The sequence below is a fragment of the Ranitomeya imitator genome, chromosome 1, assembly GCF_032444005.1.
Source record: "Ranitomeya imitator isolate aRanImi1 chromosome 1, aRanImi1.pri, whole genome shotgun sequence".
Taxonomy (NCBI): domain Eukaryota; kingdom Metazoa; phylum Chordata; class Amphibia; order Anura; family Dendrobatidae; genus Ranitomeya; species Ranitomeya imitator.
The window spans coordinates 375,408,776-375,552,954 of NC_091282.1; the positions used below are offsets into that span (position 1 = coordinate 375,408,776).

The window sequence follows — 144,179 nt, forward strand, 5'->3', positions numbered from 1 at the left end:
TGCCTTTTCCTTTGGGGAATTTCTCTGGGGCAAGTCAGGCCTATTTTTCTATCTTCAGGCTAGCTAGTTTTTTAGGCTGTGCCGAGTTGCCTAGGTAGTTGTTAGGCGCAATCCACAGCCGCTTTTAGTTGTGTTTAGGATAGGATCAGGTGTGCAGTCTACAGAGTTTCCACGTCTCAGAGCTCGTTCTTGTATTTTTGGGTATTTGTCAGATCACTGTGTGCGCTCTGATCGCTAAGCACACTGTGTTTCTGGATTGCCTTCATAACACCTGTCATTAGCAAACATAACACATCCTATTCTGTTATGGCATTTGTGGATTCAGGCGCTGCCCTGAATTTGATGGACTTGGAGTATGCTAGGCGCTGTGGTTTTTTCTTGGAGCCCTTGCAGTATCCTATTCCATTGAGAGGAATTGATGCTACGCCTTTTGGCCAAGAATAAGCCTCAGTATTGGACCCAATTGACCATGTGCATGGCTCCTGCACATCAGGAGGATATCCACTTTCTGTTGTTGTATAATCTGCATGATGTGGTCGTTTTGGGCTTGCCATGGCTACAGGTTCATAATCCAGTATTGGATTGGAAATCTATGTCTGTGTCCAGCTGGGGTTGTCAGGGGGTACATGGTGATGTTCCATTTTTGTCAATTTCGTCTTCCACTCCTTCTGAAGTTACAGAGTTTTTGTCGGATTATCGGGATGTATTTGATGAGCCCAAAGCCAGTGCCCTACCTCCTCATAGGGATTGCGATTGTGCAATTAATTTGATTCCTGGTAGTAAGTTTCCTAAGGGCCGATTGTTCAATTTATCTGTGCCAGAACACGACGCTATGCGGAGTTATATAAAGGAATCCTTGGAGAAAGGCCATATTCGCCTGTCGTCATCACCGTTAGGAGCAGGGTTCTTTTTTGTGGCCAAGAAGGATGGTTCTTTGAGACCTTGTATTGATTACCGCCTTCTTAATAAAATTACTGTCAAATTTCAGTATCCTTTGCCGTTGCTGTCTGATTTGTTTGCTCATATTAAAGGGGCTAGTTGGTTCACCAAGATAGATCTTCGAGGGGCGTATAATCTTGTGCGTATTAAACAAGGCGATGAATGGAAAACAGCATTTAATACGCCCGAGGGCCATTTTGAGTACCTGGTTATGCCATTCGGGCTTTCCAATGCTCCATCAGTATTTCAGTCCTTTATGCATGACATCTTCCGAGAGTACCTGGCTAAATTCCTGATTGTGTATTTGGATGATATTTTGGTCTTTTCAGATGATTGGGAGTCTCATGTGAAGCAGGTCAGAATGGTGTTCCAGGTCCTTCGTGCGAATTCCTTGTTTGTGAAGGGGTCAAAGTGTCTCTTTGGAGTTCAGAAGGTTTCATTTTTGGGGTTCATTTTTTCCCCTTCTACTATCGAGATGGACCCTGTTAAAGTCCAGGCCATTTACGATTGGACTCAGCCGACATCTGTGAAGAGCCTGCAAAAGTTCCTGGGCTTTGCTAATTTTTATCGGCGCTTCATCGCAAATTTTTCTACTGTTGCTAAACCGTTGACTGATTTGACCAAGAAGGATGCTGATGTGGTCAATTGGTCTTCTGCGGCTGTAGAGGCTTTTCAGGAGTTGAAGCGTCGTTTTTCTTCTGCCCCTGTGTTGTGCCAGCCAGATGTTTCGCTTCCGTTTCAGGTTGAGGTTGATGCTTCTGAGATTGGAGCAGGGGCTGTTTTGTCGTAGAGAAGTTCTGATGGCTCGGTGATGAAGCCATGTGCTTTCTTTTCTAGAAAGTTTTCGCCTGCTAAGCGTAACTATGATGTTGGTAATCGTGAATTGTTGGCCATGAAGTGGGCATTCGAGGAGTGGCGTCATTGGCTGGAAGGAGCCAAGCATCGCGTGGTGGTCTTGACAGATCACAAGAATTTGACTTATCTTGAGTCTGCCAAACGGTTGAATCCGAGACAGGCTCGATGGTCGTTATTTTTCTCCCGTTTTGATTTTGTGGTTTCGTACCTTCCGGGCTCTAAGAATGTGAAGGCTGATGCCCTGTCAAGGAGTTTTGTGCCTGACTCTCCGGGTGTTCCTGAGCTGGCGGGTATTCTCAAAGAGGGGGTAATTTTGTCTGCCATCTCCCCTGATTTGCGGCGGGTGCTGCAAAAATTTCAGGCTGATAGACCTGACCGTTGCCCAGCGGAAAAACTGTTTGTCTCTGATAGATGGACTAGTAGAGTTATCTCTGAGATTCATTGTTCAGTGTTGGCTGGGCATCCTGGAATCTTTGGTACCAGAGATTTGGTGGCTAGATCCTTCTGGTGGCCGTCTTTGTCGCGGGATGTGCGTTCTTTTGTGCAGTCCTGTGGGACTTGTGCTCGGGCTAAGCCCTGCTGTTCTCGTGCCAGTGGGTTGCTTTTGCCCTTGCCGGTCCCGAAGAGGCCCTGGACGCATATTTCTATGGATTTTATTTCGGATCTCCCCGTCTCTCAAAAGATGTCGGTCATTTGGGTGGTTTGTGATCGCTTTTCTAAGATGGTTCATTTGGTACCTTTGTCTAAATTGCCTTCCTCCTCTGATTTGGTGCCATTATTTTTCCAGCATGTGGTTCGTTTACATGGTATCCCGGAGAACATCGTTTCTGACAGAGGTTCCCAGTTTGTTTCAAGGTTTTGGCGATCCTTTTGTGCTAGGATGGGCATTGATTTGTCTTTTTCCTCGGCTTTCCATCCTCAGACAAATGGCCAAACCGAACGAACTAATCAAACTTTGGAAACATATCTGAGATGCTTTGTTTCTGCTGATCAGGATGATTGGGTGTCCTTTTTGCCGTTGGCTGAGTTCGCCCTTAATAATCGGGCCAGCTCGGCTACTTTGGTTTCGCCGTTTTTCTGCAATTCTGGTTTCCATCCTCGTTTCTCTTCAGGGCAGGTTGAGTCTTCAGACTGTCCTGGTGTAGATACTGTGGTGGATAGGTTGCAGCAGATTTGGACTCATGTGGTGGACAATTTGACATTGTCCCAGGAGAAGGCTCAATGTTTCGCTAACCGCCGGCGCTGTGTGGGTCCCCGACTTCGTGTTGGGGATTTGGTTAGGTTGTCGTCTCGTTATGTTCCTATGAAGGTTTCCTCTCCTAAGTTTAAGCCTCGTTTCATTGGTCCGTATAAGATTTCTGAGGTTATCAATCCTGTGTCATTTCGTTTGGCCCTTCCTGCTTCTTTTGCCATCCATAATGTGTTCCATAGGTCGTTATTGCAGAGATAGGTGGCGCCTGTGGTTCCATCCGTTGATCCTCCTGCCCCGGTGTTAGTTGAGGGGGAGTTGGAGTATGTGGTGGAGAAGATTTTGGATTCTCGTGTTTCGAGACGGAAACTCCAGTACCTGGTCAAGTGGAAGGGTTATGGTCAGGAAGATAATTCCTGGGTTTTTGCCTCTGATGTTCATGCTGCCGATCTGGTTCGTGCCTTTCATTTGGCTCATCCTGGTCGGCCTGGGGGCTCTGGTGAGGGTTCGGTGACCCCTCCTCAAGGGGGGGGTACTGTTGTGAATTCGGTTGTCGGGCTCCCTCCTGTGGTCATGAATGGTACTTCGGCTGGTTCTGTCCATGGACTTCCTCTGGTGGGTGTTTCTGAGTTTCACAGGTGACAAGGTTAATTCGTTAGCTGCTGCTCTATTTAACTCCACTTAGATCTTTGCTCCAGGCCAGGCCACCTGTCAATGTTCCAGTATTGGTCTAGTTCACTCCTGGATCGTTCTTGTGACCTGTTTTCACATCAGAAGCTAAGTTCCAGCTTGTATTTCTTTGGTTTGCTATTTTTCTGTCCAGCTTGCTATTTAATTTGTTGTCTTGCTTGCTGGAAGCTCTGGGACGCAGAGGGAGCGCCTCCGCACCGTGAGTCAGTGCAGAGGGTCTTTTTGCGCCCTCTGCGTGGTCTTTTTGTAGGTTTTTGTGCTGACCACAAAGTAACCTTTCCTATCCTCGGTCTGTTCAGTAAGTCGGGCCTCACTTTGCTAAATCTATTTAATCTCTGTGTTTGTATTTTCATCTTTACTCACAGTCATTATATGTGGGGGGCTGCCTTTTCCTTTGGGGAATTTCTCTGAGGCAAGGTAGGCTTTATTTTTCTATCTTCAGGGCTAGCTAGTTTCTTAGGCTGTGCCGAGTTGCATAGGGAGCGTTAGGCGCAATCCACGGCTATTTCTAGTGTGTTTGATAGGTTTAGGGATTGCGGTCAGCAGAGTTCCCACGTCCCAGAGCTCGTCCTTATTATCAGTAACTATCAGGTCATTCCGTGTGCTCTTAACCACCAGGTCCATTATTGTCCTGACCACCAGGTCATAACACTCCTCTCCCTAAACACACACACCATTTATTTCTCTGCACATTTCCCTGAAGTGCGCCACACACACACCCCTCTCACCTCTCCTTGCGCTCTACCCCAGCATCTCCATCGCCTTCGTCTGACACGGCCAGCGCTGAATTATGACGTCATCCAGCGGAGCGTCTGTGTGAGAGGAAGTGCGGGCAGGAAGACAGATCGCTGCAGCTCCGCTGCTATTTTGTCTTGTAGGCAGCGGAGCTGCAGGGATTTCTCCCTGCCTGCCGGAGCCACCCTGCAAGGGCCTCCCTCCACCTCTGCACATGTTGGGAGCCGGCGCTCTGCAGCTTCTCTGTGCTGGCTGTCAGCTTGACAGTCGGCACAGAGAACAGCTGACTGCCAGACTGGGGGCGGCAGAATGCAGCCGCCGGGGGAGACACTGCAGACCGCCACATTAGGCGGCCCGACTGCGCCCCCTGCTGGCTGCGCCTGGGGCACATGCCCCGGCTGCCCTGTTATGAACAGGTAATTCAGAACCACAATGGACCTTGAAGTTCAGAGCATACAAAGTGACCTGACATTTACCAAAAACATATGACGAGCTCTGAGACGTGGAAACTCTGCTGACCGCAATCCCTAATCCTATCACACCACACTAGAGGTAGCCGTGGATTGCGCCTAACGCTCCCTATGCAACTCGGCACAGCCTGAGAAACTAACTAGCCCTGAAGATAGAAAAATAAGCCTACCTTGCCTCAGAGAAATTCCCCAAAGGAAAAGGCAGCCCCCCACATATAATGACTGTGAGTAAAGATGAAATACAAACACAGAGATTAAATAGATTTAGCAAAGTGATGCCCGACTAACTGAATAGACCGAGGATAGGAAAGATAGCTTTGCGGTCAGCACAAAAACCTACAAACAACCACGCAGAGGGGCAAAAAGACCCTCCGCACCGACTAACGGTACGGAGGTGCTCCCTCTGCGTCTCAGAGCTTCCAGCAAGCAAGAAAAACCAATATAGCAAGCTGGACAGAAAATATAGCAAACAAAAATAACATAAGCAGAACTTAGCTTATGCAGGATAGACAGGCCACAGGAACGATCCAGGAGGAAGCAAGACCAATACTAGAACATTGACTGGAGGCCAGGATCAAAGCACCAGGTGGAGTTAAATAGAGCAGCACCTAACGACTTAACCTCATCACCTGAGGAAGGAAACTCAGAAGCCGCAGTACCACTCTCATCCACCAAAGGAAGCTTAAAGACAGAACCAGCCGCAGTACCACTCACGACCACAGGAGGGAGCTTGGCCACAGAATTCACAACAGTACCCCCCCCTTGAGGAGGGGTCACCGAACCCTCACCAGAGCTCCCAGGCCGACCAGGATGAGCCACATGAAAGGCACGAACCAGATCGGCAGCATGGACATCAGAGGCAAAGACCCAGGAATTATATTCCTGACCATAACCCTTCCACTTAACCAAATACTGGAGTTTCCGTCTCGAAACACGAGAATCCAAAATCTTCTCCACAATATACTCCAATTCCCCTTCAACCAAAACCGGAGCAGGAGGATCAACAGATGGAACCACAGGTGCCACGTATCTCCGCAACAATGACCTATGGAACACCAAAGAGACACTTTGACCCCTTCACAAACAAAGAATTAGCACGCAGGACCTGGAACACCATTCTGACCTGCTTCACATGAGACTCCCAATCATCCGAGAAGACCAAAATATCATCCAAGTATACAATCAGGAATTTATCCAGGTACTCTCGGAAAATGTCATGTATAAAGGACTGAAACACTGATGGAGCATTAGAAAGTCCGAATGGCATAACCAGGTACTCAAAATGGCCCTCGGGCGTATTAAATGCTGTTTTCCATTCATCGCCCCGTTTAATACGCACAAGATTATACGCACCACGAAGATCTATCTTGGTGAACCAACTAGCCCCCTTAATCCGAGCAAACAAATCAGACAGCAGCGGCAAGGGGTACTGAAATTTGACCATAATTTAATTTGGAAGGCGGTAATCAATACAAGGTCTCAGCGAACCATCCTTCTTGGCCACAAAAAAGAACCCCGCTCCCAATGGCGACGATGACGGGCGAATATGACCCTTCTCCAAAGACTCCTTCATGTAACTCCGCATAGCGGCATCCTCAGGTACAGATAAATTAAACAGTCGACACTTAGGAAACTTACTACCAGGAATCAAATCGATAGCACAATCACAATCCCTATGCGGAGGTAGGGCATTGGACTTGGGCTCATCGAATACATCCCGGTAATCAGACAAGAACTCTGGGACCTCAGAAGGGGTGGATGATGAGATAGACAGAGATGGAACATCACCATGTACCCCCTGACAACCCCAGCTGGACACAGACATTGATTTCCAATCTAATACTGGGTTATGGACTTGTAGCCATGGCAACCCCAACACGACCACATCATGCAGATTATGCAACACCAGAAAGCGAATATCCTCCTGGTGCGCAGGAGCCATGCACATGGTCAGCTGGGTCCAATACTGAGGCTTATTCTTGGCCAAAGGCGTAGCATCAATTTCTCTCAATGGAATAGGACACTGCAAAGGCTCAAAGACAAACCCACAGCGCCTAGCAAACTCCAAGTCCATCAAATTCAGGGCAGCGCCTGAATCCACAAATGCCATGACAGAATAGGAAGACAAAGAGCAGATCAAAGTAACGGACAAAAGAAATTTCGACTGTACCGTACCAATGGTGGCAGACCTAGCGAACCGCTTAGTGCGCTTAGGACAATCGGAGATAGCATGAGTGGAATCACCACAGTAGAAACACAGCCCATTCTGACGTCTGTGTTCTTGCCTTTCAGCTCTGGTTAAAGTCCTATCGCACTGCATAGGCTCAGGTTTATGCTCAGATAATACCGCCAAATGGTGCACAGATTTTCGCTCGCGCAAGCGTCGACCGATCTGAATGGCCAAAGACATAGACTCATTCAGACCAGCAGGCATAGGAAATCCCACCATGACATCCTTAAGGGCTTCAGAGAGACCCTTTCTGAAAATAGCTGCCAGCGCACATTCATTCCATTGAGTGAGCACGGACCACTTTCTAAACTTCTGACAATAAATCTCTATCTCATCCTGACCCTGACACAGAGCCAGAAAATTTTTCTCTGCCTGATCCACTGAATTAGGTTCGTCGTACAGCAATCCGAGCGCCAGAAAAAACGCATCAACATTACACAATGCAGGATCTCCTGGCGCAAGGGAAAATGCCCAGTCTTGAGGGTCGCCACGTAATAAAGAAATAATAATTTTAACTTGTTGAACTGGGTCACCAGAGGAGCGGGGTTTCAAAGCCAGAAATAGTTTACAATTATTTTTAAAATTCAAAAACTTAGCTCTATCTCCAAAAAATAACTCAGGAATAGGAATTTTAGGTTCTAACATAGGATTCTGAACCACTAAATCTTGAATGTTCTGTACTCTTATAGTGAGATTATCCATCAAAGAGGACAGACCCTGAATGTCCATGTCCACACCTGTGTTCTGAACCACCCTGATGTATAGGGGAAAAGAAAGACAGAACACAGTGCAAAGAAAAAAAAATGGTCTCAGAACTTCTCTTTTCTCTCTATTGAGAAGCATTAGTACTTTAGGCCTCCAGTACTGTTATGAACAGGTAATTCAGAACCACAATGGACCTTGAAGTTCAGAGCATACAAAGTGACCTGACATTTACCAAAAACATATGACGAGCTCTGAGACGTGGAAACTCTGCTGACCGCAATCCCTAATCCTATCACACCACATTAGAGGTAGCCGTGGATTGCGCCTAACGCTCCCTATGCAACTCGGCACAGCCTGAGAAACTAACTAGCCCTGAAGATAGAAAAATAAGCCTACCTTGCCTCAGAGAAATTCCCCAAAGGAAAAGGCAGCCCCCCACATATAATGACTGTGAGTAAAGATGAAATACAAACACAGAGATGAAATAGATTTAGCAAAGTGAGGCCCGACTAACTGAATAGACCGAGGATAGGAAAGATAGCTTTGCGGTCAACACAAAAACCTACAAACAACCACGCAGAGGGGCAAAAAGACCCTCCGCACCGACTAACGGTACGGAGGTGCTCCCTCTGCGTCTCAGAGCTTCCAGCAAGCAAGAAAAACCAATATAGCAAGCTGGACAGAAAATATAGCAAACAAAAATAACATAAGCAGAACTTAGCTTATGCAGGATAGACAGGCCACAGGAACGATCCAGGAGGAAGCAAGACCAATACTAGAACATTGACTGGAGGCCAGGATCAAAGCACCAGGTGGAGTTAAATAGAGCAGCACCTAACGACTTAACCTCATCACCTGAGGAAGGAAACTCAGAAGCCGCAGTACCACTCTCATCCACCAAAGGAAGTGTGACGCCCAGGAGACCGGGATACCCAGCACCGGACCAATGGGGTCTGTCTCTTAAGGGGGATGTCACGGGTGGCTTGACCCGGTGCTGTGGCCTCAGGCAATGCACAGTGTAAGGGGTATTGTGAGGGAACAGGCACTTACTTGATCAGCAGCAGGTTCTCCCAGCGGTGATGATCCCGATCCTAGATAGATGGCTGTTGTCCAAATGAAAGACTGAAGCACTGAAACGTTTAACCAGTTTACTTCAACATAAAAGGATTTACAACCAATCCTGTCACCGGAGTCTGTATGGGAACTCGAGTTACTTTGACCCTGCCGGGGTCTTCGCCTCTTATTGTACGCAATTTCTGTGTGGCCCTGCTGCTGTATGTGAACTGGCTGCCGGCCCAATCTGTCCCCTCTGGGTCCTGGTTCGACGGGCAACCCGAGTCCTTTTATCGGCTTACCCCCTCCGGGAGTACCGCTGAACTCTGTGTCTGTTGCTGCGTCCGGCCCTAGTGAAGCTGATTTCACCTCACGTTTTTCCGGTTGCTGTATTATATATAATGAATACAGCCACGGATCCGGTATCCGTCTTTGCGCCTGTTCTGGGTAGTGATTAATGCTACCCGGTTCTCACAATGTCCTTTTTCTCTGTCCCTCTTCTCCTCAGGCCGGTGATTTGGGCCTGGAAACCGTCATAGGGCTGTTAGAGATTCAACTGTATGACCTCTCACTATCAGCTCCTCAGCCCAACTGCCATTTCTTCTCTCAGACCAGAATGGATCAAGGGGAGTCTCTGGAGCTCCCCCTTCTGGCCGGAAGTGGTAGTGCAGTTTTGCTATCTTAATATTTGTATTTAGTGTCAGTAACTATTTTTGTGGCAAATACCCCTAGGGGTGCCACATTCCCCCTTAGTTAAGAACAGTACTCCGGGACTGTGGGACGATAACATTTTGAAATAACAATTAATATGTACAGAGTCTTAAAAATGAAAAGTTACAAAAACCACTCAAGGAAACAAAAATAGAGTTCTGTAAAAAGTCACTTCAAATAGCGTCTATTAATACAGTTCTATCCTTGAAGGTACTAGGAAAGGCACTGCACTTTGTGTCCAGGAATTTAGTTCCATTTTTCCAACGGAGTTATTAATATAAAGTCTAAAGAAAGTTCAAAAAGAGCAAAAAGCAAAGTTCAAAAAGCAGTCTTTCCGGAGCTTTGATTTAGTGCCTCCGGGCTGATAAAAAGTTCAAGAATATGCAAGAAGTTCATACAGACAAGTCTCTGTAGGCACTGGGCTTAAACGTTGCAGGCTGATAACAATGACTATACTACATTTTCTGTTTAACTATATACGGCATAACATATATACAATTCACATTATGAGCTTTATAGTTGGTAATCTGCATACCTGGCCGGTAATTGACCCTGGGTACTACGCTGTGATCTACGTAATAGCGGTGTCTCTTCATGTGGTGTACTACTGTCTACTGCGGATGTAGTATCTGCCCTCTCTGCTAAAGATAATTCCACGACTATGGAGTTGGCAAGTCCACCGTGAATGGGATTACTCTGATCAGGAATCTGTTCTTCTTGGCCTGGAACCTCCCGTAGTACGGGGTCAGCCTCTTCCTGTCTTGGGACTTCTGGTATTGGGTTCGGTGTTGGGTAAAAGGCCACCATGGGAACCACTACTGCACCATGGTATGTTAGAAAACACTTAGTGGGAAACATGTCAGTCACTAACAGCATAATACTAATAAAATAACCGTAGTATATGACTGACTAGGACCTCCAGGACAAACTGCATATTCATAACGAACGCACAAACCAAAGAAACGCAGTCAAAAGTCCAAGTAAATATCAATATACAAACTTTATTAGATACTACATAATAGGTGTACAGTAAAAGCGGGAGAACCACCCGTGTCAACAACAGCACATACAGATGGACAGGAACTAATGCACACTAACCCATATCATACGTATCATCACCATATATATGCAGAGCATGTATAAAACACTGATAAACATATCATAGCAATCGACTGCAATATCCAAGTATATACATACCAGCAGTACAGGAGTGGGTGTGTATGTGCATCCAGGACCCGTCCCCCCCAACGCGCGTTTCGGCAAGGTGCCTTTTTCAAGGGGTGACTGGTGTGTAAATTAGGTTAAAATATATACTCACGAACCCGGAAGTATAGCGGAACCCATGATTACCGGCAGCTGTCCCGCATGGCCGCATAACCCGGAAACACAGGGGCCCCATGTGATCACAGGGCAGCGGCACCGCGGTAACAGGAGCCGGAGATGACGTGTATGCTGCTGGAATAGATAAGCCGAGCCGCCATCTAAGTATAGAAAGAAGGCGGACATGCGCAGATGCAACCCCCGGGACAAAAAGCTAGAAGTCCCAATTGCGCATGGGCAAGAAGCCCGCCGCGACCATATTATTGGAGACCAACAGCCGCCACTATAAGAAACCCATAACAGCCATTTTAATGAGGATGAAGACAAGGTGCTGTATATTAATGATGAGAACACAGAGACCACCTAAAGCAGACACCTCCAGCAAAATCGCGGACTAACCGCAAAATGTCCATATAATTTCAGGGATATATCACCCATAATAACAAACAAATTTATAAATAAAAAGAAGAGACAAAAAAGAAAAAAATGAAAAAAATAATAATAAAAAAATGAAAAAAATGAAAAAAATATATTTATATATGCCTATATTGATGGAGTGTCCCAAAAGATAACACATGTACATGTATACACACATGCGTATACACATATACATAAGTCCCTCCAACTCACTCATATGCAAATGCAAGGAGCACACATGTGCGAGTAACATACCAACCATATCATATAAGAAGTATACTTGATGGAACATAACAACAATGTAATAGTATAACAGTCTAACATATGCTACAAATACACACACATATGTCCGCCCCACACATATAGCCAACATATTATACGGGACACAACACCACATGTATATTGAGAAGGCAATTCATCATCTTCCTGTATGTCGTACTAGAGACGTCTATCATATCCTCTCCAAAGGCTCTCAATGGGAATCCACAAGGCGTTTTCGATTTTACTTATTCAACCACAGAGGTCATCAAATATTATGTGTCATGGTCCGTAACACTATAAAGAAATATAAAAACAATAAAATCAAAATAAAAACACACATATGCGGATGATGTGCACAAGGAGGAGAGAAACAGCAGGCGGCGGACTACAGAAAAGGGGCAAAAGACAGGTTCTCATTAAGTCCATCAGGATGGACAGTTTGGAGACGCCATATCCATTGGGTCTCCAATTTCGCTAGCCTTTTGGACAATTGTCCACCCCTGATATTAATTTTTAAGGCTTCAATGCCTCTCACCCTTAATAGTGTCGCATTACATTCATGATGTTCCCAAAAATGTCTTGGTATAGTTTTCAATGTAGATCCATCCATGTGGCCAGAGGCCGCCTGTATCCCCAATACATGCTCTCTAATGCGGACTTTAAGTTGGCGGGTGGTAAGGCCAACATATATTAGCCCGCAGGGGCATGTGGCGTAATAGACAACATACCTTGTCGTACAAGTGATATGTTGTCTAATTTTAAAGGATTTTGTGCCCTTCGAGTTAAGAAAAGAGACACTCCTTTCTACATTGGGGCAGGCGACACAATGGCCACACGGACTACAACCAAGCTTGGGTGGAAAACTGTCCAAAAACGTCCTGGTTTGCTGACCACTGTAGTGGCTCTGGACTAAATGGTCCCTAAGGTTCCTCGCACGCCGGAATGTCAGAGAAGGCCGATCCGGGAGGAACTTCTTAATCGTAGAATCAACCATTAGTATTGGCCAGGCTTTTTGTAATATCTGGCGTACCTGATGAGATTTGGTACTATAGGTGGTAATAAACCTCAACTTATCACTGCCACCCATAGTTGCTCGGTCTGAAGAACCATAAATTAAATTGTCACGTCTAGTATGTTTAGCCCTTAGATAGGCCCTTTTGATCGACCTACCGCTATAACCGCGCTCTCTGAAACGTCTCCTCAGTTCATCCGCCCTCTTCTCAAAGTCACCGTCGGTGGAGCAGATCCGTCTAAGACGGAGAAACTGCCCCACAGGTATGGATCGAATCATATGGGCCGGATGCCCAGAGGAGGCGTGCAGAAGAGTGTTCGTGGATGTTTCTTTGCGGAAAATATCAGTATTTATTACTCCCATAGGGCCCCTCTTAATAGTGACATCCAAAAAATCAACAGATACAGCATCGGCCATAAATGTGAGGTGAATATTCATGTCGTTGCTGTTCAGACGAGACATATATTGACCAAGGTCGACGGATGTGCCCTGCCAGATGAAGATGTCATCAATATAACGTGTCCACAATGGGACACGATCTATTGATCCCTGTTCATCCGACAGGAGGAGGTCCCTCTCCCACAGCCCCAAAAAGAGACCGGCATAGGAGGGTGCAAAGGCCGCCCCCATGGTGGTCCCCTGGAGCTGAAGGTAGAAGGACCCCTTAAACACAAAAAAATTGTGGGTGAGGGTGAACTCTAGAAGCTCCAGCAGAAGTGCTCTCATACCCACAGATAATGATGAAGTATCAAGGAAAAATCTCACGGCATTAATGCCGTCACTATGTCTGATATTGGTATAAAGAGATTCCACATCTGCTGTAACCAATAGAGTCCCATCCTCCAAACACAATCCGTCGACCCTGCGCAAAAAGTCCCCAGTATCTTTGAGGAAGGACGGAAGGCTAGTAACCAGGGGCTGAAGATGAAAATCAATCCACCTGTTTACGTGTTCCAACAGGTTCCCTCGTCCTGAAATAATGGGTCTGCCAGGTGGTGACTGGAGGTTTTTATGTATTTTAGGGAGCAAGTACATTGTAGGTACAGTAGGTTCCTTCACAGACAAGGCAGTGGCCAAGTCTTTGGTGATAACGTCGTCCTGCACGGCCCGCTGGATAATGGAATCCAACTTACCAGAAAAAGTGGAAAGTGGATTGTAAGTAAGTTTCTTATAACAGGTCTTGTTGTCTAATTGTCTATATACTTCTTTCTCATACATATCCACGGGCCACAGGACGACGTTACCACCTTTATCTGCCGGCTTGATAACTATATCTGGCAGATTTTTAAGGAACCTTAATCTTTCCCTCTCAGCTCTAGATAAATTATCCTGTAGAAAGGAGCATTGGATATTCCTAAATTCCTCCGTCACCACCTGGACAAACAACTCAACATTAGTACTTACTGGTACTGCTGGTATGTATATACTTGGATATTGCAATCGATTGCTATATGTTTATCAGTGTTTTATACATGCTCTGCATATATATGGTGATGATACGTATGATATGGGTTAGTGTGCATTAGTTCCTGTCCATCTGTATGTGCTGTTTTTGACACGGGTGGTTCTCCCGCTTTTACTGTACACCTATTATGTAGTATCTAATAAAGTTTGTATATTGATATTTACTTGGACTTTTGACTGCGTTTCTTTGGTTTGTGCGTTCGTTATGAATATGCAGTTTGTCCTGGAGGTCCTAGTCAGTCATATACTACGGTTATTTTATTAGTATTATGCTGTTAGTGACTGACATGTTTCCCACTAAGTGTTTTCTATTAATCTTGTTTGCTGTGTTACGCACAGGTTACGTGGGGATCGATATGGACTATAGAGCCAAAGAGAAAATATGGCTCGACCAAGTGGATCAGGTGTTCAGTGGCAGTGGGACTGATATTCAGCAGGCGGTGGACTCGGAATGGGATGATAAATTACAGTCCATCAAAAATTTGCTATTGAAACGCTCACGTCTGTGGTGGAATCGAATATTCCTGGAGAAATATGTCAGGAATAAAATGGTCCCTAGGGGACTCAGGGTCAGGGTGATTCCATCATTTCCGGTAGAGGATACATCTTTTGTGACACAGTGGGAAGAGGCCTGTACCCTGTGTTATAATACACTCATGCAATTATTAATTAACTTCAACACAAATTCAATTACGGAATTAGATAAATTGATTGATTCTATGCAGATTGAAGTTAAGGCTGGTTGCCCTACTAATAAATTGCAGAATTTTGAGGGTGACCTCGAGAAGTCGATGGATTCTTTGGCTAAAAAAATCCAAGAATCACAACTTTCTAAGTTTGGCAGAGATAATAAGGACTACCAAACTGGGAAAGTGTATTTATGGAGGAATAATAATAAAATAATCAACCATTGATAAGAACAACCTCTAATATTTCTCTGTCATCCCTGAGTACACGGTCTGATCAATCTTCAGCATCGGCCTCTACAACTGGAGGGGGTGGTAGCAGACTACGGGACCATTCTTACCACCCCTATAAGAGAGGGAATCCACCGTTTGATTCATCTAAAAAGGACAATAAGGTGATTAATTTGAGTAATTATATATTATCAGCTACAGATTTCAAACTATTGGAGAAGGGTTTGTCTTTCTCCCCTACATCTAACTTTGACATGTTTTCCAGTGTCAAAGATCTTCACCTGTTTGCCCGGTCGTTGCTGTTCAGGCGATACCATTTTAATAATGAATTACATCTATTGTTCCCCACAGAGGAAGAACAGAATGCGCTGAGGATTCTGGAGGAGTTGGCGGTAGAACATAGGCATGATGGAGGTAAGATTCCTCCATCTATTCGTCCTCGTTCCAACAGGTTTCTTCCTGTACTAATGTTGAGTTGTTTGTCCAGGTGGTGACGGAGGAATTTAGGAATATCCAATGCTCCTTTCTACAGGATAATTTATCTAGAGCTGAGAGGGAAAGATTAAGGTTCCTTAAAAATCTGCCAGATATAGTTATCAAGCCGGCAGATAAAGGTGGTAACGTCGTCCTGTGGCCCGTGGATATGTATGAGAAAGAAGTATATAGACAATTAGACAACAAGACCTGTTATAAGAAACTTACTTACAATCCACTTTCCACTTTTTCTGGTAAGTTGGATTCCATTATCCAGCGGGCCGTGCAGGACGACGTTATCACCAAAGACTTGGCCACTGCCTTGTCTGTGAAGGAACCTACTGTACCTACAATGTACTTGCTCCCTAAAATACATAAAAACCTCCAGTCACCACCTGGCAGACCCATTATTTCAGGACGAGGGAACCTGTTGGAACACGTAAACAGGTGGATTGATTTTCATCTTCAGCCCCTGGTTACTAGCCTTCCGTCCTTCCTCAAAGATACTGGGGACTTTTTGCGCAGGGTCGACGGATTGTGTTTGGAGGATGGGACTCTATTGGTTACAGCAGATGTGGAATCTCTTTATACCAATATCAGACATAGTGACGGCATTAATGCCGTGAGATTTTTCCTTGATACTTCATCATTATCTGTGGGTATGAGAGCACTTCTGCTGGAGCTTCTAGAGTTCACCCTCACCCACAATTTTTTTGTGTTTAAGGGGTCCTTCTACCTTCAGCTCCAGGGGACCGCCATGGGGGCGTCCTTTGCGCCCTCCTATGCCGGTCTCTTTTTGGGGCTGTGGGAGAGGGACCTCCTCCTGTCGGATGAACAGGGATCAATAGATCGTGTCCCATTGTGGACACGTTATATTGATGACATCTTCTTCATCTGGCAGGGCACATCCGTCGACCTTGGTCAATATATGTCTCGTCTGAACAGCAACGACATGAATATTCACCTCACATTTATGGCCGATGCTGTATCTGTTGATTTTTTGGATGTCACTATTAAGAGGGGCCCTATGGGAGTAATAAATACTGATATTTTCCGCAAAGAAACATCCACGAACACTCTTCTGCACGCCTCCTCTGGGCATCCGGCCCATATGATTCGATCCATACCTGTGGGGCAGTTTCTCCGTCTTAGACGGATCTGCTCCACCGACGGTGACTTTGAGAAGAGGGCGGATGAACTGAGGAGACGTTTCAGAGAGCACGGTTATAGCGGTAGGTCGATCAAAAGGGCCTATCTAAGGGCTAAACATACTAGACGTGACAATTTAATTTATGGTTCTTCAGACCGAGCAACTATGGGTGGCAGTGATAAGTTGAGGTTTATTACCACCTATAGTACCAAATCTCATCAGGTACGCCAGATATTACAAAAAGCCTGGCCAATACTAATGGTTGATTCTACGATTAAGAAGTTCCTCCCGGATCGGCCTTCTCTGACATTCCGGCGTGCGAGGAACCTTAGGGACCATTTAGTCCAGAGCCACTACAGTGGTCAGCAAACCAGGACGTTTTTGGACAGTTTTCCACCCAAGCTTGGTTGTAGTCCGTGTGGCCATTGTGTCGCCTGCCCCAATGTAGAAAGGAGTGTCTCTTTTCTTAACTCGAAGGGCACAAAATCCTTTCAAATTAGACAACATATCACTTGTACGACAAGGTATGTTGTCTATTACGCCACATGCCCCTGCGGGCTAATATATGTTGGCCTTACCACCCGCCAACTTAAAGTCCGCATTAGAGAGCATGTATTGGGGATACAGGCGGCCTCTGGCCACATGGATGGATCTACATTGAAAACTATACCAAGACATTTTTGGGAACATCATGAATGTAATGCGACACTATTAAGGGTGAGAGGCATTGAAGCCTTAAAAATTAATATCAGGGGTGGACAATTGTCCAAAAGGCTAGCGAAATTGGAGACCCAATGGATATGGCGTCTCCAAACTGTCCATCCTGATGGACTTAATGAGAACCTGTCTTTTGCCCCTTTTCTGTAGTCCGCCGCCTGCTGTTTCTCTCCTCCTTGTGCACATCATCCGCATATGTGTGTTTTTATTTTGATTTTAATTGTTTTTATATTTCTTTATAGTGTTACGGACCATGACACATAATATTTGATGACCTCTGTGGTTGAATAAGTAAAATCGAAAACGCCTTGTGGATTCCCATTGAGAGCCTTTGGAGAGGATATGATAGACGTCTCTAGTACGACATACAGGAAGATGATGAATTGCCTTCTCAATATACATGTGGTGTTGTGTCCCGTATAATATGTTGGCTATATGTGTGGGGCGGACATATGTGTGTGTATTTGTAGCATATGTTAGACTGTTATACTATTACATTGTTGTTATGTTCCATCAAGTATACTTCTTATATGATATGGTTGGTATGTTACTCGCACATGTGTGCTCCTTGCATTTGCATATGAGTGAGTTGGAGGGACTTATGTATATGTGTATACGCATGTGTGTATACATGTACATGTGTTATCTTTTGGGACACTCCATCAATATAGGCATATATAAATATATTTTTTTCATTTTTTTATTATTTTTTTCATTTTTTTCTCTTCTTTTTATTTATAAATTTGTTTGTTATTATGGGTGATATATCCCTGAAATTATATGGACATTTTGCGGTTAGTCCGCGATTTTGCTGGAGGTGTCTGCTTTAGGTGGTCTCTGTGTTCTCATCATTAATATACAGCACCTTGTCTTCATCCTCATTAAAATGGCTGTTATGGGTTTCTTATAGTGGCGGCTGTTGGTCTCCAATAATATGGTCGCGGCGGGCTTCTTGCCCATGCGCAATTGGGACTTCTAGCTTTTTGTCCCGAGGGTTGCATCTGCGCATGTCCGCCTTCTTTCTATACTTAGATGGCGGCTCGGCTTATCTATTCCAGCAGCATACACGTCATCTCCGGCTCCTGTTACCGCGGTGCCGCTGCCCTGTGATCACATGGGGCCCCTGTGTTTCCGGGTTATGCGGCCATGCGGGACAGCTGCCGGTAATCATGGGTTCCGCTATACTTCCGGGTTCGTGAGTATATATTTTAACCTAATTTACACACCAGTCACCCCTTGAGAAAGGCACCTTGCCGAAACGCGCGTTGGGGGGGACGGGTCCTGGATGCACATACACACTCACTCCTGTACTGCTGGTATGTATATACTTGGATATTGCAATCGATTGCTATGATATGTTTATCAGTGTTTTATACATGCTCTGCATATATATGGTGATGATACGTATGATATGGGTTAGTGTGCATTAGTTCCTGTCCATCTGTATGTGCTGTTGTTGACACGGGTGGTTCTCCCGCTTTTACTGTACACCTATTATGTAGTATCTAATAAAGTTTGTATATTGATATTTACTTGGACTTTTGACTGCGTTTCTTTGGTTTGTGCGTTCACCATGGTATGTTAGTAAGGTTTTGGGAAAGTCTCCTATACAGGTGTGATACATTTCCTCTTCTTTTTCCTTTACTGGTTGAACATGTATGGGTTGAATAACTTCTGGTTCTGGATGGACAACGTCTGGCTCTTTCAATGCTTCCGGACATAATTTAAGATTGTCTCTTGACACTAGTACAGATGTTAAGCCTCCGTTTTTGCTAATGAGACACATTTTAGGATTATCCACTCTTGTTGTTAAAACTGTGTAGGGTACGGCTTCCCACTGATTGTCCAGTTTATTGGTTCGACGATTTCTCTTGAGCACTTGGTCACCCGGTCTTAATGGGGTCGCTAGAGCATTCTGGTTGAAAGATCGCTCTTGTCTTTCTCTAGTTTGCTGAAGGCTTCTTTCCACACTCTCTTGCACTTGGCGATACTGCTTTTGCCGTATTATATCCCAATTGGAGTCTTGAACTTCTGCGTCTGGTTTCAGAATTCCCATTTCTAGATCGATTGGTAATTGGCCGGGTCTTGCACGCATAAGATAAGCTGGGGTGCAGTTGGTGGAGCTCACCGGGACATGATTATACAGATCCACCAAGTCAGGCAATTTCTCTGGCCATTGATTCCTTTCTGTCTCAGGTAAAGTCTTTAGTAGGTCTATTACAATATGGTTCATCTTCTCGCATAAGCCGTTTGTTTGTGGATGATAGGCCGTCGTCCGGATCTTTTTGCAACCATACATATTACAGAATTCTCTGAAGATCTCTGATTCAAAGGCTGTACCTTGGTCGGTGAGAACCTGTTCTGGATATCCATGGGGTCTACAAAAGTACGTTTGGAATGCTTTGGCTGCTGTTTTTGCTGTCAGATCTTTTACGGGTACTACTACCAAGAAGCGTGAATAATGGTCCACGATGGTCAAGGCATAGACATAGCCGGACCGGCTTGGTGTCAACTTCACGTGGTCCATGGCTACAAGTTCAAGTGGTTGTTTGGTGATTATGGGCTGCAGTGGTGCTCTTTGGTTCTTTTGATCGTTTCTTCTGAGGTTGCACGGGCCACAATTTCTGCACCACTGTTCGATTGATTTTCTCATCCCGACCCAATAAAATCTTTCTCTTAGAAGTACTTCTAACTTTTTCCAACCGAAGTGACCAGCACCATTATGGTAAGCTTCGAGGACCATCTTCACATCTTGTTTAGGCACGATAATCTGCCAAACCAATTCATGTGTTTTCGGATTGGTGTACCTTCTACAGAGCTTCCCTTGATACAGGAACATTTTGCCTCTCTCTTTCCAGAGTTGATGCGTCTCTTCTGGGGCATCCTCATCGGGATATGCACTTTGCTCAGTCAGCAGTTCCTTCACCAACTTCACAGCCGGATTGCTGTCTTGGGTGTCAGCCCATCTATGGTGTGCTAACGGATTAAAATTCACCTCTTGTTGTTTCTGATAGGTACTTGACTGATGATGTTTTGCCTTGGGATGATGGAAGTCTGGTAGTTCAATTTCTTCAAGCTCCCCCGTTTCTTCTTCTACATCTCTCAAGTGTGGCATCCGGGATAGGGCATCGGCATTTCCATTTTTGCGACCTGCTCGATACTTGATTATGAAGTTGTAATTAGATAACCGGGCTATCCATCGCTGTTCTAACGCACCTAATTTGGCTGTGTCCAGGTGGGTCAACGGATTGTTGTCAGTATAGACAATAAATTCTGCAGCGGCCAGATAGTGTTTGAAACGTTCAGTCACAGCCCAAACTACTGCCAGTAGTTCCAATTTGAAGGAGCTGTAATTTTCTGAATTTCTTTCAGTAGGCCGGAGCTTTCTACTTGCAAAGGCGATGACTTTCTCCCGACCTTCTTGCTTTTGTGACAGCACCGCTCCTAGTCCCACATTTCTGGCATCGGTGTAGAGGATGAAAGGTTGATGGTAATCTGCGTATGCCAGAACCTCTTCTCCGGTTAGTGCCTTCTTTAGTTGTTCAAAGGAGTCTTCCCTTTCGTCGTTCCACTGAAAAAGAGGGTTTCGGTTTGAAGGTTTCTTCGTCTGCCCTACCAAGGTGTCTTGCAAGGGTGCTGCCAACTTGGTAAATCCTTTTATAAATCTGCGATAGTAACCCACCAATCCCAGGAATTGTCTCACTTCTTTTGCGCTGGTAGGTCTTGGCCAATCCCTTATGGCGCTTATTTTCTCGGGATCTGGTGCTACTCCCTCCGAACTCACGATGTGTCCCAGGTACTGTACCTTTGGCTTGAGAAGGTGACATTTGGATGGCTTGACTTTCATGCCATACCTGGATAAGGCTTCGAACACTTCTGCCAGGTCTATTAAGTGTTGTTCGTAAGTCTTTGAGTAGACGATCACATCATCTAGGTACAGGAGGACGGTCTCGAAGTTCTTGTGTCCGAGGCAGCATTCCATCAGCCGCTGGAAGGTACCAGATGCGTTGCAGAGTCCGAACGGCATGCGATTAAATTCACATAGACCCATTGGTGTGGTGAATGCCGTCTTTTCCTTATCTCTCTCAGCCACAGGGACTTGCCAATACCCGCTTGTTAAGTCTAAGGTGGAAAAATAATTAGCAGATTTCAAAGCAGTTAAGGACTCTTCTATCCTAGGCAAGGGGTATGCGTCTTTATGGGTGATGTTATTAATCTTCCGGTAGTCTACGCACATTCTCATGGTTCCGTCCTTTTTTTTGACAATCACTAGAGGGGCCGCCCAGGGGCTACAGCTGTCTCTTATTACCCCGGCCTGTTTAATCTCCCGCAGCATATCTTTTGCACACTGATAGTGAGCGGGCAGTATGGGTCTGTATCTTTCTTTTATTGGGGGATGGTCACCGGTGGGGATTGTGTGTTCTACCCCTTCTATCCGTCCGAAGTCCAATGGGTGTTTACTGAAGACTTGTTCATATTCCGTCACTAGCCTATACACCCCTTGTTTTTGATGGGTAGGTGTTGAATTTATGCCCACGTGTAGCTGTTGGCACCAATCCTCCAATTCTCCATCTGAGCCGTTGACTTCCACCTCACAGGTTGGTTCTAAGGGCTCAATGGTTGTGATGGTATTGTTGTCAACAGTATATAGCTTTGCCACTGTAGCATACCTTGGCAAAGTGACCTCTTCCTCTCCACAGTTCAAAAGTCGTACCGGCACTCGTCCCCGGTGTACCTCGACTACCCCTCGTGCTGTGAGTATAGTGGGCCTGCTGTCGGTGTACACTGGTTCTATTAAGGCTTGATAATCTTGTCCCTTAGTACCAATGGCTGCTCTACACCATACCAGCATTTCTGTTTTTGGTGGGATTACAATAGATGTCGGATCACTTACCCTCACACTGCCGATTTCTCCACCTGCAACTTCTACCTGTTGCCTTAACATCAATACTTTTATTTCCCTCCGGAGAACTCTCTGCTGGTAGGATTGGGCAGTTTCAGCAATTTGCTGTAAGACAGAAATAACTTCGGCAAAGCAGTTCTCTAACACATTCATTCCTATCAATACAGTTGTTTCACAGTTCCGCCGGTCAACATCAACAACAATTATACCCTGTTTCTTCAATTCTACTTTACCAATCTTTATGGTCATCTCCCTGAATCCTAGTTTCGGTACCAACTTACCATTACTGGCCCATATATCTAGTTCAACATCAGAGGGCCCTTTATCAATATCTGCATCAGCCCAGTACCTCTTATAAAGGATATACGGTATAGATGAAATCTGGGAACCTGTGTCCAGCAAAGCGTTGAGGGGCATTCCGTCCAGCACGATAGGGATAATGGGTCGTCCTCCGATGTACCTGTCGTGCCAGGGTGTTGGGCCTTGAAAGTTCATTCCTGCGAAGCGGCCCGCATTCCCAGGGGATTCCCGTTTAAATCACAATGTCGTGCAAAGTGGCCTGGCTGCTGGCAACGGCGGCAAATGGGCTGTCCATCCGGTTGGTAGCAGTCGCGGGGTCGTCCTCTCCATGTCGGGTATCTCCGGGGTCTCATCCATGGAACATCTTCTCTACGGTTTGACAACTCCATCTTGGGTCCTCTCATTTCCTGCATGATTTTAGCCATTGAAGCAACAACATCAGTTAAAGAGTCAAGCTTTTGTTGAAGAGCCTCATTAGTACTGGGCCCCAGGGGCTTAGCAATGGCCCCGGACATAGCTGATGTCACTGGCACTCCCTGTTGTTGAGGAGTCTCTGCCATGGGTTGCACAGGCTCCTGATCCCGAGGTGCCTCTGCCAGCTGGAGACGTATAGCGCTCTCCTTTAATTGGGCAAATGTCAATTCAGGGTTCTTAAAAACAAGTATGCTCACATGCCCCCGGTGAGAAGGGGTGTAGAGTCCCTCAATAAATTGATCTCTTTGCAGTTTATCCGCTCCGGTGTTAAAAATGGTTTCAGCCAGTGTAAGTGATTTAAGGGCTTCCTGCAGGTTTAAGGCAAAGTCTCTCACACCCTCATTAGCTTTTTGTTTGCAATTAAAGAATCGTACTTTAGCTTTGCTGCTGGCAGTGGTTTCAAATGTAGCTTTTAAGGTACCGTCACACTAGACGATATCGCTAGCGATCCGTGACGTTGCAGCGTCCTCGCTAGCGATATCGTCCAGTGTGACAGGCAGCAGCGATCAGGCCCCTGCTGTGCTGTCGCTGGTCGGGGAAGAAAGTCCAGAACTTTATTTCGTCGCTGGACTCCCCGCAGACATCGCTGAATCGGTGTGTGTGACACCGATTCAGCGATGTCTTCACTGGTAACCAGGGTAAACATCGGGTAACTAAGCGCAGGGCCGCGCTTAGTAACCCGATGTTTACCCTGGTTACCATCGTAAAAAAACAAACAGTACATACTTACATTCAGCTGTCTGTCCCTTGCCGTCTATTTCCTGCACTGACTGCTGGCCGCAAAGTGAAAGCACACCGCTGTTGCTGTGCTCTGCTTTCACTTTGCGGCCAGCAGTCAGTGCAGCAAACAGACGGCAAGGGACAGACAGCTGAATGTAAGTATGTACTGTTTGTTTTTTTACGATGGTAACCAGGGTAAACATCGGGTTACTAAGCGCGGCCCTGCGCTTAGTTACCCGATGTTTACCCTGGTTACCGGGGACCTCGGGATCGTTGGTCGCTGGAGAGCGGTCTGTGTGACAGCTCTCCAGCGACCAAACAGCGACGCTGCAGCGATCCGGATCGTTGTCGGTATCGCTGCAGCGTCGCTAAGTGTGACGGTACCTTTAATCCAGCAAATATGCGTTCAACAGTGCCTTTTAGGTCAGCTGCCCATGCTGTGACTTCTCGCTTAGCATGGCCACTTAACTGCATCATCAGGAGACTAACACGCTGAACTTCACCCACGGGGAACATGTCAAAATGGGCCAGCATCTTTTCTCTGAAATCGTCAAGGGTATTAGGCTCACCCTCATACATTGGAAGCCACGGGCCACCCGGGGTATATGGCATCAGCACCGGCATGATGGGCGCCACTCCTTGCACCGCTGCCGGACTCTCTATCGACACTCTGTCTTTCAGCTGTATTAGCGTCGCCGGGTGCTGCGGCATCTCCGTGCTGCGACATACTGTGCCCCCTTAGTTAATCCGGACCCTTCCGGTCCTCCGCTTCCGTCGGGATAGTGTAGATTCGTTCCGCTGTGCAGCAGGATTGGTTTTCCCCTTGCTCTGACATCAGAGCACTCAGCTAGGTGCCGCCCACAATGACACGCCCCCTGCTGCTCCCTCCCGCCGCGCGTTCTGTAATGGCGGATTCTGAAGTTTTTCAGTTAGACTGGGGCTCAGGTAATGGCGTAGCTCAATTAACAGTCTCGTGCCTAACTGTTATGAGGTGATTACCTCAGGGGATGGCGGCCATCTTTACTCCATTATAACCAATGGGGAAAAGTCACTTTCAATAGTTTTCGATGGGAAATGGAATTTTCTTTAATAAAGTCAATTTTCAAGATTTTTCATCCAAGTTTTCACAGTTTTGGGCTCCAATCACGGCACACAATACCCGGTATACGGGCTGGCTGAATCCTGTTCGTGACGCCAATTGTGACGCCCAGGAGACCGGGATACCCAGCACCGGACCAATGGGGTCTGTCTCTTAAGGGGGATGTCACGGGTGGCTTGACCCGGTGCTGTGGCCTCAGGCAATGCACAGTGTAAGGGGTATCGTGAGGGAACAGGCACTTTCTTGATCAGCAGCAGGTTCTCCCAGCGGTGATGATCCCGATCCTAGATAGATGGCTGTTGTCCAAATGAAAGACTGAAGCACTGAAACGTTTAACCAGTTTACTTCAACATAAAAGGATTTACAACCAATCCTGTCACCGGAGTCTGTATGGGAACTCGAGTTACTTTGACCCTGCCGGGGTCTTCGCCTCTTATTGTACGCAATTTCTGTGTGGCCCTGCTGCTGTATGTGAACTGGCTGCCGGCCCAATCTGTCCCCTCTGGGTCCTGGTTCGACGGGCAACCCGAGTCCTTTTATCGGCTTACCCCCTCCGGGAGTACCGCTGAACTCTGTGTCTGTTGCTGCGTCCGGCCCTAGTGAAGCTGATTTCACCTCACGTTTTTCCGGTTGCTGTATTATATATAATGAATACAGCCACGGATCCGGTATCCGTCTTTGCGCCTGTTCTGGGTAGTGATTAATGCTACCCGGTTCTCACAATGTCCTTTTTCTCTGTCCCTCTTCTCCTCAGGCCGGTGATTTGGGCCTGGAAACCGTCATAGGGCTGTTAGAGATTCAACTGTATGACCTCTCACTATCAGCTCCTCAGCCCAACTGCCATTTCTTCTCTCAGACCAGAATGGATCAAGGGGAGTCTCTGGAGCTCCCCCTTCTGGCCGGAAGTGGTAGTGCAGTTTTGCTATCTTAATATTTGTATTTAGTGTCAGTAACTATTTTTGTGGCAAATACCCCTAGGGGTGCCACAGAAGCTTAAAGACAGAACCAGCCGCAGTACCACTCACGACCACAGGAGGGAGCTTGGCCACAGAATTCACAACACTGCCCCCCCTAGATATGCCACTGGTTCAAAGTGCTCACCACACATCTAGATAAGTTCCTTAGGGGGTCTAGTTTCCAAAATAGTGTTGCTTCTGGGGTGTTTCCACTGTTTAGGCACGTCAGGGGCTCTCCAAATGCGACATGGGTTCCGATCTCATTTCCAGCCAATTTTGCATTGAAAAGTCAAATGGCGCTCCTTCCCTTCTGAGCTCTGCCATGCGCCCAAACGGTGGTTTACCTGCATATATGGGGTATCAGCGTACTCAGGACAAATTGTACAACAATTTTTGGGGTCCAATTTCTCCTGTTACCCTTGGGAAAATAAAACAAATTAGATCTAAAGTAAATTTTTTGTGAAAAAAGTTAAATGTTCATTTATTTTAAACATTCCAAAAATTCCTGTAAAGCACCTGAAGGGTTAATAAACTTCTTGAATGTGGTTTTGAGCACCTTGAGGGGTGCAGTTTTTAGAATGGTGTCACACTTGGGTATTTTCTATCATATAGACCCCTCAAAGTGACTTCAAATGTGATGTTTAATCCTTATGACGTCCTAACAAAAAACAATTTTGGTTCCAAAATTGTGCTGATGTAAAGTAGACATGTGGGAAATGTTACTTATTAAAGTATTTTGTGTGACATATCTCTGTGATTTAAGGGCATGAAAATTCAAAGTTGGAAATATAAAGTGCACAAACAGATTATTTGTTTGCACAGGTAATGATTGTAGGCTGGCTGCCTTATCAGTATTATTGCACCTGTGTATTTACCATCTTTATTTGTGTCCGCTGCACCTTGGTTAGTGCAATTGTTTGGAGGCCCTGGACAGGTAAGCATCTCTGCCTGTGTACTGATAAACTTAAGTGGAGCAAGTCTACAGTTGATGCCCTGACAAGAAATGGCCCGAGTTTGCATATTGCCGGAAGATCACCCCAGAGCTCATGCTATAGGACTGACACCTGTGGGAGGAGGCTCATGGGCTTTAGCGGTGTCGCTCGATAAGAAAACCGACGTGAACCACTAGCTGGACATCACCTCTTGTATGGATGGAGGTCAACCTCAGAGTTTTTCTCGAGGCAAGTTGAACAGTTATTACAGCGATATTGAGGGGTGTTTGCACAGCATGAAGCTGACTTTGGGTGCACCCAGGCTATTCAGCATGAGGTCCCTACAAGAACCATTGCTCCCATTCGAGATTGGTATCGTTAGATCCCACCTCAGATGTACCAGGAGGTGAAAGAACTGTTGTCCCACATGCTGTGCAATGGCGTGATCGGTGAGAGCCAGTGTCCCTGGGCGGCCCCCCATTGTTTTAGTTCAGAAAATGGAACATACCCCGAGGTTCTGCATCGACTACCGGAGGCTGAATGTGTGTACCGTATGGGACTCATCCCATGCCCAGAATTGAAGCGTCCCTATCTGCATTAGGAAAAGCCAAATATTTTCCCTCATTTGATTTAGCAAGAGGCTATTGGCAAGTACCAGTGGCTGAGAAGAAACATCCAAAAACAGCCTTTGTCCTCCCTATAGGCCTGTTCGAGTCCAACCAGATGCCTTTCGGACTGACGACAGCACCAGGAACCTTTCAGCGGTTGATGGAAAGATGCTTGGGAGGACCTGAACTTTGATCTATTTGGATGACATAATCATCTATTCTGCCACGTTTGAAGAGCATTTTAACCCGCTGGAGCAAGTGCTATAATGGCTTCAAAGATGCGGCTTAAAACTGAAGCCCGGGAAGAGTCACTTATTCAAGCAGGAATACCTGGGACACACCGTATCTACTGCGGGAGTTTACCCCACCGCAGAGGTGGCTGCGGTACTGAAGTGGCCCACACCCACCGACCTGAGGACATTCCTAGGGCTAGCCAGATACTACTGCAGGTTCATAAGGAACTTCGCCAAGATTGCAATACCACTCAACGAGTTGTTGCGGGGCTGAGGGAGCCAAATGTCAACCCATTCAATGGGGCCCACGGCAAGAAGCATTTCAGGCATTAAAGGGACTCTGTCACCTGAATTTGGCGGGACTGGTTTTGGGTCATATGGGCGGAGTTTTCGGGTGTTTGATTCACCCTTTCCTTACCTGCTGGCTGCATGCTGGCTGCAATATTGGATTGAAGTTCATTCTATGTCCTCCGTAGTACATGCCTGCGCAAAGCAATCTTGCCTTGTGCAGGCATGTACTACGGAGGACAGAGAATGAACTTCAATCCAATATTGCAGCCAGCATGCAGCCAGCGAGTAAGGAAAGGGTGTATCAAACACCCGAAAACTCCGCCCATATGACCCAAAACCAGTCCCGCCAAATTCAGGTGACAGGTTCCCTTTAACCCTGCTGTTCTGTTGGTCAAAAATGACCGACTTTGAACTTCAATATTCTTTAAAATATTCAAGATGCGGCTCTGAAACCCGTGGCCGACCGACCCATCCTCATTTAAGTCAATCAACCACAAGTTTCAGAACCGCATCTTGAACACCCCAAAAAATACCAAAGTTCAAAATAGGTCTCCCCAGACCGAACAGAACAGCAGGGTTAAAGATGGCATTGACGGATGCTCCAATCATGGCCTACTCTGACTTCTCGCATCCCTTTGTGCTGTACACCGATGGACGCCTATACGGACTGGGGGCAATATTGGCTCAGGTACAAGAAGGAAGACAGCGGGTGATAGTACATGGCAGTGGGTCCCTGAGAGACACGGAGAAGCTGGAGTTACTGGTGCTGATATGGGCTATGACTGAGAAATTTGGGAAGTATTTGTCAGGGTCAGAAATACATGTGCGGACGGAAACCACCCCCCTATCCCACCTAGAAAATGCAGAGCTGGGAGCGCTAGAACAGCAGGATGTCTAAATACCAGTACAGGATTCCCCCTAACAGGTATGCTCAGGATTTCATCTGCTCCCAGATACAGCAGAAGACCCAGGAGTGCGTGCAACCGTTGGCTGAATTCGGCCTACCTTTGGGAAAACTTCAAACTCAAAAGAATTCCACTGGCCCGAGGACTGGCAAGCAAAAAGTGGGGAGGAATGTAACAAAAAGCCATGAGACCACTGTAATATTAGTGCAGGATGTGCCATTAATGAGCGACTGCCATGTGCTGGCCAGACAAAATCAAGCGGAACTGAAGTGTGCTAGAAGATTTACAGGGGCAAGAAACTTGTGTGCTAAACCAGATCAGGTAACCCTCAGTAAGGACTTCCCTGATATAAAAGCCCTGTGCACCCAACCTCGAGGAGTTTTGGTGTCAGGGAGGAGAGCAGGGCAGACGTGTTCCAGAGACCAGTCTGTGCTACCCAAGTGTCGGTCACCACTTGGCAAGGTCCAGATTCCCCAGAAGATATCCCAGAGTATGGCTTACACTGGTCAGAGCCGGAATCTGTGCCCTGCGCTAGTCAAGCCTCCAAGGTGTAACTACACCTGCCAAGAGCTGAAGCTCGCTCCTCTCTGCCCCGAGCCTGAGAGACTTCCGCCAAGGGTCAAGCCGAGAAGAGCTGTGCAGCGACTGCGTAAGGAGAGACACGCCTGCGAGAAAGGAGGAACTGTACGAGTGAGCAGGACCGTCACTCCCAGCTATCACCTATGGTACCGGGGTCGGCTGTTACATGTTGGTATTGGGCTGGTTTGTGTGTGGGAGGCTCAATGGTTTATAATAGACTATGTCAGGAAGAGGTTTGTGGCCTAGCGGGAAAACCCAGTGACCCCCGCTAGGGCCAGAGTTTTGAGCGAGAACCCACGTGGTGACTCCCAAGACTGGGCACACGAGCAACGTTAAGTAGTGAGACTTTCTTGTTTATTCAAAATCTGTTGTGATTCGTTACTGTATACTGTTAAATTGCAACCCTACTAACCCTAATTGGTTAAAATTTATTATTCTATATAAACACCAATATATCAGCTCCTGGCTGTTTCCGCCTTGTGCTCTCTGCTTGTTGCATCTAGACACCTGAATTATATGTTCTCTCTCTAGTATATTGCTGCCTGCTTATGAGTTCCAACTCATACAGATGGAAGGTGTACATGCCCCCAATGAAATCCAATAAAACCCACTTGGACTTAAAAAGGATGTTTTATTTCACTCTACAGCCACTATTGCATTACTTGTCACGTTCAATCTGAAAAATGTTGCTGAAAGATCCTCTAACTCCTTACCGACATACAGTTATGTCATAAGCCAGCTCACTGACAGTTCCTGAGCCCGCAGATCATGGCGGTGATATTCAGCCATCATCTGCCTCTAACAGTTGCTTGTGGCGATCCACCCGAGGCTGTTAACCTGTTAAATGCCGTTGTCAATCTCTAACAGCTACATGACCGTGACATCATGGCAGGTCTTTCTAGCGCAGGGCCTGTGATGACGTCGCGGTCACGACCGTGACGTCATGGCAGGTCCTTGTCGCGCAGGGCCTGTGATGACGTCACGGTCACATGACTGTGACATCATGGCAGGTCCTTCTGCCACACCATCTTTGCCACCGGAAACTGCAGCGGAAGATGGCGGCCGGCGGGAGCGGCTCAGCAGACTACGGAGGGTGAGTATAGCAGGTTTATTTTTTAAAAATTATTTTTAACATTACATTTTTTACTATTGATACTGCATAGGCAGCGTCAATAGTAAAAAGTTGGTGACACACAGGGTTAATAGCGGCGGTAACGGAGTGCGTTACCCGTGGCATAACGCGGTCCGTTACCGCTGGCATTAACCCTGTGTTAGCGGTGACCGGAGGGGAGTATGCGGGCGACAGGCACTGACTGCAGGGAGTAAGGAGCAGCCAATTTCTTCCGGACTGTGCCCGTCGCTGATTGGTCGCGGCAGCCATGACAGGCAGCTGGCGAAACCAATCAGCGAATGAATAACCATGACAGAAGGACAGACAGACGGAAGTGACCCTTAGACAATTATATAGTAGATAACTCTGGAACGCTTCAACGGATCCTGATAATTCTGACATTGTTTTCTCGTGAAATATTGCACTTCATGATAGTGGTAAAATTTCTTTTATATTACCTGCGTTTATTTGTGAAAAAAAATGGAAATTTGGCAAAAATTTAGAAAACTTCACAATTTTCCAACTTTTAATTTGTATGCCCTTAATAAGTAACATTTCCCACATGTCTACTTTACATCAGCACAATTTTAGAACCAAAATTTTTTTTTCTTAGGGAGTTATAAGGGTTAAAAGTTGACCAGCAATTTCTCATTTTTACAACACCATTTTTTTTTTAGGGACCACATCAAATTTGAAGTCACTTTGAGGGGTCTATATGATAGAAAATACCCAAGTGTGGCACCATTCTAAAAACTGCACATCTCAAGGTGCTCAAAACCACATTCAAGAAGTTTATTAACCCTTCAGGCGTTTCACAGGAATTTTTGGAATGCTTAAAAAAAAATGAACATTTAACTTTTTTTCACAAAAAATTTACTTCAGCTCCAATTGGTTTTATTTTACCACGGGTAACAGGAGAAATTGGACCCTAAAAGTTGTTGTAAAATGTGTCCTGAGTATGCTGATATCCCATATGTGGGGGTAAGCCACCGTTTGGGCGCATGACAGAGCTCGGAAGTAAAGGAGCGCCATTTGACTTTTCAATGCAAAATTCACTGGAGTTGAGATGGGACGCCATGTCGCGTTTGGAGAGCCCCTGATTTGCCTAAACATTGGAACCCCCCACAAGTGACACCATTTTGGAAAGTAGGCCCCCTAAGGAACTTATCTAGATGTGTGGTGAGCATTTTCACCCACCAAGTGCTTCACAGAAGTTTATAATGTAGAGCCGTAAAAATACAATTTTCATATTTTTTCACAAAAATGATCTTTTTGCCCCCAATTTTTTATTTTCCCAAGGGTAACAGAAGAAACTGGACCCCAAAAGTTGTTGTGCAATTTGTCCTGAGTACGCTGATACCCCATATGTGGGGGTAAACTACTGTTTGGGCGCATGGCAGAGCTCGGAAGGGAAGGATCGCAGTTTGACTTTTCAATGCAAAACTGACTGGAATTGAGATAGGACATCATGTCACGTTTGGAGAGCACCTGATGTGCCTAAACAATGAAACCCCCCACAAGTGACACCATTTTGGGAAGACCCCCTAAGGAACTTATCTAGATGTGTTGTGAGAGCTTTGAACCCCCAAGTGTTTCACCTCAGTTTATAACGCAGAGCCGTGAAAAAAAAATCTTTTTTTTTTCCACAAAAATTATTTTTTAGACCCCAGTTTTGTATTTTTCCAAGGGTAACAGGAGAAATTGGACCCCAAAAGTTGTTGTCCAATTTGTCCTGAGTACGCGGATACCCTATATGTGGGGGGAACCACCGTTTCGGCGCATGGCAGAGCTCAGAAGAGAAGGAGCTCCGTTTGGAATGCAGATTTAGTTTAAATGGTCTGTAGGCATCACATTGCGTTTGCAGAGCCCCTGATGTACCTAAACAGTAGAAACCCCCCACAAGTGACCCCATATTGGAAACTAGACCCCCTAAGGAACTTATCTAGATGTCCAGCTCACTCTCCCCGCACCCTCGTCGTCTCCGCTTGTCTTTTATGCAAAGTCTGTACATGGATTAAAGACAGATTAAAGATATTCACTTCGCAACCTGGGTGAGTGCCGCATTTTTCTACTTTGTTGTGCAAAGTTTTACTGTGCTGTTATGGCTATTGATGCTGAGCACCACGCTCCAGTACTGCATGGATACCGCATGCTGTGGGTCTAAAGAGGTGTATTTGATTCAGCGCTCCCAATACTGCATTGTTGAGTCCTGGTGCCGTTCGTATCTTTTAAATTTTCAAGACTTATCTAGATGTGTTGTGAGAACTTTGAACGCCCAAGTGTTTCACTACAGTTTATAACACAGAGCCGTGAAAATAAAAAAATCCTTTTTTTTCCCACAAAAATTACTTTTTAGCCCCCGGTTTTGTATTTTCCCAAGGGTAACAGGAGACATTGGACCCCAAAAGTTGTTATCCAATTTGTCCCGAGTACGCTGATACCCCATATGTTGGGGCAAACCCCTGTTTGGGCGCACGGGGGAGCTCGGAAGGGAAGGAGCACTGTTTTACTTTTTCAACGCAGAATTGGCTGGAATTGAGATCGGACGCCATGTCGTGTTTGGAGAGCCCCTGATGTGCATAAACAGTGGAAACCCCCCAATTATAACTGAAACCCTAATCCAAACACACCCCTAACCCTAATCCCAACAGTAACCCTAACCACACCCCTGACCCCGACACACCCCTAACTCTAATCCAAACCCTAATCCCAACCATAAATGTAATTCAAACCCTAACTTTAACCCCAACCCTAACTTCAGCCCCAACCCTAACGGGAAAATTGAAATAAATACATTTTTTAAAATTGTATTATTTTTCTCTAACTAAGGGGGTGATGAAGGAGGGTTTGATTTACTTTTATAGCGGGTTTTGTAGCAGATTTTTATGATTGGCAGCGTCACACACTAAAAGACACTTTTTATTGCAAAAAATTGTTTTTGCATCTCCACATTTTGAGAGCTATAATTTTCCATATTTTGGTCCACAGAGTCATGTGAGGTCTTGTTTTTTGTGGGACGAGTTGACGTTTTTATTGGTATCATTTTCGGGCACGTGACTTTTTTGATCACCTTTTATTCCGATTTTTGTGAGGTAGAATGAACAAAACCAGCTATTCATGAATTTCTTTTTTTTTTGGGGGGGGGGGGGGGCGCTTATACCGTTCCACGTTTGGTAAAATTGATAAAGCAGTTTTATTCTTCGGGTCAGTACGTTTACAGCGATACCTCATTTATATAATTTTTTATGTTTTGGCGCTTTTGTACGATAAAAACTATTTTATATAAAAAATAATTATTTTTGCATCGCTTTATTCTGAGGACTATAACTTTATTTTTTCGTTGATGACGCTGTATGGAGGCTCGTTTTTTGTGGGACAAGATGACGTTTTCAGCGGTACCATGGTTATTTTTATCCGTCTTTTTGATTGCGTTTTATTCCACTTTTTGTTTGGCGGTATAATAAAGCGTCGTTTTTTGCCTTTTTTTTTTTACGGTGTTCACAGGGGGGGGACATCACAGTAAAGTGACAGATCGCTGATCTGACACTTTGCAATGCACTGTGTCAGATCAGCGATCACACAGGCACTGCAGGGAGGCTTCCCGGCGCCTGCTCTGAGCGGGCGCTTGAAAGCCACCTTCCTGCAGGACCCGGAAGGCCCCCCACGGCCATTTTGGATCTGGGCCTGCAGGGAGGAGGTAGGAGGCCCTTGGAGCAACGCGATCACATCACGTTGCTCCGAGGGTCTCAGGGAAGCACGCAGGGAGCCCCCTCCCTGAGCGATGTTTCCCTATGCCACCGGAATGCTGCGATCATCTCTGATATAGTGCCGGATGTCAGCTGTGATAGTCAGCTGATCGCGTTAGACATAATATCCCGTCGGTGGTCATACGGGACCATACCACCTCGACGGGATAGTACGTCTAATGTCAGAAAGGGGTTAAAAGTCAGATTGCTCAAAATATAAAATTAATAAGGTTTTTTTTTTTTGTCCTTTATTTGACTCTAACAAGTGCAAGTGAAGTGGGGCACAACTCGCATCTGTTAACGTGATAAATGCTGCTGTCCATCTGTGACAGTGGCATTTACAGCACACCTGACCGCAGGGGAAAAAGTCATTCTATGCACCCATTGGCACTGCCTAGCCAAGATTTCAGGGCTACGATGAGGTGTCGTGACAGCCAGGGGTCTGCTGAAGAACCTTGTACAAGCTAGCCTATGACTGGCATTCATAGGAAACCTTGATTTTTGCTATATGGCATTATAACGCACAAGCGACCAGGTTATTGCAGGTTAAAGTCCCCAAAGGGGACTAACAAATACAGTGAAAAGTAATAAAAAAATTAAAAAAAAAAAAGAAAATCTAAAAGTTCAAATCACACCCCTTTTTAAAAAACAGACATTTGATATTGCTGCGTTCAAAATATAAAATTAATTGATATTAGTAAACTGGAACAAGAAGGAAAATCAAAACGCCAGAATTGCATTTTTTGGCAATTGCAACAACATTTTAAAAAGTAATAAGATGCGATCAGAACATTGTATCTGATACAAAAATGATTTCACTAAAAACATCGGCTTAGGGTGCAAAAAATAAGCCCTCTAAAATTGCCCCGTCCTTAAGGGGTTAAATGATTTAAAAAAAAATGTATGTTTGGTATTTCAGTACTCGTACTGACCTGGAGAATCATAATTTCAAATAATTTTTACCGTATAATGAACATGGTAAATATAAAGAAACAATTGTGGAACTGTACTTGTTTTGCAATTTCAGCGCACTTGGAATTTTTTTCCCTGCTTCCCAGTACATCACGTAATATGAATGATGTAATGCATGTAATGTTCCAAATAAAAAAGCCCTCATATGGCTATATTCACAGGAAAAATTAAGAAAAAAGTATGGCCCATGGAAAAAACAAAAACACAGAAACAGCCATGTCAGAAAGGAGTTAATAAAATCACCAGTCTGGGGCTGCCCACTTTTTTTATTAAAGCACTCCCATGAAAGCTTTTATCCTGTTAGAATACTGCAATCGTATTGTATAGCACTGTGTATTTACAATTGCTCATTTTGCCTTTCTACCCATCTAATTCTTCTCTTTTCTATTAAGTCTATGTCATCACATGATTAACACTATAAGTCCCAGAAATTTCGAGCTCCAAAGGTAGAAATGTTAAATGACTCCTCTCTGGGACTTCTAGTGTTAAAAACTGACTAGCTGAATCCTTCTAAGCCCCATGTACTGTATAAACAGGGACAATTTATCTTGCATGAGTCATTAATTACTGCAAAAGTCCCTTTTGGGGGGGTGGGGAGGGAGCAATGTGTTATGCAGAGAAAAAGACACTCCTGGTTTCTAGAGCAAAGAGAAGAATTAGTCTGGTTTCATATTGGCGTCTGTGCGAGCAGCGTATCATTTGCACAGATCCACATGCGTCATGCGTATCTATCTTTAACATGGCGTACGCATGGACATGCGTTTGCATCAGTTCACATGCGTCTGGGTACACATGCATCGTTTCTCAGTGTGCGGTGGGGTCCAGCGAACGCAACATGTTGCATATTTGGAGGCGTCAAAAATGCGCAGGAATGCGCATCATTGCGTAAAAAAAGAACGCAGTACTGCCTATGGGAACGCATGCATTCGATGCGCTTGCGTACTTCGGACTGTGTCCAGAAACGGATTGAGATACGCCCATTAAGACACACCCACCTGGAAATATGCACATAAACAAAACAAACACAGGCAAAAAAGCATACAAATGTATGCACACACAGCGTTTTTTTTGCCGTCATGCGGATAAAAAACGCTGCGTATGAATGCGTTTTTGTATGCGTTTGCGTATGACATGCTGAGGACTCAAACGCTAATGTGAACCTAGCCTTAGCTGGGTAGATGGGAGATCTATATATGATTGCAATATATTAAGAGAATAAAAACTTTCATGGGAGTGCGTCTTTAAATAAAAATGGCAGCCTCAGGTTGGTGAAAGGTACTCTTTAATGCTTCATAATAATTCCTTCTTTATATTGTTATTCATTTCCTGCGAGATCTTCAAGCGCTAACACCCCCTTTATTAACCCGTTTCTGCCATCGGACGGCATAGTATGTCCGATGGCAGAACCCCTGGTGAGCCCGCATCTAAGCCGGAACATGTCAGCCGTTTTGAACAGTTGATATGTGCCCGCAATAGACGCGGGCGAATCGCGATCCGCCCACGCCTATTAACTAGTTAACCCCTTACCGGCATCGGACGTACTATACCGTCCGATGCCGGCTCCCCTGCTTTGATGCAGGGCTCCGCGGTGAGCCCGAATCAAAGCCGGGACATGTCAGCTGTTTTGAACAGCTGACATGTGCCCGTAATAGGCGCGGGCAGAATCGCGATCTGCCCGCACCTATTAACTAGTTAAATGCCGCTGTCAAACGCAGACAGCGGCATTTAACTACAGCTCTCGGCCGGGCGGCCGGAAATGACGTCATCGCCGACCCCCGTCACATGATCGGGGGTCGGCGATGCTTGTATATTGTAACCATAGAGGTCCCAGAGACCTCTATGGTTACTGATCGCCGGTGGCTGTGAGCGCCACCCTGTGGTCGGCGCTCACAGCACGCCTCCATTTCTGCTACATAGCAGCGATCAGCAGATCGCTGCTATGTAGCAGAGGCGATCGTGCTGTGCCTGCTTCTAGCCTCCCATGGAGGCTATTGAAGCATGGCAAAATTTAAAAAAAAAAAGTTTAAAAAAAATGTGAAAAAATAAAAAAAACATAAAAGTTTAAATCACCCCCCTTTCGCCCCAATCAAAATAAATCAATAAAAAAAATATCAAATCTACGCATATTTGGTCTCGCCGCGCTCAGAATCGCCCGATCTATCAATTAAAAAAAAGTATTAACCTGATCGCTAAACAGCGTAGCGGGAAAAAAATTCGAAACGCCAGAATTACGTTTTTTTGGTCGCCGCGACATTGCATTAAAATGCAATAACGGGCGATCAAAAGAACGTATCTGCACCGAAATGCTATCATTAAAAACGTCATCTCGGCACGCAAAAAATAAGAACCCAACCGACCCCAGATCATGAAAAATGGAGACGCTACGAGTATCGGAAAATGGCGCAATTTTTTTTTTTTTTTTTTAAGCAAAGTTTGGAATTTTTTTTCACCACTTAGATAAAAAATAACCTAGTCATGTTAGGTGTCTATGAACTCGTACTGACCTGGAGAATCATAATGGCAGGTCAGTTTTAGCATTTAGTGAACCTAGCAAAAAAGCCAAACAAAAAACCAATGTGGGATTGCACTTTTTTTGCAATTTCACCGCACTTGGAATTTTTTTCCCGTTTTCTACTACACGACATGCTAAAACCAATGATGACGTTCAAAAGTACAACTCGTCCCGCAAAAAATAAGCCCTCACATGGCCAAATTGACGGAAAAATAAAAAAGTTATGGCTCTGGGAAGGAGGGGAGCGAAAAACGAACACGGAAAAACGAAATATCCCCCGGTCATGAAGGGGTTAAATGTCGCTGTCAAACTCTGACAGCAGCACTTAACTAGAGCTTCCGGCCATCGGGCCGGAAATACGCGAACTGCTGACCCCCGTCACGTGATCGGAGGTCAGCGGTGCATCGGCATGACAACCAGAGGTCTCTATGGTTGTTAATGCAGGATTGCTATGAGCGCCACCCTGCAGTAGGCACTCATAGCAAAGCAGTAATTCTACTACATAGAGGCGATCTGAGCTTTGTCTCTATATAGCAGAGCGAATCAAGCTGTGGCAGCTCCTAGCCTCCCATGGAGGTTATTGAAGCATGCCAAAACTTAAAAGAAAATAGTTTTAAAAATATAAATAATTAAAAAATATATAAAAGTTTCAATCACCCCCCTTTAGGCCCATTCAAAATAAAATAAAAAATAAAAAAAATCAAACCTACACTTATTTGGTATCGCTGTGTTGAGCCGCCCATATCTATCAATAAAAAAAAGGAGTAACGGCGTAGCAAGGGAAAAAGTCAAAACACCAGAATTACCTTTTTTTGGTTGCCGCGACATTGCATTAAAATATAATAACAGGCGATCAAAGGAACGTGTCTGCATAAAAATGGTATCATTAAAATCGACATCTCACCCCAGATCACGAAAAATGGAGACGCTACGGGTATCGGAAAATAGCGCAATTATTATTTTTTTTTAGCCAAGTTTGGAATTTTTTTTCACCATTTAGATAAAAAGAACTTAGACATGTTTGGTATGAACTAGTAATGACCTGGAGAATCATAATAGCAGGTCAGTTTTAGCATTTAGAGAACCTAGAAAAAGCCAAACCAAAAACAAGTGTGGGATTGCACTTTTTTTTTTGCAATTTAGCCGCACTTGGAATTTTTTTCCCGGTTTCTAGTACACAACATGACAAAACAAATGGTGTCGTTCAAAAGTACAACTTGTCCTGCAAAAAATAAGCCCTCACATGGACATATTGACAGAAAACTAAAAAAAAGTTATGGTTCTGGGAAGCAAAAAACGCAAAACCGAAAAACGAGAACCCATCAGCAGGGTTTAGCCTTAGAAATTAAAGGCATGGCCTGTGATGCTGATCCATATACCTGATATAAAGGGATCAGCTCAGTGGCTGATGAATACTCACTTTGTGAAGTTTTCATAAAATTATGGTGTATGCTTTGAGGCGGGACGTGGGGGCAGGGTCATCTTCTGGTTCTCCACCTTCCCCCACCAGCCTCCTCTGCATGTGCAGATCACTGAAGAGGCAGGTTACTGAGTTACTGAATTCTTATTGAAGCTCTGCACCGCCAATATTGTGTGGGCAGCACGTGCGCGTTGCGAGTCGGCGTCATGTGTGCTGGACTTCAATTAATTGGCATTGGATGCGCAGATCGCAATTTTGGCTCAGTGAAAAATTTACTGAGACCAAATCTCGAACTGGCACCATTTTATTGAAGTCCTGCGCACAGGACGCCAAATCACACTGCACACATGCCGCACAAAATGATGGCGGCCCAGAATTTTAAAACGGAGGCAGGTCACTGAATAATCAGTGACCTGCACAAGAAACAGAGAAGGCTGGTGGCATGGCACGGAAAACCAGTAGAAGACCCTACACTGAAGATGTCATTTTATGAAAAACTCATAAGCGAGTATTCATCAGCCACTGAGCTGATCAATTTACATTAGGTATCATGTTAATCAGCAACACAACACCATTATGGCCACACCTTTAGTTTATAGGGCTAAATCCTGCTGCCAGGTTCTCCTTAAGGGTATGTGCACACGTTGCGGATTGGTGTGCGGATTTTTTCTGCACTGTTTTTGCAAAATCCGCAGGTAAACCACACTGCGGATTACCCGCGGATTTACCGCGGTTTTTGTGTGGATTCCTATTGAGGAGCAGGTGTAAACCACTGCGGAATCCGCACAAAGAATTGACATGCTGCGGAAAAAAACGCTACGTTTCCACACAGTTTTTTCCGCAGCATGTGCACTGCGGATTTTGTTTTCCATACGTTTACATGGTACTGTACAACGCATGGAAAACTGCGTCAAATCCGCTGCGGATCCGCACCAAAATCCACAACGTGTGCACATAGCCTAAAAAATAAATCAAAAGGTTACTGGCTTGCAAGTGTTAATATTGATTCCGTGTCGGTGGTTCAACATTCAGCTTGGTTTGATCAAGAGCTCGCCCCTGGAGGAAAATAAGGTTTCTGCAATCACAGTTGTGCTTCATAGTAAAACAAGGCTGTTTGTAACATGACATCCACTGTGGCAGCATGAATTACCTGACAGGTTCCCTTTAAAAACTTTTTTCTCTGTGGCACTGTGTATTATCATCCTGAAAAGTGACCAAACCTATTTTCTATTTATACAATGAGAAAAGTTTCCTAAATTTCTATGTCCTCCTTCAGAGAGGACTTTTGCTCCATAACGCCACCTGTTATTCCCTTTCACCTATTTACACCTCTGCATTGACTACTGAGATAATTATCATTTTCTCTGGCACTTAATCTGCGTGCAACTCCATTTCATAAATCGGCAGGAAAATGATTGGGAGAAGATCTTTATATGTTCACAAGCAGTGCACTAGCGCCATCACCTCGATGCTTGTATATTTGTAATTCATCAATGGAGTCTCACTCATCAACTCATCCAAAGTCTATGACTGCTTCTCTTTAGCCCACTGTAACTTTGCTTTCCATTTCATAAAGTTTGTTATGGTTGAAAAAAAATACACAGTCCTAAGAGAGGATAATTGCCCCATATTGGATAAAAAAAAATTTCCTGACTGCAGATGCAGTAATCCTTAGTTCCCTGGATCAACGTCCCACCTCAGACTCTAGTACCCATAACCCATACTTTCAATAAAAGCATACTTGTACTTGCTCAGTAAATCAACCATCACAACATCCTGCGGTAGAGTGTTCCATAATCTCACTGCTTACGGAAGAGTTGCCATTTGTGAAAATGAGGCCTCCTAGACTAGTAAGCCCCTTTTGTTATTATTGTAGGTCTTGGTGTAAAAATTTATTGAAAAGATCTCTGTACTGTGCATTCGTATTCTGGTTAAGTGTCAGTGCTGGTTTCTGCTTGGCTTTTCGATCTGGAAAGCCATTTTGAATTTTGTATTCTGACACTGACATCCTTCTCCTTCCTTGGTCTACTTTTACAGCCGTGTCATTCTTTTCCCCACACCACTTACTAAAACAACCTTTTTAACACATTTAGCCAAAAAAGTCCCCGCAGTCAGATCCCCTTGCTCATGAAGTGATGACGTATCACAGTCATATGCCATATGATTGGAGAAATTCTATAAAGGCTCATTCAGCCCGAGATCAGACCAGAATGCAGGGAGTGGCAGTGGCTTCTCCGACTCGAGAGTAATATCTTCATAGAAATATATGAAGCTGTACCAGTCGGATTGGGAGAGCTGCGGACAGTCTGTACATTAGCGATCCGTGCTCGGACTGATTGGCATGCAAATCTGAATGATCCTTAAAGGTTTGAGACTTTTACTAATAATGTCCCACATTACACAGCCAGAATTATCCTCTAATCGAAGCAACCGTTGTTGAGCTACACCTGCTACTGATAAAATCTCTGACAGTGGCATTTAAGGCACTCAATCTGGCGGTATTTTATGCCCTCATCAGCGACCTTGCAACGTGATCACCAGATGCTGATGGGTTGCCGTGATAGTCAGGTGCCCTGCCATGACAAAGATCATGTAAAGAAAAAAAATATTGCAGAGTTGCAGGGTATTTTTACATTCACAATTTTACCGCACCTGGAATTATTTTGCCGTTTTTCACTACATTGTATTGTAAAATGCAATGGGACCAAAACTACTCAACATACGGTGACAGGGGAAAAAAAAAAAAAGTTATGGCTCTCGGAATATAGGGAAAAGAAAGAAAATGCCAAAACTGAAAGTCTCTAGATTGGGAAGCTGTTAAAGTAGAAAAAGATCCACCCTCAGTGTAGTAATCTAGGAATGTAGTGTATTGTTTCTAAATATGCATTAAGACAGTTGTAAGGGAAAAGAAGGATCAGGCCTAATACATTTCAAAATGCCCAATTCCTTGTTCCCATTGGCACTGAGCAGTACAGTTAGCGCTGTTCCCCGGTGCTGAAGACAGCTCTCATCTTTCTCCCCTGCTCCACCAGTGATCGGGGAGACTGTTGAGAGTTACATTCAACTGATAACAGTGAGAGCAGGAGGCAGCGGATGGGACTATTAAAGTATGTGCACACGTTGCGGATTCCATTGTGGATTTTTCCGCACGGATTCTACAGAATCCACAAGTAAAATGACCTGCGTTTTACCTGCAGGTTTTGTGTAGATTTTGTGCAGATTTCACCTGCGATTTTACACCTGCGGATTCCTATAATAGGTGTAAAACGCTGCGGATTCCGCACAAAGAATTGACAGTGTGGGTTCCCCTGCATTTTTGTTAACCAGCCAGGCAAAACTGTCAGCTGCCGGTTGCAATATTCAGCTGCCAGCTTCAGCAAGGCTGATTATCAAGAATAAAGGGGTCCCCACGCTTTTTTTTTTTTTTAAATTATTAAAAAACCCAACATTGGGTCCCCCCCATTTTTGACAACCACACTTGCTAAAGCTGACAGCTGGTATTCTCAGGCTGGTAAGGAGCTATGAATATTGACCTTTCCCAAGCCTAAAGGATAGCAGCACTCAGCCACCCAGAAAAGGCACGTCTATTAGATGAACCAATTCTAGCGCTTTGCCTGACTCTTGGCCTGTAGCAGAGGCAAGTGGGGGTCATATTTGTGGGGTTGATGTCACCTTTGTATTGTCTGGAGACATCAAGCCCAAGGCTTAGTAAAGGAGAGGCGTCTATAAGACACCTAACCATTACTCATCCCATAGTTATATGGTAAATAACGACACAGCAAGTATAAAGTCTTTTATTTGAAATAAAACAAAACACACTTTTTCATTTTTATTTAAAAATAGCAAACAATTATACTCACAACACCTGATTCTACTGAATCCCTCGTCTCCTGTAATAAAACAAAAATATCCCTCACCTGTCCGTCGTTCTGTCCCACTCCGTAATCAATTTCTGGGGAATAAATAGTTTTCAACCTGGACGGTGCCAAGATGTGACCGTCCAGGCCGAGAACCACTGATGAATGAGCTGCTGCAAGCACAGAATCATTGACCAGTGCTGACATCATCGAGGTTACCGTCGGTCAGTGAGGCTGCATTTCCAGCCGGGCTGAACTGCAGTGACCTCATCACTGACTTTTTCCCCCGGTGCTGAGGTCACTACAGTTCAGCCCAGCTGGGAAATCAGCCTCACTGATCGGCAGTAACCTCGATGATGGCACCGCTGGTCAATGATGCTGCGTTTGCAGCAGCTCATTCACCAGTGGTTGTCAGCCTGGACAGTCACATCTTGGCATTATCCAGGTTGAAAACTGTTTATCCCCCAGACCTGGATCGCGGCATGGGACAGTACAATGGACACATGAGGGATATTGTTTTAATTTTTATTTTATTACAGGAGACAAGGGATTCAGTGAAGTTAGGCGTTAGGGGAGTATAAAACTGCTTTTGTTATTTTTAAATAAAAATGAAAACTTTTGTTTTATTTCAAATAAAGGACTTTATTCTGGCTTGTGTCTTTATTTACCATATAACTATAGGATTACTAATGGACAGGTGTTTTATAGACACCTCTCCATTACTAAGCCGTGGGCTTCATATCACCAGACAATACAAAGGTAACATCAACTCCACAAAAATGAACCCCACTTGCCACCGCTACAGAGCAAGTGGGAAGAGCCGGGCAAAGCGCCAAAATTGGTGCATCTACCCCGCTTTTCTTGATAACCAGCCTTGCTGAAGCTGACAGTTTCAGTCCCCAGCTTTGGAGTTTTGCCAGGCTGGTTATAGAAAATACAGGAGAACCCACGCCAATTTTTTTTTTTATTATTATTTATAGCGCAGGCGGCAGGTGGTGAATACTCTAATCAGCTGCTCCTGCTCTCACTGTTATTAGTGGCAGCAGGTGTAGGCTGCTGGGAGCAATAGTCCCATCATTCTCCCCTGCTCATGCTGAACACCGGCAGAGCAAGGGAGACTGATGAGAGCCGTCTTCAGCACCCGGCGCTAGGGAACAGGGCTTACTGCATCACTGCTTCTCAGGTGCCAGTACGTGTCACAAAGATGACATCCCAGTGTGTCATGAGTGTGCATAACGTTTTGTGACTTGTGCTGACAGTATAAAATGGACATGTCTACGTATGGGTCACATTGACATATGCACAGAAACATAGATTTCAATGTGCTTGGTTGTAAGTGTGAAAACTGTCAACACACATGTACTGGATACAATGACGTGTGAAACCGGTCTTACAATGTATTCTGCATGTATCTTGTTTTGTACAGGTAAGTCCACATATGAATGGCATTGCTGTGGATTTTACCTGGAGATAAGAGTCAGCAGGAGGATTACAGTACCTGGCTAATTAATTTTTCATACATTTCACAAATCCAAAAGATGCTGGTTTTACCAGCAAAGAAGCTGAAAATACTGCTTTTAGTGTAGAAGGGACAAAATCTATTATTAATCCTCTGCACATGCAATGCTTATTTCACACTGAGCCACAACCACCAAGTCTGCCTTTGGAGTGGAGTTGGGGAAAAAAAAAAAAGGCACAGCAGCTCTCTATAAATAAAGCATCCACAAACCCCTTAATTTCTTATGGAAGCCCACAACTCAATAGGTGGCGTAAGAGACAGCAAGTAACTAAACAGCAAGCAAACAGTTGTGGCTAAGGAATTTTTAATGCATGGATAACATTTGCTTCGATTTTCTTTGTAATAGTGTTCTGCAGGGAAGGAAGCCACTGTTCCCTTATGAGAATGACCTAGGTGGGAGCTTCCTCCTCAGCAGGCTTGTCAAACTAGGACTGATAAAGACGATAAAAACAAATATTTGGACCAGGTGATGACAGGGGGTGGGTGACATATTGAACCATAAACTTAAGATTCCCATATTATGGATATTCCCAACTGCAGAACAAAAATAGACCTGCTAATATGCAAAGGGGGTTGACAATCAATGAAACACACATTTACGAACAATCCATTGGTTAGGCTGGGTTCACAAACGCTATAAATTAGGAACAGAAAAACTAATTCTATGCCAGGAACGGATGTGTCATATGACGAACAGCACTGACTTACACTGGCGTTTATTCAAGTTTCCATCATTTTACCGGAAAATAAAAATTGAGCAACGTGCTGCACTACTTGGTCCAGTAAAGCCTCTGCAGTGTCAATGTGAACCAAGCCTAAGCTGTTGTTCTAGATTAAAGGGCAACAGTGAAACATCAACTTTATTACTGCAGCAGAGGAAAAAGCTCCCACGTGTTCTATTAAAGTGTATATGACCAGCAGCAAGAAAAAGCAATAAATACCTGCACTGCTCACAGACACAAATGGATACAGAGCAATCCAGGTCGTTATTCCATACACAAAGCATCACAGGCACCAGACACACAAGCATTGCTTCCACACAGAACAAATTTACATCACATGCACAGAAATATATATGGCTGCAGACATGCCGTGTACCAACTCCGAACAACATGCACAGCGATAATAAACAGTCACGCTCACACCTAATGTACATATACCGAGAAACAATGCCATTCAGCTTCAGACACGCCGCTGGTTGCGCATGGATAAGCACACTGTTTGCAATGGACATTTAGTGTCTGTTGCTTTGGGTGTCACTTGCTGGCAAACAGAGCTCCCACAGTCATAAGAGCCCCAAGAGCCACTGCCCCAGTCAGTACAGTCCTCAACGAAGCCCAGTTTCCTTCACGTTGCCGTCGTGCTTCTTCTATAGCCCCATCTCCATAGAGAGCCAGGAACCCGTTCTAAGGAGGAAATGGAAGCAAAGAGCCATCATTAGTACAAGTCGTACAGAACATAAGGGAAATGAGCAGGAGATGCACTTATACAAAGTGATCATGTTGTAAAAGCAAGCCTCACCCATCCACCATTGCTCAGCATCCAGTCCCTCAAGTTAGTCTCAATGTAGGTCACCATCCAGTCTTGAATCCGTGGCAGAAGAGGGGCCATCTCCAGGTTGACACTCTCTGCACAAAGTGCAGCACCAAAGACAAAAAATGCTACTATACGACCCCAATTCACCCCACCTTGGAACAGGCCACTTGCCACCTCCGCGAAATGTGTATATGCTGTGCCAGGGGTCACGTGTATCTGTGCAGAGATTTCACTGAAGGCCTGCCGGAAACGTTCCTCAAATTCATCCCCAGCAGCCCTCATGGCTGTATGTAGAGGACAGGATGCAGGCTGGTTTGGTTCTGGTACTAGACTTCGCTGGCACAATTTATACCGCACAAAGTCTTCCACCAGGGGGCGGGTTCTTGGGTCCGACTGCGCCATCCAGGCTTTCTGAAAGAGAAATACACGTACATTCTAGAATAGGAAAAGAACATTGCAACTGCAGGTATTACAGGGGATTTCCAGAACAAAGCCATTTCCTTATTTTCATTATACACTGGGGAGGCAATTAGACTTCCTTATGGATAACACTCAGCAGGGCCGCTCGATAAAGAGTTTGCTCTACTGAGCCAAAGGCAACGATGGTTAAGACCACCAAACGCTGGGATTGGTGGGGGATTAAAGAGAATTTACCATTCTGGGAATATCCCCTATCCATAGCATCTTCAAGAAGGAGGGGAGAGCTCTGGAACACATGCTTGACGTCTGCTACAGTCATTGCTCGGCTACTGTCACCAAAGACATACTGATGGGGACTTCAGACTGTGCGCCCCATTGGGGACAGTGATGATAATGTCTGAAGAGCGCTGCGGAATATGAGGGTCCTGTAGAAGTAAAATAAATCCCATAGACAATGACTGCAGCACTGGACACTTGAAGGAAGCTTCTCCCTCTCCTCCGCTGTCAGGTGGTGACACCCTGGAAGGGGCTATTGGCTTTGCTTAGTGTGATTACTATGCCAGCCCCCTTAGCCACCATGGTTGAGGCACAGTCAGCCCTTCCTTACACATCACTGGCCATTTGCAGACAGAGGGGCAGATAGTACAGCACGCCTGTCAGAGCGTGGGGACCCGGGGCACAGCCGGAGGGTGCATGCATTGGCTCCACATCCCCTTTCATTCTCACAGCTCTGGTGCAGTGGGGGCCTTGGATACATACAGGATTCCCGCTCCAGCCACCATACCGCCATTACAGGGACTTTGTGTGAATGCACTGATGGCTATGGGGCCCAGGTTGGGGGTCTTACCATTCAGTGTGCAGCCCCTCCCCACCCTGCAGCCCCTCACCAGTCATGTGCAGCTGGGGGAGCCCCCGTAGCCTCCTGCCGCCACTCTCATGCTGCTCTCTTCCACCTCGCTCCGTTCTTCTCCCCTTTTCGGTTTCAGCCGAAATCACTTCCGGTTCTGTCATGGCGACGCCCGATGACGTCCACACAGCCGGAGTGGCCGCCTCCTGATTGGACGGAGCAGCCAGGCGCACGGGAGAAGAAAATGCCGCCATACCGTAATGTGTAGATTAGGCGGGCGGCATGCTGCTGTAGCTTACGACGTTGTCAGCCGCCTCACCGTACAGTACCGACCACTCACGGCACGGTCACAAGTTCGGCTGCAGTGTCCTGTGCGGCCACCGGCAGAGCGGCCGGTCATGTCCCCGCTCTAAGCTCCGGCCATGCGGCGCCGCGTGTACTCCTCTGCCGGGCTGCTCCTGACTGCAGCGTCATGTCCCGGGCAGTGTAGAGTGGCACTCTCCTCACATGCAATGTCATTGGCGGGCACTGGGCCCAGCATGCCGGTTATCGCCACTCTTGTCTCCGGTTTCCTCATGTCTGCTCCTGTACAGATCACCTTGCGTTAGGCTCCGCCCTGCAGCTCCGCTCCAATCTGCTGTGCGGGCAGGAGGAGGGGTGGGCGCGGTCTGAAGAGGGGCGGCCCCTCTACACGGAGCAATACGGTATTGGTCCAGATGACTGCATGATGCTGGGATGCGGGAGGCGTTGATGGAGCACAGCAGTGATAGAGAGGACACTGGCTGACTGAGGTGGGAGCTGGGCAGCACAGGGCTAAGAGCTGGGCAGCACAGGGCTGAGAGGTGAGAGCTGGGCAGCACAGGGCTAAGAGCTGGGCAGCAGAGGGCTGAGAGGTGTGAGCTGGGCAGCACAGGGCTAAGAGCTGGGCAGCACAGGGCTGAGAGGTGAGAGCTGGGCAGCACAGGGCTAAGAGCTGGGCAGCAGAGGGCTGAGAGGTGTGAGCTGGGCAGCACAGGGCTAAGAGCTGGGCAGCACAGGGCTGAGAGGTGAGAGCTGGGCAGCACAGGGCTAAGAGCTGGGCAGCAGAGGGCTGAGAGGTGTGAGCTGGGCAGCACAGGGCTAAGAGCTGGGCAGCACAGGGCTGAGAGGTGTGAGCTGGGCAGCAGATGGCTAAGAGCTGGGTAGCAGAGGGCTGAGAGGTGTGAGCTGGGCAGTAAAGGGCTGAGAGGTGTGAGCTGCAGCAGAAGTGAGAGCTGGGCAGCACAGGGCTAAGAGCTGGGTAGCAGAGGGATAAGAGCTGGGCAGCACAGGGCTGAGAGGTGTGAGCTGGGCAGCAGAAGTGAGAGCTGGGCAGCACAGGGCTAAGAGCTAGGCAGCAGATGGCTGAGAGGTGTGAGCCGGGCAGCAGAGAGGTGTGAGCTGGGCAGCACAGGGCTAAGAGCTGGGTAGCAGAGGGCTGAGAGGTGCGAGCTGGGCAGCAGAGGTGTGAGCTGGGCAGCAGAGGGCTAAGAGCTGGCTAGCAGAGGGCTGAGAGGTGTGAGCTGCAGCAGAGGGCTGAGAGGTGTGAGCTGGGCAGCTGAGAGGTGTGAGCTGGGCAGCTGAGAGGTGTGAGCTGGACAGCTGAGGGGTGTGAGTTGGGCACTGGAAAGCAGCATGGCACAAGCAATATAGCTTGTTCCACAGAATGTCCCGTCCTTCTCGGCCTCCCTGCGGGGACATCCCCAGAAACCTGAGTTATATTGCCGGGCTGTATGAGCGAGCCTACTACCGCACAGCCAGGCCCAGCTTAGAGGAGCACGATGAGGAAGAAGAAGGGCCATCCTGCCCTGGTCTTTCCTGTACAGTGAAAACCCAGACTGCCCCTCGTAGGTGGCGCTCCAGATCCGCACCCGCGCTGCGCGTGTCTCGGGTGGAACGACACCGTAGTCCAGAAACTAGGAAGAGAGTGCGCTTTGCTGATGCATTGGGATTGGAGCTAGAGTCTGTCCGCCACTTCAGACGGGAGGACCTTCCTTGTATCCCTCAGCATGTCACCTATCGGCTGCAGAAGGAGCTGCTGGAACAACTTGGAGGCTCTTGCATTGCCAGGGAGGACGTGGTATGTGCTGATTTTTATCTTTTTTTCTTCTTAACTACTTTTGCTTATATCCACAAATATGTGACCACTGTGAACAAGAATATTGGATTCTGTCATTTTCCAGCAAATTCACGCAAAAGATACGGGTGCCAAAATTAGTACCATCGTCCCGTAGGAAAATCTTTCCATTTTATCACTCACTGGCAGAGCTTAGAGTCAACAGCTAACAAGAATGATTGTGATGCCTGACTGCTGTATACAACACCTGGGACCATCATAGAAAGGACCTGCATTGTCACTTTTAACCCCAAAGCGGCCAGTCGCATTGGAAGATTTCTCAGTGTGTGAGATGTAATGATACAGCTCTGATCTCCTGGTCTAACCTCCTCCATGAGTCAGTGTGGGGGGAGGGACAGCACACCTGAGTTTAGCTGTCACATAGCACAGAAACCTCTTCCCCACACTGCCTCTCCTGAGAAGAGAGCTCAAAGTCTCACTATCACAATTAAATGTACCAGGTTTTTGCCACATAATCTGAATGCAGTATCATGTAGGGACAAAGACCCTGATTTCAGCAAGTGTAATTGACTAGTCTGCTTGGTGTTGTTTTGATAAAATCACTAATTTATCAACAGATTATCACTAGAAGACTAGTAAACCTGCTGCCCTGTAGTCCTCCATATTTATGAGCTCTGAATACTCCCGCCTCTCCTCTGATTGACAGTTTTCTGCCTATTCACTGTGTACACAGAAAGTTGCCAATCATTGGTGTGAGGGGTTACACAAAGCTAGGCATTCAGAAAACTGATAAATCTACAGCACATAAACCTGTTATCAAAACTACTGCAAACAGCTCATCAATTATACACATGGATACATCACTGGAATCAGGTTCTCTGTACCTACATCATGCTGCTCCCTGATGGATTATGAAAAACCTGGTGACACTTTCCCATAAAGTCTGTTGTGCTCAACGTGTACCCACTGCAGTGAGAGCAGAGCAGGTGTCATTACATCTCACACAGGAGTAGTGCAAAACAGGAAGGCTGCTCCTGTGCTAGCCCCGATCTCACTGCAGAGTGATTAGACGGTGCTTGAGCACAGCAGACATAAATGAGATTATTGACACACTCCATAATCAGGAAAGCTGTTTGAAGGGTTTGTAATGTGACACAGCTAAACTCAGCTGCACTGCCCCCTTCCTTCCCCGCTGACTCATGCAGGAGGTTAGACCAGGAGATCAGAGATCTCACACACTGAGAAATCTGCTGTAATGTATGATGGGGCGTTTTCTTCTTTTCTGTGCGTTTTGTTGCCTGATTATGATTGGTCAGCGTCCTACTGGGAGAAGAAGTACAGGCTCCAGATGAAAACTGTCCGATAACACCCAGTTGGACTTAACACAAAAAGGTAACTCATTAGGTGCCAAATATTTTGATTGATAATATTTCTGCAGCAGAGAGTCAATATTTTAAAAGTAAAATCAAAAGAAAAAGCAAAATATTGACTCTCTTCTAAAGCCATTATTACATCATGTGTCCAATTCAACATAAAAAATTTGGTGAAATGTTCTCTTTAAATACGGTCTTCCAGATCTTGGTCCTAAAACAAGCTTCTATTAGGCTCTGTATTAGGCCCCCTTCATAGGTCCGCTTAAAAAAAAACATATGCTTGAGAAATCCATTTTTACTATCTGTGTGGTTTTCCACTGGCCATCCATGTGTCATCTGTGTGGCTTTTGTATGCAGTCACATACCGGAATAGAATGCAGTATAGAAATTACAGATTTTTAGGTGCTAACAGCTCCCTTGTCACTGTCCGAGGTACCACAACACAAGTCCTAAAGCCAGATTGTGCCTTGGATTATAATAAGTACATGGGGGAGTAGATCTCTCAGATCAGGTCCTCAAACCATACAGTGCCATGAGAAAAGCTGAATTATGGTACAAAAAGTTGGTCATGCACATTGTACAGATGGCACTGTACAATGCTTTTATACTGTTCAGATCTGCAGGCAATATGGGGACCTTCCTTCAGTTTCAGGAGGTAGTCATCAAGGCCCTAATGTTTGGCACTCAAGAAGATGCGGGCCCCAGTACTTCTGAAACTGATGGTGCCGATATCATCCCAGGTCAACATTTTCCAGCAGAGGCTCCCCAAACAGCAAAGAAGGGAAGATCCCAAAAAACAGTGCAGAGTATTGTCCAAGAGGGGGATCCGAAAAGACTTAATTTACCATTGTGAAACCTGCCCTGAGAAACCTGGCCTTTGCATTAAGGACTGCTTTAGAGAGTGCAAATTCATAAAATTTGATTTTACCCTGTTGACACAACATACTTTTATATGCTGATGTACTTTGCTCAACTTACACATACCACCACATTATAAATGTATAGTTGTGCTCAAAAGTTTACATACCCCAGCATAGTTTTTGCTTTCTTGTCCTTTTTTCAGAGAATATGAATGATAACACCAAAACTTTTTCTCCACTCATGGTTAGTGGTTGGGTGAAGCCATTTATTGACAAACTACTGTGTTTTCTCTCTTTTTTTTATCAAGTACTTTTTATTAAGGCATATATCAAAAATGTAATACAGTCTGACACAAACTTCAGACAGATACCAAAATTACAAAGCAGATTGATACATTTTCATTTAACATGAACTTACCCCTTTATCCAGTACCCCCAAACCCCATCCCAATATCCTTTATTATCAAACTGGTACATCTCCTCTTTATAAATTTATACAAAGCTCAGCCGCACAAGTACAATTTCTGCAGAGGTAATTAACCGACTCCCAACCTACGGCAGACGCCACACCCGGACAATCCATCCATCCGCCCCACACATTTTCAGATTTTGTATGTTGACCTCTCTTAACGTATATATTTCTTTCCATGAGGACAATAACATTTATTTTATTCACAAACTCTTTCCTGACGGGCGGTTTTTCATCTAACCAATGCATCGCAATAAGCTTCCTGGCAGCATAAAACAATCTTGCAATAGCCAGTTTCCCACATTCATCCATAGCAATATCATCCATCCAGCCCAGAAGGCAAGTCAACGGGTTACGCCCCACATCTACTCTTGCCACCTCCTGGTCAAGTTTAGCACCTTCACCCAAAAGGGCTGAAGGCGAGAACACGACCACATCATGTGTAGAAGGTCGGCTCCTTCCTCAGAACACCTTGGACATTTGAGTCCCCTCTCAGACCTGCCTTCATCATCCATAACGGGGTCCTGTAAACTCTATAGACTAAATATAGCTGTGACACCCTTTTAGCCTCACTTAAAGAAACCTTGGGAATATATTGTAGTATGGACTCCCACTGAGACTCCGATAAAGGACCCAGATCTGTCATCCATTTTTCCCTCAACATTAACGGATGTCTCAGTAAAAAAGTGTCCAACAGGCCCCTGTACAAGAAGGTGATGAACCCCCTCGTGTTCCTCTGAGGTCCTGTGAGATTCAACAAACCATCTGACTGCAGAACCACACCTGACACTTCGTTTTGTTTATTTAGGGCATGTCTCAGCTGCGGATACTGGAACAACATCTTCTGGCTCAGAGGAAACTAATTCCTGAGCATTTCAAACGTTTTAATAACACCACCTTCGAACAGCTGAGACACGAACCAAATGCCAATGCGCCTCCACTGACCAAATCCCCCGCAATCTCATGAGCTCCATCATTCTAGGGTCAAACCAAACTGACGCATATCGCGTAAAACTCTGTCACCCCCTCCACTGTTTAATTTTCTGCCAAACTTTCCCCATCATAGCTCTGGTTGGGAATTTTTCTTTGTTCAATCTAAATCTACCCCCTTCCATACTAGCTAACAATGGACCCTTCCCCACTATATGTTCAGTGATTATCCCAGCTGATGTATTTTGGCTAGATTCTCCCCAGCCCACCATATGCTGACATTGAGACGCTATGTCATATATCCAGGGGTTAATGATCGCCAAACCACCCTCGTCCTTTGATCTCTGCAGATGCTCTAACTTGATGCGTGCCCGTCCACCCTTCCAAATCAAATCCCTAAATAGAGTATTAATTCTATAAAATTTGCTCTGTGCCAACCATACTGGAGCATTATGCAGTATATAGAGAAGCTGAGGCATAAGTATCATTTTGATCAGATTGACTCTACCTGCCACCGACAGAAATAGTTTCTTCCAGGCGCCAATTTTCTGCTGAAATTTTCCAAGCAGAGTAGTCAGGTTGAGCCGCACATAGTCCTCTATCTTAGCCGAAATTATAATACCTAAGTATTTAAACTCAGAAAATACCCGTAAGGGAATCACAGGATCCACAGTCAGAGGAGCCGCCACGTCCAAGGGGAGCAACACAGACTTGTCCCAGTTAACAGATAGTCCCGAAAGAGCCCCAAATTTAGTAATGCTATGCATAGCCACTTTCAATCTTCCAGAAATAATAATAATACATCGTCAGCGTACAGGGCTATCTTCTCTTCATGACTTCCATATCTATAACCCTTTATATCCCTATCCCTCCGTATCGCCGCCGCCAGGGGCTCTATAGCAATCGCAAACAGCAGAGGAGACAAAGGGCACCCCTGCCGCGCTCCCCTGTACAAAGGAAAATCTTCAGACAAAAGACCATTCACCCGTACCCTAGCTCTCAGAGACGCGTATAACAGCTGCACCCAACTTATGAATTTCTCGCCAATACCCATAGCCTTTATGACCGCCCACAAATACCTCCACTCCACACTCTCAAACGCCTTAGCAGTGTCCAGACACACCACAACCCTCCGACCCATATTATCCGCCTTTACCTGCATATTAAGAAACAATCGCCTGAGGTTATGTGCTGTAGAACTATTGGCCATAGACCCGGATTGATCCCTATGTATTATTGTCGTTATTACTTTATTTAGGCGGTTAGTCAACATCTTAGCCAAGATTTTAACATCTGTCTGTATTTTCTCTTTTCAAATCATAATGACAACCCAAAACATCCAAATGACCCTGATGAAAAGTTTACATACCCCGGTGATTTTGGCCTGATAACATGCACAGAAGGTGACACAAATAGGTTTGAATGGCTACTAAAGGTATCATCCTCACCTGTGACCTGTTTGCTTATAATCATAGCAAAAGGGGTGAATACATATGCACATGCCAATTTTTAGCTATTTAATCGCTTAAATTTAGTTTATGCCTGTATTTTTTCTCACTTCACTTGACCAACTTAAACTACGGTATTTAGTGCTGATGTATCACATACATTGGATTGCAAAAATATTTAAACAGAGATTGTAATGTAAGAAAATAGGTAAAAATTGAAGGGGGTGAATACTTTCGCAAGCCACTGTAACATATTTTTTATGTGTGTTTTTGTATTACTTTGTTAGTAATGGGGGTGTCTGATATAAACCTATCCATTACCAACACGAGGGTTTGATATACGGTAAATGTTTTATGTTTTTTGACAATTCACAGCTGGCATCAACCACAAGCTCCATTATACAGATTGCCAATGTACCAGGCAGACAGACTTGGAGCATATCATGTGAAGCGCCAATTCTGGGGCGGCTGCGGGCTCGTATTTTTAGGCTGGGAAGGGCCCAATAACCATGGACCTTCCCAGACTGATAATATCAGCTGACAGCTGTTGGTTACCAAAAATGGAGGAGACCCTAGGTCATTTTTTCCATTCATTTATTAGGTTAATACATGTACAGTAAGCTACACACGCCAGGCACAAATTACATATCTCACAGTTATCTATCTAAAACGGGTGGGGAATCTTTTTTCTGCCAAGGGTCATTTGGATATTTATAGCTTCATTCGGGGGCCGTACAAATTGCGCTCTAACTCTGCCCACAAAGTATGTCCTGACTCTAGCACTGGTGACGGGATGTAATCTTTCATTGAAACAGGAACACATGGGCTACTTGCACAGTGAACAAGTCTGTAAGAACATGTTCACACACCACCAAGAAACCTGAAGACACAAAAGAGAATGGTAAAACCAAAAACACTCAGTTTGAAAAAATGTTTGCAGTAATCCGCAAGTGCTAGTAAAAGATGTAAATAACAGGGTATTTGGTTGATACGTTTTTTGCAAAAAATGTATACTAAGCTGCTCTACCAATCTTCACGGTATACCCATATCAGAGCAGTCCTAACTAATGTATGCAATCCCTATCTGATGTATTTAAAAACCTGATCATCTGTATATTACCTGTGTGAACAGGGTTCAGAGAGGAAAAATCCATGTGTGCATACAGGACAGAACAGCTTTTGTGCAGCTAGCCCAAGAGGAGTGGTGGAACTCCCCAGTCTTGTAGACACAAGAGAACAATCATGGAAACAGGAACACATGGGCTACTTGCACAGTGAACAAGTCTGTAAGAACATGTTCACACACCACCAAGAAACCTGAAGACACAAAAGAGAATGGTAAAACCAAAAACACTCAGTTTGAAAAAATGTTTGCAGTAATCCGCAAGTGCTAGTAAAAGATGTAAATAACAGGGTATTTGGTTGATACGTTTTTTGCAAAAAATGTATACTAAGCTGCTCTACCAATCTTCACGGTATACCCATATCAGAGCAGTCCTAACTAATGTATGCAATCCCTATCTGATGTATTTAAAAACCTGATCATCTGTATATTACCTGTGTGAACAGGGTTCAGAGAGGAAAAATCCATGTGTGCATACAGGACAGAACAGCTTTTGTGCAGCTAGCCCAAGAGGAGTGGTGGAACTCCCCAGTCTTGTAGACACAAGAGAACAATCATGGAAACAGGAACACATGGGCTACTTGCACAGTGAACAAGTCTGTAAGAACATGTTCACACACCACCAAGAAACCTGAAGACACAAAAGAGAATGGTAAAACCAAAAACACTCAGTTTGAAAAAATGTTTGCAGTAATCCGCAAGTGCTAGTAAAAGATGTAAATAACAGGGTATTTGGTTGATACGTTTTTTGCAAAAAATGTATACTAAGCTGCTCTACCAATCTTCACGGTATACCCATATCAGAGCAGTCCTAACTAATGTATGCAATCCCTATCTGATGTATTTAAAAACCTGATCATCTGTATATTACCTGTGTGAACAGGGTTCAGAGAGGAAAAATCCATGTGTGCATACAGGACAGAACAGCTTTTGTGCAGCTAGCCCAAGAGGAGTGGTGGAACTCCCCAGTCTTGTAGACACAAGAGAACAATCATGGAAACAGGAACACATGGGCTACTTGCACAGTGAACAAGTCTGTAAGAACATGTTCACACACCACCAAGAAACCTGAAGACACAAAAGAGAATGGTAAAACCAAAAACACTCAGTTTGAAAAAATGTTTGCAGTAATCCGCAAGTGCTAGTAAAAGATGTAAATAACAGGGTATTTGGTTGATACGTTTTTTGCAAAAAATGTATACTAAGCTGCTCTACCAATCTTCACGGTATACCCATATCAGAGCAGTCCTAACTAATGTATGCAATCCCTATCTGATGTATTTAAAAACCTGATCATCTGTATATTACCTGTGTGAACAGGGTTCAGAGAGGAAAAATCCATGTGTGCATACAGGACAGAACAGCTTTTGTGCAGCTAGCCCAAGAGGAGTGGTGGAACTCCCCAGTCTTGTAGACACAAGAGAACAATCATGGAAACAGGAACACATGGGCTACTTGCACAGTGAACAAGTCTGTAAGAACATGTTCACACACCACCAAGAAACCTGAAGACACAAAAGAGAATGGTAAAACCAAAAACACTCAGTTTGAAAAAATGTTTGCAGTAATCCGCAAGTGCTAGTAAAAGATGTAAATAACAGGGTATTTGGTTGATACGTTTTTTGCAAAAAATGTATACTAAGCTGCTCTACCAATCTTCACGGTATACCCATATCAGAGCAGTCCTAACTAATGTATGCAATCCCTATCTGATGTATTTAAAAACCTGATCATCTGTATATTACCTATGTGAACAGGGTTCAGAGAGGAAAAATCCATGTGTGCATACAGGACAGAACAGCTTTTGTGCAGCTAGCCCAAGAGGAGTGGTGGAACTCCCCAGTCTTGTAGACACAAGAGAACAATCATGGAAACAGGAACACATGGGCTACTTGCACAGTGAACAAGTCTGTAAGAACATGTTCACACACCACCAAGAAACCTGAAGACACAAAAGAGAATGGTAAAACCAAAAACACTCAGTTTGAAAAAATGTTTGCAGTAATCCGCAAGTGCTAGTAAAAGATGTAAATAACAGGGTATTTGGTTGATACGTTTTTTGCAAAAAATGTATACTAAGCTGCTCTACCAATCTTCACGGTATACCCATATCAGAGCAGTCCTAACTAATGTATGCAATCCCTATCTGATGTATTTAAAAACCTGATCATCTGTATATTACCTGTGTGAACAGGGTTCAGAGAGGAAAAATCCATGTGTGCATACAGGACAGAACAGCTTTTGTGCAGCTAGCCCAAGAGGAGTGGTGGAACTCCCCAGTCTTGTAGACACAAGAGAACAATCATGGAAACAGGAACACATGGGCTACTTGCACAGTGAACAAGTCTGTAAGAACATGTTCACACACCACCAAGAAACCTGAAGACACAAAAGAGAATGGTAAAACCAAAAACACTCAGTTTGAAAAAATGTTTGCAGTAATCCGCAAGTGCTAGTAAAAGATGTAAATAACAGGGTATTTGGTTGATACGTTTTTTGCAAAAAATGTATACTAAGCTGCTCTACCAATCTTCACGGTATACCCATATCAGAGCAGTCCTAACTAATGTATGCAATCCCTATCTGATGTATTTAAAAACCTGATCATCTGTATATTACCTGTGTGAACAGGGTTCAGAGAGGAAAAATCCATGTGTGCATACAGGACAGAACAGCTTTTGTGCAGCTAGCCCAAGAGGAGTGGTGGAACTCCCCAGTCTTGTAGACACAAGAGAACAATCATGGAAACAGGAACACATGGGCTACTTGCACAGTGAACAAGTCTGTAAGAACATGTTCACACACCACCAAGAAACCTGAAGACACAAAAGAGAATGGTAAAACCAAAAACACTCAGTTTGAAAAAATGTTTGCAGTAATCCGCAAGTGCTAGTAAAAGATGTAAATAACAGGGTATTTGGTTGATACGTTTTTTGCAAAAAATGTATACTAAGCTGCTCTACCAATCTTCACGGTATACCCATATCAGAGCAGTCCTAACTAATGTATGCAATCCCTATCTGATGTATTTAAAAACCTGATCATCTGTATATTACCTGTGTGAACAGGGTTCAGAGAGGAAAAATCCATGTGTGCATACAGGACAGAACAGCTTTTGTGCAGCTAGCCCAAGAGGAGTGGTGGAACTCCCCAGTCTTGTAGACACAAGAGAACAATCATGGAAACAGGAACACATGGGCTACTTGCACAGTGAACAAGTCTGTAAGAACATGTTCACACACCACCAAGAAACCTGAAGACACAAAAGAGAATGGTAAAACCAAAAACACTCAGTTTGAAAAAATGTTTGCAGTAATCCGCAAGTGCTAGTAAAAGATGTAAATAACAGGGTATTTGGTTGATACGTTTTTTGCAAAAAATGTATACTAAGCTGCTCTACCAATCTTCACGGTATACCCATATCAGAGCATATCAGAGTGTTTTTGGTTTTACCATTCTCTTTTGTGTCTTCAGGTTTCTTGGTGGTGTGTGAACATGTTCTTACAGACTTGTTCACTGTGCAAGTAGCCCATGTGTTCCTGTTTCCATGATTGTTCTCTTGTGTCTACAAGACTGGGGAGTTCCACCACTCCTCTTGGGCTAGCTGCACAAAAGCTGTTCTGTCCTGTATGCACACATGGATTTTTCCTCTCTGAACCCTGTTCACACAGGTAATATACAGATGATCAGGTTTTTAAATACATCAGATAGGGATTGCATACATTAGTTAGGACTGCTCTGATATGGGTATACCGTGAAGATTGGTAGAGCAGCTTAGTATACATTTTTTGCAAAAAACGTATCAACCAAATACCCTGTTATTTACATCTTTTACTAGCACTTGCGGATTACTGCAAACATTTTTTCAAACTGAGTGTTTTTGGTTTTACCATTCTCTTTTGTGTCTTCAGGTTTCTTGGTGGTGTGTGAACATGTTCTTACAGACTTGTTCACTGTGCAAGTAGCCCATGTGTTCCTGTTTCCATGATTGTTCTCTTGTGTCTACAAGACTGGGGAGTTCCACCACTCCTCTTGGGCTAGCTGCACAAAAGCTGTTCTGTCCTGTATGCACACATGGATTTTTCCTCTCTGAACCCTGTTCACACAGGTAATATACAGATGATCAGGTTTTTAAATACATCAGATAGGGATTGCATACATTAGTTAGGACTGCTCTGATATGGGTATACCGTGAAGATTGGTAGAGCAGCTTAGTATACATTTTTTGCAAAAAACGTATCAACCAAATACCCTGTTATTTACATCTTTTACTAGCACTTGCGGATTACTGCAAACATTTTTTCAAACTGAGTGTTTTTGGTTTTACCATTCTCTTTTGTGTCTTCAGGTTTCTTGGTGGTGTGTGAACATGTTCTTACAGACTTGTTCACTGTGCAAGTAGCCCATGTGTTCCTGTTTCCATGATTGTTCTCTTGTGTCTACAAGACTGGGGAGTTCCACCACTCCTCTTGGGCTAGCTGCACAAAAGCTGTTCTGTCCTGTATGCACACATGGATTTTTCCTCTCTGAACCCTGTTCACACAGGTAATATACAGATGATCAGGTTTTTAAATACATCAGATAGGGATTGCATACATTAGTTAGGACTGCTCTGATATGGGTATACCGTGAAGATTGGTAGAGCAGCTTAGTATACATTTTTTGCAAAAAACGTATCAACCAAATACCCTGTTATTTACATCTTTTACTAGCACTTGCGGATTACTGCAAACATTTTTTCAAACTGAGTGTTTTTGGTTTTACCATTCTCTTTTGTGTCTTCAGGTTTCTTGGTGGTGTGTGAACATGTTCTTACAGACTTGTTCACTGTGCAAGTAGCCCATGTGTTCCTGTTTCCATGATTGTTCTCTTGTGTCTACAAGACTGGGGAGTTCCACCACTCCTCTTGGGCTAGCTGCACAAAAGCTGTTCTGTCCTGTATGCACACATGGATTTTTCCACTCTGAACCCTGTTCACACAGGTAATATACAGATGATCAGGTTTTTAAATACATCAGATAGGGATTGCATACATTAGTTAGGACTGCTCTGATATGGGTATACCGTGAAGATTGGTAGAGCAGCTTAGTATACATTTTTTGCAAAAAACGTATCAACCAAATACCCTGTTATTTACATCTTTTACTAGCACTTGCGGATTACTGCAAACATTTTTTCAAACTGAGTGTTTTTGGTTTTACCATTCTCTTTTGTGTCTTCTGTAATCTTTCATTGCTTGCGCCTCAGCTCTCAGTAGTGACGTGACCACTGCTTGGTCACAGAGCAAAACAAAATGAATGGGCCAGTGACCATTAAAATACCACTGCCGCTTAAGTACTGCGATCACCAGGAATCTGCCCAGGGGCCAGAAAAAGGTTATCAAGGGCCTGAGGTTCCCCACCCCTGATCTAAAATATGAAAAGGGAGGCAGCACTTTAATATACAGTAGATGCAAAAAATGTGGACTTTATTTATCCCAGATGGCAACATTTCGGCTCGCAGAACCTTTCTCAAGCCATCTGGGTTAAATAAAGTATTCATTCTTTGCATCTATATGAGAGTGCTGCCTCAGTTTTCATGTTTTGTATACTTTCTACAAACTGGATGGTTGTTTGGAGGCCTGGCAATCATTGTAATTGAGTAATTGTGGTGCTGTTCTATTTTTTTCCAACTACTGTATCTATTCCATATCTATCATCTAATTATCTATGTATCTATGTGTCTATATCTATCTTTGCACATCTAACATCTAAAAATGTATCCTTTCTCTTGTGCAGTTTATTCCAATACATTTCACACAGATGACACACGGATTACACACGTATGTCATCTCGTACATGTGTGCTATGTGTTGTCATCTGTGCTGCCAGAAAAAAACAGACAGTCTACCTGTGGGTCACACTGACATGTAAGCAGCCCAATAGATTATAATGGGTGTGCGTGTCTCCGGTATGTGTGAAAACAGACGCCGCATGTACCGGAAACACAGAAGTGTGAAGAAACACAGAAGTGTGAAGGGGGCCTTATGGAAATTGGCATGGTTTTTCCATTGAAAAAAAATCTCTGTGTGCAGAAGAAAATACTTAGATATGTTTTGTAGCTTTGTCCTGCTTTGTAAATGTGCAAATACACCTCAGTCAAAAAATCACCAAATATACATACAGTGGGGCAAAAAAGTATTTAGTCAGTCAGCAATAGTGCAAGTTCCACCACTTAAAAAGATGAGAGGCGTCTGTAATTTACATCATAGGTAGACCTCAACTATGGGAGACAAACTGAGAAAAAAAATCCAGAAAATCACATTGTCTGTTTTTTTAACATTTTTTTTGCATATTATGGTGGAAAATAAGTATTTGGTCAGAAACAAACAATCAAGATTTCTGGCTCTCACAGACCTGTAACTTCTTCATTAAGAGTCTCCTCTTTCCTCCACTCATTGCCTGTAGTAATGGCACCTGTTTAAACTTGTTATCAGTATAAAAAGACACCTGTGCACACCCTCAAACAGTCTGACTCCAAACTCCACTATGGTGAAGACCAAAGAGCTGTCAAAGGACACCAGAAACAAAATTGTAGCCCTGCACCAGGCTGGGAAGACTGAATCTGCAATAGCCAACCAGCTTGGAGTGAAGAAATCAACAGTGGGAGCAATAATTAGAAAATGGAAGACATACAAGACCACTGATAATCTCCCTCGATCTGGGGCTCCACGCAAAATCCCACCCCGTGGGGTCAGAATGATCACAAGAACGGTGAGCAAAAATCCCAGAACCACGCGGGGGGACCTAGTGAATGAACTGCAGAGAGCTGGGACCAATGTAACAAGGCCTACCATAAGTAACACACTACGCCACCATGGACTCAGATCCTGCAGTGCCAGACGTGTCCCACTGCTTAAGCCAGTACATGTCCGGGCCCATCTGAAGTTTGCTAGAGAGCATTTGGATGATCCAGAGGAGTTTTGGGAGAATGTCCTATGGTCTGATGAAACCAAACTGGAACTGTTTGGTAGAAACACAACTTGTCGTGTTTGGAGGAAAAAGAATACTGAGTTGCATCCATCAAACACCATACCTACTGTAAAGCATGGTGGTGGAAACATCATGCTTTGGGGCTGTTTCTCTGCAAAGGGGCCAGGACGACTGATCCGGGTACATGAAAGAATGAATGGGGCCATGTATCGTGAGATTTTGAGTGCAAACCTCCTTCCATCAGCAAGGGCATTGAAGATGAAACGTGGCTGGGTCTTTCAACATGACAATGATCCAAAGCACACCGCCAGGGCAATGAAGGACTGGCTTCGTAAGAAGCATTTCAAGGTCCTGGAGTGGCCTAGCCAGTCTCCAGATCTCAACCCTATAGAAAACCTTTGGAGGGAGTTGAAAGTCCGTGTTGCCAAGCGAAAAGCCAAAAACATCACTGCTCTAGAGGAGATCTGCATGGAGGAATGGGCCAACATACCAACAACAGTGTATGGCAACCTTGTGAGGACTTACAGAAAACGTTTGACCTCTGTCATTGCCAACAAAGGATATATTACAAAGTATTGAGATGAAATTTTGTTTCTGACCAAATACTTATTTTCCACCATAATATGCAAAAAAAATGTTAAAAAAACAGACAATGTGATTTTCTGGATTTTTTTTTCTCAGTTTGTCTCCCATAGTTGAGGTCTACCTATGATGTAAATTACAGACGCCTCTCATCTTTTTAAGTGGTGGAACTTGCACTATTGCTGACTGACTAAATACTTTTTTGCCCCACTGTACACTCCTAATTCAGCCGAGTGTGCATTTTCTTAGTACGGAGAAAGGAATAGGCTCTGGTGGCAGTTAAGTACCTATAAAACAAAGGATAGGGCATGTTATATAGGCATCCTTCTCCTGACATTTAGTCAGGAGGGGAAGAGTCAGGACAACACTATTAGCATTAGGTGGTTTGCCGGTTCCAACAATCTTTGTGAGCTTTGTTTCACAGGTGTGTCAGATGCTCCATACAGTCGCTCTGCATCTAGCTGTAGAAGGTCTCTGCATTTGGCATTGCAGACACCTTCTTAATCCTTCTGACTTTTGGACCCAGTGGCAACCACCCTCCAGCTTGAACACACCTGGACCTGGGTGTTTATAGACTCTCAGTCTGCTTCAGGGAGTCGCCGATGATATTCACTATTTTCCCTTGTGAAGACTTGGAGCTATAGCAGTCGGCTACCTTCCTCTATGATGCTGTTGGAGGACGTTTGGTGTTACCTCGGAGTCTGCTCAAGCTAAGTTGCTTCCCCTTGTTTGTCTACCTTCTCTTTAGTGAACAGTGGGGACTAACCAGTGCTTATCCCCCCTTTCTTATTCAAGGCCTAGCTCTAGGGATATACAGGGCTTAGGTTCTTACTCGGCGATTGGTGTGGAACCAATATAGGGACGGTAGGAGAGGCAGGGTGCTATCAGATCTGCCTAGGGGTCTCCACACCCCTTTCCCTAGCATTTGGCTTCCTACCCCATCATGTTGCACGTAGTCTTCCCACACTGTCCGTGACACTTGGCCATTGTTCATCTTAGAGGTATGGCTTTCTTAAGAGTTTGATTTTCAGTTCTGCTAGTTTTGCACAACATCCTGAGAGGTTTGACTGGTAACAGCCTACTCAATTGCTCTGCATCACGACCACAGGAATACTGATGCACTAGGTTTTTCTCACATGGAGTCATACATGGTTTTACATTTTACAGACTTAGTGTCCGTGATTCTTTGCTTTACCCTGTCCGTAGCACCTGTGCATAAAAGTAGTAATGATATCACAAAAAAACTCCACTCTCAAGCTGCAAAATGCATTTAACAGGCAAACTGAAAGCTTGTGGGACATGAGCTCCTGCTTTGCCTATTAAATGTAACTTTAGTGGAAGAAAATAAAAAGAATGATTTTACAGATGGTGAATGGCGCTTCATTGCTTTAATGTATATGTGCTGTCAATCTAATACTCAACCTTTTCTATCAATTGATTCTGCCAAGGTATGAAAGAACATTTAACAAGGCGTGAAAGCTATTACGATAGATCAGGGTCATGCACATGATGCATTTTGAGTCTGAACAAGCTCTTAGGCTACTTTCACACTAACGTTAACTGCAATCCGTCACAATGCGTCGTTTTGCAGAAAAAACGCATCCTGCAAAAGTGCTTGCAGGATGCGTTTTTTCCCCATAGACTTGTATTGACGACGCATCGCGACGGATTGCCACACGTCGCATCCGTCGTGCGACGGATGCGTCGTGCTTTGGCGGACCGTCGGGAGCAAAAAACGCTACATGTAACGTTTTTTGCTCCTGACGGACCGCTTTTTCCGACCGCGCATGCGCGGCCGGAACTCTGCCCCCACCTCCCTGCACCTCACAATGGGGCAGCGGATGCATTGCGACGGGGAGATTCCAACGCTAGTGTGAAAGTAGCTTTGCTTGTAAAGTGGCGTAAAATGGCATTCATAGGAGACTGTACTTTGCAAACAGGTTTTTTTTATTCTATTTTCTGTAGGATTCTGAATGGATTCCCCAGAATAAAATGTGGTTGCTCCTTTGTGCAATATGCTTCTAGGGGGAAACCTCATGTGCTGTGTGGTCTAGTAGTACGAATGTCTAAGGACTCTGTGTGTCATTATACATCGGCTTCTCCATTTTCGTGGCGCCTTAAGATTCCAGCTGCTAGACCCCCACTGATCTGACTTTAATGTCTGAGTGGCTTTTTCTTAAATAACATTTTTATGTGTTTTTAGGGATAGGAACATATTTATTAGTTAAAATACAAAAAAAGTTTCTTGTTTTGTTAACCATAAGTATGAAGTATGTGTTCTGTTCCAGGCTGCAATGGCTTCAGATCAAAGTTGGATGGTTCTTTAACAGTTCCAAGAATAGTACGTCAGTCACATGAGGTTAACAGCGTGCACTTTTATTACTGAGCTGGGACTTTCCTTTCTGGAAAATTTCCACGCAAACCGCTTTTTAGTCCTTTGAATAGTTGCTGATGTGATCACACATTAACCCAATCCATATGGTTTTATTATTGATATTTTCCTCACTAAATTGCTGCTTTGAAACAATACAAATCAGAATTATGCCCCACAATCTGATGGGGGTGGGCTGCTTTTATACCAGCTAACATAACTTTTGGTAAGTTCAATACAGACTAGCACATTTAAGACTTTAATCTGTGAATATATTATTTCCTATGCATGACCACCTGTGTTTCCATATTATGGCCTGGGATTACACTTTTTAGATAAGCAGGACTATTATTATTTGATGCTTTTAATACACATCAAAGTATTCCTAACTTCTAGTTCTGGCTGTTTTTCAGAGTTGGTGCGAAGCTCGACATGCTTTATCCCCATCGTGGATAGTAGAGCGCGGAACATTGGAGAAACAAAGCTGGGAGCGAAGTGCATGGGATCAAGAGACATGGGATCAGCGTGTGTGTCTGCAGAGCATGCGCTGTGAGAGCTGTTTTTTGTGGGGTTCAGTTAGAGTTCTGGATCTGGCTTATGAAAAAAGAGTCACCGTGCGATATTCTCTTAACAAATGGCTCTCTTACCAAGATACACATGCTCTATACGCTGCTCGTCTGTGCCATGGTGGACCTGGGCATCCTGGCACAGATCTCTTTACCTTTCGTCTTCCTCTTCCACAACTGGACCAACCACAGTCTTCATCACTAGAGTTTGCTGTTTGCTATCAAGTAGGAGATCAAGAATTTTGGGACAATAACACAGGCAGAAATTACAGTCTTGTTCGACCTGAAACTGGGTCTTCACGAACTCAAGAATCTGAGAATGGGTGGATACATTTCATATAATAAAGACCAGAGAGAATCTGCTCTGCTTACCCAGAATTTACCTTTTTGTCTTAAAGTAACACCAAAGATAAAATAATCTCCGTTAATGAAAGTACTTCTAAAAAAGGATGAGAGACTAGACTGCTTCTGCTTGGGCAAGGACATTAAAATTCTCAAGACGTAATATAGGGCTGTAACTCATAGTAGCTGATCACACATCTTAATTTATTAATATAATACATCTGTGTTTCGCAGTCTTAATACGGACTACTATGCTGCAAGTCTCCAGTGGCCAGCCCAAGGGTCATGGTGTGTTCTCACAAGGTGGAACTGGCCATACAAATCTAATTTCTCTTGATAAAGAATATATAGAAATGCGCATGTTTCCTTAAGCACAGTTGCCTAATATGTTGGAAGTTAATAGATAATGCATAAGTCAGACAACTTCCTTGCTCCTTCACGACTCCATGCCTCACACATGAAGGTCATCCTTTAGTTATCTTGTGACACATCATTAAGCATTACAGAAGCCTTGATTTTAGTTGGAGCACCATCATCATAGCTTGGAAATATGGAAATCTCTGCAAAGTGACGGGGTTGATGGTGGGGGGTCAAGGCTAACACAGTTCCACAAGACTGGACATACATGAAGAGGAATCTAGTCTTCTGAACTAATGACAGTAAAGCACAAGACGGCTTAAATTATTAGGTTTTCCGTAGAATATGCTGCTTTCTAGAGGAAAAAAAAGCTGAACTAAATTATTATATGCTCTATTTATGTGAAATAATAATATTAAGACATTATATGAGTGTAATCATTGTTCATTATATGTGCAGATCACAGACTTTAAACTAATACCTCAGTACTTAAAGAGACTCTATCACCTGAATTTGGAGGGAACAATCTTCAGCCATAGGGGCGGGTTTTTCGGCTGTTTGATTCACCCTTTTCTTACCCGCTGACTGCATGCAGACTGCAATATTGGATTGAAGTTCATTCTATGTCCTCCATAGTACATGCCTGCGCAAGGCAAGATTGCCTTGTGCAGGCATGTACTACGGAGGACAGAGAATGAACTTCAATCCAATATTGCAGCCAGCGTGTAAGGAAAGGGTGAATCAAACACCCGAAAACCCCGCCCCTATGGCTGAAGATTGTTCCCTCCAAATTCAGGTGACAGAGTCCCTTTAAATATGTTGAATGTCACAATGGACATAGATTTTAATACTGATATTTTGTGAGAAAATCACTATCAGACCTGAAAGGGAGAGATTGAAAAAAACCGAGCTGAACAAAAAATATTACCGTAATTTACATTTAGGGTAAAGAAGTGAACTCTTTGTATTCCGATTGTTACATATTGTCTTTGTGGTATTGTAATCAGTATGGACTGTAGTTTCATTAGATTTGTTTACATTTTTGTGGATGTGTGACCAAATTTTGCCTTACTGGTAATCTAACAGGGAGTAGTTTTATGAACCAAGACAAGTGCTGAAAATGGCAAGGTTTCATGCTAGAGAGAGTGCCCTTTTCAATTCAGCAGGCTAATCTACTTATTACATTTCTCAAAGAACTGGTTTCTTTTGTAGAAAAATCTGTCAATACCAAACTAGTGCTCGATTGTTTCCAATGCAGCCTGACCGTTTCTTGTCTTGGGAAGTGTGCACTTGCTCTCAATGTCTGCCAATGACTTATCACTCTTGAGATCAATTGATCGAGGGGGGTGAATGAGCAGGAGTTGAAATTCAAGATGCCATAAAACCTGTTGTTGGGGAGAATCGGAACATCACCATTCACCTTCTCTAATCCTGCCAAAACAGTTTTATTTGGGCAAAATCCATGTGTATGTGCACCTTTAAAGTTGGAGTCACCACATCTGCTTATGGGCAATGAGGCTATTTTTTCTTAGCCTAATAGAAATATGCCTGCCCTGATGTGATTGCACTTATCCCTGCCTTAGGAGGTGTCCAAAAAACTGAAATATAAGCTATTAAATGTAGGGTATGAAGATTGAAAAGCTGCCAAGTATGTTTGATGGTGGACCAAGTACAGTGATCACTACAATCCTTAGAGAGAGTCACCTGTTCTTTCGGAAAAGGTGTCTGCACATGTCTGGTCACTCTCCATTATAGTCTATGAAATGCACAATGAACTTTTGGCGTGGAAATGTATGTGAATTCTAGTCAAAGCTGAATTAAGGGGAACCTGTCACCCCCCCAGACGTTTTTAACTAAAAGAGCCACCTTGTGCAGCAGTAATGCTGCATTCTGACAAGGTGGCTCTTTTAGTTCTGGGTGCTGTAAATGCCGAAATAATCAGTTTTGTAATTTGTCCTAAATACCTTTTCTTCAGTCAAGGAGGCAGGCCTTTCCCCCTTGCTGCAGACGCCACACAGCCGTAACTCAAGTCTTCTTGGCGCCGGGCGCCACCTCCTCACCCCTGTTTTGAAATGAGCCGGCGCCTGCGCTCTTTTCTCCTGCCTTGGGCAGGCGCAGTGAGCGCTGCCCGTCTGTCCTCATATGCAGTCCAGCTGACTGCGCCTGTGCGGACGCCCTGCCTGTGAATCCCAGCCCCGTAGTATGAATAAATCAGAAGACACTGCGGGGCTGGGATTCACAGGCAGGGCATCTGCACAGGCGCGGTCAGCTGGACTGCATATCATTTTAATTACTGCCTTTGTTATTTTTTATGCAGTATATCAGAGGAATCTGATCTATTATAACCAGAAAGTACATGGTCACATTACTTAAATTCAGTGGACTGTTTTGGACGGATAAATAAATTTGGTTACGATTGGAGATGTTCAATAAATAGAATAATTTATGAGACTGGTTCCATATATATTACATGGTATTCAGCTGGAAGATATTTTTGGGAGAATTATTGTAAGTAAGATTCTATTCACATCTGCATTTTGGCTTCCACTTATAGTGTAATCGGTTGGGTTTCAGTCAAAATTTACCTACCTCATTTTGACAGCAAGAATAATGTGACTGAACTGCCAGTGGAGGCTATGAGTATGAGCATAGCCTGAATCAGCTGTACTCCGAAGACTTTATTCCAGCTTGATGCTAGGTACTGTACATAACTTAGCTTCTATTAGTCGTGTAATGAAGGTTCCTGCAAACACCTAGTTTACACCATTCTGATAGACTGAAATAGCTAAACCAGTTGTCTCACATCAATCAAGAGTGTAAATCGTAAGTAAAGGATGTACAGGAGGAAAATTATTACTACTAGGGTTGGATTGTAGGAACATGTAAGATTGTCTATTAGTAATGGTGTTGGGTGGACTTGGACTTCTGCTTTTACTAGAGCTGGTGGCTGAGCTGATCACTGCTATTAACCTTTTTTTAATCAGTCCACATTGTATTTTTAGCCAATTCTTGCTGTATATAAAAAAGAATACAGTCAAGCATGATAATCAAGTAAATGAAAGGATTAGAGAATGTAGTTGATTAGTTGTGTTAACATTACTGTTAAGTTGTGGCAGAAGTATGGCTTAGGGTATGAGCACACGTTCAGGTTTTTTCGCGATAAAAACACATTAAAGAAATAGCAAATATGTCGGGAGCACTACCAATAGACAGAGAAATATATCAACTAGGGTGCTACACAATGCATGAAAAATACAAATACCAAACGAAAAAGAAGAGAGACATTGCCTAAAAGCGTGCACACCTATATATATGAATAATAAGATACAACTTTATTAGAGAACCAGCACATATAAAATATAAAAAGCATTAAAAACATATCCAATGAGGATCAAAAAAGACAACACACCCATCACTTGTATAATGTAAAGCAGACACCCACAGCAAAATACAATCATATATATGTAAACCCAAGTGAGCCAAGTATACGCTGTAGGTTCAATGATCAGACCACAAGCCCTGATCGCATAAGGGCGTCCCCAGAGCTATCATAGAACAAAGGTAAATAGGGTCAGATAGCTGTAATGATGCATATAGCTAACCAAGGGCAAATAGAAAAGTGATGAACAAAAACTAGCAGGGGGGGACCACCTAAAAGGCAATTGTCAATAAATATATATATAACCAGCAGCTATGGCATAAATATGCTATGGCAGTAACTGAAGAATGGAATGACCCAGAACGGTCAAAAATATTCACCTATGCAAGAGTGGCTAGATAGTAAAAAAGCAAAGGGAACCAGGTCTGCTCACCAGTTACACGAATGGAAGCCAAAGTCGTGACATGCCTATAGCTACCATAAAGAAAATCCCCGTGCTGGCAGGTCTGAAGACAACAAGCAAGGAGGTGTGGGAGAATCCCACGCGTATCGCTGCGCTAGGCAGCTTCGTCAGGGAGCATGATTCCCCTAGTACATGACCGCTGTTATATAGCGGTATTTGATGATCCCATACATTACCGGTGTGTGATGATCAAAACGGCCAGACCGGAAATAACAGGGAACGGAGGAGGCGCAGGTGCAGTCACCTGCAGAAGCCAAGCAGCAGTGCGCATGATCCAGGACAAGGATCAGAGCAGTAGAAAAAGATACGCCCCCCAAAGGTACTGCAAAAAGCAGAGGAGGTGCAGGCGCAATCACCTGCAGAGGCCGGGCGGCAGTGCGCATGATCCAAGTTATAAGGATCAGAGCGGCACAAAGAGACACGCCCCACCCCAAAAAAAGAGTACTGCATATTGGCACATCAGCCAAATGTAAGCAGGGGGAAATGCGCATGCGCAAAGAAATAGAAAAGCGCAGAAGCGCATTGTGCGGCCGCACAAAGAGAAAGGAGGCAGGAGAGATATATATCCGGGGCAATATACCCCGCAACATGATACATGGGAACCACAAATGATAGATATAGATGGATGACAATCCACCAGCCAGAATAAAGATAAAAGAATGAACCTGCAAAGAAGGGGGCAGTGTTAGCTAATAACATGTTTCCATGACCCCTGCACAAGGATGACATATGGTGTGCCAGACAAAAAATAAAACATAAGAAATAAACATAAAAAACGAAATATCCGGAAATATAAGATATAACCCACTACGGAATAATAAACAAAAAGAATATATATAAACAGAAGATACTACCAAAAACAACAATAACAAGTGACAAAAAATAATATAATAAACCAAATACTAAACCAAAAGCAATGTGCATTTATTATACACATATGAGCACAAATGTCCATATTGTCAAAGGTTCATTCACAGTAGTCCCATCATGTGGCGAACCATATGCCACTCTGTTCCATTTTATGAGCCTATAATAGGGGACACACAGGTACAGAGCCAGCAAGACGTTCCATAGATGTGGAAATTTTTTCCTCTTCCGGAAGTAATTCACAAGATCTCCAATTGGGATAAAAGTACCCCTCATGTCCCATGATGCCAAAGGAAAATCCCGACGCTGACTCGGATATAGCAAGATCCACAGGCCAGTAGGGTAGTTATTTAACCCAGGAAACCAGTGTAAAGAAGTTCCTCATTCAAACCAAAAGGTGAAATAGATTTCAAGCGAAAAATCCAGCGAGCCTCGTGTTGCAATAACCATTTATGCCGATCTCCACTTCTTTCGTTGTATAAAATCCTCTGCAGACCAAAAAATTGGGTATTAGTAGATTTTCCTCCATGCGCTTTAAGGTAATGTGCTGCAATCGGGGTTAAGACCTTACCCTTTTTCATATCTGAATGAGCCAAATGAATTGTTGATAGATGTTTTTGCGCTCGTCTCCTCAATTGCTGCGAGGTCTGACCAACATATACCTTATGACATGGACAAATAATAGCATAGATAACAAAACTGGTTTTACAGTTGATATATTGGTGGAGTCTATGGTCTGAGTTGTCTGAGGGATTGCGAAAGACATCTTTGGTGGGGGGCATATGAGGACAGATGGTACAGTCTCCACAAGGAAACGAGCCCCTAAGTCGAGAACCCCGGTTTAGACTAACAACAGGTCGTGAAAAAAACACATTAAAAACGCATACATCATGCATTCTATCATTTAGAATGCATTCTGCAATTTTTGTGCACGTGATGCGTTTTTTTCCGCGAAAAAAACGCATTGCGGTAAAAAAAAAGCAGCATGTTCGTTAATTTTGCGTTTTTTTCGCGTTTTTCCCGCTATTCTATGCATTTGGAAATAACGTGCAAAAAACACATCAAAACCGTGAAAAAAACGCATGTGGATTTCTGGCAGAAATGTCAGGTTTTTGTCAGGAAAATTTCTGCCAGAAATACTGACGTGTGCACATATCCTTATAGTAAGAGGTGATGTTCCTAAGTTAGGATATTTATGGGGTGAGGGCTGTGAAGACATAAAAAAATGCTAGTAAAGTAATATAGAAATACTCTTATTATTGTAAATTCAGTTTGCACAGCATGGAGCTAAAAGAAGTGTTGTATTTTGTAATGTATAAAAACCTATAGATTAACCTATCAGTGGAACACAAATAAGATTTTGACACCATGGATTCTCAGGGAATCATGTGGCTCCAGTTGCCTTGTAGGATCCTTCTTAGACTACTCAGCAATGTATACGTTTTCTAGATGTGTGCATGATGTTTTGTCCTCTAAACGTAAAATGGTGTGTACTGTAGAGAGGAAGATTATGTCTAGTATGTATACTACAGTTTATTCAGGTGTAGGATGTAAGTAGCCTGTTGCTCATGCAGTAAGCAATATTAGGTTATCTTGTAATGAATGATATATTATAATAGATCTCTGGTAGTAAAATATTTGAGGCTTGGGTTAAGCAGTTTTCTCTATGTTTAGAATATATATGCCATGTTATAATTAACTCTGAATGCAGTGACCAGGACAAGTTATGGTTGATCTATCTGATAATCCAAAATGTCATGAAACTGAAAATGAGATAATCGAATGAAAAAAAATCCATCTCCATGTATTCTGATATTGAGGACCATCAATGACAAATGGCGGCAAACAGCCCAATTCTTTTACAGGGACATATGAATTAATTCCTGTCTATTATTAAGGGAGTCAAACTCTTATCTCAACAAGAAGCAGAGTACTCCATGCTATTTGTAACACTGTAGGATTCAGAATTACAAAAGGAATGGTATATTATAGTTTTGCTAGTGAATCGGTCTCTGGTGATGTGTAAAGACCAGACTGTAATCTTCAGCTATAATCTACAATCACAGCACTCTAACCTTTGTTCAGGTCGGCACATACTCCTTATAATACTACAATCATTCTTGGGTTATGAAAGAAGCATGTATAAGTAGTTTTTCCACCTCAGAGGCCTTCAAGTTGCCTTATCATTACTCCTGTTACTGACTTAATAAAATGCAATATCTGTTGACAAATGAACAGGACTGTGGAATAAAGTGTTTGAATCCCGTTTGGTGTGATCACTCTACATATTATGTCCATTTACGTCATGGAGCCTCTGCTATAGATTCCAGCTATTTTTTATCTGTCAAAATGATGTACATCTCCAGAAATTATAGACATGAGATCCGAAGATCAGAAACAAACCACAACACGAGACCAGGTGCTCTGAGGCATAAAGTAAAGACACACCGTTTGTCAGGTACGGACTGGGGTTAAAATTCAGCCCTGGCATTTGAAATCAAACAGGCCCATGCTGTCGCCACCTTCGAGCACCAGATGGGATATATTACTAATATTACCTTGGATGGAGGAGAGCAAGATTTATTACAAAACCAATATTTCTAATGATACCCATGGCATGCTGGGGTAAGTGACGGAGTCAGTGACGTTGTGCTCCATCATAACTATTAACAGTATGGGTGTCTTGAGAACACAGATTCTGCAAACAACATAGCAGACAAGGCAGCCCTCGACCAGACAGGCCCTTCTGGCATTTGCCATATGGAGAGTCCGGCCCTGCCGTTCATTATGTAACTTAATTAAATGCTATTTGTACAGGAGTAAATCATGGATATACAGATGGCCTTAGCCTTTTACTTGTCCACAATCTCTGGTATATGCAGCCACACTGCGAAACCTGCTTAGAAATATGTTACTGGAAACTACATGAATATGTTGAGAGGAAAATTTACCTAAATTTACTCCTGAGCATTGGCGGATGTTTTACCCTGAGCTAATCTGTTTGCTCATCACCTTGTCATCCAAGTAATGACATACTCTGTGGCAATAAATAATAAGTGTGTTTGGATAAAACATTTTCCAGCACAGATGACAGGCCTGGCAAGTAACCCTATGTTGGACTTGTGTAGTTACGAGGCATGGCAGACTTTGTGTCTATGGATATATGTGAAGGATGAGAGGTTCTAGGAGCTTGAACATAAAAAGTGCCACATTTTCCATCACTCATGTCTCCCGGAGTGTTCTTCACTCATCCCTATTGATTAACCCTCCCCCCTGTGGCTGTTTCCTCTCTACCTTCAGCTCTACATTTTATCTTGGCTCCATTCCAAATTATAATCTTTTCCACATGTTTTTCTTTTGACTCCCCGTAGAAGTTTGGTCTCTCCGACACAGCCTTCCCTCTACCACCCTCCTTCACTCTCAGGCCCCCACTCTTTTTCTTAAACTCATCACACTTCCCCCTTTTCTTACAAACCAGTCTCCTCAGCCACACACAGTCCTTCCATACAGCACTCCACAATAAGCAGAAGCTAAGAAGGAACACTGGTTTTGGCCTCAAGATTGTAGGTGAACATGGACTTGAAGGTAAGGTGTAGGTATTGGAGTGGGATACTACGAGTTGTAATGTGGGTACGTCCATTACTTGCCTGGTCCACACTTGTTTGCTGCTGCAATGTATTTTGGGGGGGGTTGCCCTTAATTCCTTGTGTTAGTCATGCTTTTATTTAGGGTTGCATATCAGTCTTCCCAAAAGATCAATGATGTGTTACTTAAAGTCCCACTAGTACTGTACTAGTAATGATAGATTTCCAAATAGCTATAAAATTTACTCTAATTTAAATGCTGGATATGATAAGAACATTGATATTCATGTACTGGAAAACTAGACTTACGGCGATCCTAATTTCAGAATGAAAAAGACACCTTCACGAAAGTGAACCCAAAATATAAATATGAGCAGTGAAAAAGTAAAATGTAGTAACTTCACCACTCTATATGTGGTCAGTACATTTATTTTCTCAAACCACTATTTGGGATGTCCAAACGTGAAGGAAAAAAAACATCAGTTTTGGATTTTTATTAGAGCAACAACAAATCCGGACTGTGTTACATGTGGATTTTGTTTTGATTTCACCCTATGTATTGCAACGTGAACTGCACAGTGTAAAACTGAAAAAAAGAATTTACATGCAGCAAATTTAAAAAAATCCATGGCGCAAGTCAATTTGTGTGGAAATTCGCGGCAGCGTATGGATGAGATTCACTTGCTGCTACTGTAATCCACTGTGGTTTTTCAATATTCAAATCTACAATGTGTGAAGCCTTTAGACTAATCTCACATAATTTTTTGCATCCCGTTTTGGTGGTTGCAAAAAAAATGCCTTGGATTTCATGTTTAATAGCTTTTTCTTTGATTATCTTACATGCATGAAAAAAAATTAAGTAGAGTCAGGAAGAGATCCAAAAGACGACAACCATTTGCTTTCTTCATACCTTTATGATCTCCACCTGGCTTTAGGAAGGTCAAAAAAGCAAATATACTCTGTATTTTGTGAAGTATGTAGCTTAATACTGAAAACCATTACCATGTAATTTATGCCTAAGGGTACATACCCATATGCGAGAAAAAAAACGTTCCAATATCATGACTAAAAAAAAACGGACGAGTGACATGCGAGTGTCATGCGAGTTCAATGCTCTCAGTTGCCCCAGAAAAGATGCGCCAATTCTGGCACTTAGCCTCGCTCTTCCCACTTGCCCTGTAGCAGTAGCAAATGGGGTAATAGTTGGGGGGGGTTGATGTCACCATCAGGTGACACCAAGCCCCAAGGTTAGTAATGGAGAGGTGTCAATAAGGCGGCCCTATTACTAACCCCATAGTCAAATTGTAAAGAAAACAGACACCCAGTAAAAAATCCTTTAATTGAAATAAAGACACAAACTCCTTTAATATTCTTAATTAAGCCATACTCACGGCCTCACCTAATTTCTGCAAAGCCCTCGATCTCCTGTAATAAAAGTAAAATAACAAACCAACAATATACCCATATCTGTCCGTCGTTGTGTCTCACGCAGTAATCCATATCTGGGGGATATACAGTTTTCAACCTGGACGGTGCCAAGATGCGACCGTCCTGGCTGAAAAACCACTGGTGAATGAGATGCTGCGAGCGCAGCTTTAGTGACTAGCGGTGACATCACTGAGGCTGCCCTCCTTGCCGGCTTGAACTGCAGTGACCTCTGGACCGTGGGAAAATGCACTGGCATTTTCCCATGGTCCAGAGGTCACCGCAGTTCAGGCTGTGAGGGAGCGCAGCTTCAGTGTTGCCCTTAATCACTCCATACAGTATGAAAATCATCACAGCCCCCCACATAGTGTAATGTACCCCATAGACTTCCACACAGTATAATGTCCACCACAGCCCCTACACACTATGAAGATCCCCAAACAGTCCTCTATATAGTAAAATGGTCCCACCAACAGCCATATAGTATGATGTTCCACCCAACAACACCCTTTATAGTATGATGATCCACCCCACAACCCCTCATATAGTACGATGTCCTCCCAAACAACACCCTACATAGTATGGTGGTCCACCCCATAGCCCCCCATATAGTATGATGGTCACCCAAACAGACCCCTATATAGTATGATGGTCCACTCCACAGTCGACCATATAGTATGATGATCCCCAAACAGCATGCTGATCCCCCACAGCCCCCATAAATTAAAAAAAAAAGTCCTTATACTCACCTAATCCAGACTCCTCTTCCACAGCATCTGTCTCCTCTTCTATCTGGTCTCTCAATGGATGCTGGCAGCGCAATGCAGCGATGTCATCACACCGCCGACATCACCTGCATGCGCCGGCCTCTGGTAGGCCCCCAGTAGAAGAGATGCTCACAATCTGCCTGCGTGAGGAGCCTGCAGCTCTGTGCTCCTTCACAACTGTTAATAGAGTCGGCATCCTGAGGACGCCAATACTATTAATAGCATAGCAGACAAGTTGACCCATCTAAGTTGCAGTTTCTGAGATTGGTAAAGCTGATGAGCTTATTCTCTGCATTATAAGTAATTCTTAGACTTCCTTTATTGAGAAGTTTCGCACGAGAGCCAGTCTAATCATAGCGATTGATGGATTTCATGACTGCACTTGTGGATATCTTAAAATTTCTAGCAATTTTCCAGATTGATTGACCATCATGTCTTAAGGTTATGACGGATAATTTCTCTTTACTTAATTGAGTGGTTCTTGCTATATTCTGGCTTAGAACAGTTGTGGAATAGGTATCAGAGTTGCACCGAACTAAGTACCAACACTGCCTCTGAAATACACACCTGATAGCCGCATTCCTCAGTACTTGCTTCTTTGCAACAACTTGACCATAAAGACCTGCTTCTTGCCGTTTCCTTTGGAGAGTTGAAGATGAGATAACTTGATATTTGTGTATAGTTTATGAGGGTACTTATCTCAGGTGCTGTTAATTTGCAGTTTCTGAGGTTGATAACTCCGATGAACATATCCTCTGCAGCAGAGGTATTCTTTTCCTGCAGTGGTCCTCATGAGAGCCAGTTTCATAATAGTAATCAATGGTTTTCATGACTACAAGATTCTAGATATTTTCCAGATTGACAGACCTTCATTTCCTAAAGTAAAGATGGACTGTCATTTCTCTTAGTTGAGTGACTCCTTCCATATTTTGGCTAAGGACAGCTGTGGAATATGGCTCAGCAATGTATGGAAAAACAACCATTTTCTGAAGGCCTGTAATTTCACAAATGTACGCTTGACGTTGCCATACCTGTTCACTGAAAGTTATTCCAGGTGTTTACCTGATTGAGCTGCTTGAGAGAAATCCAAGGGTTTCTCAAGGAGCGTACTTTGAAAAATGTAAGATATTATACATATTCTGGCAAGATTGCTATGTTTTTCTTCACTCCTTGTTTCCATACATGTTCTTTTGCCTCCTTTAGTTTAAATCTACAATGTGCACATTCCAATAAGAACAAGGAAAACCATTGCAGGAACAACTGTGTCCAAACTTTTGACCTGTAGTTTAAGTAACGAAGTAATACCTGCATTAATATCGGCACAATGTGCACATCTACCTCCAATTAGCATACTTTTCAGCTATTGCATAAGGATACATGTTGTGGCTCCAAGTATAATAAATAGTATATACACTGCTCAAAAAAATAAAGGGAACATTAAAATCCCACATCCTAGATATCACTGAATGAAATATTCCAGTTGTAAATCTTTATTCATTACATAGTGGAATGTGTTGAGAACAATAAAACCTAAAAATGATCAACGTAAATCACAACTAATAGCCCACGGAGGTCTGGAGTTGGAATGATGCTCAAAATCAAAGTGGAAAATGAAGTTACAGGCTGATCGAACTTCAGTGGAAATGCCTCAAGACAAGGAAATTATGCTCAGTAATGTGTGTGGCTTCCACGTGCCTGTATGACCTCCCTACAACGCATGGGCATGCTCCTGATGAGGCGGCGGATGGTCTCCCGAGGGATCTCCTCCCAGACCTGGACTAAAGCATCTGCCAACTCCTGGGCAGTCTGTGGTGCAACGTGACGTTGGTGGATGGTGCGAGACATGATGTCCCAGATGTGTTCAATCGGATTCAGGTCTGGGTAATTGGCGGGCCAGTCCATAGCTTCAATGCCTTCATGTTGCAGGAACTGCTGACACACTCCAGCCACATGAGGTCTGGCATTGTCCTGCATTAGGAGGAACCCAGGGCCAACCACACCAGCATATGGTCTCACAAGGGGTCTGAGGATCTCACCTCGGTACCTAATGGCAGTCTGGCTACCTCTGGCGAGCACATGGAGGGCTGTGTTGCTTCCTAAGTGGACAGTATGATTTCACAGAAGTTTGATTTACTTGAAGTTATATTTTGTTGTTTAAGTGTTCCCTTTATTTTTTTTCAGCAGTGTATAATGTAGTTATAGTTAGTGTATGAGGGTATGGTTACACATTGCTGGAGTTATGCTGATCATGTTGTGTTTTATTTTGGGCAGGTTAAATCATGGCACCTGACAGGGTTCGTATTGGCCATAACGTACTGCACTTTGATCCCATCAGTTGCTGGTTGCAACAAAGCTCTATGTGCAAGTGATGTCAGCAAATGTCTCTTGCAGGTAAGATACTAGGTGGGAGGGATGAACAGCTGGTTGTGTTTTCCTGTGAAACCTTGAATATTCTAGTTTTGCATTTGCACACTTTTGATAGGTCACTAGTTTATTAATATTCTATTGCATCCAAGTCATTATTAGGCCAATTTTACAAGGGCATAATAAGCACATTTCTGCATCCATGTTATGTCCACAAATGCTGACTTGATTAGTACAGAATATGAGCACAGAAATGTACATATAGCATGCTTGTGTTAAATTGGTCTTAATGATAATTAACAAAATATATGGATATATAGCATACGGATAAAATTATTAGGACACCTACACATTACACCATACAGCAGTAATGATATCTAGTGATGAGTGAGCGTGCTCAGATAAAGTGTTAGCCAAGCATGCTCGAGTGCTAATAGAGTATCTTCAGCATGCTCTAATACTATGTTTGAGTCCCCGCGGCTGACTGTCTCGTGGCTGTTTGACAGTGGCAACACATGCAGGGATTGCCTAACAAACAGGCAATCCCTTTATATGTTGCAGCTGTCGAACAGCCGTGAGACATGCAGCCGTGGGGACTCAAACATAGTAATAGAGCACCCCGAAGATACTCTATTAGCACTCGAGCATGCTTGGATAACACCTTATTCGAGCACACTCGCCCATTCCATACTAAATCCATAGGCAATAATATGGTGTTGTTCCCCCTTTGCAGCTAAAACAGCTCGCACTCTTTGGGGAAAGTTTCCTCAAGGTTTAAGAGTGTGTCTGTTGGAATTTTTCCTGAAGATCATTTGTGAGATCAAACACTGATAATGGACAAAAGGACCTGGCTCACAAACTCCATTCTAATTCATACCAAAAGTGTTCGATGGGTTGAGATAGATGCCGAACAATCAAATTGTCACAGGGTTACCATGACAGTGTGGAGCCAAAAGACCGCAGCGTCTGATTGCTTCTAGCTTCTACTCCTGCACTGCAAAGAAGCACTTAACCTTCTTTTTAAACAGTGTAAATTTATTTTGGCTGTACAGGGGTTAATCGGCCATGTTTGAGTGCTCTGGGAGCTAGGGCTCTCAGCTGAGCATGGTTAGCCACTCCTATCCCCTATATAATCTGGGTCCTGACTGACTCACATAGTCAGAGCTATCTTTTGGTACATGGCTAGAAGGATAGCTGTTTGGTGGTTATATAACAAGGCATTTGGTGGGTTTATCTGTGACTGTTGCTTGGTTTAATAAGTGTGATAAATCCCTTTCCTTCTCCTAGTTTGGTTTTACCCCATTCTTCACTCCCTGGTGCATTCTTCTGTTATACGTGAGTGAATATTTGTATATCTTGTTACTTTGTTCGTCTGGTTGGTGTACTACAGTGCACAACTACTCCCCTCTTCCCTGGGTGGGGGAAGGGTACAGATGGAGGGCATATGCAGGAGATAAGGCAAGGTACGTGGCCCAACATCTTCACCTTCAGAAGTATCCCGGAGAACAGAGCGAGCTAGGAGTCATAACACGAGCGAGCTAGGAGTCTTTCACACAGAACTCTTCCAACCATACCTCTATGGACCTTACCATCATACAATGGTCAGACCACATATTACCACCATATAGTGACCTAATAATACCACATACAGGGAGAAATACAGCCACACCATGGTTAAACCACATATTACCACAACATAATGAACTAATTATACCACATACAAGGGACAAATACCATCACACAATGGTCGGACCATATATTACCACCACATAGTGACCGAATAGTACAGCATACAGAGACAAATGCCGCTACACCATGACCGGACCACATATTACCACCACATAGTGACCGAATAATACCACATACAAGGAACAAATACCGCCACACCATGACTAGACCACATATTACTACCACTTAGTGACTGAATGCTAGAATACTGTTCATTAATGAAAAAGCACAAAACTGATATTACCATAAATGCCATTAAGCACATGAGCTCAGTACATAGTATACAGTGAAAAGTGCAAGAGTACAGGTAATATAGGGACTCACCAGTGACATTATACACAGGAACTCTGTACATAGTGTATAGTATATTGTGTCAGTGTACAGGTAATACACTGATTTACTTGTGATGTCTCTAGTTGAAGATATTCATCTTAGCTTTGCTTCTTCATCCAGCGCAGACCACCTTCACTTCTTCCAGCCAGGACAGAAAATAACACAGTTATCAAGAGCACATTCCCCAATTTTTCCCCACTTTTTACACTACGTCAGTAAGAAAAAAAGCGACAGTGTCACATTGCACTGTAACCAGACCCCCCAAACTGAAAACAGTATCCTCAAAAATAAAATATATCACAGCAGTAATAAGATCGCTTAATTAGCACCTACAGTAATAATGTCCAATGTCCTGACACCTTCCTGTAATAACTTCCCCCATCCTGACCCCCATGTGTCTCCATATATTTCATCCTTTCCTGGCCCCATATATGTCCTCCCATCTTGCACCCTCCCCATCTATCTCTATGGTGAGACAGATGGGGAGGGAGCAAGCTGGTTCTGCAAGGCATTAGATTGAAACTGAATCGTTGTCCATGTGAAGTCATAAAAACAAAAACAGATAGTGAAAAAAACTACTAACTATAATGTCTGTGTGCTATTAGAAAGCACACGGACATGACAATTGGATAAAAGTCCACATTGGAGTCTGTCTATGGACCAAAATGTCCTGATTGACAATGGGATTCCTGACCCACGCTAACACTCTCATAAGCATATATGAGGCTGTTAGTATGGATCCAGAGACCTGCAGTCCGTCCGAGCATTGCAGCGTTATTTTTGGAAAGAGCAGTCTGATCCTTAAAATGGTCTCTCCTCAGGAGCTCTGTCAGTGCAACATGAAAGAAGATGATTGTCCCTGCTGTCAGGATTGCATGCTGTGTCTTGGGAGTCTATGGGACCAGTGCTGCAGCTGTGTGGGTAAGTAGTTTGCATCATCATAGTAAGAAAAATCTGAAAACTATATAAGATTATAAGAAACCAGCACTCTATCTTCCATAATAACTTTTAAATGAAAGACAGTGCAGGCTTCTACATGGATGTTCCTATGCTGTTATAGAGCGCTTTGCCGTGCACCGGGACAGGTGAGCTGATTGTATTCTTGTGTCTCTATTAACCCCTTCAAGTCGCGGCCCTTTTTCATTTTTGCGTTTTCGTTTTTCACTTCCCTCCTTCCCTGAGCCATAACTTTTTTATTTTTCCGTCAATATGGTCATGTGAGGGCTTATTTTTTGCGGGACAAGTTGTACTTTTGAACAACATCATTGGTTTTACCATGTCTTTTACTAGAAAACGGGAAAAAAAATTCCAAGTGCGGTGAAATTGCAAAAAAAGTGCAATCCCACACTTGTTTTTTGTTTGGCTTTTTTGCTAGGTTCACTAAATGCTAAAACTAACCTGCCATTATGATTCTCTAGGTCATTACGAGTTCATAGACACCTAACATGTCTAGTTTATTTTTTATCCAAGTGGTGAAAAAAAATTCCAAACTTTGCTTAAGAAAAAAAAAAAAAGTGCCATTTTCCGATACCCGTAGCGTCTCCATTTTTCGTGATCTGGGGTCGGGTGAGGGCTTATTTTTTGCGTGCCGAGCTGATGTTTTTAGTGATACCATTTTTGCGCAGATACGTTCTTTTGATCGCCCGTTATTGCATTTTAATGCAATGTCGCGGCGACCAAAAAAACGTAATTCTGGCGTTTTGGATTTTTTTCTCGCTACGCCGTTTAGCGATCAGGTTAATGCTTTTTTTTAATTGATAGATCGGGCGATTCTGAACGCGGCGATACCAAATATGTGTATGTTTGATTTTTTTTAATTGTTTTATTTAGGATGGGGCGAAAGGGGGGTGATTTAAACTTTTATATTTTTTATATTTTTTTCATATTTTTAAAAACATTTTTTTTTACTTTTGCCATGCTTCAATAGCCTCCATGGGAGGCTAGAAGCTGGCATAGCCTGATCGGCTCAGCTACATAGCAGCGATCATCAGATTGCTGCTATGTAGCTGAAATGGAGGTGTGCTGTGAGCGCCGACCACAGGGGGGCGCTCACAGCAGGCCTGCATCAGTAACCATAGAGGTCTCAAGGACCTCTATGGTTACCTTCCTGATGCATCGCCGACCCCTGATCATGTGACAGGGGTCAGCGATGACGTCATTTCCGGCCGCCCGGCCGGATGCGGTAGTTAAATGCCGCCGTCTGTGTTTGACAGCGGCATTTAACAGGTATAGCGATTTCACCCGCCGCTATTGCGCGCACATGTCAGCTGTACAAAACAGCTGACATGTTGCGACTTTGATGCGGGCTCACCACCGGAGCCCACATCAAAGGGGGATTCACGGCATGCGCAGTACATGTACGGCGCATGTCGTGAAAGGGTTAAGTGATATATACAAATAGAGACTGGTACGGGAAGTGCATTTTACATTCAGAGGAAAACGTCCCATTAGACCACGTTCACACTATCAGTGTTTGGTCAGTATTTTACCTCAGTATTTGTAAGCCAAAACCAGGAGTGGAAAAATCAGAGGAAAAGTATAATAGAAACACGTCACCACTTCTGTATTAATCACTCACTGGTTTTGGCTACAGATACTGAGGTAAAAAAATCACCAAATACTGAACGTGTGAACGTGGCCTAACAATAATAATTGACATTTTTTTTGTTTCTCAGGGCTGTGCAGTGAAAATAAGGTGAATCGTAAACATGCAGCCCGTAGAAGTTCCTTGGAGGTGCTCCCTGTGCCACTACCTTCTCTATTTCAGTCACTGAGTGAACTACAAGGAGATGCAGCCATGGACTGGGATGTTCACACGCTGCCGGTCACTAAAGAGCTGAGCCAGCTATCTCACCTAGATCACATCCTGCTTGGTGCACACACAGGTACGATGCAGACAAGAGTCTGAGGCTTTTTTTTTTGCTGAGGTTTTTCAAAATGGATTGTTTTTACCATAACATTCAAAATTGAGGCGAAGGTCCACAGTTTTGACTGCAATATCAGAAAATGTGAAACACTGCGGTTTTGGTGAAATTGCAGCAGAAGCAATTTACCTTCTTTTCAAATTTCATGTGTTTTGGAAAACCACAGGAATAAAAATTCACTGCGGACACAATGTGTGAACACAGCCTAGCGAGTGTTTACTCTATTGAGGGTTTGTGCACACGTTCAGGTTTTTTCACGGTTTTTTCACGGTTTTCCGCAATAAAAATGCGATAAAACCGCATTAGAAACTGCAGACATATGCATCCTATCATTTAGAATGCTTTCTGCAATTTTTGTGCACATGATGCTTTTTTTTCCGCGAAAAAAACGCATCGCGGTAAAAAAAAGCAGCATGTTCATTAATTTTGCGTTCTTTTCGCGTTTTTCCCGCTATTCTATGCATTTAGAAAAAACGCATCAAAAACGCGCAAAAAAACATGAAAAAAATGCATGCGGATTTCTGGCAGAAATGTCAGGTTTTTGTCAGGAAAATTTCTGCCAGAAATCCTGACGTGTGCACATAGCCTGAAACTTGTTTTCAGCTGTGGCCATTCTATTTGCTTTTAGGCCAGATTTACAGATTGCAGATTGGTAGCTTTTTTGCTAGCCTAAATTTAGTGAATAAGGGTATGTGCACACGTCCGGAATGCATGCAGAATTTTCCTGAGATAAACCTGAGGTTTTCAGCAGGAATTCTGCATGCGTTTTTTGCGCGTATTTTGTGCCATTTTTTTGAGTTTTTTTCCGGACACTCCAATATAATGGGAAGTCCGCAAAAAATCTGCAAAAATAATAAACATGATGCTTCTTTTTCCAGAATGCGTTTTTTTGCGGAAAAAAATGCATCATGTGCACAAAAATTGCGGAATGCATTCTAAATGATAGGATGCATATGTATGCATTTTTATGCGTTTTTTTCACAAAAAAACACGCGAAAAACACGAAAATTCCTGAACGTGTGCACATACCCTAAAGGTACTCAGAACTTGAGCATGGTTAGATTTATGCCATGTGTCCTTTCTCAGTGACCCCAGTTTTAAATTTGCAATGTGACCACATAAAGGCGGGAGACACACTAACGTTTTTTAAAATCTGTCCGATTTTGTTCCTGAAAAGTCAGACGGGTGTCATGCGTTTTTCATGTACAATGCAATTTTATTACCTAGCATCCAAACGACATCTAATTTACATGCAAATGTGATCCAGTTGCAATGCGAATTTAAAATGAACTTTTACATAGAGTAATTCTTATTCATATACCGTAATTTTCTTTGAGATAGAGATAGGGAGTTTAGATAGATATAAATATGTGAGATATATAATGAGTGCTTTGTCTGTGTAGTTTACTGTACATTTTTTTTAGTAGTAGTATTGTAATAAATTCCTTTCTGAAAAAAAATGTCATGAGATCCCCCGACATTTTATAGTCGGGGAAGGGGGTAATACCCATGGAGCTTCCCAGGCTATTAATATCAGCTCACAGCTGTATACTAAGCCTTTACTGGTTATTAACTCCTTTCCCACCAGAGATGTATCCATACGTCCCTGAGACCTGGGACTTATTGACCTGTGCCGCATGGATACATCTCTGCGATTTTGTGCATGCGATCGCCGCTGGGTGTCAGTTGATTCTGACAGCTGACCCGGTCCCACACCGCTTCCGGCACTTTAACCCCCTAAATGCTGCGATTAAACTCAATTGCAGCATTTCAGGAGCAGGCAGAAGCAAGACAGCCCCTCTATCCTTGGATAGGAGACCTCGGGATTATTGTGTGGTTCCCCAATGTTATCATGATGACATTCCTGGTCACCGGTTAAAGGGAACCTGTCACCTGAATTTGGCGGGACTGGTTTTGGGTCATATGGGCGGAGTTTTCGGGTGTTTGATTCACCCTTTCCTTACCCGCTGGCTGCATGCTGGCTGCAATATTGGATTGAAGTTCATTCTCTGTCCTCCATAGTACACGCCTGCACAAGGCAAGATTGCTTTGTGCAGGTGTGTACTATGGAGGACAGAGAATGAACTTCAATCCAATATTGCAGCCAGCATGCAGCCAGCGGGTAAGGAAAGGGTGAATCAAACACCCGAAAACTCCGCCCATATGACCCAAAACCAGTCCCGCCAAATTCAGGTGACAGAGTCCCTTTAAGCAGCTTTGTCTGTCAGTACAGCGCTGACAGCTTGCATACCATAGAGATGCTGCTACATCCCCATGCAATACAAGCGTTCAGCCTGCAAAAAATGAAAGTCCCATAGTGTGACAAAGTAAAAAAGTAAAAAAAAAAAGTTTTAAAAAAAATTGTAAAAATATATTTTAAAAAAATCAAAATATATTGTACCCATAGATAAATATTTTTATGGAAAATAGATATAAATAATAAAAGTACACATACTTGGTATCACCACGTCCAGAACGACCTGACCTATAAAACTTTACCACTAGTTAACCCCTTTAGTGAACACCATAAAAAACAAGGCAAAAAACAATGCTTTATCATCATACCGCCAAACAAAACGTGGAAGAAAGCACGATTAAAAAGACAAATATAAATAAGCATAGTATCGCTGAGAACGTCATCTTGTCCTGCAAAAAACAAGCCATGATACAGCTCCATCAGCAGGAAAATAAAAAAGTTATAGCTCTCAGAATAAACCAATGCAAAAATAATTATTTTTTCTATAATATAGTTTTTATTGTGTAAAAGCGCCAAAACATAAAAAAATATAAATGGGGCATCACTGTAAGGCTACTTTCACACATCAGGTTTTCGCCGTCAGGCTAAATCCGGCTAAATTTCAAAAAACCGGATCAGGCGAATGTTGCCGCCAGATCAGCTTTTTTTCCCATAGACTTGTATTAGTGCTGGATTGCATCGGATGACATTGCGTTTCGTCCGGTTTTCGCCGGATACGGCAAATCTACCGCTTCCGGTTTCTTGAAAAAACGTCCACTGCAACGTTTTTTGTCTCCGGCGAAAAAGCCTGAAGCGCCAGAAAAAGGCGGATCCGGTGGCCTGATCCGGTTTTTTAAACTGAGCATGCTCCACATTTTTATTTTTATTTTTTTATCCAATAATCTAGATAGGCTAGCCGGATCCGTCAAAAAAACGGATCCGTCGCATCAGTTTTTCACAATCTGCGCCGGATCCAGTTTTTCCAACATTCGCCGGATTTAGCCTGACACTGAAAACCTGATGTGTGAAAGTAGCCTAATCGTACTGACACGAAGAATAAAACTGCCTTATCAATTTTACCACACGTGGAATTACATAAAAAAAATAAAAAACACAAATTCCAGAATTGTTATTTTTTGTTCATTTTGCCTAAAAAAAAAGGAATAGAAAGCGTTAAAAAAACTGTCATGTGTCTAAAAATGGTAGCAATGAAAACGTCAACTCGTCCATCAAAAAATAAGCAATAATATGACTTTGTGGGCCAAAATATGGCAAAATATAGCTCTCAAAATATGGTGATTCAAAAACTACAGTTCTGGCAAAAAGTATGAGACCACCACATCAAAACCCTGTCATGGGCAGCCCAATCTCCAGACCTGAACCCCATTGAAAACCTCTGGAATGTAATCAAGAGGATGATGGATAGTCACAAAACATCAAACATAGAAGAACTGCTTACATTTTTGCGCCAGGGGCAGTGTGAAAGACTGGTGGAAAGCATGCCAAGACACATGAAAGCTGTGATTAAGAATCATGGTTATTCCACAAAATATTGATTTCTGAACTCTTCCTGAGTTAAAACATTAGTATTGTTGTTTCTAAATGATTATGAACTTGTTTTCTTTGCATTATTTGAGGTCTGAAAGCACTGAGAAAAATCAGACAAACTGAACATTTTTCAGTGGTCTCTTAATTGTTGCCAGAGCTATAGTTTCTGCAATAAAAAGCGTTTTTTAGTGTGTGACACTAAACTTCTTCCACGGCGCTCGCGCTGATTTAATTGAGGTGAAAGGAGTTCATTGGATCTGAACTCCGATGACCTATCTGACGGCACTATGAGCGTGAGAACTTTCTCACGCTCGCGGTGACGTCAGTAGGTGAAAGGCGTTCACCCTGAGGTACTGAACTGAGAAAGCACACATAGCACAGTGTCTTTGCTGGATGACAGGCTGTATAGTGTGCATAATGCAACAATGCATCCTCCCATCTAAATGTAGCAGAGCTAGACATATCGTGGGACAAATGGATTATTATCTTCACTTTAGGTACAGGTGAGGATGATGTTGCTTTATTTTTTTTTTATTATAGGAGATATGGGCTTCAATGGATTGGGCATAAGGTGAGAATAAGTGATTTTGGTTAAATAAGAATCAATAAAGGTGTCTGTGTCATTTGTTCAAATAAAGGACTTTATCCTGTGTGTTTTTTTTCTACAATTTGACTATAGGGTTAGTAATGGGGGCGTCTTATAGACGCCTCTCCATTACTAATCTCTGGGATTGATGTCACCTGACAATACAAAGGTGATATCAACTCCAATAGTATCACCCCACTTGCCATCGCACCAGGGCAAGTGGGAAAAGAGAGGCCAAGTACCAGGATTGGCTCATCTTATGGATGCACCATTTCTGGGGTGGCTAAGAGCTGATGCTTTTACTCTGGGAGGGGGCCAATAACCATGGCCCCTTCCTAGACTATCGATATCATCCCACAGCTGTCTGCCTAGCCTTTGCTGGTTATTAATTATAGGGGGACCCTACGTAATTGTTTTTTTTGGGGGGGTCACCCATTTTAATAACTAGTAAAGCCTAAGTATACAGCTATGAGCTGATATTAATAGCCTTGTAAGCTCCATGGGTATTACCCCCTTCCCAGACTATAAACATCTGCCCCCAGCTGTCCGCTTTCCCTCTGCTGGTTAATAAAATGTCAGGGATCCTACACCATTTTTTTTTTCAGAGACTTATTTATTAATTAAACACATGTACAGTAAGCTACATAAGCACTGTACTAATTATATATGTGACTGACATCTTTATAGCTATCTATTCTATGTGTATATATCTATATTTTCGAGTCCCACTGTTATTTTACTAGGGCTGCTGAAATGTCAGGATTTCAAGGACATGGGTGTGTAAAAAGGACATGGGTGTGCATTGTCCGAGTGCTGTGCTATATATATATATATATATATATATATATATATATATATATATACAGTTAGGGCCAGAAATATTTGGACAGTGACACAATTTTCGCGAGTTGGGCTCTGCATGCCACCACATTGGATTTGAAATGAAACCTCTACAACAGAATTCAAGTGCAGATTGTAACGTTTAATTTGAAGGGTTGAACAAAAATATCTGATAGAAAATGTAGGAATTGTACACATGTCTTTACAAACACTCCACATTTTAGGAGGTCAAAAGTAATTGGACAAATAAACATAACCCAAACAAAATATTTTTATTTTCAATATTTTGTTGCAAATCCTTTGGAGGCAATCACTGCCTTAAGTCTGGAACCCATGGACATCACCAAACGCTGGGTTTCCTCCTTCTTAATGCTTTGCCAGGCCTTTACAGCCGCAGCCTTCAGGTCTTGCTTGTTTGTGGGTCTTTCCGTCTTAAGTCTGGATTTCAGCAAGTGAAATGCATGCTCAATTGGGTTTAGATCTGGAAATTGACTTGGCCATTGCAGAATGTTCCACTTTTTGGCACTCATGAACTGCTGGGAAGCTTTGGATGTATGCTTGGGGTCATTGTCCATCTGTACTATGAAGCGCCGTCCAATCAACTTTGCAGCATTTGGCTGAATCTGGGCTGAAAGTATATCCCGGTACACTTCAGAATTCATCCGGCTACTCTTGTCTGCTCTTATGTCATCAATAAACACAAGTGACCCAGTGCCATTGAAAGCCATGCATGCCCATGCCATCACGTTGCCTCCACCATGTTTTACAGAGGATGTGGTGTGCCTTGGATCATGTGCCGTTCCCTTTCTTCTCCAAACTTTTTTCTTCCCATCATTCTGGTACAGGTTGATCTTTGTCTCATCTGTCCATAGAATACTTTTCCAGAACTGAGCTGGCTTCTTGAGGTGTTTTTCTGCAAATTTAACTCTGGCCTGTCTATTTTTGGTATTGATGAATGGTTTGCATCTAGATGTGAACCCTTTGTATTTACTGTCATGGAGTCTTCTCTTTACTGTTGACTTAGAGACAGATACACCTACTTCACTGAGAGTGTTCTGGACTTCAGTTGATGTTGTGAACGGGTTCTTCTTCACCAAATTAAGTATGCGGCGATCATCCACCACTGTTGTCATCCGTGGACGCCCAGGCCTTTATGAGTTCCCAAGCTCACCAGTCAATTCCTTTTTTCTCAGAATGTACCCAACTGTTGATTTTGCTACTGCAAGCATGTCTGCTATCTCTCTGATGGATTTTTTCTTTTTTTTTCAGCCTCAGGATGTTCTGCTTCACCTCAATTGAGAGTTCCTTTGACCGCATGTTGTCTGCTCACAGCAACAGCTTCCAAATGCAAAACCACACACCTGGAATCCACCCCTGACCTTTTAACTACTTCATTGATTACAGGTTAACGAGGGAGACGCCTTCAGAGTTAATTGCAGCCCTTAGAGTCCATTGTCCAATTACTTTTGGTCCCTTGAAAAAGAGGACGCTATGCATTACAGAGCCATGATTCCTAAACCCTTTCTCCGATTTGGATGTGGAAACTATCATATTGCAGCTGGGAGTGTGCACTTTCAGCCCATATTATATATATAATTGTATTTCTGAACATGTTTTTGTAAACAGCTAAAATAACAAAACTTGTGTCACTGTCCAAATATTTCTGGCCCTAACTGTATATATATATATATATATATTAGTACAGACCAAAAGTTTGGACACACCTTCTCATTTAAAGATTTTTCTGTATTTTCATGACTATGAAAATTGTACATTCACACTGAAGGCATCAAAACTATGAATTAACACATGTGGAATTATATACTTAACAAAAAAGTGTGAAACAACTGAAATTATGTCTTATATTCTAGGTTCTTCAAAGTAGCCACCTTTTGCTTTGATGACTGCTTTGCACACTCTTGGTATTCTCTTGATGAGCTTCAAGAGGTAGTCACCGGGAATGGTGTGCCCTGTCAGGTTTAATAAGTGGGATTTCTTGCCTTATAAATGGGGTTGGGACCATCAGTTGTGCAAAAGTCTGGTGGATACACAGCTGATAGTCCTACTGAATAGACTGTTAGCTGATTTTTTTTCTTGCCATAATACAAGTTCTAAGTAAAGAAAAATGAGTGGCCATCATTACTTTAACCCCTTCCCGACCTTTGACGCCACGTAGGCGTCATGAAAGTCGGTGCCAATCCGACCCATGACGCCTATGCGGCGTCATGGAAAGATCGCGTCCCTGCAGATCGGGTGAAAGGGTTAACTCCCATTTCACCCGATCTGCAGGGACAGGGGGAGTGGTAGTTTAGCCCAGGGGGGGTGGCTTCACCCCCTCGTGGCTACGATCGCTCTGATTGGCTGTTGAAAGTGAAACTGCCAATCAGAGCGATTTGTAATATTTCACCCATTATAACGGGTGAAATATTACAATCCAGCCATGGCCGATGCTGAAATATCATCGGCCATGGCTGGAAATACTAGTGTGCCCCCACCCCACCCCTCCGATCGCCCCCCCACCCCCCCGATCTGGCCGGTACACTGCTCCGGCTCCCCTCCGCCCTGTGCTCCGCTCCCCCCCGTGCTCGTGTCCGCTCCCCCCGTGCTCCAATCACCCCCCCGTGCTCCAATCACCCCCCCTGCACTCCGATCCACCCCCCCCGTGCTCCGTTCCACCCCCCCGTGCTCCATTCCAGCCCCCCCGTGCTCCGTTCCACGCCCCCCGCGCTCCGTTCCACCCCTCCCGCGCTCCGATTCCCCCCCCCGTGCTCCGATCCCCCCCCCCGTGGTCCCCCCCCACCCTATCATACTTACCGATCCAGCCGTGGTCCCGTCCGTCTTCTCCCGGGCGCCGCCATCTTCCAAAATGGCGGGCGCATGTGCAGTGCGCCCGCCGAATCTGCCGGCCGGCAGATTCGTTCCAAAGTGCATTTTGATCACTGAGATATAATCTATCTCAGTGATCAAAATAAAAAAAATAATAAATGACCCCCCCCCTTTGTCACCCCCATAGGTAAGGACAATAAAAAAATAAAGAAATTTTTTTTTTTCCACTAATGTTAGAATAGGGTTAGGGTTAGGGGTAGGGTTAGGGTTAGGGGTAGGGTTAGGGGTAGGGTTAGGGTTAGGGGTAGGGGTAGGGTTAGGGGTAGGGGTAGGGTTAGGGGTAGGGTTAGGGTTAGGGCTAGGGTTAGGGGTAGGGTTAGGGGTAGGGTTAGGGTTAGGAATGTGCACACGTATTCTGGTCCTCTGCGGATTTTTCCGCTGCGGATTTGATAAATCCGCAGTGCTAAACCGCTGCGGATTTATGGCGGATTTACCGCGTTTTTTTCTGCGCATTTCACTGCGGTTTTACAATTGCGATTTTCTATTGGAGCAGTTGTAAAACCGCTGCGGAATCCGCACAAAGAAGTGACATGCTGCGGAATGTAAACCGCTGCGTTTCCGTGCAGTTTTTCCGCAGCATGTGTACAGCGATTTTTGTTTCCCATAGGTTTACATTGAACTGTACACTCATGGGAAACTGCTGCGGATCCGCAGCGTTTTCCGCAGCGTGTGCACATACCTTTAGAATTAGGCTATGTGCACACGGTGCGGATTTGGCTGCGGATTCGCAGCAGTGTTCCATCAGGTTTACAGTACCATGTAAACATATGAAAAACCAAATCCGCTGTGCCCGTGATGCGGAAAATACCGCGCGGGAACGCTGCGTTGTATTTTCCGCAGCATGTGAATTCTTTGTGCGGATTCCGCAGCGTTTTACACCTGTTCCTCAATAGGAATCCGCAGGTGAAATCCGCACAAAAAACACTGGAAATCCGCGGAAAATCCGCAGGTAAAACACAGTGCCTTTTACCCGCAGATTTTTCAAAAATGGTGCGGAAATATCTCACACGAATCCGCAACGTGGGCACATAGCCTTAGGGTTAGGGTTGGAATTAGTGTTGTGGTTAGGGGTGTGTTGGGGTTAGGGTTGTGATTAGGATTATGGCTACAGTTGGGATTAGGGTTAGGGGTGTGTTGGGGTTAGTGTTGGAGTTAGAATTGAGGGGTTACCACTGTTTAGGCACATCAGGGGTCTCCAAACGCAACATGGCGCCACCATTGATTCCAGCCAATCTCGTATTCAAAAAGTCAAATGGTGCTCCCTCACTTCCGAGCCCTGACGTGTGCCCAAACAGTGGTTTACCCCCACATATGGGGTACCAGCATACTCAGGACAAACTGCGCAACAATTACTGGGGTCCAATTTCTCCTGTTACCCTTGTGAATCTAAAAAAATGCTTGCTAAAACATAATTTTTGAGGAAAGAAAAATGATTTTTTATTTTCACGGATCTGTGTTGTAAACGTCTGTGAAGCACTTGGGGGTTCAAAGTGCTCACCACATATCTAGATAAGTTCCTTGGGGGGTCTAGTTTCTAAAATGGGGTCACTTGTGGGGGGTTTCTACTGTTTAGGCACACCAGGGGCTCTGCAAACGCAACGTGACACCCGCAGACCATTCCATCAAAGTCTGCATTTCAAAAGTCACTACTTCCCTTCTGAGCCCCGACGTGTGCCCAAACAGTGGTTTACCCCCACATATGGGGTATCAGCGTACTCAGGAGAAACTGGACAACAACTTTTGGGGTCCAATTTCTCCTGTAACCCTTGGGAAAATAAAAAATTCTGGGCTAAATAATTATTTTTGAGGAAAGAAAACGTATTTATTATTTTCACGGCTCTGCATTATAAACTTCTATGAAGCACTTGGGGGTTCAAAGTGCTCACCACACATCTAGATAAGTTCCTTTCAGGGTCTAGTTTCCAAAATGGGGTCACTTGTGGGGGGTTTCTACTGTTTAGGCACATCAGGGGCTCTGCAAACGCAACGTGACGCCCGCAGAGCATTCCATCAAAGTCTGCATTTCAAAACGTCACTACTTCAATTCCAAGCCCCGGCATGTGCCCAAACAGTAGTTTACCCCCACATATGGGGTATCACCGTACTCAGGAGAAACTGGACAACAAATATTGGGGTCAAATTTCTCCTGTTACCCTTGGGAAAAATAAAAAACTCTGGGCTAAATAATTATTTTTGAGGAAAGAAAACGTATTTATTATTTTCACGGCTCTGCATTATAAACTTCTATGAAGCACTTGGGGGTTCAAAGTGCTCACCACACATCTAGATAAGTTCCTTTGGGGGTCTAGTTTCCAAAATGGGGTCACTTGTGGGGGGTTTCTACTGTTAAGCCACATCAGGGGCTCTGCAAACGCAACGTGACGCCCACAGAGCATTCCATCAAAGTCTGCATTTCAAAACGTCACTACTTCACTTCCGAGCCCCGGCATGTGCCCAAACAGTGATTTACCCCCACATATGGGGTATCAGCGTACTCAGGAGAAACTGGACAACAACTTTTGGGGTCAAATTTCTCCTGTTACCCTTGGGAAAATAAAAAATTGCAGGCTAAAAGATCATTTTTGAGAAAATAATTTTTTTTTTTTTTTTCATGGCTCTGCGTTATAAACTTCTGTGAAGCACTTGGGGGTTCAAAGTCCTCACCACACATCTAGATTAGTTCCTTTGGGGGTCTAGTTTCTAAAATGGTGTCATTTCTGGGGGATCTCCAATGTTTAGGCACACAGGGGCTCTCCAAACGTGACATGGTGTCCGCTAATGATTGGAGCTAATTTTCCATTTAAAAAGCCAAATGGCGTGCCATCCCTTCCGAGCCCTGCCGTGCGCCCAAACAGTGGTTTACCCCCACATATGGGGTATCAGCGTACTCAGGACAAACTGGACAACAATATTTGGGGTCCAATTTCTCCTATTATCCTTGGCAAAATAGGAAATTCCAGGCTAAAAAATCATTTTTGAGGAAAGAAAAATTATTTTTTATTTTCATGGCTCTGCGTTATAAACTTCTGTGAAGCACCTGGGGGTTTAAAGTGCTCAATATGCATCTAGATAAGTTCCTTGGGGGGTCTAGTTTCCAAAATGGGGTCACTTGTGCGGGAGCTCCAATGTTTAGGCACACAGGGGCTCTCCAAACGCGACATGGTGTCCGCTAACAATTGGAGCTAATTTTCCATTCAAAAAGTCAAATGGCGCGCCTTCTCTTCCGAGCCCTGCCGAGTGCCCAAACAGTGGTTTACCCCCACATATGAGGTATCGGCGTACTCGGGAGAAATTGCCCAACAAATTTTATGATCCATTTTATCCTACTGCCCATGTGAAAATGAAAAAATTGAGGCGAAAAGAATTTTTTTGTGAAAAAAAAGTACTTTTTCATTTTTACAGATCAATTTGTGAAGCACCTGAGGGTTTAAAGTGCTCACTAGGCATCTAAATTAGTTCCTTGGGGGGTCTAGTTTCCAAAATGGGGTCACTTGTGGGGGAGCGCCAATGTTTAGGCACACAGGAGCTATCCAAACGCGACATGGTGTCCGCTAACGATGGAAATAATTTTTCATTCAAAAAGTCAAATGGCGCTCCTTCCCTTCCGAGCCTTACCATGTGCCCAAACAGTGGTTTACCTCCACATGTGAGGTATTGGTGTACTCAGGAGAAATTGCCCAACACATTTTAGGATCCATTTTATCCTGTTGCCCATGTGAAAATGAAAAAATTGAGGCTAAAAGAATTTTTTTGTGAAAAAAAAGTACTTTTTCATTTTTACGGATCAATTTGTGAAGCACCTGGGGGTTCAAAGTGCTCACTATGCATCTAGATAAGTTCCTTGGGGCGTCTAGTTTCCAAAATGGGGTCACTTGTGGGGGAGCTCCAATTTTTAGGCACACGGGGGCTCTCCAAACGTGACATGGTGTCCGCTAAAGAGTGGAGCCAATTTTTGATTCAAAAAGTCAAATGGCGCTCCTTCCCTTCCAAGCCCTGCCGTGCGCCAAAACAGTGGTTTACCCCCACATATGAGGTATCAGCGTACTCAGGACAAATTGGACAACAACTTTCGTGGTTCAGTTTCTCCTTTTACCATTGGGAAAATAAAAAAATTGTTGCTAAAAGATAATTTTTGTGACTAAAAAGTTAAATGTTCATTTTTTCCTTCCATGTTGCTTCTGCTGCTGTGAAGCACCTGAAGGGTTAATAAACTTCTTGAATGTGGTTTTGAGTACCTTGAGGGGTGCAGTTTTTAGAATGGTGTCACTTTTGGGTATTTTCAGCCATATAGACCCCTCAAACTGACTTCAAATGTGAGGTGGTCCCTAAAAAAAATGGTTTTGTAAATTTCGTTGTAAAAATGACAAATCGCTGGTCGAATTTTAACCCTTATAACTTCCTAACAAAAAAAAATTTTGTTTCCAAAATTGTGCTGATGTAAAGTAAACATGTGGGAAATGTTATTTATTAACTATTTTGTGTCACATATCTCTCTGGTTTAACAGAATAAAAATTCAAAATGTGAAAATTGCGAAATTTTCAAAATTTTCGCCAAATTTCCGTGTTTATCACAAATAAATGCAGAATTTATTGACCTAAATTTACCACTAACATGAAGCCCAATATGTCACGAAAAAACAATCTCAGAACCGCTAGGATCCGTTGAAGCGTTCCTGAGTTATTACCTCATAAAGGGACACTGGTCAGAATTGCAAAAAACGGCAAGGTCTTTAAGGTCAAAATAGGCTGGGTCTTGAAGGGGTTAAGAAATGAAGGTCAGTCAGTCCGAAAAATTGGGCAAACTTTGAAAGTGTCCCCAAGTGCAGTGGCAAAAACAATCAAGTGCTACAACGAAACTGGCTCACATGAGGACTGCCGCAGGAAAGGGAGACCAAGAGTCGCCTCTTCTGAGGATAAGTTTATCCGAGTCATCAGCCTCAGAAATCGCAGGTTAACAGCAGCTCAGATTAGAGACCAGGTCAATGCCACACAGAGTTCTAGCAGCAGACACATCTCTACAACAACTGTTAAGAGGAGACTTTGTGCAGCAGTCCTTCATGGTAAAATAGCTGCTAGGAAACCACTGCTAAGGTCAGGCAACAAGCAGAAGAGACTTGTTTGGGCTAAATAACGCAAGGAATGGACATTAGACCAGTGGAAATCTGTGCTTTGGTCTGATGAGTCCAAATTTGAGATCTTTGGTTCCAACCACCGTGTCTTTGTGCGACGCAGAAAAGGTGAACGGATTGGCTCTACATGCCTGGTTGCAACCGTGAAGCATGGAGGAGGAGGTGTGATGGTGTGGGGGTGCTTTGCTGGTGACACTGTTGGGGATTTATTCAAAATTGAAGGCTTACTGAACCAGCATGGCTACCACAGCATCTTGCAGCGGCATGCTATTCCATCCGATTTGCGTTTAGTTGGACCATCATTTATTTTTCAACAGGACAATGACCTCAAACACGCCTCCAGGCTGTGTAAGGGCTATTTGACCAAGAAGGAGAGTGATGGGGTGTTACGCCAGATGATCTGGCCTAAAGAGTCACCAGACCTGAACCCAATCGAGATGGTTTGGGGTGAGCTGGACCACAGAGTGAAGGCAAAAGGGCCAGCAAGTGCTAAGCATCTCTGGGAACTCCTTCAAGATTGTTGGAAGACCATTCCCGGTGACTACCTCTTGAAGCTCATCAAGAGAATGCCAAGAGTGTGCAAAGCAGTCATCAAAGCAAAAGGTGGCTACTTTGAAGAACCTAGAATATAAGACATATTTTCAGTTGTTTCACACTTTTTTGCTAAGTACTGTATATACTCGAGTATAAGCTGACCCGAGTATAAGCCGACTCCCCTAATTTTGCCACAAAAAACTGGGAAAACTTAATGACTCGAGTATAAGCCTATGGTGGGAAATGCAGCAGCTACCGGTAAATGTCATAAGTAAAAATAGATACCAATAAAAGTAAAATTGAGACATCAGTAGGTTAAGTGTTTTTGAATATCCATATTGAATCGGGAGCCCCATATAATGCTCCATAAAGTTTATGATGGCCCCATAAGATGCTCCATAGACACATTTGCCCAATATAATGCTGCACAAATGTTGATTATGGCCCGATAAGATGCTCCATAAAGATATTTGCCCCATATAGTGCTGCACAAACCTTGATTATGGCCCCATAAGATGCTCCATACAGACACTTGCCCCATATACCGTAATGCTGCACAAACATTAATTATGGCCCATAAGATGCTCCATACACTTTCCCCATATAGTGCTGCACAAACGTTGATTATGGCCCCATACAGACACTTGCCCCATATAGTGCTGCACAAACGTTATGGCCCCATAAGATGTTCCATACAGACACTTGCCCCATTTGCTGTTGCTGCGATTAAAAAAAAAATCATACTCACCTATCCGTTGCTCAGGCCCCCGGCACTTTCAATATTCACCTGACTTCGTTCCGGCGCCGCTCCATCTTCAGCGTCTTCTGCACTGACGTTCAGGCAGAGGGCACGCACTAACCACGTCACCGCGCCCTCTGACCTGAGCGTCACTGCAGAAGACGCTGAAAACGGAGCGGCGCCCAAAGCGAGGAGCAGGTTAATATCCCGCAGCGCTGCGCTCCCCTCCCCGTTATACTCACCTGCTCCTTGCGCTGTGCAGTCCCTGCTTCCCCGGCGCTGCAGCTTCTTACTGTACTGAGCGGTCACAGTTACCGCTCATTACAGTAATGAATATGCGGCTCCGCCCCTCTCGGAGGTGGAGCCGCATATTCATTCCTGTTATGAGCGGTACCATGTGACCGCTCAGTACAGGAAGAAGCTGCAGGGATCAGGGAAGCAGGGATCTGCAGGGACCGCGCCAGAAGCAGGTGAGTATTACTAGACAGCCCCCGCTCCCCCTCCCCTGCCGATCCCTGGGTATGACTCGAGTATAAGCCGAGAGTGCGACTTTCAGCCCAAAAAAGTGGGCTGAAAATCTTGGCTTATACTCGAGTATATATGGTATATAATTCCACATGTGTTAATTCATAGTTTTGATGCCTTCAGTGTGAATGTACAATTTTCATAGTCATGAAAATACAGAAAAATCTTTAAATGAGAAAGTGTGTCCAAACTTTTGGTCTGTACTGTGTATATATATATATATATATATATATATATATATATATATATATATATATATATATATAATAATTTTTTTTTTTTTTTTTTCTCTCCTCGCACCCATTAATTCCATTGGTGAATGTAATCCAATTTTCACATACAATCGCATCATGCTGCAAATGTTTTTTTTTTTTCAGTTCAATTATGATCCGATCTGGAAAAGAAAAAAATTGCAGATGAACACACAATAATAGATTAATATTGGTAGGAATGCAATCTGATTTTTAATTGGATTGCATTTGTCCGATTTAATCACAAGTGGGAGCAAGCCTTTACAGATGAATGTATTAGAGCATTGTGGAGAGGGTCAAACTCCCGCCTATTTAACATATCCTAAAAGTAGGCTATCAATATCAAAGTCCTGGACAACTTCCATAGCTGTGTAACTTCTTCTTGGAGGGTTTCAGGGTAATAGGGAAATCAGTGCACCTCTTCATACATGTAAAATTAGATCAGGACTGGTATTGTTACACACGTGGTCAAAATTGTTGGTACCCCTCGTTTAATGACATAAAAACCCACAATGGTCACAGAAATAACTTGAATCTGACAAAAGTAATAATAAATAAAAAAGTCTATGAAAATGAACAAATGAAAGTGAGACATTCAAGTTATTTCTGTGACCATTGTGGGTTTTTCTGTCATTAAACGAGGCGTACCAACAATTTTGACCATGTGTGTAGATATTTTTATTAATGTGACACAGGCCATTAAAATGCAATTAGAAATCATTGACTGCCAATATTGCACTTTCCTCTAATCACACTTGCCAAGAAATTCTGCTCAGTAACCAGTGCCAATATTTCCAAATGGGTTTTTCATAGTATCAAGAGACTGCTCGTTACAATAAAAGTGCTACAAGATAATAATAGAAAAAACCCTATGCTTATTGTGCTGACTGCTTGAGATCTAATCATTAAACCACAGTAAATGTTCTAAAACCCTGGGTAAACCTATAACAAAGCTCTTAAATCTGTGCGCTGCAGAGTATTCCTACATAAAGGGTTGTGTGAACATATATTCCCCTTAAAAACACTTTTTAATAATATATTAAAAAACACCTACCCAGTGAAAAAACTAGGGTTAGATACCCAAATAACTGACCAAAATTGACAATTTGCCTATAGATACCCTACAGTAGACCTACAATCGCCCCTACCTGACTGTGGAGTTAGGCACCCTAAGGAACGATTTTTTGGCGCCACCACTCAACGTGGACTATCCTTCACTTCCCTGTTACAGCCCTATAGATATAGTTGGAAAACAATATGATATAGAATAGAAATTAAGAGAGTCTTTTCTTAAATCCAAAAACCATAATTAAGAATTTCCCAGGGGTATCATATTGGTAACAAGATAAAGTCTCAATTAACATCTCAAATCATGACTGGCATAGAATTAGCATATGAGCCAAATATCTAAAACGTCACACTAATAGTGATAATTAGAGGCCAACACCATAATATGGGTTACATGCACCCCCTTTGACATTCAACAGCGTGGCCCATCAGTGTGCTTGGCACATATACTTGATACAGGCCAGATATTAGACTAGAGAGACAATAAACCATAATGATAGATAATAAGGAGTAAACTTAGCATGAGTCGGATGCACCCCGGCATGTTTCCCCATCAACACGGTTCATCAGGAGGTAATACAGATGTCCAAGATTCCGGATGTCATGATGATTAATGACATGAAGGGACATACAGGTGCTTCTCACAAAATTAGAATATCATGAAAAAGTTAATTTATTGCAGTTCTTCAATACAAAAAGTGAAACTTCTATATTGTATAGAGTCATTACAAACAGAGTGGGCGCATGCAGACGCATGCGTAAGCAAACGTTGGCGAACGCATGCAAACGCATGCACCTGCGTCTACAATGTTAAAGATAGGAAATCAAGACGCATGCAGATGTATGCGTCAGAAACGCTGCGGACACAACCACAAATGTGAAATCGGCCTAAGACTTTGCCCCCCACAGACTGACCTGAACAAGCTAAGAATTTAGCCCATGTCTTGCCGTATATTCTAGCCTTTACCAGCTCCCTACTCTGCAGCAGGGTAGCGAATAAGACCAGGGAGAAGCCTGTTTGTATTAATAGTGCCCTCTCAAAATCTAGGCTGTCAAATGTAGACCTGACCTCTGAGGATGAGACACTGGGCCCTGCCTGAGGCGACTCGGAGTATCCGGGAAAATCCAGGAATCCAATAAGGGCATTATCCTCATCCATGAGAACCATGGCCTCTTGGGCCAAAAGGGAGCAATGAGGATGACCCTAGCCCCCCGCCTCCCGAATCTTCATTGTTCCTGTGGTGTTTCCTGATGGAGTCTTGAACTCTGAAATGCATAGAATAATAAAGCCACATGTACTAATAATTCTGGAATTCTAGTGATTCAGAAGCGCAGAAAGTTACCACAATTTTCCCAATCTGTACCAGAACAAAACTTGAAATACGATCCTGCTGCAACAAACCCACTTAAAGGAGAAACTCTTCTGAGACAAACTTGATGACATTCTTAGCCAGTGGTGTTTTGTCAATGGCAACAATATGAATAGGAGTCTCCAGCCTAACTGTCCCTAACTTACACTTGGTCACCAAGTTAGAGTCCCGCAGTCCACGAAAGCAGAAGTGGGCGTGCAGCAACTCCCACAACTAAGTTCCACTTCCAACAGTACTTTAGAAAATGAAGAAAAAGGTACCTGAGAGTCTGGGTGACCTCCACGACAATCACCCAGACTCAGCCGTTTATTGGTTGATCGGCAGGAGGGACAGTCCTTCTTCCAATGTCCGGTATCTCTGCAGTAAAAACACAGCTTTCCTTCACGTCGCCTTCTCCTCTCCTTCTCCCTGAGGTTGGTGGCCCCAAACCTCCATGGGTTCAGACGGTGGCAAAACAGGATTAGCAGGTAGTAACGGAACCTCTCACTGTGTAACACCTCTCTCCCTTAGACTCCGATCCATACGGATAGCATGAGTCATAGCCTCCTCCAATGAGCTGGGTGGTGGATGGAGGGCCAGAGCATCATTCAGGTGATCCGACTGTCCTCTCCTAAACTAACATCTCAGCGCAGAGTTATCCCAGGACACCTCAGTGGACCACCGACGGAACTCGGAGCAATACCATTCAGCCGAGGGCTTCCCCAGAAAGAGACTCGTGATTGTGTCCTCTGCCACTCTGACCCGGTCAGGCTCATCAAAAATAAGTCCTAAGGCCTCAAAGAATCTGTCAGCAGACACATCTTCAGAGGCAGAAGCAGGTAAAGAGAAAGCCCATGACTGAGGTCCCTCCCGCAGTAAGGAAATGATTATCCCCACCCGCTAACTCTCATCCCCAGAAGATCGGGGTCTAAGAGAAAACAATAACTTGCAACTCTCCTTGAATGCAGGGACCCTCTCCTGTTCCCCGGAGAAGGTATCTGGGAGTCTGACTGTAGGTTCAGGAGGGTGCAATGAGGCATCAACAGTGTTGGAGTGCTTACAGACATTCTGCAAAGATTTTACTGCGTCAGAAAGTTCCCTTTGCAGATGGATATGAGACATGGCCAAAGTCCTCTGTTCCACAGACAGATCCTGCATCATTTGTGTCAAACTGTCCATTTGATCTGCCAAGGTATGGAGAGGATCCATAGAAAGAACAGCAGAGAAAAAAAAGCAAAATCCCCTTTACATGTATGGTCAGTGATAATGTAATGCTGCTGCAGAGCAGTATAGCACAACCTCCACAAGGGAATGCTGGTGAGGGAAGAGAGGTTGCACACACAGTGTAACACCACTGAGCAGCAGCACAAGTGCCACCAAGTGGTGAAAGAGTGGTCAGATGAGCCAAGTCAGAAACAGTCAAGACAAGAAGTACCACAGGTCCCGCCAAATTCAGGTGACAGGTTCCCTTTAAATTTATGATAGGGTTCCAGAGATATGGGCCTTTTTATTTTCTGCTAATTCTTTTGGATTTTACTTAGTGGGAGTGATCCATAGAATTCTCTGGGGGGCGTGCCTTCTGGCTGCTCTGCATTATTACCCTGTGGCCCTGTGAGCTCCGACCCTTTGCTAAAGATCATAAAAATGTGCACTAAATAAAAAGGACCAGAACTCTGGAAACATATAGAGGATTAAAAACAAACAAAAAAACCCCACAGTATACTTTGAGATCAAAAGACTAAAAACTGGCCACTTCTGGACTGGTGAGTGACAAGCTCTCTTAGCCTTTTCCTGCTAGTTTTCATTTTCCTGGCAGGTCAATTTTTTCTGCTGATGACCCTTGTGCCTGCCATTGTGATCCTCCTGTGAAAACCAGCCCATGGATAGCGCTCATAGGATATCGTGATTTTCTCTATACCTAGCATTCCTGGTGCACTGCTATATATAGTACAAAAAATCAGATGATCACAGCTTCAAGTCCCCTAAGGGGACTACTAAATACAGTGAAAAAAAAAATAAATATGAAAAAATAAAAAACCACAAGTTCAAATCACCCCCTTTTGCCCCATTAATCATAAAACAAAAAAAATACACATATTTGGTATCTGAAGACACAAAAGAGAATAGTAAAACCAAAAACACTCAGTTTGAAAAAATGTTGCAGTAATCTGCAAGTGCTAGTAAAAGATGTAAAAAACAGGGTATTTGGTTGATACGTTTTTTGCAAAAAATGTATACTAAGCTGCTCTACCAATCTTCACGGTATACCCTTATCAGAGCAGTCCTAACTAATGTATGCAATCCCTATCTGATGTATTTAAAAACCTGATCATCTGTATATAACCTGTGTGAACAGGGTTCAGAGAGGAAAAATCCATGTGTGCATACAGGGTAGAACAGCTTTTGTGCAGATAGCCCAAGAGGAGTGGTGGAACTCCCCAGTCTTGTAGACACAAGAGAACAATTATGTAAACAGGAACACATGGGCTACTTGCACAGTGAACAAGTCTGTATGATCATGTTCACACACCACCAAGAAACCTGAAGACACAAAAGAGAATAGTAAAACCAAAAACACTCAGTTTGAAAAAATGTTGCAGTAATCTGCAAGTGCTAGTAAAAGATGTAAAAAACAGGGTATTTGGTTGATACGTTTTTTGCAAAAAATGTATACTAAGCTGCTCTACCAATCTTCACGGTATACCCTTATCAGAGCAGTCCTAACTAATGTATGCAATCCCTATCTGATGTATTTAAAAACCTGATCATCTGTATATAACCTGTGTGAACAGGGTTCAGAGAGGAAAAATCCATGTGTGCATACAGGGTAGAACAGCTTTTGTGCAGATAGCCCAAGAGGAGTGGTGGAACTCCCCAGTCTTGTAGACACAAGAGAACAATTATGGAAACAGGAACACACAAAAGCTGTTCTACCCTGTATGCACACATGGATTTTTCCTCTCTGAACCCTGTTCACACAGGTTATATACAGATGATCAGGTTTTTAAATACATCAGATAGGGATTGCATACATTAGTTAGGACTGCTCTGATAAGGGTATACCGTGAAGATTGGTAGAGCAGCTTAGTATACATTTTTTGCAAAAAACGTATCAACCAAATACCCTGTTTTTTACATCTTTTACTAGCACTTGCAGATTACTGCAACATTTTTTCAAACTGAGTGTTTTTGGTTTTACTATTCTCTTTTGTGTCTTCAGGTTTCTTGGTGGTGTGTGAACATGATCATACAGACTTGTTCACTGTGCAAGTAGCCCATGTGTTCCTGTTTCCATAATTGTTCTCTTGTGTCTACAAGACTGGGGAGTTCCACCACTCCTCTTGGGCGATCTGCACAAAAGCTGTTCTACCCTGTATGCACACATGGATTTTTCCTCTCTGAACCCTGTTCACACAGGTTATATACAGATGATCAGGTTTTTAAATACATCAGATAGGGATTGCATACATTAGTTAGGACTGCTCTGATAAGGGTATACCGTGAAGATTGGTAGAGCAGCTTAGTATACATTTTTTGCAAAAAACGTATCAACCAAATACCCTGTTTTTTACATCTTTTACTAGCACTTGCAGATTACTGCAACATTTTTTCAAACTGAGTGTTTTTGGTTTTACTATTCTCTTTTGTGTCTTCAGGTTTCTTGGTGGTGTGTGAACATGATCATACAGACTTGTTCACTGTGCAAGTAGCCCATGTGTTCCTGTTTACATATTTGGTATCGTTGCTTTCAGAAATGTCCGATCTATTAAAAATGTCAAATTTCTTCCAAAATGGTGTACCGAAATTACGGCTTTTGGTTGCTACAAAATTTCAATAAATGCAATAAAAGGCGACCAAAAACATTGTATCTAACTCAAAATTGTATAAGCAAAAACGTCAGCTCAGAACACAATAAATAAGCTATTACGTAGCCCCAAATCCCGAAAAATCAAAACGTTACAAGTCTCGGAAAATGGCGACAAAAGCAATTTTTTTTTTATTACAAATTTCCAAATAGTTTTTCACCCTTTAAATAAAAAAAATAAATAAATGTTTGGTATCTGCATACTTGTACTGAGCAGGTGAATCATATTGCTAGGTCAGCTTTACCACAAAGTGAACATGGTAAAAATAAAAACCATTATGAAATTGCACTTTTTTTTGCAACTTCAATGCACTTGGATTTGTTTCCCCATTTTCCAGTACACTATTTGGTAAAATGAATGATGTTATTAAAAAGTACAACTGGTCCTGTAAAAAAACAAGCCCTCATTCGGCTATATTAAAAGAAAAATTAAAAAAAAAAAGTTATTGCTCTTGGAAGAAGGGGAGGAAAAAACAAAAAAGTAAAATCGCCATGTCATGAAGACGTTAAAGTACATGTTCTTCGAAACATAAAAATGTAACTGGCTGCAATCATGCAGCCAGGCCCTGATTCCTGCAAAGTTATCACACTTGTGCTGAGAAAATAAAAGGTTTGTTAAAGAAATTGTGATAGGTATTTTCCATTATTTTTTTTATTGAAAATATGATTTTGGTCAAGGTGGATCTATCACCATGCTATGCAGTTCTGGTAATTATAGTGTCACGTTTTACCCAGTTGGGTTACCGGTACATCAAAGATCAGAAATGATTCAGTGTAAAATATCAAATATTATATTATTCCTATTGCTGCATGTGTATCAAATCTTTCATTTTGAACATATTGATACTGACTCATAATGGCAAGAGTGAAATCAAGTATCCATATTATCATCACTCATACTATGCCCCAATTTATATGTGTAACATGTACAGAACATAACGGACTAAGTTGTTTCTTTCTTTTTCCATTCAGCTGTACCTGCTCCATCTTCAGTGAATATATCCAGTGTCTGCACTGTAATGTACTTTAAATCCTGCATGTCTATGAGACGTTGTCATGAAACCTGTGAATTTACTGGATCCTCCAGATACCGTTGGTTTCACAATGGTTGTTGTCAATGTGTAGGACCAGACTGCTATGGATATGGAAGTAAGGAACCGCTTTGCCAGCAGTGCCACCCTAAAGGAGCACTGACTGCTGGAGAAGGAGATACAAAGTAGTACTAGAGATATACAAAACCCAAAAGAAAAATTGAAGAGGTCAGCTCTAAATCCATAATACGTAGTGCAAAACAAGTTGATTCATATAGTGTTAAAAATGTAATTGTATTTTCAACAACATTTGTGTAAATGAATAATACATACAGGTGAATGTAAAAAATTGTAATACATCTTACCAGGGTAATTAGCTTACTTCCCAACTTACCTGCCACTTCTCCCTCTACCCCTGCTTCTTGAATTTGTCATCCACTCTGAAAAATCAACTCAAATCCATCTTGCTAAGTCAAGACAAACCGCCAAGTCACTATGGTATCATGCGACACAGCCATTGTACTCCATTAGGCCTCCTTCACATGTCAGTGTGTCCGGTACGTATGGTGACAGTTTTCATACGTACCGGAGACACCTACATATGCAGTGCCATTTAAATGAATGGGTCTGTGCACATGTCAGTGGGCTTCCACGGACCGAGTTTCTGTGCTCAAAATACGATGACATGTCTGTTTTTAACAGCAGCACGGGCCGCAAAACATACTGACCAAATACTGCTAGTGTGACGGCAGCCTTACTCTACGATTAAACGTGGCTGGTGTAACAAGCCACATGTGTCAATTCAGCAACCTTGGCCTATGTTAGGTTATCATTGAAAAAGTCAATTGTGGTCAACTTAATATATAAATTCCCAGATGATTTAGCTTGGTAACTTGATAAAGTATTAAAGACAAAAATAAATTAAAATAAAGTAAGTTAATTAACCAAATTACAAAAAAGTTTACAACCAGTAGGGGGCTCTAGTCCCACTACATTATATGTCAGAGGCATTTGTGAGGAGGTGGAGTAGTGCAGAGATCTACATTATGATGTCTACGGCTATGTGCACACGTTGCGGATTAGGCTTAGGAATTTCTGGTGCGGATTCTGCCTCTCCTGGCAGAAAATGCACCTGCGGATTTGTCGCGTTTTTTTGTGCGGTTCCGCAGCGTTTTTTGTGCGTTTTTGCTGCGGTTTTCTTGCGGATTTGCTGTGTTTTTTACCCCTGCGGTTTTCTATAATGGAATGGGTACAAAAACGCTGCAGATTCACAAAAAGAAGTGACATGCTACTTCTTTTAAACCGCAGCGTTTCCACAGCGGATTTTCCGCAAAGTGTGCACAGCATTTTTTTTTTCTCATTGATTTACATTGTACTGTAAATCAATTGCGGATCTGCAGCGTTTCTGCACCTCAAAAAGAGAATCCGCAAGGTGTGCACATAGACACTATTTTGCCTCCGTCAGGTAAATATGACCCTATGGAAATGTTTGTTGTATGTATCGGGTGTATTCCTGGTGCTTTTAGTACACAAACACAGCGAGCACAGTGTGAATACCAAGATCAAAATTGAGCAAAATTTCAGTCTACAGCAAGTGACAGAATATTCTGTCCGTTGGTCACACATCATATTTTACATATGATTCTGTGAGGTCACCGCTCTGCTTTCCGGCCGCTGTGCTTACACAGGGCAGAGAAGCAGAGCGCCGAGGGACAGACAGCGGAAGGTAAGTATGTAGTGTTTGTTTTTTTTTTACTTTTACGCTGGTAACCAGGGTAAACATCGGGTTACTAAGCGTGGCCCTGCGCTTAGTAACCCGATGTTTACCCTGGTTACCAGTGAAGACATCGCTGAATCGGCGTCACACACGCCGATTCAGCGATGTCAGCAGAAAGTCCAGCGACGAAATAAAGTGCTGGACTTTCTGCAGCGACCAACGACATCACAGCAGGATTCTGATCGCTGCTGTGTGTCAAACTGAACGATATCGCTAGCCAGGATGCTGCAACGTCACGGATCGCTAGCGATATCGTTTAGTGTGACGGTACCTTAAGGAGCTATGGGCCTGACAGTGGCCACAATCAGGATGGAACCTAGGCATCAGTCCACTATAAGGACACATTGTAAAAAACAGCATACAGCATGGCACATTTTTCTTTTTTGCAGTGGCCCTCTGTTCAAAATTCGGAGAATATAATTTGCTTTGTCTACACTGTGGTCTGTCCTAAGGTCATTTTTTCAAACATATACTCTTAGACCACTGGCCTCCTGAACCTCCATATTCTCTGTAAACTTCGATGTAGTTTTGGAATTATTTTGCCTATCCACATATAAAATTGCTCAGTTTCCCTCCTTCCCGGTGTTTTTTGACCAATGTAATAGCTGACTTCTGCAACGACTACTTGTACTCTAGTTCTGTTGTATATACTATTTAGTAGAGTTTTTTTCCTGTATCGGTCATCTGCATTGCTATTAAAATAATCACTTATTATACCATGTTGTATATATTTTTATTTTTAAAAAAGCCCAATAAAAATAAAATGTTAAAAAATATCTGAGATCTGTTTTGAATTTGTTCACCCTTACAGCAAGTTGGTAGAAGAAATAGCACCATTAATATCCACAATACTTTACAGATATCTATTGTACATCACTGCCCCCATTGGGCTCACAATCTATATTCCCAATCAGTATGTCTTTGGAGGATGGGAGAAAACTCATACAAAATGGGGAGAACATACAAACTCATTGGAAAAGTTCAGTCATCTCCACTGTACCTCTGTATACTTCTGATCAGATTCAGTAAAAGGACATTTATCCTGCAAGATAATCATAAATGAACATTGTGTGAGATAGCGCTTACTGCATGTTTTGGGGGACACTCGCTTAGCAACGGGACTCAGTCACACAGGCACGTTTTGTTTTTGTTTTTTTAACAGTCCATGCGGTTTATTATGGCATCATAAACCGGGTCATGTGAGTCGCCCACCAGGGCAATGGGGATACTCGGTACCGAGTCCGGTCACTCTTAAAGGGGATGTCACGGTGGCTGCAACCCAGTCCGTGGCCCTGGGCACTCAATAGATGGGGAAAAGTCTTTAAAGTGGATTTGGTAATAAAGTCTATTCGTGACGCCACCTGTGGTTCTCGGTCAGAGGGACCGATGCTGCTTAAAGGGGTCCTCTGGGGTGATGTTGTTGCAGCAAGATGGTGACGCTTCCCATAGGTGAAGCGGGGTTCCCAGGGCTCCCAAGGTCAGTCCAGGCAGCCTGAAAACAAGTAGTAATCTTCCTTGGCAGGTCAGGTTGTGAGCCTTCCTCTATGCGCTGGTTTTCTGGTCCCTTGCTACCTGCAGTTTGCTGGCAAGGTATCCCTTTCTCTCCCTCCTGTCCTGGGACAGTACCTGCACGCAGGGCCGCCATCAGGGCATGACAGCCGTGACTGGCGTATGGGGCCCGGTGAGCAGAGGGGGCCCGCATCGGGCCCCGTCTCATCTGGTCACCGGGCCCCCCCTGCAGGCGCTGCGGCAGCGGCACACTATTGACGTGCGGGCCCGCGCCCGCACGTCAATAGTTAACAGCCGCCAGCCAGTCTGAGGCTGGCAGCTGAATAGGGCCGCAGTGCGCACTCGCCGGCGTCGCCGGCGTCTGACGTCATTGTCAGCCGCCGGGCCCGGCGAGTGCGTCTGTGTGGAGCCTGGGGGGATCTTCGCCCGGCGCAGGATCATGGCCAGGTAAGAAGTCGTGTTTTTTTTTTTTTTTCTTTGAGAGCTGCGATCCAGGGGGGCCCGGGAACAGGATGATGGACACACAGGGGCAGAAATGCTGGACACAGTGGGGCAGAAATGCTGGACACAGTGTGGCAGAATGGTGGACACACAGGGGCAGAAATGCTGGACACAGTGGGACAGAATGCTGGACACACAGTGGGGCAGAATGCTGGACACACAGGGGCAGAATGGTGGACACAGTGGGGCAGAATGCTGGACACACAGGGGCAGAAATGCTGGACACAGTGGGGTAGAATGGTGGACACAGTGGGGCAGAATGCTGGACACACAGGGGCAGAATGGTGGACACACAGGGGCAGAAATGCTGGACACAGTGGGACAGAATGGTAGACACAGTGGGGCAGAATGGTGGACACAGTGGGGCAGAATGCTGGACACAGTGCGGCAGAAATGCTGGACACAGTGGGACAGAATGGTAGACACACAGGGGCAGAAATGCTGGACACAGTGGGGCAGAATGCTGGACACAGTGGGGCAGAATGTTGGAGACAGTGGGGCAGAATGCTGGACACAGTGGGGCAGAATGGTGGACACAGTGGGGCAGAATGCTGGACACACAGTGGGGCAGAATGTTGGAGACAGTGGGGCAGAATGCTGGAGACAGTGGGGCAGAATGCTGGACACAGTGACAGGGGCAGAAATGCTGGACACAGTGGGGCAGAATGCTGGACACAGTGACAGGGGCAGAATGCTGGACACAGTGGGGGAGAAAGCTGGACACACAGGGGCAGAAATGCTGGACACAGTGGGGCAGAAATGCTGGACACAGTGGGGCAGAATGGTGGACACACAGGGGCAGAAATGCTGGACACAGTGGGACAGAATGGTGGACACACAGTGGGGCAGAATGCTGGACACACAGGGGCAGAATGGTGGACACAGTGGGGCAGAATGCTGGACACACAGGGGCAGAAATGCTGGACACAGTGGGGCAGAATGGTGGACACAGTGGGGCAGAATGCTGGACACAGTGGGGCAGAAATGCTGGACACACTGGGGCAGAATGGTGGACACAGTGGGACAGAATGGTAGACACACAGGGGCAGAAATGCTGGACACAGTGGGGCAGAATGCTGGACACAGTGGGGCAGAAATGCTGGACACAGTGGGGCAGAAATGCTGGACACAGTGGGGCAGAATGCTGGACACAGTGGGGCAGAAATGCTGGACACAGTGGGGCAGAAATGCTGGACACAGTGGGGCAGAAATGCTGGACACACAGTGGGGCAGAATGCTGGACACACAGTGGGGCAGAATGCTGGACACACAGTGGGGCAGAATGCTGGACGCACAGTGGGGCAGAATGCTGGACACACAGTGGGGCAGAATGCTGGACACACAGTGGGGCAGAATGCTGGACACACAGTGGGGCAGAATGCTGGACACACAGTGGGGCAGAATGCTGGAGACAGTGGGGCAGAATGCTGGAGACAGTGGGGCAGAATGCTGGACACAGTGACAGGGGCAGAAATGCTGGACACAGTGGGGCAGAATGCTGGACACAGTGACAGGGGCAGAATGCTGGACACAGTGACAGGGGCAGAATGCTGGACATTGGGGCAGAATGCGAGACACAGTGGGGCAGAATGCTTGACACAGTGGGGCAGAATGCTGGACACAGTGGGGCAGCATGTTGGAGACAGTGGGGCAGAATGTTGGAGACAGTGGGGCAGAATGCTGGAGACAGTGGGGCAGAATGCTGGACACAGTGGGGCAGAAATGCTGGACACAGTGACAGGGGCAGAATGCTGGACACAGTGACAGGGGCAGAATGCTGGACACAGGGGCAGACTGTGAGACCCAGGGGCAGAATGCTGGACATTGGGGCATGATTGGAGACACGGGGCAGGATGAAAGACATGGGGGCATGACTGGAGACAGATGGGGCAGAATGGAGACACAGGGGGCATGATTGGAGACAAGTGTCAGGATTGCAGACATGGGGGCATGGTTGGAGACATAGGGGGTGCAGAATGGAGACATGGGGCATGATTGGAGACACTGGGGGCAGAATTGGAGACAGATCGTGCAGGATCATGGGGCAGGATGGATATGATGGAGACAGATGGGGCAGGATGGAGAGATCACATGGGGCGATCATATGGGGCAGGATGGGGAGATCATATGGGGCAGAATGGATACTCATGAGGGCAGGATGGGAGAACATCTGGCTGACGCCAGGAATGAGACACACGGGGCCAGGCTGGGGGATATTATTAATACCATAGGGGCTAATTTAGGGATATTATTACTGCAGTGATGTATTTATTTTATTTTTTGAGTATACTGTTTTAAATGAGGGGCGGTCCTGTTACTGTATAGAGTGATACTATGTCGCCTTCTTCATGTGGTGTAATGTAGAAGTTGTGAAAAATTAAGTAATGTGTTCTGCAAGCGGAGCTCGAGATAACTGTGTTATTTCCTGCAGAGAGAAGTCCTGGCTGGATGAAATGATGGCGGTCTGTGCTGGATGAAAGATGAAGGACTTCACCTAGAGACGTCACTGGTGAGTCAGTGTGTTACCTATACACTGACACTATACACTGTATACAGAGCTCCTGTGTATAATTTCACTAGTGATCACTATATTATCTGTACACAGACACTGCATACTAAGTACAGATCTCCTGTGTATAATGGCACTTATGGTGATAGTATGGTGCTTTTTTAAAAATTACTGATCAGAATTGTAGTATTCAGTCACTATGTGGTGGTAATATGTGGTCTGGACATGGTGTTGTGGTATTTGTTCCTTGTATGTGATATTATTCGATCACTGTGGTGGTAATATGTGGTCTGGTCATGGTGTTGTGGTATTTGTTCCTTGTATGTGATATTATTCGATCACTGTGGTGGTAATATGTCATCTGGTCATGGTGTTGTGGTATTTGTTCCTTCTATGTGATATTATTGGTCATTTTAAAAATTGAAAACTAAATAAAAATATACCTAAATTGTATTGCATATTTTAACAAATATTTAATAGGTTACAGTAGAGTAGGGCCTGGCCAAAAGTGTCTACCGTGTTATGGTGGCGGCTTAAAAAATCTTTTGGCCAAAACAAAAGCTGCCTGCTATGTATGTGATCTGGTGATGGGAACTGTTAATGTGTGATTGGTGAGAAGTGGAGTTTTTCGAAGAGAGAGCGGTGGGACTGTGGAGAGTTCGAAGGGTGGAGCCTGGAGGCGGGGCTGGGGTGGAGCCTGGGCGGAGTCTCAAGGGGGCCCCGAAAATTTTGCCAGTATGGGGCCCCGAAATTTCTAGTGGCAGCCCTGATTGAGTGTATTAAAATACTTACTGGTCACCGTCTTCTGCTATTCCCAATGCTGCTCAGGTATCACGCAACTACAATAGTGTACTTGGGGGAAGAGGATGCGGTTACCCCGAGCCCCGGCTCAAAGAAGCCCACCCGGACCTTCTCTGCCTTTTAGGCTGCCATCACACTATCAGTATTTGGTCAGTATTTTACATCAGTATTTGTAAGCCAAAACCAGGAGTGGAACAAATAGAGGAAAAGTATAATAGAAACATATGCACCACTAATGCATTTATCACCCATTCCTGGTTTTGGCTTACAAATACTGATATAAAATACTGACCAAATACTGCTAATGTGACGGCAGCCTTAACTATATTGGAGCGCTCAGCGCACCGATATAGTTAACCACCATGGTAGATCTGCACTACCACTCTCTGTTCTGTAGACCGCAGGTCGCTTTAAACCTGTGGCCTAGAGAAAAGTCGAGGTGCCGAATAACATGCAGAACATCAAAGTCCTGACATGATTACGTCATTACACAGCGCCAGGATTCTGATGTCCTGTGCGTGCGTCGTCACTATGACAGCACGTTGGTCACCGGTGGAGTCCTCAGCATCCTGGATTAGGTGAGTATATGATATTTCATTTTAAGTAAAACTTGTGGGGGCATCATAAACAATGGGGGTCTTCATATTATAGGGAGTACTGTGGGGGCCCTTATAAAATGTAGGATCTATTATTTAGTTTGGGTGCTAATATGGGGCCCATTTTACAGTATAAGAGCTAAACTGCAGCCCATTATACAGTTTGGGGCTAATATGGGGCACATTATACAGTATAGGAGCCAAAGTTGGGCCCATAATACTTCTGAGGGGGTCATTATAATGTGTTTTGGGGGAGTAGTGGGGACTACTATGTATAGAGAAGCTGTGGGGGTATCATACAGTGTATAGCGGAGCTGTGGGCCCACCATACAATGCAGGGAGGAGATGTGGATATGTAACACCCAAGGTAACCGGTTGTTACAGTGATGTTGCCTTCCTTTCAGGGAGGGTGATGTCATGTTTGGAGGCAAGTAGGATTCTCTTTACCAGGTAAGGCACCCACACACAACACATTCTGAAACCAGGCCAGAAGGGGGAGCTCTGAACCCGGAATCAGGGGAGCTTCCTGTTATGAAAGGCAATTCAGTATCACAATGGACATGGAGGTCAGAGCACATACAGTGATCTGACAATAACCCAAAATATAAGAACGAGCTCTGAGACGTGGGAACTCTGCAGACCGCAATCCCTTTTCCTCTCCAAACACAACTAGAGGCAGCCGTGGATTGCGCCTAAAGCTCCCTATGCAACTCGGCACAGCCCGAGAAACTAACTAGCCTGAAGATAGAAAAAATAAGCCTACATTGCCTCAGAGAAATACCCCAAAGAAAAAGGCAGCCCCCCACATATAATGACTGTGAGTAAGATGAAAAGACAAACGTAGGGATGAAATAGATTCAGCAAAGTGAGGCCCGATATTCTAGACAGAACGAGGATAGGAAAGATAACTTTGCGGTCTACACAAAACCCTAAAGAAAACCACGCAAAGGGGCAAAAAGACCCTCCGTACCGAACTAACGACACGGAGGTACACCCTTTGCGTCCCAGAGCTTCCAGCAAAACAAATAGACAAGCTGGACAGAAAAAATAGCAACAAATAGCAAAGAAGCACTTAGCTATGCAGAGCAGCAGGCCACAGGAATGATCCAGAGAAACACAAGTCCAACACTGGAACATTGACAGGAAGCATGAATCAAAGCATTAGGTGGGGTTAAGTAGAGAAGCACCTAAAGACCTCACCAGATCACCTGAGGAAGGAAACTCAGAAGCAGCAGTACCAGTTTCCTCCACAAACGGAAGCTCCCAGAGAGAATCAGCCGAAGTACCACTTGTGACCACAGGAGGGAGCTCTGCCACAGAATTCACAACAGCACCCCCCCCCTTGAGGAGGGGTCACCGAACCCTCACCAGAGCCCCCAGGCCGACCAGGATGAGCCACATGAAAGGCACGAACAAGATCGGGAGCATGGACATCAGAGGCAAAAACCCAGGAATTATCCTCCTGAGCATAACCCTTCCATTTAACCAGATACTGGAGTTTCCGTCTTGAAACACGAGAATCCAAAATCTTCTCCACAATATACTCCAATTCCCCCTCCACCAAAACCGGGGCAGGAGGGTCAACAGATGGAACCATAGGTGCCACGTATCTCCGCAACAATGACCTATGGAAGACGTTATGTATGAAAAAAGAATCTGGGAGGGTCAGACGAAAAGACACAGGATTAATAACCTCAGAAATCCTATAAGGACCAATGAAACGAGGTTTAACCCCTTAATGACCGCCAATACGTCTTTTAACTGACCTGAGATATAAGAGAATAGCCTCCCCATACAGGAGACAATCCAGCATCTGTCGGTTGTACACTATAGCTGACAACTTGCTGTACCAGCCACGATCAGCATTTGCACCATCTAAATCTGTTTAACCCCTTAGATGCTGCTGTCAATAGTGACTACATCATTATAAATGGTTAACAGAGTGTGGGGGCTTCTTCTTTGTCACAATTGGTGCCCTCAGATCATGATTTTGTTGTCCTGATGTTTGCCATGGCAATTCATGACCAAATAGTGGCCTTAGAGTCTGAAGGCTGTAGTAATCTGTTTAGAAGTTAGAGACATTTAGGTGGTAAAAATACACATTTTCATTTCTGTCATACCACTTTGCATTAATTCCTGTAAAGCACCTGAAGGGTTAATAAACTACCTGACAGCAGTTTTCAATATGTTTAGGGGTGCTGTTTTTAAAATGGTATCACGTTTGTGGGTTTCCCAATATATGGGACCCCTAAAGTCACTTCAAACATGGATAAGTCCCTAAAAAAATAAATTTTGTAAATTTCTTTGAAAAAATGAAAAATTGCTGCTACATTTTTAAACCTCCTAAAATGCTAACAAAATAAAATAACATTTTACAAATGGTGCTGATGTAAAGCAGACATGTGGGAAATGTTATTTATTAATGGTTTGCTGTTGTATGACTATCTGGATTAAAGGGATAATCATTCAAATTTAGAAAATTGCTAATTTTTTAACATTTTTCTCAAATTTTTGATATTTTTTATAAATAAACACAAAAAATGTTGAACAAAATTTACCATTATCATAAAGTATAATGTGTCACGAAAAAACAATCTCAAAATCACTGGGATTTGTTGAAGCGTTGCAGAGTTATTACCACATAAAGTGACACTGGTCAGATTTCAAGAATTTGGCTCGGTTACTAAGGGGTTAAACTTCGGAGAGGAAACCTTCATAGGAATATGACGAGAAGCTAACCAAACCAGATCCCCAACACGAAGTCGGGGACCCACACGGCGTCTGCGATTAGCGAAACGTTGAGCCTTCTCCTGGGACAAGGTCAAATTGTCCACTACATGAGTCCAAATCTGCTGCAACCTGTCCACCACAGTATCCACACCAGGACAGTCCGAAGACTCAACCTGTCCTGAAGAGAAACGAGGATGGAACCCAGAATTGCAGAAAAATGGCGAAACCAAGGTAGCCGAGCTGGCCCGATTATTAAGGGCGAACTCAGCCAAAGGCAAAAAGGACACCCAGTCATCCTGATCGGCAGAAACAAAGCATCTCAGATAGGTTTCCAAGGTCTGATTGGTTCGTTCGGTCTGGCCATTAGTCTGAGGATGAAAAGCCGAAGAAAAAGACAAGTCAATGCCCATCCTACCACAAAAGGCTCGCCAAAACCTCGAAACAAACTGGGAACCTCTGTCAGAAATGATATTCTCTGGAATGCCATGCAAACGAACCACATGCTGGAAGAACAATGGCACCAAATCAGAGGAGGAAGGCAACTTGGACAAGGGTACCAGATGGACCATCTTAGAAAAGCGATCACAGACCACCCAAATGACTGACATCTTTTGAGAGACGGGAAGATCTGAAATAAAATCCATAGAGATATGTGTCCAAGGTCTCTTCGGGACCGGCAAGGGCAAAAGCAACCCACTGGCACGAGAACAGCAGGGCTTAGCCCGAGCACAAATCCCACAGGACTGCACAAAAGAACGCACATCCCGCGACAGAGATGGCCACCAAAAGGATCTAGCCACTAACTCTCTGGTACCAAAGATTCCAGGATGACCAGCCAACACCGAACAATGAACCTCAGAGATCACTTTATTTGTCCACCTATCCGGGACAAACAGTTTCTCCGCTGGACAACGATCAGGTTTATTAGCCTGAAATTTTTGCAGCACCCGCCGCAAATCAGGGGACATGGCAGACACAATTACTCTTTCCTTGAGGATACCCGCCGGCTCAGATAAACCCGGAGAGTCGGGCACAAAACTCCTAGACAGAGCATCCGCCTTCACATTTTTAGAGCCCGGAAGGTACGAAATCACAAAGTCAAAACGGGCGAAAAACAGCGACCAACGAGCCTGTCTAGGATTCAAACGCTTAGCAGACTCGAGATAAGTCAAGTTCTTATGATCAGTCAATACCACCACGCGATGCTTAGCTCCTTCAAGCCAATGACGCCACTCCTCGAATGCCCACTTCATGGCCAGCAACTCTCGGTTGCCCACATCATAATTCCGCTCAGCAGGCGAAAACTTCCTGGAAAAAAAAGCGCATGGTTTCATCACTGAACAATCAGAACCTCTCTGCGACAAAACAGCCCCTGCTCCAATCTCAGAAGCATCAACCTCGACCTGGAACGGAAGAGAAACATCAGGTTGACACAACACGGGGCAGAAGAAAAACAACGCTTCAACTCTTGAAAAGCTTCCACAGCAGCAGAAGACCAATTGACCAAATCAGCACCCTTCTTGGTCAAATCGGTCAATGGTTTGGCAATACTAGAAAAATTGCAGATGAAGCGACGATAAAAATTAGCAAAGCCCAGGAACTTTTGCAGACTTTTCAGAGATGTCGGCTGAGTCCAGTCATGGATGGCTTGGACCTTAACAGGATCCATCTCGATAGTAGAAGGGGAAAAGATGAACCCCAAAAATGAAACCTTCTGCACACCAAAGAGACACTTTGATCCCTTCACAAACAAAGAATTAGCACGCAGGACCTGAAAAACCGTTCTGACCTGTTTCACATGAGACTCCCAATCATCCGAGAAGATCAAAATGTCATCCAAGTACACAATCAGGAATTTATCCAGGTACTCTCGGAAGATGTCATGCATAAAGGACTGAAACACTGATGGAGCATTGCCAAGTCCGAATGGCATCACTAGATACTCAAAATGACCCTCGGGCTTATTAAATGCAGTTTTCCATTCATCGCCTCGCCTGATTCGCACCAGATTATACGCACCACGAAGATCAATCTTGGTGAACCAACTAGCCCCCTTAATCCGAGCAAACAAATCAGATAACAAAGGCAAGGGGTACTGAAATTTAACAGTGATCTTATTAAGAAGGCGATAATCTATACAAGGTCTCAGCGAACCATCCTTTTTGGCTACAAAAAAAAACCCTGCTCCTAATGGCGACGATGACGGGCGAATATGCCCCTTCTCCAGGGATTCCTTCACATAACTGCGCATAGCGGTGTGCTCAGGCACGGATAAATTAAACAGTCGACCTTTTGGGAATTTACCACCAGGAATCAAATTGATAGCACAATCACAATCCCTATGCGGAGGTAGGGCATCGGACTTGGTCTCATCAAATACATCCCGGTAATCAGACAAGAACTCTGGAACCTCAGAAGGGGTGGATGACGAAATTGACAAAAATGGAACATCACCATGTACCCCCTGACAACCCCAGCTGGACACCGACATGGATTTCCAATCCAATACTGGATTATGGGCTTGTAGCCATGGCAACCCCAACACGACCACATCATGCAGATTATGCAACACCAGAAAGCGAATATCCTCCTGATGTGCAGGAGCCATGCACATGGTCAGCTGGGTCCAGTATTGAGGCTTATTCTTGGCCAAAGGCGTAGCATCAATACCTCTCAATGGAATAGGACACTGCAATGGCTCCAAGAAAAACCCACAACGCTTAGCATATTCCAAGTCCATCAAATTCAGAGCAGCGCCTGAATCCACAAACGCCATGACAGAATATGATGACAAAGAGCAGATCAAGGTAACGGACAGAAGAAATTTTGACTGTACCGTACCAATGGTGGCAGACCTAGCGAACCGCTTAGTGCGCTTAGGACAATCAGAGATAGCATGAGTGGAATCACCACAGTAGAAACACAGCCCATTCAGACGTCTGTGTTCTTGCCGTTCAACTCTGGTCAAAGTCCTATCGCACTGCATAGGCTCAGGTTTAAGCTCAGGTAATACCGCCAAATGGTGCACAGATTTACGCTCACGCAAGCGTCGACCGATCTGAATGGCCAAAGACATAGACTCATTCAAACCAGCAGGCATAGGAAATCCCACCATGACATCCTTAAGGGCTTCAGAGAGACCCTTTCTGAACATAGCTGCCAGCGCAGATTCATTCCATTGAGTGAGCACTGACCATTTTCTAAATTTCTGGCAATATACCTCTATCTCATCCTGACCCTGACAAAGAGCCAGCAAATTCTTTTCTGCCTGATCCACTGAATTAGGCTCATCGTACAGCAATCCGAGCGCCAGGAAAAACGCATTGATATTACTTAATGCAGGATCTCCTGGCGCAAGAGAAAATGCCCAGTCCTGAGGGTCGCCGCGCAAAAAAGAAATAATAATCAAAACCTGTTGAACTGGATCACCAGAGGAACGAGGTTTCAAGGCCAGAAATAACTTACAATTATTTTTGAAACTCAGAAACTTAGTTCTATCTCCAAAAAACAAATCAGGAATAGGAATTCTTGGTTCTAACATAGATTTCTGACCAATAGTGTCTTGAATCTTTTGTACTCTTGCCGAGAGCTGATCCACAAATGAAGACAGACTTCTAATGTCCATCGCTACACCTGTGTACTGAACCACCCAAATGTCTAGGGGAAAAAAAAGTCAAAACACAAAGCCAAGAAAAAAAAATGGTCTCAGTACTTCTTTTTTCCCTCTATTGAGAATCATTAGTACTTTGGGCTTCCTGTACTGTTATGAAAGGCAATTCAGTATCACAATGGACATGGAGGTCAGAGCACATACAGTGATCTGACAATAACCCAAAATAATAGAACGAGCTCTGAGACGTGGGAACTCTGCAGACCGCAATCCCTAATCCTCTCCAAACACAACTAGAGGCAGCCGTGGATTGCGCCTAAAGCTCCCTATGCAACTCGGCACAGCCTGAGAAACTAACTAGCCTGAAGATAGAAAAAATAAGCCTACCTTGCCTCAGAGAAATAACCCAAAGGAAAAGGCAGCCCCCCACATATAATGACTGTGAGTAAGATGAAAAGACAAACGTAGGGATGAAATAGATTCAGCAAAGTGAGGCCCGATATTCTAGACAGAACGAGGATAGGAAAGATAACTTTGCGGTCTACACAAAACCCTAAAGAAAACCACGCAAAGGGGCAAAAAGACCCTCCGTACCGAACTAACGGCACTGAGGTACACCCTTTGCGTCCCAGAGCTTCCAGCAAAACAAATAGACAAGCTGGACAGAAAAAATAGCAACAAATAGCAAAGAAGCACTTAGCTATGCAGAGCAGCAGGCCACAGGAATGATCCAGAGAAACACAAGTCCAACACTGGAACATTGACAGGAAGCATGAATCAAAGCATTAGGTGGGGTTAAGTAGAGAAGCACCTAACGACCTCACCAGATCACCTGAGGAAGGAAACTCAGAAGCAGCAGTACCAGTTTCCTCCACAAACGGAAGCTCCCAGAGAGAATCAGCCGAAGTACCACTTGTGACCACAGGAGGGAGCTCTGCCACAGAATTCACAACAGCTTCCCCCAGATATATGTATTCTGGTCTGGAGGAGAAGTTAGGTAATTGGAGAGAGACAGTGGAGGAGTGAGAGCAGAGAGTGGGGCCATGCAGCCACGTGTGAAGCTGCAGCTCCAGGATGGAAGAAAACCTGAAGGGTTGCAGTGAGAGTGAGCATTTGAGGGGAGAAGCAAAGGAGAAGAAAGGAGCTTGGAGGGGAACTGTGACCGGGCACCCTCTGAGTTGAAGCACAGATACTGGGCAACAGGAGCCCGAGGCTGTGTCATACTCCAAGTCTCACAGCAGAACCAGAAGGACAGAAGATTGCAAGTCATCTGTCTGCACTCACACCTGAAGGTGCAGCAGTACAAAGAGAGCCCGGGTCGAAATAGAGACCCTTTAAAAAGGCTTGCATTGCCCACCATACAGGTTACTGTCCCAGGACAGGAGAGAGATGATTTTGTAAGGGAGCCGCAGGCAGCAAGGACCTCACATAAGAGCTCAAGCAGGAAGGCTTACAAACCTCACCCGGGAGAAGGATCAACCACTGCCTCCAGGCCGGCCGGACCACATCACCACCTGTTGCTGGTACCCTGGACTGTGGCTTACTACAACCAGTAAACCAGGTAAAGAGACTGTAATCCTGTATCCTCTGTTTATTCTGCCACCACACCACACTCTGGTCAAACACACCGGGAGCCCTGGGGACCCCGCTTCACCTGTGGGAAGTGACACCATCTTTGCTGCAGCACCAACACCCCCAGAGGACCCCTTTAAGCAGCTTCGGTCACCCCTGACTGAGTGCTACAGGTGGAGTCACAAACTTTCTTTATTTCCACAATCCCCTTTAAAGACTACCCCTTTTACTTGGCACCCAGGGCCACGGACCGAGTCACTGCCACCGTGACACATCCCCTTTAAGTAACTGACCCGGTACCGAGTACCCCTAAACCCTGGCGGGCGTCTCAGATACATCATTCTCTGTAAAAAGGAGCTGCTTGACCACCATACTGTGTAAAGGGGAGCAGTACATTGGGAGACTCAGTGGCCATCATTAACTGTACTGTAATCAGTTATATATTCTGCAGGACTTGTATCTACCACTATATGTGACCATATGGTGGTAATATCAGTATGCCATCATAGTTGTAATCGGAGTTACTGGTTAGGGGCCCATTCAAATGTTTCGCATCCCCCTGAGCTGGACTCCTAACTACGCTTCTGCGTGACCACATTTGAAATCTGCTGGCTCACCCAGCATCTTTGGTGTGGACCGAAGGTCACTTTATGTATGTATATGAGACTCAGAATGAGGCTAGATGAGAACGAGACACAAACATACATCACTATTAGGACTCATACTGATCTGCGTTTAAAATTGATGAGTGCAATCCTATAAAAAAATCGGATTGCACTCTGACTAGTGTTAGTCAATGATTCTGTGTTCATCTGCAATTTTTTCTCAGCTCGCATCAGAAATTTCTCATGCAGCGAGCAGTGACGTTAGTGAGGTGAGCGGAGTTCATCGGCTATGAACTCCAGTCACCCTACTGAAGTCAGCACTAGTGTTGAGCATTCCGATACTGCAAATATCGGGTATCGGCCGATATTCGCTGTATCGGAATTCCGATACCGAGTTCCGATACTTTTGCGATATCGGATACCGGAATCATAAGTCCCATAGTGCAATGATGCACTATAATGGAGTGTGGGCGGTGCGTGGGCGGAGACTGCGTGTGTGTGTGCGGGCGGGGTATGTGCATGACTGTGGGGCTCTGTGCGGGCTGCCGGGGGTCTGTACGGGCCTGCCAGGGCTCTGTGCGGGCCTGCCGGGGCTCTGTGCTGGCCTGCCGGGGCTCTGTGCGGCAAAAAACTGATGCGTGAAAGCAGGCAGATATATGGATGTGCAGGGCTGCCACTAGAAATTTCGGGGCCCCATACTGGCAAAATTTTCGGGGCCCCCTTGAGACTCCGCCCAGGCTCCACCCCAGCCCCGCCTCCAGGCTCCACCCCTCGAACTGTCCACAGTCCCACCGCTCTCTCTTGGAAAAATTCCACTTCTCACCAATCACACATTAACAGTTCCCATCACCAGATCACACATATAGCAGGCAGCTTTTGTTTTGGCCAAAAGATTTTTTAAGCCGCCACCATAACACGGTAGACACTTTTGGCCGGGCCCTACTCTGCTGTAACCTATTAAATATTTGTTAAAATATGCAATACAATTTAGGTATATTTTTATTTATTTTTCAATTTTTAAAATGCCCAATAATATCACATAGAAGGAACAAATACCACAACACCATGACCAGATGACATATTACCACCACAGTGATCGAATAATATCACATACAAGGAACAAATACCACAACACCATGACCAGACCACATATTACCACCACAGTGATCGAATAATATCACATACAAGGAACAAATACCACAACACCATGTCCAGACCACATATTACCACCACATAGTGACTGAATACTACAATTCTGATCAGTAATTTTTAAAAAAGCACCATACTATCACCATAAGTGCCATTATACACAGGAGATCTGTACTTAGTATGCAGTGTCTGTGTACAGATAATATAGTGATCACTAGTGAAATTATACACAGGAGCTCTGTATACAGTGTATAGTGTCAGTGTATAGGTAACACACTGACTCACCAGTGACGTCTCTAGGTGAAGTCCTTCATCTTTCATCCAGCACAGACCGCCATAATTTCATCCAGCCAGGACTTCTCTCTGCAGGAAATAACACAGTTATCTCGAGCTCCGCTTGCAGAACACATTACTTAATTTTTCACAACTTCTACATTACACCACATGAAGAAGGCGACATAGTATCACTCTATACAGTAACAGGACCGCCCCTCATTTAAAACAGTATACTCAAAAAATAAAATAAATACATCACTGCAGTAATAATATCCCTAAATTAGCCCCTATGGTATTAATAATATCACCCAGCCTGGCCCCGTGTGTCTCATTCCTGGCGTCAGCCAGATATTCTCCCATCCTGCCCTCATGAGTATCCATTCTGCCCCATATGATCTCCTTATCCTGCCCCATATGATCGCCCCATGTGATCTCTCCATCCTGCCCCATCTGTCTCCATCATATCCATCCTGCCCCATGATCCTGCATGATCTGTCTCCAATTCTGCCCCCAGTGTCTCCAATCATGCCCCATGTCTCCATTCTGCCCCCTATGTCTCCAACCATGCCCCCATGTCTGCAATCCTGACACTTGTCTCCAATCATGCCCCCTGTGTCTCCATTCTGCCCCATCTGTCTCCAATCCTGCCCCATCTGTCTCCAGTCATGCCCCCATGTCTTTCATCCTGCCCCGTGTCTCCAATCATGCCCCGTATCTCCATTCTGCCCCGTGTCTCGCATTCTGCCCCTGGGTCTCACAGTCTGCCCCTGTGTCCAGCATTCTGCACCTGTCACTGTGTCCAGCATTCTGCCCCTGTCACTGTGTCCAGCATTTCTGCCCCACTGTGTCCAGCATTCTGCCCCACTGTGTCCAGCATTCTGCCCCACTGTGTCCAACATTCTGCCCCACTGTGTGTCCAGCATTCTGCCCCACTGTGTCCAGCATTCTGCCCCACTGTGTCCAGCATTCTGCCCCACTGTGTCTCGCATTCTGCCCCACTGTGTCCAGCATTCTGCCCCAATGTCCAGCATTCTGCCCCTGTCACTGTGTCCAGCATTTCTGCCCCTGTCTCCAGCATTCTGCCCCACTGTGTGTCCAGCATTTCTGCCCCACTGTGTCCAGCATTTCTGCCCCACTGTGTCCAGCATTTCTGCCCCACTGTGTCCAGCATTTCTGCCCCACTGTGTCCAGCATTTCTGCCCCACTGTGTCCAGCATTTCTGCCCCACTGTGTCCAGCATTTCTGCCCCACTGTGTCCAGCATTTCTGCCCCACTGTGTCCAGCATTCTGCCCCACTGTGTCCACCATTCTGCCCCACTGTGTCCGGCATTTCTGCCCCTGTGTGTCCAGCATTCTGCCCCACTGTGTCCACCATTCTGCCCCTGTGTGTCCACCATTCTGCCCCTGTGTGTCCACCATTCTGCCCCTGTGTCCACCATTCTGTCCCACTGTGTCCAGCATTTCTGCCCCACTGTGTCCAGCATTTCTGCCCCACTGTGTCCAGCATTCTGCCCCACTGTGTCCACCATTCTGCCCCACTGTGTCCGGCATTTCTGCCCCTGTGTGTCCAGCATTCTGCCCCACTGTGTCCACCATTCTGCCCCTGTGTGTCCACCATTCTGCCCCTGTGTCCAGCATTTCTGCCCCACTGTGTCCAGCATTTCTGCCCCACTGTGTCCAGCATTTCTGCCCCACTGTGTCCAGCATTTCTGCCCCACTGTGTCCAGCATTTCTGCCCCACTGTGTCCAGCATTTCTGCCCCACTGTGTCCAGCATTCTGCCCCACTGTGTCCAGCATTTCTGCCCCTGTGTCCACCATTCTGCCCCACTGTGTCCACCATTCTGCCCCTGTGTGTCCACCATTCTCTCCCACTGTGTCCAGCATTTCTGCCCCACTGTGTCCAGCATTTCTGCCCCACTGTGTCCAGCATTTCTGCCCCACTGTGTCCAGCATTCTGCCCCACTGTGTCCAGCATTTCTGTCCCACTGTGTCCAGCATTCTGCCCCACTGTGTCCACCATTCTGCCCCTGTGTGTCCACCATTCTGCCCCTGTGTGTCCACCATTCTGTCCCACTGTGTCCAGCATTTCTGCCCCACTGTGTCCAGCATTCTGCCCCACTGTGTCCAGCATTCTGCCCCACTGTGTCCACCATTCTGCCCCACTGTGTCCGGCATTTCTGCCCCTGTGTGTCCAGCATTCTGCCCCACTGTGTCCACCATTCTGCCCCTGTGTGTCCACCATTCTGCCCCTGTGTGTCCACCATTCTGCCCCTGTGTGTCCACCATTCTGCCCCACTGTGTCCAGCATTTCTGCCCCACTGTGTCCAGCATTTCTGCCCCACTGTGTCCAGCATTTCTGCCCCACTGTGTCCAGCATTCTGCCCCACTGTGTCCGGCATTTCTGCCCCTGTGTGTCCAGCATTCTGCCCCACTGTGTCCACCATTCTGCCCCTGTGTGTCCACCATTCTGCCCCTGTGTGTCCACCATTCTGCCCCACTGTGTCCAGCATTTCTGCCCCACTGTGTCCAGCATTTCTGCCCCTGTGTGTCCACCATTCTGCCCCACTGTGTCCACCATTCTGCCCCACTGTGTCCAGCATTTCTGCCCCACTGTGTCCGGCATTTCTGCCCCTGTGTGTCCAGCATTCTGCCCCACTGTGTCCACCATTCTGCCCCTGTGTGTCCATCATCCTGCCCCCCGGATCGCAGCAGCTCTCAAAGAAAAAAAAAAACACAACTTCTTACCTGGCCAAGCTCCAGCGCCGGGTGAAGCTCCCTCTCCAGGCTCCACACAGACGCACTCGCCGCCGGGCCCGGCGGCTGACAATGACGTCAGACGCCGGCAACGCCGGCGAGTGCGCACTGCGGCCCTATTCAGCCGCCAGCCTCAGACTGGCTGGCGGCTGTTAACTATTGACGTGCGGGCGCGGGCCCGCACGTCAATAGTGTGCCGCTGCCGCAGCGCCTGCAGGGGGGGCCCGGTGACCAGATGAGACGGGGCCCGATGCGGGCCCCCTCTGCTCACCGGGCCCCATACGCCAGTCACGGCTGTCATGCCCTGATGGCGGCCCTGTGGATGTGGGATGTGTTTTTTACCCATAGACTTGTATTAGCGACGGATCGCGACGGATGGCCACATGTCGCGTCCGTCGTGCAACGGATCATCATGTTTTGGCGGACCGTCGGCACGAAAAAACGTTCAAGTGAACGTTTTTTGTCCGTCGCATCTGCCATTTTCTACCGCACATGTGCGGCTGAAACTCCGCCCCGTCCTCCCCGGACTTCAGAATGGGCAGCGGATGCGTTGAAGAACTGCATCCGCTGCCCACGTCGGGGCACAAATTTCACAACGTGCGTCGGTACGTCGGCCCAACGCTTAGCGACGGACCCGTGCCGACGCAAGTGTGAAAGAGGCCTTAATGAGCGTTTAATTTTTAAAAAAATGGCGTGGGCTCCCGTGCAATTTTCTGCGCCAGAGGGGGAAAGCCGACGGCCGGGGGCCAATATTTGTAGCCTGCTATGAATATCAGCCCGCAGCCTTTACTGGCTATTAAAATAGGGGTACCCCCCAAAAAAATGACGTGGAGTACCCCTATATTTTTTAGCCAGAAAGGCTATTCATAGCCTAGAGAGTGGCCATGGATATTGCCTCCCCCCCCCCGGCTACAAATACCAGTCCGCAGCCGCCCGAGAAAGGGCGGCACTTAGCCCCCCTCCCTGCCCACTCCCGTGTAGCAGTGGGATATGGGGTAATAAAGGGTTAATGTCACCTTGCTATTGTGAGGTGACATTAAGCCGGGTTAATAACGAAAAGGCGTCAATAAGACGCCTATCCATTATTAATCCAATAGTAATAAAGGGTTAATAAAACACACACACATTAGAAAGTATTTCAATATTCTTAATTTAACCATACTTACCATACTTCAGCGCCTGCAAAAAATGTAAAATAATAAACCGTATACTACCTGTCCGCCATAGTCCAATTAATAACGAGTGTCCCACGACGATCTCCCCTATAAAACAGTGACGGGTGATGTCACTGCTCTATAGGACCCTCAGTGACACACTGAGAGGAGACAATGGCTCCTGCAGTGCATCACTGAGAGGTTACCTTAGGACAAAGTCTAACTTTATGGCAATTGCTGCGTGGGAAAATTTCTCACACAGCAATGCCAAAAGTGAGTCTAGGGACTATTTTTTTTACAGCAGTGGAGGAATACAGTGTGGAAGGATACGTTCCTCCTATCATTGTGTTCCTGGAGCCCCTGGAGAGCGGTCGCATCAGCTGATGCTGCTGTTCTCCACGGGAGATCGTCACGTGGACACTCGTGGATTTCTGCAGACAGGGAGTATATTAGTTGTTTGTTATTTTAATATTTTTTACAGGTGACACTGGCTTCGGGGAGCAAAGTGACAAGTAATGGTGAGTATGTACTCTGTTTAACCCCTTCCCGACCTTTGATGCCACGTAGGCGTCATGAAAGTCGGTGCCAATCCGACCCATGACGCCTATGTGGCGTCATGGAAAGATTGCGTCCCTGCAGATCGGGTGAAAGGGTTAACTCCCATTTCACCCGATCTGCAGGGACAGGGGGAGTGGTAGTTTAGCCCAGGGGGGGTGGCCTCACCCCCCCGTGGCTACGATCGCTCTGATTGGCTGTTGAAAGTGAAACTGCCAATCAGAGCGATTTGTAATATTTCACCTATTATAACGGGTGAAATATTACAATCCAGCCATGGCCGATGCTGCAATATCATCGGCCATGGCTGGAAACACTAATGTGCCCCCACCCCACCCCACCGATCGCCCCCCCAGCCCCCCGATCTGTCCGGTACACTGCTCTGGCTCCCCTCTGTCCTGTGCTCCGCTCCCCCCCGTGCTCTTGTCCGCTCCCCCGTGCTTCAATCACCCCCCCCCGTGTTCCGATCACCCCCCCTGCACTCCGATCCACCCCCCTCCGTGCTCCGTTCCACCCCCCCGTGCTCCGTTCCACCCCCCGTGCTCCGTTCCACCCCCCGTGCTCCGTTCCACCCCTCCCGCGCTCCGATTCACCCCCCATGCCCCGATCCCCCCCCGTGCTCCCCCCCACCCTATCATACCTACCGATCCTGCCGGGGTCCGTCCGTCTTCTCCCCGGGCGCCGCCATCTTCCAAAATGGCGGGCGCATGCGCAGTGCGCCCGCCGAATCTGCCGGCCGGCAGATTCGTTCCAAAGTGCATTTTGATCACTGAGATAGATTATATCTCAGTGATCAAAATAAAATAATAATAAATGACCCCCCCCCCTTTGTCACCCCCATAGGTAGGGACAATAAAAAAAATAAAGAATTTTTTTTTTCCACTAATGTTAGGGTTAGGGGTAGGGTTAGGGTTAGGGCTAGGGTTAGGGTTAGGGCTAGGGTTAGGGGTAGGGTTAGGGGTAGGGCTAGGGCTAGGGTTAGGGGTAGGGTTAGGGGTAGGGGTAGGGTTAGGGGTAGGGTTAGGGGTAGGGTTAGGGGTAGGGGTAGGGTTAGGGTTTCGGTATGTGCACAAGTATTCTGGTCCTCTGCGGATTTTTCCGCTGCGGATTTGATAAATCCGCAGTGCTAAACCGCTGCGGATTTATGGCGGATTTACCGCGTTTTTTCTGCGCATTTCACTGCGGTTTTACAACTGCGATTTTCTATTTGAGCAGTTGTAAAACCGCTGCGGAATCCGCACAAAGAAGTGACATGCTGCGGAATGTAAACCGCTGCGTTTCCGTGCAGTTTTTCTGCAGCATGTGTACAGCGATTTTTGTTTCCCATAGGTTTACATTGAACTGTAAACTCATGGGAAACTGCTGCGGATCCGCAGCGTTTTCCGCAGCGTGTGCACATACCTTTAGAATTAGGCCATGTGCACACGGTGCGGATTTGGCTGCGGATCCGCAGTGGATTGGCCGCTGCGGATTCGCAGCAGTGTTCCATCAGGTGTACAGTACCATGTAAACCTATGGAAACCAAATCCGCTGTGCCCATGGTGCGGAAAATACCGCGCGGAAACGCTGCGTTGTATTTTCCGCAGCATGTCAATTCTTTGTGCGGATTCCGCAGCGTTTTACACCTGTTCCTCAATAGGAATCCGCAGGTGAAATCCGCACAAAAAACACAGGAAATCCGCGGAAAATCCGCAGGTAAAACGCAGTGCCTTTTACCTGCGGATTTTTAAAAAATGATGCTGAAAAATCTCACACGAATCCGCAACGTGGGCACATAACCTTAGGGTTAGGGTTGGAATTAGGGTTGTGGTTAGGGGTGTGTTGTGGTTAGGGTTGTGATTAGGGTTATGGCTACAGTTGGGATTAGGGTTAGGTGTGTGTTGGGGTTAGGGTTAGGGCTGTGATTAGGGTTATGGCTACAGTTGGGATTAGGGTTAGGGATGTGTTGGGGTTAGGGTTAGGGCTGTGATTAGGGTTATGGCTACAGTTGGAATTAGGGTTGTGGTTAGGGTTAGGGTTGGAATTAGGGTTGTGGTTAGGGTTAGGGGTGTGTTGGGGTTAGGGTTGTGGTTAAGGGTGTGTTGGGGTTAGGGTTGTGATTAGGGTTATGGCTACAGTTGGGATTAGGGTTAGGGGTGTGTTGGGGTTAGTGTTGGAGGTAGAATTGAGGGGTTACCACTGTTTAGGCACATCAGGGGTCTCCAAACGCAACATGGCGCCACCATTGATTCAATTCCGAGCCCTGACGTGTGCCCAAACAGTGGTTTACCCCCAAATATGGGGTACCAGCATACTCAGGATAAACTGCGCAACAATTACTGGGGTCCAATTTCTCCTGTTACCCTTGTGAAAATAAAAAAAATGCTTGCTAAAACATCATTTTTGAGGAAAGAAAAATGATTTATTATTTTCACGGCTCTACGTTGTAAACGTCTGTGAAGCACTTGGGGGTTCAAAGTGCTCACCACATATCTAGATAAGTTCCTTTCGGGGTCTAGTTTCCAAAATGGGGTCACTTGTGGGGGGTTTCTACTGTTTAGCCACATCAGGGGCTCTGCAAACGCAACGTGACGCCCGCAGAGCATTCCATCAAAGTCTGCATTTCAAAACGTCACTACTTCAATTCCGAGCCCCGGCATGTGCCCAAACAGTAGTTTACCCCCACATATGGGGTATCAGCGTACTCAGGAGAAACTGGACAACAAATTTTGGGGTCAAATTTCTCCTGATACCCTTGGGAAAATAAAAAATTGCAGGCTAAAAGATCATTTTTGAGAAAATATATATATTTTTTTATTTTCATGGCTCTGCGTTATAAACTTCTGTGAAGCACTTGGGGGTTCAAAGTCCTCACCACACATCTAGATTAGTTCCTTTGGTGGACTAGTTTCCAAAATGGGGTCATTTCTGGGGGATCTCCAATGTTTAGGCACACAGAGGCTCTCCAAACGTGACATGGTGTCCGCTAATGATTGGAGCTAATTTTCCATTTAAAAAGCCAAATGGCGTGCCTTCCCTTCCGAGCCCTGCCGTGCGCCCAAACAGTGGTTTACCCCCACATATGGGGTATCAGCGTACTCAGAACAAACTGGACAACAACATTTGGGGTCCAATTTCTCCTATTACCCTTGGAAAAATAGGAAATTCCAGGCTAAAAAATCATTTTTGAGGAAAGAAAAATAATTTTTTATTTTCATGGCTCTGCGTTATAAACTTCTGTGAAGCACCTGGGGGTTTAAAGTGCTCAATATGCATCTAGATAAGTTCCTTGGGGGGTCTAGTTTCCAAAATGGGGTCACTTGTGGGGGAGCTCCAATGTTTAGGCACACAGGGGCTCTCCAAACGCGACATGGTGTCCGCTAACAATTGGAGCTAATTTTCCATTCAAAAAGTCAAAAGGCGCGCCTTCCCTTCCGAGCCCTGCCGTATGCCCAAACAGTGGTTTACCCCCACATATGAGGTATCGGCGTACTCGGGAGAAATTGCCCAACAAATTTTATGATCCATTTTATCCTATTGCCCATGTGATAATGAAAAAATTGAGGCGAAAAGAATTTTTTTGTGAAAAAAAAGTACTTTTTCATTTTTACAGATCAATTTGTGAAGCACCTGAGGGTTTAAAGTGCTCACTAGGCATCTAAATAAGTTCCTTGGGGGGTCTAGTTTCCAAAATGGGGTCACTTGTGGGGGAGCGCCAATGTTTAGGCACACAGGAGCTAACGGGCGCAGGATGGCAGCAGCACATGACAGAACGGGCCCAGGATGGCAGCAGCGCATGACATAACGGGCGCAGGATGGCAGCAGCACATGACAGAACGGGCCCAGGATGGCAGCAGCGCATGACATAACGGGCGCAGGATGGCAGCAGCACATGACAGAACGGGCCCAGGATGGCAGCAGCGCATGACATAACGGGTGCAGGATGGCAGCAGGATGGGAGCAGCACATGACAGAACGGGCGCAGGATGGCAGCAGCGCATGACAGAACGGGGGCGCAGGATGGGAGCAGCACATGACAGAACGGGCGCAGGATGGGAGCAGCACATGACAGAACGGGCGCAGGATGGCAGCAGCGCATGACAGAACGGGCGCAGGATGGCAGCAGCGCATGACAGAACGGGCGCAGGATGGCAGCAGCACATGACAGAACGGGCGCAGGATGGCAGCAGCACATGACAGAACGGGCGCAGGATGGCAGCAGCACATGACAGAACGGGCGCAGGATGGCAGCAGCACATGATGGAGACCATATACCAATATAAATGCTCGCCACCCGGGCGTAGAACGGGTTTAATAGCTAGTAGATTATAATATCCCACAGGTTTTGGTGTAAAGACATGGGAAATACAACAATAAATTTCCTATTCAGATATGATATAGCACCCATGCATCCTACCAACCCTATATTGTGTTAAATTACAATACACTACCAAACCACCTGGTACCTGATAGCAAAAAAAGTCATATTAACCCCAGCCGCCATACAAATAATGTCCAAGCTAAACAGAGTCTCGTGGATAATACCACTAACCCTCTGCAAACGGCCGGCATGCGCTGCCCATAATGGTGGTCAAGTTGCACATGCAACAGTATATTACCAAGTGCTGTCCATGGGGTTACCAGGGCCCCACGCGTATCGACGCTGCTAGAGCGTCTTCCTCCCATTAGTGTGCATATGCTTTTCTTGTCTTATTCTTCTGTGTTGTTTTATATGCATGTGGTAGGTCCCTGATTGAATATTTATGTGCTGCCCACTATATCTCTTTTTGTGTTTCTTGCACATGGTACAACAAAGGACAAATGCAAGGAAAGGTACACGAACTTTTTAAGGCTTTTCTTAATTTTAATTTATTAAGGCTTTTCATTGGCATTTTGTAGTTAAAAAAAAAATTACAAATTGTGCTGCACGTAAGTTCTGCGCTGAAATGTGCAATTTTTGCTTCTCTTGACAATTTTGAAACGTGATGATGAAAGTATTAGTGCTTGATGGGAGGCAATACTGGCTAACCACGGGCTAACAAATTTACTATAATTTGCACCAGAAATGGGCACAAAATATGGCCAATCTTTACATCGAACCATCACAGGAATAGAGTTCAATTTCTGGTACACGGACAGACAAAAAAAAGGAACTGTATAATTACTTCTACTCTATAGTAAGTTCTACTCTAGCCAATTCACTTTCCATAGACAATGAATTAATGTCGGCTGACCCTATTTAGTCAAATGTGATGTTGACCAATCATTAGCTAATTAGTCACCCTTTTCTCTTATGCCATATGGCATACAAGGTCAGTTTTAATGCAGGATTGGTCTGTCACAGATGGCCTCTACTCTATTTTAAGTTGGATATGGCAGTAAGATTTTCTGGATTTAAATATTAGAGGAATATGAAATTACTTGCTCAAGACTATCATGTAGAAGTATCCTCAGCAAGCATCTAGTGAGTCAGTTTTCCATGATGCCTCTAGACTTTGCTGGCTGACTGTGTGGGATCACTGTGGAAAAGGAAACCAGCACATGTCATATGTACTGGCTGCAGCAGGGTTTTTTTTTTTTATCCCCCACAGCCCTTTTTTCATTGAAGAAATTCAATGGAACTGCAACAGCTGTGTACAAAGGAGTGGGGGTGGGATGGAGCCAGACCTTTTGTCACTGACCAACATTTCAGGGTATGCAGCAGCACATGACAGAACGGGCCCAGGATGGCAGCAGCGCATGACATAACGGGCGCAGGATGGCAGCAGCACATGACAGAACGGGCCCAGGATGGCAGCAGCGCATGACATAACGGGCGCAGGATGGCAGCAGGATGGGAGCAGCACATGACAGAACGGGCCCAGGATGGCAGCAGCGCATGACATAACGGGCGCAGGATGGCAGCAGCACATGACAGAACGGGCCCAGGATGGCAGCAGCGCATGACATAACGGGCGCAGGATGGCAGCAGCACATGACAGAACGGGCCCAGGATGGCAGCAGCGCATGACATAACGGGCGCAGGATGGCAGCAGCACATGACAGAACGGGCCCAGGATGGCAGCAGCGCATGACATAACGGGCGCAGGATGGCAGCAGCACATGACAGAACGGGCCCAGGATGGCAGCAGCGCATGACATAACGGGCGCAGGATGGCAGCAGGATGGGAGCAGCACATGACAGAACGGGCGCAGGATGGCAGCAGCACATGACAGAACGGGCGCAGGATGGCAGCAGCACATGACACAATGGGCGCAGGATGGCAGCAGCACATGACAGAACGGGCGCAGGATGGCAGCAGCACATGACAGAACGGGCGCAGGATGGCAGCAGCGCATGACAGAACGGGCGCAGGATGGCAGCAGGATGGGAGCAGCACATGACAGAACGGGCACAGGATGGCAGCAGCGCATGACAGAACGGGCGCAGGATGGCAGCAGCACATGACAGAACGGGCGCAGGATGGCAGCAGCGCATGACATAACGGGTGCAGGATGGCAGCAGGATGGGAGCAGCACATGACAGAACGGGCGCAGGATGGCAGCAGCGCATGACAGAACGGGGGCGCAGGATGGGAGCAGCACATGACAGAACGGGCGCAGGATGGGAGCAGCACATGACAGAATGGGCGCAGGATGGCAGCAGCGCATGACAGAACGGGCGCAAGATGGCAGCAGCGCATGACAGAACGGGCGCAGGATGGCAGCAGCACATGACAGAACGGGCGCAGGATGGCAGCAGCACATGACAGAACGGGCGCAGGATGGCAGCAGCACATGACAGAACGGGCGCAGGATGGCAGCAGCACATGATGGAGACCATATACCAATATAAATGCTCGCCACCCGGGCGTAGAACGGGTTCAATAGCTAGTAGATTATAATATCCCACAGGTTTTGGTGTAAAGACATGGGAAATACAACAATAAATTTCCTATTCAGATATGATATAGCACCCATGCATCCTACCAACCCTATATTGTGTTAAATTACAATACACTACCAAACCACCTGGTACCTGATAGCAAAAAAAGTCATATTAACCCCAGCCGCCATACAAATAATTTCCAAGCTAAACAGAGTCTCGTGGATAATACCACTAACCCTCTGCAAACGGCCGGCATGCGCTGCCCATAATGGTGGTCAAGTTGCACATGCAACAGTATATTACCAGGTGCTGTCCATGGGGTTACCAGGGCCCCACGCGTATCGACGCTGCTAGAGCGTCTTCCTCCCATTAGTGTGCATATGCTTTTCTTGTCTTAGGGTACCGTCACACAGTGCAATTTTGATCGCTACGACGGCACGATTCGTGACGTTTGAGCGATATAGTTACGAGATCGCAGTGTCTGACACGCTCCTGCGATCAGGGACCCCGCTGAGAATCGTACGTCGTAGCAGATCGTTTGAAACTTTCTTTCGTCGTTTAGTGTCCCGCTGTGGCGGCATGATTGCATGGTGTAACATATATCGTATACGATGTGCGCATAGTAACCAACGGCTTCTACATCGCACATACGTCATGAAATTATCGCTCCAGCGTTGTAGATTGCAAAGTGTGACAGCAGTCTACGACGCTGGAGCGATATTGTTACGACGCTGGAGCGTCACGGATCGTACCGTCGTAGCGATGAAAATTGCACTGTGTGACGGTACCCTTATTCTTCTGTGTTGTTTTATATGCATGTGGTAGGTCCCTGATTGAATATTTATGTGCTGCCCACTATATCTCTTTTTGTGTTTCTTGCACATGGTACAACAAAGGACAAATGCAAGGAAAGGTACACGAACTTTTTAAGGCTTTTCTTAATTTTAATTTATTAAGGCTTTTCATTGGCATTTTGTAGTTAAAAAAAAAAATTACAAATTGTGCTGCACGTAAGTTCTGCGCTGAAATGTGCAATTTTTGCTTCTCTTGACAATTTTGAAACGTGATGATGAAAGTATTAGTGCTTGATGGGAGGCAATACTGGCTAACCACGGGCTAACAAATTTACTATAATTTGCACCAGAAATGGGCACAAAATATGGCCAATCTTTACATCGAACCATCACAGGAATAGAGTTCAATTTCTGGTACACGGACAGACAAAAAAAAGGAACTGTATAATTACTTCTACTCTATATAGTGGATGCTTTCCTGAAACGGAAAGTACTTGCAAGCAGCATAATACAAAGAATAGCAGGTTTACCCAGAATCCTTTGCAGTAGGCGGAGCTATGGTAAGTTCTACTCTAGCCAATTCACTTTCCATAGACAATGAATTAATGTCGGCTGACCCTATTTAGTCAAATGTGATGTTGACCAATCATTAGCTAATTAGTCATCCTTTTCTCTTATGCCATATGGCATACAAGGTCAGTTTTAATGCAGGATTGGTCTGTCACAGATGGCCTCTACTCTATTTTAAGTTGGATATGGCAGTAAGATTTTCTGGATTTAAATATTAGAGGAATATGAAATTACTTGCTCAAGACTATCATGTAGAAGTATCCTCAGCAAGCATCTAGTGAGTCAGTTTTCCATGATGCCTCTAGACTTTGCTGGCTGACTGTGTGGGATCACTGTGGAAAAGGAAACCAGCACATGCCATATGTACTGGCTGCAGCAGGGTTTTTTTTTTTTATCCCCCACAGCCCTTTTTTCATTGAAGAAATTCAATGGAACTGCAACAGCTGTGTACAAAGGAGTGGGGGTGGGATGGAGCCAGACCTTTTGTCACTGACCAACATTTCAGGGTATGCAGAAGATCAGCATTACAATTGGATGTGCCAGTTTTCGCTGGTACAAGTTTTATTGCACCTCCTTTAATCCACTGGTGTTTTTTTTTTTTTTTTTTGCACGGTTCCAAAATAACATAGAGAAAACACTAAAAGAAAAGCAAATGGCATCTGTCCGTCTTTTGTAGACGTTGTCAGCTTCTAGAAACAAATACGTTAAACTGGAGACTGACAAATCCGATAATGTATGTGGTGAGCTGTTCTTGGGCACACTGGGGGACACAGGCAAAAGAGGGCCCCTGTGTAAGAACAATATATGGGTCCTATACAGTTTAAGAGCTTATCCTAATGAACAATTTCACCTACTTTGGAGATACAAATTGGCCACCTTACCTCTTAGGCCCCTGTGCTGCTGCACAGGATTTAACAATGATATGTCCATCCCTGCATGAGCATTTGATGAGGGCAGCATGGATGCTCAGTGGCTAGCACTGTTTCTTTACAGCTTTAGGGCAAAATCCTACCAAAGGCAACATATCCATCACTTTAAACACACACTGATAAGGAATATATATTGTGAGACCTAAAGGAGGCAGTGATGGTAATTTCTTAACGGCACTTCCTGCCGACTTCAACTCAAAAATATTTCACGAATTCATTCCTCAACCAAGAATCTGCAAAAACCCTAGTCCATGCCCTCAACATCTCTCGCCTTGACTACTGCAACCTCCTGCTCTGTGGCCACCCCTCTAACACTCTCGCACCCCTCCAATATATTCTAAACTCTGTTGCCCGACTAATCCACCTGTCTCCCCGCTATTCCCTGGCCTCTCCCCTCTGTCAATCCCTTCACTGGCTCCCCATTGCCCAGAGACTCCCGTACAAAACCCTAACCATGACGTACAAAGCCATCCACAACCTGTCTCCTCCATACTTCTGTGACCTTGTCTCCCGATACTTTCCTGCACGCAACCTCTGATCCTCACAAGATCTCCTTTTCTACTCCCCTCTTATCTCCTCTTCCCACAATCGTATACAAGATTTCTCTCGCGTATCACCCCTACTCTGGAACCCTCTACCCCAACACATCAGACTCTCGCCTACCATCGAAACCTTCAAAAAGAACCTGAAGACCTACCTCTTCCGACAAGCCTACATCCTGCAGTAACCACCGATCGACCAAACCGCTGCATGACCAGCTCTATCCTCACCTACTGTATTCTCACCCATCCCTTGTAGATTGTGAGCCTTCGCGGGCAGGGTCCTCTCTCCTCCTGTACCAGTTATGACTTGTATTGTTTAAGATTATTGTACTTGTTTTTATTATGTATACCCCTCCTCACATGTAAAGCACCATGGAATAAATGGCGCTATAACAATAAATAATAATAATAATAATAATAATCATAACCCCTTAAGCACCAAGCCACTTTGTAGCCTCATTTTTTAAATCTCACCAGTGTCACTTTTTGAGTTAATAACTCTGGAACGCTTCAATGTAGCCCTCTGATTCTAAAAAAAGAGCAAGAAAAAGATCATGCCCACATAGACAGGAACACCTCCATATATAATCCAGTATCAAAAATAGTTTTTATTATTAAATTGGCAAAAAACTCAAGACTGCACATAAGTACACACACAAAACAACAACACAAAAACCATTAAAAACACTTAAAAAATGCAAACATGCAAGAAAACATGCCCATGTCATATCCTAGAATGAGGAAAATGACAGCCCACAAAACATGTGCTTCCCACAATAAGGTTATCACAAGAATCTGACTGCACAAGCGAAGATAATGCAAGGATAAATGACCACTCCATGAAATGGGTGTGAAGATGTTGATATTGCAATACCATACATCCCCTATAATAAGGCACATAATATAGAAACTTTAGTCATATGGCAAAAAGAAAAAATGTAACTGATGAAAAAAGGCGTACAACAAAATTGGTGATGAATGAGACAGTAGAAAAAATAGAAAAGCATAAGAGATGTTAATATATGAAGTGTCTCAGTAATAGTATGCATAGGACCTGCGGGAGGGGGAGAGGGGGAACTAGACAATGCAAGAGCCCAAAACCTCAATCCCATGGGGAAAAAAAAAACAAAAAACCTTGTCATACCCACAGTCCAAAGCCATAGAGAAAGATCTTGTGAAGTGGGGAAACAGAATGTGGGATAGGCTCCCACACGTATCGCCGCCTGAGTAGCGGCTTCCTCAGGGAAAAGATATCATGTCCACTGGTTCTGAGAACATTTTTTCGTGACATATTGTACTTCATGATAGTGGTAAAATTTGTTCAATATGACTTGCGTTTATTTGTGAAAATATCGGAAATTTGGCAAAAATGTTGAAAATTTCACAATTTCCAAACTTTGAATTCTTATACCCTTAAATCAAAGAGTTATGTCACACAAAATTGTTAATAAATAACATTTCCCACTAGTCTGCTTTACATCAGCACAATTTATTGAAACATAATTTTTTCTAGGATTTTAGAAGGGTTAAAAGTTGACCAGCGATTTCTCATTTTCACAACAAAATTTACAAAACCATTTTTTTTAGGGACCACATCACATTTGAAGTGACTTTGGGGGGCCTTTATGACAGAAAATACCCCAAAGTAACGCCATTCTAAAAACTGCACCCATCAAAGCACATTCAAGAAGTTTATTAACCCTTTCAGGCACTTCACAGGAATGTGGAATGGAACGTGGAAGGAAAAAACATTTATCGCATTTTTCGGATTATAAGATGCACTTTTCCCCCCAAATTTGGGGGGGAAATGGGTGTGTGTCTTATAATTCCAATATACCTTACCGGCCACAAAGGAGCAGGGTCCCAGGGTCTCTGCTAGAGGAGGCAAAAGTGGCGCGTTGCTGCAGGCTGGGATAAGCGGGTGTTTGGAAGTTCAACACTGCGAGTGTTCGGTGGGGTGGGGGCCCCGCCGACATTTTGTGAAAGCCCAGGACGCCCGCTCTTCCATGGTTTACATGGACACAGTTGATCACTGCCTACTGCTACAGATTCTTTCTTCCCTTGGCATCAAAGACCTTGCCCTGTCCTGGATTGCCTCATACCTTTCCGACCGCACATTTAGTGTTTCCCACTCTCACACCACCTCCTCATCCCGCCCTCTCTCTGTTGGAGTCCCTCAAGGCTCTGTCCTAGGGCCCCTACTTTTTTCCATCTATACTCTTGGCCTAGGACAACTGATAAAGTCCCACGGCTTCCAGTACCACCTGTATGTGGACGACACTCAGATCTACCTCTCTGGCCCAGATGTCACCTCTCTGCTGTCCAGAATCCCGAAGTGTCTGTCAGCCATATCCTCCTTCTTCACCTCTCGCTTCCTAAAACTCAATGTAGACAAAACCGAACTCATCATCTTTCCTCCATCTCACGTATCCCCCCTATCTGACCTATCTATTATGGTAAACGGTATCACGCTCTCTCCCGCACCTGAAATCCGCTGCCTCGGGGTAACTCTCGACTCTGCCCTGTCCTTCAAACCGCACGTCCAAACTCTTGCCACCTCTTGTCGTCCTCCAACTTAAAAATATTGCCAGAATCCATTCCTTCCTCAGCCCACAATCTACCCAAACTCTTGTGCATGCCCTCATCATCTCCTGCCTCGACTACTGCAACACCCTCCTCTGTGGCCTCCCCGCTAACTCTCTTGCACCACTCCAGTCTGTCCTCAACTCTGCTGCCCGGCTAATCCACCTGTCTCCTCGCTACTCCCCTGCTTCTCCCCTCTGCAAATCCCTCCACTGGCTCCCAATTCCCCAACGAATCCAGTTCAAACTACTAACACTGATCTACAAAGCCATCCACAACCTGTCCCCTCCTTATATCTCTGAACTAATCTCCCAATATCTTCCCTCACGTAATCTCTGATCCTCCCAAGACCTCCTACTCTCCTCCACACTTATTCGTTCCTCACACAACCGCCTCCAAAATTTCTCCCAAATATCCCCCATCCTCTGAAATTCCATGCCTCAACACGTCCGACTATCCACCACCCTCGGCTCCTTCAGACGGAACCTGAAAACCCATCTCTTCAAGAAAGCCTACAGCCTGCAATAACCATTCTGCCGCCTCGCCATCGCGAGAGCCGCCGCCTCGCCATCGCCAGAGCTGCTGCCTCGCCCCTACCTTCTGCCTCTTCCCCACTATCCCATAGAATGTATGTCCGCAAGGACAGGGTCCTCTCCTCTCTGTACCAGTCTGTCATTGTAAACTTGTTTACTGTAAACGATATCTATACCTCTGTATGTAACCCCTTTCTCATGTACAGCACCATGGAATTAATGGTGCTATATAAATAAATAATAATAACAATAATAATAACATTGTGATGGACTCCGGGAAAATTGCTCCTGGGAGCAGTGCATGCACAGATGGAGATCTCGGCACCAAGATCTCGGGAGATGAGATCTCAGCACCAAGATCTCCATCTGCGCATGCGCTGCCCCCAGCAACCATTTTCCCGAAGTCCACTGCTAAGTAAACCATGGAAGTATGGTGGTTTCGAGCTTTCACAAAATGTCAGCGTAGCCCCCGCACCACCGAACACCCGCAGCATCACACATCTGAACACCCCTTTCTCCCAGTCTGGGGTCCGCAGCATCGCCCCACTCTTGCCTCCCCCAGCAGCAACCCTGGGATCCTGGTGCACCGCAGCGGCACCGCAGCCGCCATAAGCGTGAATTGTAAGAAGCACAACCATTTTATTAAAAAAAAAGTTTTCTTCCCTATTTTTCTCTTCAAAATTTGGGGTGTGTCTATTAATCCGGTGCATCTTATAAACCGCAAAATAAGGTAATTTTTTTTCCCAAAAATTTTACTTTAGACAATTTTTAAAAAAAAATTTCATAAGGGTAACAGGAGAAACTGAACCTCAAAATATGTTGTGCAATTTCTCCTGAGTATGCCGATACACCATATGTACATGAAAACCACTGTTTGGGTGCAAGGTAGAGCTCGGAAGGGAAGGAGCACAATTTGACTTTTTGAACACAAAAATGGATAGAATCCAGAGCGGACACCATGGATTTGGAGAGCCCCTGATATGCCTAAACAATGGAAACTCCTCACTAGAGATGAGCGAATTTCTTTGGGTCCCCGCTTATTTGGCAAGCTATAGCGCTTGCTGAATAAGCTGTAGAGGGAACCCGGAAAGATGGAGCGCGCCGGCTGATCGATGCCGCAGCTGCATGTGTCACGGTGGTGTCACTGTCACAGCACATGCATAGAGAGCCCAACAAACAGGCTCTACATGCATGTGTTGTGACAGTGACACATGCAGCTGCGGAGCCGAACAGCTGATCAGCCAGTGCGCTCCATGTATCCGGGTACCCTCTGCAGCTTATTTGGCAAGCACTATAGCTTGCCGAATAAGCAGGGACCCGAAGAAATTTGCTCAACTCTACTCCCCACAAGTGAACTCATTTTAGAAATTACATCCTTAAGGAATGTATCTAGCTGTGTATTGAGCACCTTCAACCCACGGGTGCTTCACAGAAGTTTATAATATAGAGCAGTGAAAATAAAAAAAATCACTTTTCCCACAAAAAATTATTTTAGCCCCAAATTTTTTATTTTTACAAGGGCAACAGGAGAAAATGGACATCAAAATTTGTTGTGAAATTTCTCCTGAGTACGCCTATATCCCAAATGTGGTCAAAAACTACTTTTGAGGCACAGTGCAAAGCTCAGAGGGGAAGAGGCGCCATATTAGAGTTCAGATTTTGCAGGAATGGTTTGAGGGTGCCATATCACATTGGCAGAGCCCCTGAGATGCCAGAACAGCAGAAACCCCCCATAAGTGAGGTCATTTTACAAATTACACCTCTCATTGAATTCATCTAAGGGAGCAGTGAGCATGTTAACACTACAGATGTGTCCCAGAAATTTATACTATTGCGCGGTGAAGAAAGAATAATTACATTTTTAGAGCAATAAAATGTTGTGTTAGTCACAAATTTTTAATTTTTAGAGTGCTAATAGGAAAAATGGACCTCTCATTTGTTGTGCAATTTCTCTTGATTGCGCCAAAACCCTGAATGTAATCGGGAATTACTTTTGAGGCACAGTACAAAGCTCAGCAGGCAATGAGCACCATATTACAGTGCAGATTTCACGGTTATGGTTTGCGAGTGCCATCACCCACTGGGAGAGCTCCTGAGGTGCCAGAACAGCAGAACCATAAGTGAC

General features: G+C 44.6%; 3 protein-coding genes across 4 annotated transcripts; 2 read left to right on the plus strand and 1 right to left on the minus strand.

The window, feature by feature from the left end:
- Positions 1-44,733: 44,733 nt before the first annotated feature.
- Positions 44,734-47,854, minus strand: BCL2L2 (BCL2 like 2). 2 transcript variants are annotated; one of them, XM_069761812.1, is made up of 3 exons: positions 47,757-47,854; positions 45,968-46,393; positions 44,734-45,852 (listed from the first exon to the last, which is right to left on the minus strand). In XM_069761812.1, the coding sequence occupies exons 1-3, from the start codon at positions 47,766-47,768 to the stop codon at positions 45,703-45,705; spliced, it is 588 nt and encodes a 195-aa protein (XP_069617913.1). In that variant the 5' UTR covers positions 47,769-47,854; the 3' UTR covers positions 44,734-45,702. The 2 variants fall into 2 exon arrangements, with proteins under 2 accessions (XP_069617913.1, XP_069617914.1); XM_069761813.1 differs by lacking the exon at positions 47,757-47,854 and adding an exon at positions 47,290-47,426.
- A 136-nt stretch (positions 47,855-47,990) lies between these two features.
- PPP1R3E (protein phosphatase 1 regulatory subunit 3E) lies at positions 47,991-67,162 on the plus strand. Its single transcript, XM_069761814.1, has 2 exons — positions 47,991-49,347; positions 65,885-67,162. The coding sequence occupies exons 1-2, from the start codon at positions 48,934-48,936 to the stop codon at positions 66,377-66,379; spliced, it is 909 nt and encodes a 302-aa protein (XP_069617915.1). The 5' UTR covers positions 47,991-48,933; the 3' UTR covers positions 66,380-67,162.
- Positions 67,163-74,897: 7,735 nt separating this feature from the next.
- LOC138673659 (twisted gastrulation protein homolog 1-A-like) lies at positions 74,898-108,932 on the plus strand. Its single transcript, XM_069761815.1, has 5 exons — positions 74,898-75,030; positions 79,493-79,612; positions 82,468-82,567; positions 84,322-84,531; positions 107,099-108,932. The coding sequence occupies exons 1-5, from the start codon at positions 75,019-75,021 to the stop codon at positions 107,344-107,346; spliced, it is 690 nt and encodes a 229-aa protein (XP_069617916.1). The 5' UTR covers positions 74,898-75,018; the 3' UTR covers positions 107,347-108,932.
- Positions 108,933-144,179: the final 35,247 nt, after the last annotated feature.

Excerpts from the sequence above, each read along its gene's own strand:
- BCL2L2 (XM_069761812.1), bottom strand. Across the intron at positions 45,853-45,967 it reads TGCTGAGCAATGGTGGATGG|AACGGGTTCCTGGCTCTCTA; the intron begins GTGAGGCTTGCT and ends TTTCCTCCTTAG.
- LOC138673659 (XM_069761815.1), top strand. Across the intron at positions 79,613-82,467 it reads TCAGCAAATGTCTCTTGCAG|GAGCTCTGTCAGTGCAACAT; the intron begins GTAAGATACTAG and ends GTCTCTCCTCAG. Across the intron at positions 84,532-107,098 it reads CCTGCTTGGTGCACACACAG|CTGTACCTGCTCCATCTTCA; the intron begins GTACGATGCAGA and ends TTTTCCATTCAG.
- PPP1R3E (XM_069761814.1), top strand. The coding sequence starts at position 48,934 with ATGTCCCGTCCTTCTCGGCCTCCCTGCGGGGACATCCCCAGAAACCTG. Across the intron at positions 49,348-65,884 it reads GCATTGCCAGGGAGGACGTG|AGTTGGTGCGAAGCTCGACA; the intron begins GTATGTGCTGAT and ends GCTGTTTTTCAG.